The 117,314-nt window shown below is 39.1% G+C and overlaps 1 protein-coding gene across 2 annotated transcripts; it reads right to left on the bottom strand.

Annotated features, from left to right (window-relative positions):
- Window positions 1–27,104: 27,104 nt before the first annotated feature.
- ELP3 (elongator acetyltransferase complex subunit 3) lies at window positions 27,105–111,727 on the bottom strand. Of its 2 annotated transcripts, XM_087929708.1 has the most exons (16): window positions 111,635–111,727; window positions 110,927–110,978; window positions 109,749–109,848; window positions 108,516–108,654; window positions 107,738–107,808; window positions 106,573–106,636; window positions 104,999–105,067; window positions 103,720–103,874; window positions 84,129–84,290; window positions 76,309–76,435; window positions 64,442–64,635; window positions 60,206–60,296; window positions 57,205–57,270; window positions 52,932–53,159; window positions 42,284–42,365; window positions 27,105–28,108 (listed from the first exon to the last, which is right to left on the bottom strand). In XM_087929708.1, the coding sequence occupies exons 3-16, from the start codon at window positions 109,823–109,825 to the stop codon at window positions 28,032–28,034; spliced, it is 1,602 nt and encodes a 533-aa protein (XP_087785834.1). In that variant the 5' UTR covers window positions 109,826–109,848; window positions 110,927–110,978; window positions 111,635–111,727; the 3' UTR covers window positions 27,105–28,031. The 2 variants fall into 2 exon arrangements, with proteins under 2 accessions (XP_087785834.1, XP_026571726.1); XM_026715941.2 differs by lacking the exon at window positions 110,927–110,978.
- Window positions 111,728–117,314: the final 5,587 nt, after the last annotated feature.

Raw genomic sequence — 117,314 nt, 5'->3', positions numbered from 1 at the left:
TGTATCCATTCATTTTATGATTGACTCATACATTTTATGATTGACTAACTGACTGAATAAACAAACAAATAAATAAATACGCAAAGCAAATGCTCTACTACTGAACTGTACAGTGCCTTCTGCTAAACCTGCCAAAGTCTGAAGTCCTTTACCACAGGGGTCTCCAACCTTGGCAACTTTAAGCCTGGAGGACTTCAACTTCCAGAATTCCCCAGCCAGCTTTGCTGGCTGGGGAATTCTGGGAGTTGAAGTCCTCCAGGCTTAAAGTTGCCAAGGTTGGAGACCCCTGCTTTAATTACCATGATCACAAATTTGAATATTACTTCATTGAGAGTCAATCAATCTCATTAGCTCAGCAGTAGCAATTCTCCAGTGATGGTATTCAGCAGGTTCTGATCAGTTCTGAAGAACCGGTAGCGGAAACTTTGAGTAGTTCGGAGAACCAGCAAATCCCACCTCTGACTGGAAATTTTACAGTATCCTTCCCCTGCCACGCCCACCAGGCCATACCCACAGAACCGGTAGTAAAAAAAAATTGAATCCCACCACTCAGGCCTTTTTCAGCTTTGCTACCTGGTGCCTTTTAACTGGACCAAGTAGACAAGGCAGAGTTGTGCACACAGATTCATTTCTCACCCCTCCCTGGATGTGAATGGTTTCCGTGTGTCTGTTGCCTATTTTCAAAAAATATAATAAAAATAAAGTCATCAGTAACGGCTCTGAGAAAACAATGATTTGAACAGCTTCACCTCGTTCCGCTCCACTCCCTACTTCTCATTCATTTCCCATTACTTTTCATTCCCGTTTCCCAATCGCTGATGAGTCATATACATTCTGATAAATATCAGGGTCTGCAGTTAATGGGAGCCAACGATTAGAATAACCCACTAAGAAAAATAAATCAACCTTATTAGAGGGCAAATATTCTTCCCGCCTCCCCGTCTTCTTTTCTGTTAGTATTTTAGCAACAGATTAGGTGACAATCAAAGCCCTATTTACTCTTCTGAAGTTCAGCTGATGCTGTTGCACAAATAAGTGGAAAAGAGCAGAATCTTACAGTTATATGGTATGGTTATTTTACAGCCATGTTAAGTCACAGACAGCCAAGGAGACCCTTTAAAATCCAGAGACTAAATGCTTCAGCAGAGCACAAATGATCTGAATATTCTTCAGTTTGGTGGTCAAGGTGACCTTGATGCTTTTTGCAGACTTTGTGGACATGAGCTTCTTTTGAACGGGCCAGTGATTAAGGCATCGGGCTGGAAAGCAGGAGACCATGAGCTGAAGCCCACCTTAGCAATGAAAGCCAGCTGGGTGATATGGGGCTAGTCACTCAACCCAACTCTCAGGAGAGAAAGATATACTGGATATGTTCCAGGGGTGCAAGTCAACCAATGTAACAACCGGTTCAGTGAGTGCGTGCTTTGCGCGCGTGCAGTGTTTGCTACTGACCTTCTCCAGCAATCTCTCTGTTTTAAACAACTGACTTGTGGCAATCCACTGTGCTGCGCGAATCAGCTGAGCTTGAAAATCAGGATATAAAGCACAGACTAGAGCCAGGGCAGGCAGGTAGGCCCAACAGCTAATCCTTGGAGCTACCGGTTTGCCCGAACTGGAGGCAAATCAGCAGGATCTGACCAGTTCTGGAGAACCAGTAGCAGAAATTATGAGTAGTTCGGAGAACCGGCAAATACCGCCTCTGACTGGAGATTTTACAGTATCCTTCCCCAGCCACACCCACCAAACCACGGCAATGGAACTGGTAGTAAAAAAAAATTGAATCCCATCACTTAATCCCACCCCTGATAGGTTCATTTCCTTGAATTATTTGTAAAAGTAATAAAGGTAGGTTACAAATACATAAAATCTAAAATCTAATCAAAATTATATAGTAGCTTACAGCAGTACACCAAAGGTGCTTTTTCAGGAGGCAACTGGACTTCCTTGTTTTCTTGGATGAGAAGCGAAATGCCTTCGAAGGAAAACAAGAAAGTCCACTTGCCTCCAGAAAAAGCATCTTTGAACAACCATCACTTGGGTGACTGAGACTCTCTATAGACCTACAGCAGTACAGTTCCAGAAATTATTTTTCATATTTAGGAGCAGCGTCAAAAGCACATTTCTTCTGCCATAATTCATAAGACATTTATCCCAACTCAATTCCACCTTGCACTCGTGGTTCTGAAATTGAACTGAACACATTGGAATTTCACCACCAATTTGTGGGCAGAGAAAATGGATACATTTTTCTGCATTTCTCCAAGGGGAAGCAGACATTTTTCCAACAATTTTTCAAGAAGATTTGCTTTAGCGGAAATAAAGGTGTTATTGAAAATGTCGTATGGTATGAGAGGACTTCGTTCATGATTAAGTCCCTCCTGAGATTTTATTGAAACATAGGAAGTTGAAGAAACTGCAGATCACTAGACACTTAGACAAACACTTGGACTAACATATAAACAAAAATATCATGAGAATTTCATCAACGTTATTTAAAATCAACTTCTGAAGCACATTCTTTTTCTTCTAATTGAATAAGAACTGGTAGAAAACACATGAGAATTTTTTTTAAAGGTAGTATTAGAATTTTAGTTCATGTTATGAGGTGCTTGTGATTACACAGGACCCATAATCTTGATTGGCTTTTTTTCTCACATCACAAGCCATGATTTAATTTTGTTGTAATGGAGTTCTGGCATTGCAACAAAAGTCCAAGTCCACTTGGCCAGGATATAACGGAGACCTTTAGGTGAATGGAATGCTCTGCCTCAGATGAAGCTCTAAAGAAGATTAACTGTGCCGCCTGAGGTCTGATCTAAGCATAGTACACAAAATTGTCTGCCACAACATCTTGCCTGTCAATGACTTCTTCAGCTTCAACCACAATAATACATGGGCAAACAATTGATACAAACTCAAGGTAAACTGCTTCAAACCTGATTGCAGAAAATATGACTTCTGCAACAGAGTTGCCAACACCTGGAATGCTCTACCATTGTTACAGCCTCAATCTCTCACAGCTTCAGCCTCAAACTGTCTACCGTGGATCTCACCCCATTTTTAAGAGGTCCTTAAAGGTGCGTGCATAAGTGCACCAGCGTTCCGACTGTCCCTGTCTTACTGTCCCCATTTATCTGTATTTACTTCCTTTCTTAATGTTTATGTTCATACCTATACTTGTTATATTGTACATGTTTGACAAACAAATAAAATAAATAAAAAATAAACCACCAAGTCTGCATACCTTTGTAGCAGGGGTTTGCACCTCCCGAGCTGCGAACCAGTATTATTCCACAGCCTGTTAGGTAGTGGGTATTGTCAGTGCTGTCAGTCTGTGGAAAAATTGTTTTTCCAAAAACAGGTCCCTGGTAAAAAAGTAATTTTAAAAAGGTTGGGGGCCACTGTTTTATAGGACAAATAATTAGGCAGAATTTTAGGTGGAATGTTGTTTCTGCAGCAATTTTAAAAATTCCAGATGAAACCCCAGGCTACTCAGCTCCAAGAATCTTCCAGATTGTTTGACTACCTCCCTCAAAATAAAAACACTCAAGCTAGTGTGATGTGGGCTGTTATTCGTGCACTCTTGCAAATGACAGCAAGAGTGCAGGAATAACAGTCCCCATTACACAGTGACACACTAAAAGTTAGGATCTATTATTTATTCTTCAAATCTTGTCTGTGTTGAAATCAATCTACTAATGAAATTGCTGCAAAACAGGCAGTCACTAAAAATGGAATGAATAAATGAATAAATTTTAGTAAACTCAGGTGCTACATTCAAACAACAAGCTATGCCAAACATTTGAATGCCAATATCTTACTACTTGTGTTATGTCCAGGGGTGGGATTCTACCAGTTCGCACCTATTTGTTTGAACCGGTTGTTAACATTCTAAGCAGTTCGGAGAACCAATTGTTAGAAGAAATTACTGGCCTAACCCTGTAAGGAAGGAAGGAAACATTCTGGTGTTGCTCACAGAAACTGCCTCTCTGTTAAACCCTTATTACGTTCTTGGCAGGACTAGACTTCCTGTCTCAGGAACTTCTCTGGAGTTCTTTTCCCCTCCTTTGCTGGTACTTTGCTTATGTGGAGTGACCATTCAAAGTTACAATGGCACTGAAAAAAGTGACTTATGACCATTTTTCACACTTACAACTGTTGCAGCATCACCACAGTCATGAGAGGCCAGGCGAGGAGATGCGTGCCTCGATGTGAGTGATATTGAGTTGGCCACACCCAGACAATAACATGATCATCAAGCCATGTCCACCCAGTCACATGACCACCAAGCCACGCCCACCAACTAACCCACGCCCACCAACTAACCCACGCCCACCAACTAAGCCACACCCACCAACTAAGCCACGCCCACAGAACCGGTTGAATCCCACCCGTGGTTATGTCTGACCTTAACAAATGTTGAGGAAATTTATTGTACTGTAATGGGCCAATGGGATTGCTATTTCAGGTTTATACAATTAGCATTTGTAACCTTTAAAAAAAAATCTGTAGGCAAACTCTAATTTGCACAAACCATGCTGGCAGCCTTCAGCAGAGATCCAAGCCACCCAGTCCAATTGTTTTCCTATTTGGGAGGTGGCTAGCTCAAGTGTGAGAGAAAATCCTTTCGTAACATAGGAAAGGAGTCCTTTTGGCATCATATAGTTAAAGCAAGTGAATAAAAAGCCACTTATCCTCTCCCTTTGCAAAGATATAGTATGTTAGCATCTACTTAGGGTCATAAAAGAGTATCTCCTGGAGACATTGGACATGTTGCCAGCTGAGGTTCAACATATTCAATAGCACTGTTTTGTGGGAGCTTGTAGGAGTTATTCCATTTCTAAACAAGCTGCCCATTTTATAATATAGCCACTTTTGTTATGGGGTGGACCATGTCTTGGAATCTGGATCATAATGAAACTGGAAGTTTCAAATCCTATTTGTTCCCAAAGGTGGAGGTGGCTACAAATTAGAAGGTTTGGGGAGGGACTGATTCAGAGCTGGAAAGCCACACTCTTATCACAGTGTGTCTGAACTTTGACGACCCTAAGATTTGTGAACTTTAGTTCCCAGAATCCTTCAGCAGCATGGCTTCTCCTAAAAATGTGGTTGCTTCTGGGCATGACTTACACTGGAAAAACCTGAGCAGAATCAGGGTGTGACGAACACCCAGTGCTAAATCTTGTAAGGTAGAGCAATATGCCTAAAACCTTTGGAGGTTAGTCCCTCCTTAATGCAGGTTTGCTTTCCACCCAACTGAACCACAGATGACTGAAAATCCCTACACTCATGGAATGTACCCAACTCTACCTGACTCTGTTGTTACAGCCTCAAACTCTCACAGCTTCAATCTCAAACTGTCTACCACGGACCTCACCCCATTCTTAAGAGGTCCTTAAAAGGGGCGTGCATAAGCGCACCAGCGTGCCTTCCATGCCTGTCTTACTGTCCCCATTTACCTGTATTTACTTCCTTTGTTCATGTTTATGTTCATACCTATATTTGTTATCTTGTACATGTTTGACAAATAAATAAAACAAATAAATACATACATACATAAATTTGGCCTATTTTTGCTTGTGGCTCAAGGTAAGGGGCCCAAAGGCACACTTGAAATTAAATGGGGGCAAACCAAGCATTGCTTCTACAAAGTCAGCACAGAGATATTTGACCCATTCACATTGCAACTGGTGCAAATAAAAAATAATGTATGGCCGCAGGCTCTTCTTCCCCAAAGCTGTATCTTCCAATAAAGATTCACTGCCCAAAGGCCACTTATGCAAGCAAATATACAATCTTGGTATTCCTCTGATGTGGGAAGCATACAATAGATTGATATAAAAAATGCAATACTTTATGTTAGGTTATGTATGGTGGTTTTTAGTGAACTGGTATTCTTTTATTGCAAAACAAGAAAACATTATCTTGTCAAATACAGAACTGCAATCAAATTGAAGTTGTGAGCATCACAAAACACTCTTCAATTTATATCTGCTGAAATGAATTGATGACAAAGTGAGATTTATTTATTTTTTTTAGCAAAAACCTGTTTTCCTTTCACTTTCTCTCAAGCAAGGGGCCTTCATTCAGCTTTGCTGTTTCCAACAGGACCAAGCCAGTTAGCTTCTGAATATTTACAGACAGAATAGGAAGGGCTTCATGTTTGTTGTTTCCACCTTTGAGAAGGCTGTCAAACCTTTCCCATCTCAATAGGAGAAATGACGTCTTTTAAAATGGCCTCTTTTCCCAGATGGCGCTGTCTTCAGCCTCCCTCTCGCTTGGTACCAATATACAAAAGCCACTGGAATACATAATCTGGAATGCCTCTTGGTGCAAGCTGGAGGAAGATGTCACATGGGGCTGCCAAGTATTTCTTTTATCTTTTTGCAAATTGGAGTTTAATTGAAAGACCAGATTGTGCTTATTTACCTGTCACTGTATAGTTTCTCATTAGTTTTGCCATGACGTCATGAGAATGGAACGGTTTTTGAAATGCTATACGGTAGATATACATATTCCCTTGGATATTGTATTTTTGAGTAGTAAGTTACACTTGGCATTGTCTTTCATCTCTGGATTTGGCAGAATATAGACTCTAAAAACTAAAGAGTCACCTTCAGAACCTGGAATTAAGGGGTTCCTACAAAATCTGTGGCTGCTTTTGAATCCTCATCAACACTGGATCTGGTTTTAAGATCCATTTTGGAATGGCTTGCCTTTAGAATTTGGGGGTGCTCCATTTTAGTGGTTGCCATAAAAAAAGGTGGGGAGGAAGGGAATCTGGAAGGACAGTGCAGCAGTTTAAAAGCGAAAATACATTCCAACTCTTATCTTTAAAAGATTGTAACTAAAATAACAGAGCTTTTCCCCATGAAATTGAAGAACATGAATGATGACATTCAACCTCAATTGGAGAATCTGGTTTATGAGACACCCAGGGAGGAGGGGGGAAACAGGGTCACAGGTAAATTACGTATGCCAGAGTTGGCTTGCTGGCAGGATTCCAGCAGTCGCTCTAATTAAATCATGATTCTCGAGCCAAACTTCAAAAAATGTCAAAGGATTCATTAGAGGCGACATACAGGGTAGTGCCAGTATGTTGCCTCTAATGAATCCTTTGAAGTTTTTTGAAGTTTGGTTCGAGAATCATGATTTAATTAGAGAGATTGCTGGAATCCTGACAAAAGGTTTTTAAGAAGAGAGTGGATAACCATTTATCTGAAATGGTATAGGGTCTCCTGCTTCAGCTGGGTTTGGACTAGAAGACCTCCAAGTTCTCTTCCAACTCTGTTATTCTGTCACTAGTCTTAACTGCTGTTTAAATCAGGGGTCACCAACTTTTTGGACCTCAAGGACCACCAAACCCGGACACTTCCGGTTGTCGGCTTCGGTGACAGCAGGGATTCGCCTTCTCTGCGATCCCTGCTGTGCTAGCCGCCTTGGTGCCTCCGATCCTGACGGATTTGGAGGCTAAGGCTGCCCTGTTGGGGCAGCTGAAGATAGGGGGATCTGGACGGGGATGAGGGCGTCGCAACCCCCCAGCCGGCAATAACCCCCTTCTCTCAAGACGGTGCAGCGGTGGTCTTTTATGGCCACCATAAAGAAGCCGGCAATTGGATAAAGAATGCGCAGGAGGGAGGAGTTTTTTTTTAAAGAAAGTTTTTTCTTGGTCGAACTGGGACCTTAAGGATATATTTAACACCTGGGAAAGTAATGACTTGGAAGCTATAATGTTCCCGATTGATGTTTTCAGCTGCAAAGAAAAGTGATGAAAAGGGGAAGTCACTCTCCCTCCCTTATGGAATTAACAAATGGACAAGGGAAACCAGCCTTTTGATAGAAGGTAAAACCTAAACTCCTTTGTTATAAGTGGGAAGGGAGAGGCTTGGGAAAACAAATTTTTACTCTAAGACTTTGCTGGAGGAGATGCCTTGAAGATAAAGAGAATAGAAATTAATTATAAGAAAGACTTAAAGCACAGATTGGACGTTTTTCTTTTCCCTAATTTGACTTCACCCCTAGAAGAGAAATTGTAAAAAGAAGAAGCTTGTACTCTGCCTGGACTGTTTGATGACTGTGGGACTTTGGGACTTTTGGGAACTGTTTTAAGTTTGGAAATAACTGATTGGTTTAAGAAGAGGATACAGAAAGAGAAGAAGAAACAGTTTAAAATGGCTCTATCTCTTGATGAACTAAAAAAACAATATTTAAAAATAAAGAAAGAAGGCAAAGATGTTATGGGAGAAGCCCTTTGTTTCCTAGATATGGCGCTTGTCATGTGTCAGCAAATTAAACAACAGCTTGCAAGAAGCCGAGGAAGAAGAAGCCATTTTTAATGAACTAAACGGTGTGACTAAGAAAGAAAGGAGAAAGAGAGGAGCGAAAAGGAAGGACTTAAGAAATAAAAAAATGTTTATGAAAGAGAAAAAGAAGATGCAAAAACAACAGAATGCTAGAAAGCAAAAGGAAAGAGGAATGCAACAGAAAGGGGAAATTAAGAAGGCAGAGGTTTGGAGAGGAGGGGGTAAAAAGTTTAGGCGGGCTAAGAAGGAAAGGGAAAAGGGGGAAAAAGTTACAAAGGTATAAGACAAGATGGAGAAAAGGAAATTTTTTTCAGGGATAATGGGTAATATATGGGATTTTTTTTTTTAAAAAAAGGGGGATTCTGCAAAGTACACAGGAGTATTGTAATAGTGGTATTTGTATTATAAGTAGATAATCAGAACTTTTTAAGATCTAATAAAAGACTAAAATATCAAGGTATAACTTTAAAAAGTTTAATAATGAATGATAATAAGTTTTAATAAAATACTAAAGGGAATGTTTAAAATATTAGTTTGAATATAGAGTTTAATGGATTAATGTGTTGATTGTTATGGATTTATTATTGTAGTATTGGTTTTTGAAATAGTAGAATGTACTAAGCAGAATCTGATTGGGATTTAGGTGTTATTTTAAATTTTAACTTAGGGGAATGATAGAAAGGCATCATACTCCGATTAGTGATTCCAGGGGAAACTATTCTCTCTTAAATTGGAAATGAGACAGATGTAAATGGAGAAATGGACAAAAGATATAAAAATATTTTTTTAAAAAAGCAAGATTAAATATATAAAACAGAATTAAAATGAGGCAAAAGTGGAGAGGAGTTATATAATAGATATAGAATGGTAAATAAGATGGGTAATGGTATATAAGAAGAGCGTGAATTCAATTGAGTTCATACAAAAAGAGGTAATCTGGGGCCAATTTACTTTCTAGAAGAAAGTTTTTATGTTTTTATGTCTATGTTTTATGTGTGTGTGTTTAATTAAGAATTAAATAATAAAATCTCGGAGGAAGACTAGATGAGAATAATTATAAACAAGCCAGAGGAAAATATAAAGTTGATGACTGGATAGCAGATAAATCAGAAAGGAAATATGATTGAATAATGATTAAAGAGAAACTATGTGGAATTTGGTAAAGGGAATTTACGTGTTTATATGGAAATGGGATAAATTATAAGTACGTGATATAAAGCAATATGTTACCTGCCTTGTAAGGATATACAATGGAAAGAGGTTTTATGTTTTTAATGTTTAATGATGTTTTGTTTTGTTTGTTTGTTTGTTTGTAAAATCAATAAAACTTGTTTTTTTTAAAAAAAGGACCACCAAACCCATAATTTTAAATCCCGTGGACCACTAATATGAATTTTGACTGACAGTGGCTTGCTGACATTGGTGGGAAAGTCAGTCCCATATTCCAGAGCTGCAGTAGTCACAAGACTGGCCCTTTGGTCATCCTGGAGCAGCTGCTCCTCCACCCGGGTGCGCCCGCCTGCCATGGACTGGAGGAGCTGCTCTGGGATGACCAAAGGGCCAGTCTTGTGACTACTGCAGCTCTGGAATATGGGACTGACTTTCCCACCAATGTCAGCAAACCACCCCGGGACGGATTTCCCTCCTCCAACGTTGGTCTTACCTTCCAGTTCCAGCTCACATGGCTCTACTCAGATAAGGTTTGTGCTCAGCTGAAGGGTGGGGGCTAGTGGGTGGGCGGGCCACGTGGGTGGCGCAGCCTTGTGTTCCCTCGCAGCCTGGATTAATTGCTTTGGGGGGCTGCTTTGCGGGGGATATTTCTCTGCAGACCATCAAAATGTTCTCATGGACCACCAGTGGTCCACGGCCCGCTGGTTGGCGACAATTGGTTTAAAGAATATCTCATCTCAGTTATGGGCAGCAATATTTGGAGACTGGAAAGAATTGTTAAATGAATTGTGTGATCTAGAGAAATCTTTCCTTCCAATACTAGATTTCTGTATGCTTGATTTTGTTAGTCCTAATACTAAATTATCAATCAGTATTAAATTCCATGACTTGTATTTCAGCACATAATGAGGGCTATCAGACTGGGAAAGAGTCTTGTATGCAGGTGGAGAGGTCATTTACTTCTCTTCATGCAATTGATGTCCTTGGTTTTTGATCTTGATGTTTCTACTAACTAATCTTTTTAAACAACAATTTCTCCAAGTATTGATTTCACATTATGAAATCTTAATCTGCAATTGAAGTTAAAACTGAAATCAATATTGGAATGTTTCCAGATTTCAGACTTCTTATTTTAGCAGGCATCAAATACAATATTTCACAACCTGTCCATAGGGATGGAATAGAAATTCATTTCAGTTGCATTTTAATACAAACTTAACTAATTTTGCACTTCCAAAACTAATAAACAAACTCAAAAAATCATTGTATTTAATATTCATGCTTTTCCTGATTTTTTAGTGAATTTGCAGTATTTATGAAAAACTCTTCATCATATGGGAAAGTTCACACAAAAGTGTATGTGTTAGTGAAAACAAATGCAGGATTTATTCCACAATCAGCTTGTTACTGGTTTTTGAATCAGACAGTATTGATCGTAGGTTATTTAATTAAAAAAAACAGCTAAAGAATTAACCCCAAGGTTGAATTGGTTGTATTGTTTACTATAGTTCATTTAGACTATAGTTCATTTATCAGAATAGGCAAATGGATAGAAAATAACTTGGAGAACCAGCTGCCTCTTTGCATCAATTATTCTACTGAACTTGCACATTAGAACAAGAAATAGTAAATAAGAATTTCCACTTATTGTCTTTCATCTGACTTCACTAGATTGGTAAATGCATACCAATCATAGGTTCAAGTCTTAAATCTATACAGGTGGTTCTTGACTTACAACCATTAATTTAGTGTCTGTTGGAAGCTATGACGACACTGGAAACAGCAATTTTTTTACACTTACAACTCTTGCAGCATCCCCATGGACATATGATCAAAATTTGGATGCTTGGCAACTGGCATGTATTTATAACAGTTGCAATGTCACAGGCCATGTGATCACCTTTTGTGAACTTCTGACAAGCAAAGTCGCAATCATTTAATGACTGCGTTTCTAACTTAGCAACTGCAGCGATTCAACCATAGTAAGAAAGGTCATTAAATGAGGCACACAACTCACCTAGCTGTTTTGTTTAGCAACAGAAATTTTGGGCTCAACTGTGTTCTTAAGTCAAGGATTACCTGTATGGAGTACAAGTAGTCCCCAGGTTACATCCATCTGTTCAATGGCTGTTCCAAGTTAAGTCAGCACTAAAAAAATAAACTTATAACTGGTCTTATAAATTATACATAAGATGGTATGTATATACAACCATTGTCATGCAGTCTCAGGGGGCACATGATCAAAATTCCAATACTTGAAGACTGGCTCAAATTTACAACCATGGCAGAGTCCCGTGGTCATATTTTTCTGCTCTGTACAAACTGCCTTCACCAATTCTCTTTCTACAAGGATCGTGCATATCTCTGAACTGATTTTTTAATTTTTATTTTGCAGAGCAAGAATCGGATATTCATACCTTAGTGGGTTTCTCTATTTGTGACCATTCAAATTGTGAACGACTCTCAAGGGTGTGTGATAGAAATACAGAAGCTTTAAAAATGCACCAGTGTTGATGCAGAATACTCCTCTTCCCCCTCCTTCTGAAAAAAACACATTTTGCCTATGTGTAGAAATATTTAATCAAAGTCTAAGGTTTGGCTTTTAGTTGACTTTAGGAAGGGTAGCCCAAAGACAAATTGTCAGTAGCATTAGAAATTTCCTGCTGCTTCTCCAAAAAGAGGCTCCCATGGATATATATTTTAAAAAAATCACTTTTACTACTTTTGAGGATTGGTGAAGAATCTTAGAATTGTCAACCTGATCAGACAATGATCTGCAGGACAGTTTCATGCCATGCATGCCAGTTACAAAAATCCCCCAGGGTGGGATGGAAACGGATGTAATTATAGCCATTTCCATTCTGACTTGGGAGGCCCTAGGCAATTCTTGCTTTCGTGTGCAAGCAAAGTGCAGGATATATATTAATGTTATTTCATAAAAATAGGAATATTTCCTGGATATTTTCTTGATGCTTATGACCTGGTTGGCCAGGATCGTCAACATCAATTATTAATTCAATTGCGTGGAACTTGTTTTTCTTTTAAAATATATAGTTTTGGAAACACAGCCTCTCAGCATGTGCTGTTCCCTTGCTGCTGGCCCCAATCTTTCACTCTTCAGCTGGATCAGTGCAGCTTCTGAGGCACCATGACTTTCTGGCTTCCATTGTCCCAGAGCTAGATGAGAAACAGCTCCATCTTTGATTTGGGGAAGGAAAGCAGGAAGTCACAGGGGGAGTTTCTCTGTGAGAATGTCTCCCATTTAGCTGAACAAGGGCATCATTGCTCACCCTGAGCACAGAATTATGGAAATGATTCTGGAAAAGAGGATGTACATATGACTCTATGACTCTGAGGGTGACTCTATGACTCTCGAAAGTCTCTGTAGTGTCTGCAGATGAGGGGTTTTGCCAATGTGGAATGGAATTTCAAATTCAGCCTGCATTTCAAATGCCTAATAAAGAAAACAGGGGAAACAGAGTCCCATCTCAGTCCCATGCCTCAGTTGGCTTCTGTTATACACTAGAGATGAGACACACCACGTTGAGCTAGTCCTTAAGAGAAGCTGGCTCTCTACTGGAGTTAGGTGGTAAATTCCCCCATATTATACAGTGCCTTCTAATGTCTTCTAATGTTGTAGAGACAGAACTCCATTTCATGTTCCGTTGAACTTCACTACTTTATTCTGAGAGTCCAAATTTACCTTGCTTTCAAATGTGCCTCCAAGAATTATACAACATAACATCCTTCATTTACACATCACTTAATTGCGGTTGGTCCTGTTGAATGTGGACTTTCAAAGCAGAAAAGTGAAGTGGCATGGGCAAATTAGCTGTACATTGAATAGTTGCCAGGGCTGACGGATGGGGAGGATCAAGGCCGCTGTTTTCTAATTAGAAGCAGCAATAAGCATCCCATTAATCTGAAAATGCAACTGACTACCCCAGGAGGTAATGGTGAATCCATCACTGCAGGACTTGAAGATTGAGCTCAGAAGGGTAGGCAATGACTGAAGTCTCCTTTTAAGCTAGCTTATATTTGTTTCTGTTTTTTTATTTCCACATGTGTTGTTATTCTGCCAGCTTTACCCTTTTTTGTTTTGTGTGGGTTTTTTTTTCTTCCTCAGTCATTTGGAAACTGCCCAGAGTTGCTAAGAGTCAGGTAGCATATAAATTTAAATATATTTTGGAGAAGGACATGTTTGGTGAGTCTGTTATGGATGTTTTTGCAAAATAGCTCCTCTGGTGAATGGTTGCAGTGATGAGTCTGGTCAGTCACAAAAATATACAAGCTATGGTATCATGAATTATCAGAGGGGCGAACGTCTCTGAGAGCGAAAATTTGCTAAGAGATGGTCACACTAGTGGAGTAGCTGCTTTTGGCAGCGTCATTAATCACATGTCACCCAGGGTCCGGAATCAACCTTTCCCAGTTCCACACATGTAAACATCGTAACATTTGAGCGAGCCTGCAATGGTGAGACCAATGTCCATACAGTCCAGGCTTCTCAAGCCCAAAGTCCATAGCCCAGCACCGGATGGTTTGTAAAGCAGTCCTCAGTTAGAAACGATGACAGGGTGGTGGTGCACTGAGATGGAAGGCAGAACAGCGGCCCAACGGTGAATATTGGCAACGTGGTCAGGCTGTCCATACTTTTGGAGACTTTGATGTCCCAGGTCTCCCACATTCGGTAACTGGATACTATGGAGATGTCCATGACCCAGAGCCGGTTCATTGCCTCCACAAGTAAATCCAGTCTAATGAACAAAGTGCCGGATGTTATGATGGGCTTGACATTCGGATGGAGGCCTTGCTGGTGCAGGAGTTGATCCGGGCACTGCACGACATGGTTGTGCTGTGCACATTGGACATCATGTGTCACCTCACAAACTTGCAACATGTAGTTGATCATCTCTGGGGCCCGGCAGGCTCCTCTACAAGTCTTGTCAGTGGTCTGGCGATCGGCACCCTGTGCACTCCTTGATCTTGTAGGGAGCATGCCACCCCTCAACTGGATCCTGCTGAGATACAGGTGGGGGAACACTCGGGAGGGGCACAATAGCCAATCATGGCTGGCTGCATCGATCCTGGGGACCCCCAGCTCCCGACCGTCGAAGGATGTCAGGAGCGCAGTCTTCTACTCCTTCTGTGCCTCAGCCTTCATTGTTTACAGCAGCAGCATTAACTCTGCATGGCTGGTTCATCCAGCATTGCAGAAGACCAAATGCATCCTGGCACTGTACGACCTGAAACAGCGTGGTGGGATGGGATGCTATCTTCTCGAGTTGCGAGGCGTGGAGCAATGGGATAGAAGTAGAGAAACAAAGCACCCCAGGCCTCCATCTTTGATGTGTGCATGGAAATAGCCCAAGTGGGTATCTTTGGGCAATCGCAGCCAGCGCCTCACCACTGCACGGATCAGACAGTCCAGTTTTCGCAGAGTGTTCCTGTGCGCGTGACTCAGAACAAGCTCGTGGAAGAATTTCAGCATCAAGAATGTTCGTAGCAATAAAATCTGCTGTTGTGGTTTTAGCGGTGCCCACGAGAGCTCCTGAAGCAAAGAGTCTAATTTGCCAGTGTGCTTGGGGATAACGTGGCCCTTCCAGTTAAACTGAAAACCGAGATAGCGAACTGAATCCCCTGGCCTAAGAAGGTTGATGCTGCCTCCCTCACACTCGTAGGTGGTTGGTAACAGGGCTACGCACTTTCTTTTTCCATCCTGGGTGATGGTGAGGCCCAAGGATTTCTTGGCATTCAACAACGTTCCAGCTTGAGTAAGGGCTTTGGATAAAAGATGTAGTTTCTCCTGAAGCCGAGGGGACTTCTCTGCAAACTGAACCAGGTCATCAGCATAAGTGATACTGCTGATCCGATGGCCATTGAAGTCATACCCAATGTTGGGCAGAGAAACTGTGACAATATCCTTGATGACCATGATGAAGAGAAGCGGAGACAGAGGATTGCCTTGTCAGATGCCCCGACCACAAGTAGTAGTGGTTCCTGCAAGTTGGACCGTGGACTGCTCATAAAGGTACTGAAGGTATGACACTAAGGGAGGTGGTAGACCAGCAGCTACGGTGACATGAAACAGCATGTGGTGTGATACGGTGTCGAACACCTTGGCAATATCCAGAAACAGCATCGCACAAGGCTCACACTTCGTATGGACCCTTCGAAGAATGGTGTGGAGAAGGGTTGTCACCTCAAGGCAGCCATCCTGCTGGAGAAACCCATTTTGAAAGGGAGAGAACTGAAGGATATTGTGGAGATGCCATGCCAGGATCTTATGAAAGGCATGGAGGATGGTAGAGGCAATCGAAACAGGGCAGTAATCTCCTGGAGCTGATGGGTCGTCCGTCTTGGGTAGGAAGGTCCCCCTCGAACAGGCTAGATGTTCTGGTGGGCCCCTGGCAGCTAGCAGCAAGTTGTAATAAGCCGTTAGAGATGGTTGGTGCCAGGTCAAGAGATCAGCGGCAGGAATGCCATCCAATGCTGGAGTGCTAGATGTCATGCTCTTAAGCGCTGCAGTGACCTCAGACAGAGTAACTCTGTACAGGAGTGACCGATAAACAGACATTAAGAAGCGCCTCCAGACCATCAAGTGAATGGTTGCAGTGGTAAGTCTGGTCAGTCATAAAAATATACAAGCTACTAGAAGGTAAACTGTAGAGCGGAGGTTCTCAACCCCAGGGCCGCAGCCCACTACTGGTCTGCAGCCCATTCAGATCTGGGCCATGGAAGCAGCAGGTGGGTGGACACACACGCGTGCAACTCTATTCATGCATGTAACAGGCGAGTGTCCTTTTGTGCAAGCAGCAGATTTGCATGCCTGCTGCTCACGTTGAACTATCCCCTGTCCCCCACCAGTCTGGAAAGATTGGAGACCCCTGCTGTAGAGGATATTCCTGTCCTCTTCCTAGAATGGTCTTTTTCCTATCTCAAGTTTTTGTTAATTCTGAAGCTGACCAGAGCCATTTTGCCACTTCAGTGTTACTATACTGGAGCTGAGGGATATGGAGGAGGCGGGAAATAGAGATAGCTGGGGTTTTGTAGCCAAAACAAAATACTTTCTCTTGGGAATCAAGGACTTTCTCACACGTGGTCAGAGGGAGGAGAAGAGATGTTACCCGGCAACCAGATGCCACCTGATTGGACCATGTGAATGATTGTTTGGGGAAAGGAACAGGGGTGGGATTCAGTTTTTTTTAACAACTGGTTCTGTGGGTGTGGCTCAGTTGGTGGGTGTGGCTTGGTGGTCATGTTAGTTGGCTGGGCATGGCCAACTCAATATCACTCACATCGAGGCATGCATCTCCTTGCCTGGCCTCTCATGACTGTAGGGATGCTGCAACAGTTGTAAGTGTGAAAAATGGTCATAAGTCACTTTTTTCAGTGCCACTGTAACTTTGGTCACTCCACACAAGCAAAGTACCAGCAAAGGAGGGGGAAAAAAAACTCCAGAGAAGTTCCTGAGACAGGAAGTCTAGTCCTGCCAAGAATGTAACAAGGGTTAACAGAGAGGCAGTTTCCGTAAGCAACACCAGAATGTTTCCTTCCTGCCTTCCTTACAGGATTAGGCCAGTAATGTCTTTTAACAACTGGTTCTTCGAACTGCTTAGAATGTTAACAACCAGTTCAAACAAATAGGTGCGAACTGGTAGAATCCCACCCCTGGAAAGGAAAAAAACTTTTAATTTTAATTAGGTGAAAACCGTGGAACCTTAAGAATCGGTTTTCACCAGATCTGTGCCAATATGATATATCCAATAAAGCTATTCTTTGAGGAATCGACCTGCCTTGGAGTTTTGCTTGCTATGGGTCTATTACTTGGAACCCTGACTGTTTTTCACTGTTACTTTTCCTAGAGAATTGGGCACATACCCATATTAAACACTAACCACCCACCATTTTTAGTCTTTGGGTTACAACCATTTGTTCAGTGACCATTCAAAGTTATGACAACACTGAATACATGGTCCTTATGACCAATCTTTGGCATTCTGGCCATTGCAGCATCCCCATGATTATGTGATTGTGATCAGGGTGCTTGGTACCCGGCTCATAATTATGATATTACAGTGACCTTTGGTCACACGATCATAATTTCTGTTGCTCCCCATTGTACACAAGCAAAGTCAATGGGGAAGCTGGCAGGAAGTCAAAAACTTATGATCATATGAGGTCCATCCATGTTTAATGACCCATACAGTCCTTGCTTAACAATGGCAACTGGACTGCTGGAACTGCTGTTGCCAAGTGGCATGGTCACATGCTGACTTTATCACCACATCACTTAGCGACAGAATCTCAATTGCCATGGTAGCCTGAAGATTACCTGTACTACACGCACAGTCAGAATGATAATGCCAGAGACAGGTTTTTTTTACTTTGTAGCACACTGGTTTAATTAGTTAAAAAGGGCTTATATAACAAGAGCAGCAACAATAATGCATTAATGATAGATGTTTTATTGTTGTAGCAGGTGAGCTTTTATCAGTTCCAAAAGAGTTCAGTAGATTCTTAATTCACTTCTGAGCCCAGTTCAAGCTGCTGCTGCATACCGGTGGTGGTATTCAATTTTTTTTACTACCGGTTCTGTGGGTGTGGTGTGGCTTGGTGGGCATGGCAGGGGAAGGATACTGTAAAATCCCCATTTTCATCCCACTCCAGGGGAGGGATACTGTAAAATCCACAGTCTCCGCACCCCAAACCTGCTTTCCAGCTCCATTCTCCCGTGCAGGGCAACAAAAGGAGACCCAACCAATCAGCTGGGACTAGGGAGGCAGAGAATAAATGGGGGTGGGGCCAGTCAGAGGTGGTATTTACCGGTTCTCTGAACTACTCAAAATTTCTACTACCGGTTCTCCAGAATCTCTCAGAACTGTCTGAATACCACTCTGGTGCATATTTATAATACTAAATTATTTGGGTCCTAGTTAAGTGGTTCTAACTCACTGGGAATCTTTTCAAAGGAAAGTATCTTTGGTTGAAATAGGTGTAAAGGCCTTTTACAGTGGCAATTTGTGTGACAGGAGTTTGGTTGTTACTCCAATGCCAGACTTTTGAGCCAAGGACCAAAGCATCCTTACTTCCCGGACATTTCAAATAGGAGACCTGGCTTTGCTCCCAAGCATTGGGTTAGAAGGCTTTGTGCCTACTTTGATTGCTTTTTTATTATGTTTGCTTGGACCGCACTCACTCTGACATACAGTACTTCATTGTACTGTAACAACTTTGATGATGATGTGCTGTTTTGATCTATTGATTGGGCTACTATATAAATAAGCTAACACTTAAATGACTATAGTTGTTTTAACACAACTATGGTGTAGGTACGTAGCAGGACATAAGTAATACAATAGCCTTTCTAAATCTTGATATACAAGGGGATATACATGGGTATGTGTGCCTGGATGTACAGAATGGTCTGGACATTTAACAAATAAAACAATTCAACAGCTTAGAATGAATAAAAAGAGCAAAACTACAGGTTGTTTTATATATAGGGGGAAAACTCCATACATTGCCTTAAGCTGCTGTGCAAAAAGACAGGATATGAATCAGATAACTAAACAAACCCTCAAAAATAGTGACTTCATTGCTTGAAAGTTCTCTTCCTTGTACTATTTATCTAAAAGATTTGCTGACAGATACACATATCAGCAATATATTGCTATAATAAATCATAAGTATTGGTTCCCTAACTTGTTTAATAATCGTTTGGCCATCTTCATTTTCAAAACATCGATTGTTTTTGATAGAGTTCAAATATTGATGACATGAGGATTGAATGTAAAATTGCTTTTTCATCACTGTCATAACTGTGACTTGTCACTAAATGAGAAAGTCAGTAAAGGAGGACCACCTGTACTACAAGATCAACACTAACTTCCAAGGCACAAAATGAAGTTGCAAGCCACTTTTTGTGGCTTGGTATTATACAGTATTGCCTAAGGGACAATTTGGCCCTAACCAAAGCTAGGTCATAAATCTGTCCAAATTTCTCCATATCAAGAAACCATGGCAACTTTTCTCCAGACCTATTATAATCCTGCTCCCTGACCAACTGTGCGTATTTTCTATGTGGTTAAGAACATACACTCCTAGTGACTTTCTGGGCACACAGCCCATTTTTGCAGAGGGGAATAATTAAAGGATGGGCTCTCTCGTTTTTCTTTCAGACACTTTGATTTATTGAAAAGCTTTCTAGCTGTCAAGGATTGCTTGCTTGATGATTTCAAACTTATTCTGAAAATGGGTCAAATTCCTCCTAGAAAATATTGCCTTCTTGAATTTGCCCAGCTTCCTGTTTTCCTTTTTTGGGCTAGTTTTCCATCCTCTCCAAATCTTTGGGCAGGAAAGATTGAATTTTTCCAGTTCCATTGAAAAAAAATCAAGTGTATTGGTGTGCATAGCCTCATTAATTCCATTTCCAGATCAGAAAATAATTTCTGGGTTTGTTCTGGAGTTTGAGAGATTATTTGGCTAGTAGCCTGTGTAATTTGTTCTTTGGACAAAGGTGATTGAAGCAGGCTAATTTAAGAAGAAAGGGCATTTCAGTTTTCTCAAGCAATAGAATCATGGTTCACTTTAATTATATCGACTGACATTTTGTGATAAAAACATCTAATAAACTGGATTGGGTAACAAAAGAGTGACTGAAATTAAATGGGGTTTGAACCTTGGGTCCCAGTTACTCTGCCCCTTGTTCTGTAGGGATAGCTGGCAAAGCATTGTCTCCTAATGGTCACTAATAAAAACAGATCAGACATTAATCGGAGCAAGCAGAACTTGCTTACATAAGCCTATCTGAAACTAAGTCCCATTTTTTTTTTTAATAAGGCTCACTTCTGAATGGACAGAGATCTTTTTCATATGATGCATGCACTTTGTGTACAGATTTTTGAGAAAAATGAAACAGCGCAAAGGATTATTAATATAGCTTTCAGCATCCGCTGTCTCCATCCAGCATGGCTGATGTTGGAGTCATAGCCTAAAGCATGTAAATGTTGTTTTCCAGTTACGTAAAGAAGAGCAGGTACCTACGTTCTCAGGGAGTAATGGAAAAATCTGGAAGCGATGTTATTTTTAAAAGTTTGGCCAGCAACTGTACAAGATATGAAAGACAAAGGTGGAGAACAATACACACATGCGTGCACAATCATTTACAGGGACCCACAAGCAGCATCTAGCACTCTGCAGTGTTATTAAAAAAGGATAATTCATTCAGCACCTGCTGCTTTGAGATAAGAGTTCCTGTGCATCCGTAACCATTTCCACAGACAGATCAGTCACTTCATCTGCCAAAAAACACTGCTCTCTGGGTCAAGCAATTGGCAAAGCAAACTTCCCCAATTATTCTTCTGAGTGTTTGTGCAAACTGTTTAACGGAAGCAAATTTACATTTCTCTCCCTTTTTACAGTATAAGGAGGATGTAGCCTGCAGAGATATTAAAATGGGTTACATGGGATCTAATATCTTTGTTCTGTCCATTAATGCTTGAATTTAAAACACCTGTACAAATAATGATTCTACCATTTTCAGATGCATTTAGAGAAAAGAATGGGAGGCAAAAGAACGTTTACTCTTCTTTGGTTGATCACATAAGCCAAGTTAAGCAAGAAATTCCCAAGGACAGAGCTGTGTAATCCAATCAGCTTCTTGTCTAAACATGTCAGGCTTATATTCATCAAGAAGACATAGCAAGATCAGTGGAACAGTGGAATAATTTACTTTACCCATGGTATAAATAAGCTACATAAACAAATCTGGAAGTTTTTAAAACAAGCCTGGCAGCCATCTATCATATTTTTAACTTGCTATGTTATTATTAAAATAGTAAAACACAGGCAAATTAGATAAATAAATTTTAATTGTTAATTGAAAGCATTGTGTCAAGACATTTTACCAACACATCCACACTTTCTGTTTGTGTCTCCAATTGCTAAGTGCAATTAAGCTATCTGCGTTTTACCTTAAGCATTAAAAAATGTTACTGGTTTCTAACTAAATGCTGGATGCCATATATTGCAAATGTTTGAAATCTGCCTCCCTGTGTAAAGTGCTGAGTATTGGAGAGCCATTTCTGCTTGAATTTGGTTCCTGTGAGTGGTTTAACTGGTTTTCCTACACAATGCAGCACTTTGGACTAGCTGATCCTTGCGGTTCCTTTCATTCTGACATTCTCGAAGAATTGTTGTACAGGGTCTGATTTTGTTTCTAACAATGACTGATTACCGTATTCTCTTCCATAGCGGAAGGACTATTAGCTAATGATTACTATTCAGGATGCCAGTATGGTACTATAATGGGCTGTAATAACAGCCTTGGGAGACAGGAGGAAGAGCCACAGCCTAGACAAAGATCCGAAAAGAGAGATCCAAGTCTAAAGTAGGAAAATAGGAATGCAGGTGGACAAAGCATCTCAGAAGGGATCCTTCCTGGTTCTCTGGAAAGTAAAGACAGGGAACGGGAGAATGCTTTCAGACTTGCAAGATTCTGTTACTGTAATTTGATAATAAAGCTAGATTAGTATTCATGGCTTTGGCTTGGCTTCATGGCTGGGCTACCTCTGATAGGCCAATAGATACCTAGATAGATTACTAGGGAATTTTAATTGGGGCACTATTGCATTTCTGTCCTGCTTCTCAACTGAGATTTGAGTTTTGACAGCAACCTACTCAGATTCTTGTATATACTAGAATTGCATATACAAAGTGGGTTCTCAATCTACCAAGTGATGTGCTGTGAAAAGAGTAGTTTTTCAGAGCAGTTTTTTAACTGAAACAAACGGGACTGGATTTCTCCCTGACATTTTTTTCTCTTTGCCGTAAAATAGAAAACGAGTTTAACCCAATGTCACAACAAAAATCACAACGTAGTTAAGATGTGTAATAGGAAGAGATCAGAAAGTATATACAACAGTAAAATGCAGAAAAGAATACATTGCTCCAGATCTGATGATGTTATAAAAAGAAGACAGGAGATGGGAAAAACAACTGGTTTTGGAAATACCAGTCATCTGTTTTCATTATGATGCAACAACATTGTGATCCTCAAGGATACAGTTAAAATGTACGCCTTTTTGATAGCAAAAGATAAAAATAATGGTGGTGATAGTGGAAAACAGCCTATTATTCAGAAAGTTTACTGCCAAATAAAAAACAAGGGAACAATTGAGACTTGGTATAGACTTCAAGTACCTCTGACTATAAATATTGCCTCTATCATGTTTCCAGAGTCCACAACTCAGCAAGGCCTTGAAGAGTATTCAAAGGAGTATTAACTTTTTGCTTTCTCAGCCTGATGAATTTAACTGAATAATGTAACTCTCTGTTGCCTGAGAGTTCATAATCAAGATGATCATCTTTTGATCGTTCCTTCGATTCTATGGCTATATCGTTGTCTGAGTCCCAAAGACGCTTTTTCTTTGAAGACATTTTGCTTCTCATCCAAGAAGCTTCTTCAGCTCTGACTGGATGGAGGGGAATGGAAGATTTATAATTTATTTGTATGTTTCCCTCTATCCAGTCAGAGATGAAGAGGATTCTTGGATGAGAAGTGAAACGTCTTCAAAGAAAAACCAGAAAGTCCAGTTGCCTCTTGAAAAAGCACCTTTAGGACAACTATGACCTGGATGACTGAGAATCTCCATAGACGTGGGTGGAGGATCGGTTTTTACCAGCCTACTTAAAGGCTTTGGCAACTTTAAGATGTGTGGACTTCAAGTCCAATAATCCCTCAGCCAGCATGGACTGGAACATGCTGGAACAACCCTCTCTCTTCTTGAGTGTTAATGACCTCGATGGCACTTTTTTTTCTCATTTTGAGTGGGAAAACAATCTCTGGTTGGATTGTTTGAGACCTTGAAATTAGGCAAATTCCAATTGTCTGAACCTATGAAGTTCCACACTAAGCTGTGGGCTCTCTAATGTAGGGTGTGTATACCCTGTGACCCCAGGATCCCTTCTTTTCTTTTCTGAGTCTTCAGAACCCTTTCTTATTGCTATGGAGAAATTGTGAGATTCCCCACTTTGGGATAGGAACTGAAACCATCATGTAAGCCCTCAATATATAATCAATGCATTTTTGAAAATGAAGAACTTTTCCCCTAGAACTTTCCCCCCTACTACACATGAGATGACACAACTTGTTCATTTTGTGCAGTTGCTTATCTACCTTTCCCTTTGACAAATTCCCCAGATGCATCAAAACAATCAAAATATTGATCGTGCAAGATCTGGCCACAAAATATGCCCATATAGCTTCTCCCATCAAAGCTGAGTTAAAGCCAACAGACCAGGCACAAGAGAACCGATTAACATATTGCAGAAAAGCGAGGGAGCCAATATGAAAGAACTCCAGGGAATCCTATAAATCTAAACCATCAGTAGTTCCAAAAGTTCAGAAAGAGGTAACTGGAACTAGTTGCCCCTTTCAAATTTCAGAAGGACAACATCAACAAAAGCCAAGACCTTATCAGTCCACCACATACAACTACAGGACAGTCCTGGAAGTGTGCATCTAATGTAGGGAGGAGGAAGAGTGACAGCAATAGGAAGCAGTGGAATTGCAACTTCAGCCCTGATGAAATTCTAAATCTCTTCTTTTTCTTATTTATGATCTGTGAGAGGATAGACCTTACGTATCTGCTCTATCCCTCTAGACCCCACCCCGAGCCCTTAGAGAAGCATAACCCTGGCAGAACTAACTTTCTTCAGGAAAGGATACCTGGAAACAGAATAGCACTTAAATTCATAATGATATAGAGCAGGCAATGTACAAAAAAACCCAACCACCATTTAATTAAAAAACAGCAGCATCCCAAGACTTTTTGGTCTGGTAGGCAGCTCAGCTACCTAGGGGATCTGAATTTTCATAACCTTGGGTCTATCTACCCCCTTTTCACAGGCCAAAGCTAAACATTTCTTGCTCTACACCAGGGGTGTCAAACTCACAGCCCATGGGCCTGATGCATCACGTGCTGGCCCCGCCCCAGCCCGGTTTAGCAAAGGGAAAAGAAGTTCTGATATGTTAGTAACACGGCTGTGAAAATGTGAGTTTGTCACCCCTGCTCTATACTTCTCACTCAGAGGTTCCGAACCTCTCATCTGTATTTCTTTTTAAAATTAAGGTCCAGGTTGAAAAGCCATTATTTTGACACTATGTTATAGACTACCCTGCTCAGCACAGACAAAAAAAAAAAAGCAGAAATTTACAAGTAGTAAATCAGGAGTTGTTTCATTCTCAGCCCTGTGAGGCAAATCATACACAGCTAGAAAACACTTCTTGTTGCAGCTTTTTATGAAACCTGGCAGGTGGCGCTTTAAATTACACAAGCAGGAGCCCTATGCTTTGCTCCAAGGCTGACAGAAAAAGACTAGCCATTGCTGGGATTTTAAAAAGTTGAGAGCTATTTGGCTGGTTCAGGCATGCTTTAATTTTCTCCAATCTTCGTTGGTCCTACTGAAGTCTCTGCTTCCTACTGGGGTTGTTTTATGGATAGCTGGGAAGAGAAAGGCATTCATTGTTTGCTTTTGCCACTGCAATCAACGGTTTGAAAGTGGGCTTATAAGAATTTCAGGATTTGCATGTAGTCACGGCAATTCTTTAAATCCTTATTAACTAAAATCATTCTGCAGGCAACTACAACCTTTTAGCAAAGGCTTATGGTATTCGTGTTATGCTTTCAAGCTCAAGAATTAGCCCAATACATTTTGGGCTGGTTTTAAGAAAGCCCAAACTCCATCCAGTACAATTTGTGGAATTTTAAAGCATTTGCATGATTGTTCAATTTTCATAATTCACTGAGATTTTGGCTACTCCTACGAGAAAAATCTATATCGATACTGGTATCTTATCAAATGCAAATTGATCAAATACAAAAATCTTCCCTCTCACAACCGCAAGGTTTACCCAGCAACTTTGCTCAAAGTTTCAAATATATTTGATTCTTTCATTTGGTTTTTAAGAAATTTAACTGCCTGCCCACCACATCCACATGTGCAGAATGGCCACAACTGAAAGTTACATCAGTTGGACTTAAATAAGGAAACTTGGGGATTTTCACTTTGCTTAGGCAAGGAATCAGGATTTGTGTTCTTCTTGTGTCCCCAAGGCTGAGAAGCACTGCCTTAAGATGAAACACCTAGTTTCATCTTAAGGCAGTGCTTCTCAGCCTTGGGGACTTTAAGATCTGTGGACTTCAATTCCCAGATTTCCCCAGCCAGCATAGTTGCAAAACTCTTGTCTTCCTCTTAAGGGATTTTGTCTTGTTTCATAAGCACAGAGAGCAGAGGTCTCCAAACTTGGCAACTTTAAGGCTTGTGGACTTGGCTGAGGAATTCTGGGAGTTGAAGTCCACAAGTCTTAAAGTTGCCAAGTTTGGGGACCCCTGACAGAGAGGATAAACAGACATCATTCAGCATACAAGCTCCCTGCCAAAGTGCTGCTCCTGGCTTTTGACCGAGATGCTTCCTTCACCTTTAAACTTCCTTTGAATCCAACTTGATCCTGGTGACTTCGTGGCCAGGTTCGTTGTGCTCTTCTTGACACTACAGCTGAGACTTGAATTGTCTCCTTTCCTTTTCTTTCCCCAATCCCAGGGGAAAAAAAATCATTTGTGGTGACAGGGCTGAAAATTAGAGCCTTTCAAATTTTATTTTTGGACATATGCTCAAACCTTTTAAGGAACTGCTGAGCGAGACTGTGAGGAACTGCCTCGTCTTTGCTCACTTGCTCTCAAATGCATGGCCTCACTCTACTGCCTTGAACCAAATGGAAACCTTGACATTTTGTGGGAAAGAAGAAGGACGCCTTCCATTCTGCTGCCTCCTCAATGACAAACAAGTCAAGGTCCTGTATCAATTATGCTTCAGATAAAGCCCTTTTCTCTGTCAAGAAATTAGAAATAAATCATGAAAGTGCTAGCTTTGGAGAAGCAAGAAGTAGCACAGTGGTGCTTTCAATTTCTTTCACCATCTCCACTGGAGTTCTTATAATGACCCTGGTATTTTTACTCAATTTATTGACTAAATGTACAATAAACTCAATTTACTGGAGTTACTGGAAGGATCCCAATGGAGATACTTGAGTCCCTGAAAAAGGCTTGCTCCAGTGCCAGGTACCCAGATATAGCAGGCTGTGGACACATCCGTTGGCGTCCGAGAGAGAATTAGATCTTTGGTCCACTGATCTTCCCAACCTGATACTCCAGAGTAATTCTGGGAGATATGGTTGCATCATAACTGGAGGACCACAGGATGATAATAATGTTGCTTGCAATATCAATGGTGACCTCCAAGGTTTTATCAGAGAGACCTTTCCCAGTCTATTGACCTGAGATCCTTCAGATTGGAGATGCTGCCAAGGACCAAAATCAAACCCTGCCTGCAAATATTTTGAGGGAGATTCTTATTAAAGTATTGTGCATGGAAACCTGCCATGAAATGGGAGGGATGCGGTCATTTTGCTTCATTTGTAGCCTGGCACGCACTTCTTGTTCCACTAATTGCATCACAAATTGCATCCCAGCCAAAGCAGTGAAAATCTGACATTGTATGGTTTTAGATTATTGATTCAAAGTCAAATTTTGAATAGTTTACAGTCATCTTCATTAAGATAAATCCACCTTGATTCTGAAAAGATTTTTAATATAATTTGTATGCCGCTTATCTTACCTAGAGGCTAATAGACTACCTATGATTCCCTCCATTGGATTTTAAATACATTTTAATGACTCTGTGGTTTAATGTAGCACGGTGAAACACTTTTGTGAAACACACTGGTACATAGATATTAGAGTGGAGGGATACAGATGTCAATATAAATAAGCAGTGAATGCAAAACATATTTAATTGGCAGGAACAATTTTACTTTGTAAAAAGAATGATGCCTTTTCTCTTGTGTATCTGCAACTATAAACTTTATCTGTAATGCCAGATATACTCGGAGACTATCAAGTAAACAACTGAAGGTCAGGCTAACACTGCAGATACTAAAAGTGGCAAGTTTAATCTTGCACACGAGGCAATTGTCACTTAACATTAGACTAAACCAAAAGAAAGCCCAATGCTATCTGTTAAAAATAGTTGCAGTTGATATAAAAAGGTCTACGTTGCAGACACCTTGTGATAGGGGTGTCAAACTCGCAGTATCACGTTGTCACATGACGTATCACTTTTCCCCCTTTTGCTAAAACGGGGGTGAGTGTTGCCAGCGCGTGATGCATCCCGCCCGCCAGCCACGAGTTTGACACACCTGCCTTATGACATCATAGATCTCAAACCCTGAAGGTTTCCAGGCTGTTACCCATTTGTAAATGATAATCGGAGCAATGAAATAATGGTCAACTCTTTTTTCTGCCTGTTGTGGAAGAGCCAAAAAATTCATTGGATGGATTTGAATGTGATACTCAAGAGAATCCTCTTTGATATCAAGTGATTTAAATGGACCTTGTTTGGCTAGTTCAGACAGTGTTTGTAGTAGGGCCATGGCATCTCCATTCTGCTCTGGCCTTATTGTGCAAATCCAAAGCCTCAGGTGTTCTTCACCAAATGTCAGTCCAGCCTCTTCACCATATAGGGCCCTTCTAGTCCATAGCCAATCTTCCTGTAGTAATCTCTGGTACCCACACCTGCAAGGAAAAAACAAAAAGACGTCGGTGGAGAAGCAACTTGTGAAGAAGAATATGCAAACAGCCAGTCTCACTGGAAGATGCATTGAAACACATATTTCAAATTACCCCTATTACATCCATTATCAGCAGCAAAGTATGTTTACTTTAAGATAATGTAGCATCTCTATGTCTTCTTCGCTACATGACACCAAATAAGTTTGCTTCATCTTGCCTCGTGCTTTGGTCCTCGGATGATTCGTCCCCAGTTCCCACGTTACAGGAGACCCCCTTGTTTTTAGAGCTGCATGTTCTTCCATGGATACCACAGATGGGAAACCCTGCAGCCCTTCGGCTAATTTCATTCAGCTGGAGGGTTAATTTTCAGAAATCTTAGGCAAGCTCTAATTTCTGATAAGAGTGACCCTGTCCTTTATCTGCTGAGATGTTATGAAGAAGAAAAAGTGGGCGCCAGAAATGCTCCCTCCCCAACGCACTTCTATCACGTTATTCAAGGGAATGTGGTTCTCGATGGGCTGCAAATCTGTGACTTAGACCAATCCTTCATTTCAGAGCTTTTTACTTATTCCGTGACCACCCTTTCCACACGATTAACTAAAATGTTCATGACTATTCTGTGACATTTGCTACATAATAATATTGTTGACAGTCAAGTGATCTTTTTGTTTGTGTTTATGATGATTAAACTGAACTAAGGCTCCCCCCCACCCCCCCCCCGCCAGATGCAGAACTATAACCCAGAGCATATGGTTTGCTCAAATGGATCTTGTGGAGACAAAGAGAGCCCATTAGCATATCTCCTATTTTGCTGCTGGAAAATAATGTTCTTAGTCCATGATTCAGTGAGGGGTTGAAGGCACTGAATGAAAAGAAGGAAATAGATGTATGCAAGCTATAGATTTTTCTGAAAGATGGCTGGCCTACATGTTCCATTATTTTGAATAATGTGTGGGCTTTATGGAAATCATATCCTTTTTTACATCGGGGTCTTGCCAACCCAGAAGATTAAGTATGAAAATTCTAAATCAAATCTATATAAGAGATAAGATTTATAAGTTCTGAAAGACATACTTTTTAAAATAAGAAAGGAGAACATTGAATTACATCACTTTTACTTTTGACTGATATGCAGGATAACTACAAACCTACATAAACTGGAACAAAGTACATAATTTCGTATTTGCCTAGTTGCAAAGGGGGAAAAAAGATACTTTTGGTAGACCATGAACTATTATATTAGATACTTGAAATATTATACTGGGGAATATGAAATAAAACACAGGCAATACAGATGAGCTTATTAATATTGAATAATAGAATGACAGAGTTGGAAAGGACGTTGGAGGTCTTCTAGTCCAACCCCCAATTCAAGCAGGAAATCCTATACCATTTTAGGCAAAGAGTTGCCAATCTCTTCTTAAAAATCTCAAGTGTTGGAGCACCTATAATTTCTGGAGGCAAGTCATTCCATTGATTAATTGTTCTGTCAGGAAATTTCTCCTAGGTTGGTTCTCTCCTTAATTAGTCTCCATCCGTTGCTTCTTGTCCTGTCTTCAGATGCTTTGGAAAATAGGTGACCTTATCTTCTTTGTGGCAGTCCCTTAGATATTGGATCGTTGCTATCATATCATTCCTCACCCATCATTAAACCAGACATACTCAATTCCTGCAACCGTTCTTCGTATGTTTTAGCCTCCAGTTCCCTAAATATCTTTGATGCTCTTTTCTGCAGGCTTTGTAGAGTCTGAACATTTTTTTTATATTGTAGCAACCAAAACTAGTTGCAATATTCCAAGTGTGATCTTACCAAGGCATTATAAAGTGGTACTAACACTTCACATGATCTTGAATCTATCCCTCTGTTAATGAAGCCTAGGGCCAAATTGGCTTTTTGGCAATTGCAGCACACTGCGGGCTCATTTTTAAGTGATTGTACACTAGGACTCAAAAATTCCTCTCACAGTTACTATTAATGAGCCAGGTACTACCTATTCTATACCTATGCATTTGGTTTTTCTTGCCTAAATTACGTTTTTTGCCACTGAATTTCATGTTGTTAGATAGAGCCCAGTGTTCCAATCTGTCAAGATCCTTCTGTATCTTGAGCCTATCTTCTGGAGTATTGGCTATTCCTGCCAGCTTGGTGTCATCTGCAAATATGATGAGTTCCCCTTCTTATCCCCTTGTCTAAATCATTGATGAAGATATTGAAGAGTATTTGGTCATTCACAAAACAATTACCAATTATCAGCAAACATTTAAACATGGAATGCAGAACGCTGTGTGTGTGTGTGTGTGTGTGTGTGTGTGTATGGAGGATGGGGAAGTGCGCAAACTCTCTATGTTCTTGGTGACCTTATACTGTCCCATAATAGCATTGCCACAAACTCTTTTTGGAGGAAAGATGGAGTTGGTATTTAGCTCTTTTGCAATTTCTGTTCCCTGGCTCTTGTTTTGTCTGTTACAAGTTTGTGGTTGCTTCTGGCGAGCGGCTGCTTCTGGTGGTAGTTGGCACTCATAACTAAATACAGGGTTCCCACCCACAGGCACTGGAGAGGCAAATGATACAATTTAGGATGGGCTGTCTATCACTTGTTATACTTTGAAATGATTTTAAATGGGACTTGCAAGTGGCAATAAACAAAACACTATCATTTTCTCTTCAAGGCTGGTCCTGAAATCAATTATTCTCAGCTATCTCCCCCTTCCCTTTTCAGCTTGTTGAATGAGCATTGTTTGAAACAAAGCTGAAGTAAATTCTTAAGTCAGAATTAGCAACTTGATGCTTTGTAAATATTTTAGACCATAGTTCCTATAAACTTCAGCCAACATGGCAAGATCTTTAAGAGCTATATTCCAAATGGACGCAGTATATGATCAGGAGAAAACTTTTTTTAAAAAAAATCAAATGCAGGGGATTGAAATTGTCAAGAAGGCAACTGTGACCACATGACAAAAGCTTTGCCTCTTTATGTGTTTTTCATTCATGATTTACATAAAGGAAGGTGTGGTTCTGATCACAGCAGCCATCTTAATTTTGTTTACCATCATTGCAATTACACTTTATTTAAATTAAATACAGTTAATATGTTTCCTTGCAATGAATAGAACAAATTACCCCGAGGAACAGTAGGAAGAGCTGAAAATGGTCAGATAAAAGAAACGCGAGTCTGGGGCAGAATTGTAGCCTATTTCAGCCCATGCTATTATGTTAAAATTAGGCAGAGAAGACAGTGGGTAACTCCAAGTCGCCTACTAAATAATGTGATGAATGAGCCATTTATATCCAAGTTTTTAATTTTTGAAGCACAACCTCCCTGTAGCCAAATGAGAATTACCTTCTATTCTATTCTATTTTTTGCATATGGATTTAATAATAAGCTTATTTATTTATATGAGACTTAAATTTCTTTCTCCTTTATTGTACTTCTTTCTGTTTCTAACCAGAACCATGTGGAGGATTGATTCTGTTTTTTTGATTTTGAGGATTAGTTCTCATGAAGGATAGGAAAATTTTCTATCACCTTTAGAACTAACAAAGGTACATATGTAATCAATAAATGATATGGTTCAATTCCTAACCCCCAAACAGGGAAAGCCCAGATGCTGCTTAAAAGTGAGTTGCCCTATCCTGCCACCAATCTCTGCTGATTAGCACTGGTCATAAGTAAAGTATGATCAGGGAAAGCTATGTAAAAATCTTTTGCCCATGTATCCTTGCCCCAGCTCCTGCCAACCTACCGTGTTTCTCACATAATAAGGCCGGGCCTTATTTTTTTTTTGAGCCCCGAAAAGACGGTTAGGCCGTCTTTTCAGGGGTGATTTAATTCCCCCCCTTACATCCTCATCTAGAGCGCCCCGCGGGCAGCCTCACCACCAGCCGCTCCTAACGGGTGATCATGGCGAAGCGCAGAGAGTTCCCCACTCCCACCAAACACCTTTGCTGCAGATCCAAGACCTTTGGCACCCGCCGCTGTTGCTTTCCCTTCTGCCCATTCCGCCACCACGTTTGGAGCTGCCGCTTCCGTGTTTGGAGTACCGCTGCCATTTGGAGTGCCAACGCCATTTGGAGCACCGCCGCCACGTTTGGAGCTGCTGCTTCCGTGTTTGGAGCGCCGCTGCCATTTGGAGTGTCGCCATTTGGAGCACCGCCACCATGTTTGGAGCTGCTGGTTCCGTGTTTGGAGTGCCGCTGCCATTTGGAGCACTGCCGTCATGTTTGGAGCTGCCACTTCCATGTTTCGAGCTGCCGCCGTGTTTGAAGTGGCAGTGGCGCTCCAAATGGCCGTGGTGCTCCAAATGCGGCGGCAGCTCCAAATGCGGACATGGCAACTCCAAACAGCGGCAGTGCTCCAAACAGCAGCAGTGCTCCAAACGCGAAAGGTTAGATTCTTTTATCTTTTTGTTTTTTTAAAATAAAAACAATTGCAGTCGTAAGTTATAGATAAACATATAATTTTGTGCCAATTTTTAAAATTGTTTTTGTTTCTTTTGTAAGCATTGACTCCCATGGTGGGTTTTTTTGGGAAGGGGAAATACAGCTGGGGATGAGGCTGAGCTGAAGTGCCATTAGTGAAATATTGCCATCTCTGCAGGAGCTCAATGAGATATAATCACTCCATCTGGAAGGTCTGAGATAGTTCTGAGTCTGGTTTTAATCGCATAAAGAAAAACCTACAGTCCAAAGGAGCTAGAATCTGCATTCACAAGGATGGAATTGACAGATTTATCTACCGCCAAATATTATTGTCAGAACATTAATCATTAGGTTCTGTCATAATAAAGTAGAACATTCAAGGACAGTTTATTATTTCAAAATCTATACCATGACACTTCTGCCATTAGCTCCTCCTGGTGTCATATTGAGCTCATATGAATCTTTTTGCCTAAAAAAAAAACACCTTTCTCAAGATTGTAGTAAATCTCAGTATCTTCTCTGGCTTTACAAACTTCACCTCTGGCATCTGATATATAAACTCTAAATCAGCTTTCATTCCTTTCATACGAAAAGCAAAACTTGAATATGGAATACTGCACAAATCTCAAGGAATGGTTTTTCAACAAGATTTTGAAAATGCAGAGCTGTGGGCTGCCTGAATAGGGCCAGCACTGTACGCAATAAACTCCCTGGTGAATGGAGAATTAATGGAGGCCATAACTCAGTAATCAATCATCAGGTTTGCCTACAGAAAGTCTTAAACAGTCTTGACCTCATCAATTTAAAAAGGATCAGATGAATATGAAGAGTCCTGCTGAGTCAAACTAAAGGTTCACCTAACGCAGTATTTTCTTACTCAACTAGCCAATTGGTACTGTTGGGAAATCCAATAAAGCAAAGCAGCAACTCCCACCCATAATTACTCATGTCCAATATGCAAACAAGAAGTGATTATAAAAAGTATACATATGTCCAGTATGGCTAGTATCTGTGAAAGACTTACTATTCATAAAATTTCCTCATCGTTCAAAGTCATAGCATTTTCTTAATGACTTCCTTAATTTAACTATGTGCTATAAGTCTATAGAGATTCTCAGTCATCCAGGTCATGGCTGTCCCAAAGGTGCTTTTTTCCACCAGGTGGCAACTGGACTTTATTGAATTCAAATGAGCTAAAAGAAAAAACAAGAAAGTCCAGTTGCCTCAGGAAAAAAAGCACCTTTGGGACAATTATGGGCTATGCAAATTGCTTAATTTTATCTGTCCTGATTCTCCCGTCCTTCCTTACTTTTAACGCCTCCAAAATAAGCAAGAAAAGTCTTTTTCTTACTGCTGAGATGATGAAAAGCGATTGCAATCTAAGCCATCAATTTTGTGCTACATGGAGAAACAACAGGCAGCTTCCTACACAGAACCTATAGGAAGGTGTAATGGGAATTCAAGAACAGATTTCACGGGAGAATTTAATATGGAGAGACTGCTGATTTCCTCATGTAGCTTTATTATCCGTTCATTCAGGCTACCAAATAATCCCAATTTATACCTATGGAATAAAAATGGAGGAAAACATTTTCCTGATTGAAATGACGCTGTGCCTCTCTTTCTTTCAGAGACTGGTATAAATGAATGTCCCCAAGCTTTATTATTATTGCTTTTAAAGGATTTTCCAAACTCATGAGTGAGGAAGGGAACTCAGCCCTCTGTCCTGCCAAAGGCCACATTTGTCTTTTGCTTTTGAAAGGCTACTATGAAGGGCTTGGATGTCATCAGTTCCCAGAAATGCCCCTCCTCTCCTCTACAGGCACTTCAGCAGCCGTGTGCGCTCAGGCATGCAACATTTCTGGCCTGTGTCCATGTTAATTTTCTACTTGATGGCACACAAATCGAAATCTGGTCTGGAGGAAAGCTGATCAACTCACTACAAGGTAATTAATTCACAGCAAAGACAGGCACTTCGACAAGGTGTCACTGCCCTCCCTTCCCCCTATACCACCCTGCAGCAGAGATAAGATGTCATCATAACGTAAGAGATGTAAATTTTGGGAATTCTTGCCTATCTCCAAATTTAGACACACAATAAAAACGCAATTCTTTCAAAAGGTGCTGGCCTTGAGTTCCCTACAAGGGCATGAAGGAATTTACGAACTGGATGAAAATCTCAAGAGCCCCCACAAGAGGAAGAACACCTCAATTTCCTTTCAATAGTGAAGGGGTGGCAGATAGAACACTGCCTGATAACAGGGAATCTGGGTTGGCCATTTTTTACTATGTGATTCTATATATTCGTGCTCTGAAGGCTGGATAAATACCATGAAGAATGTTATCTTTAATCTTTTCAGGAAGACAGAGGTTTGGTGAAAGTGGAATTGGGAGATAAATTAGGTGAGCAAGGAGACAAGAAAAAAATGAGATTGCTCCAACAAAACTCCTCCAGTTCACCTGCTGAAGGAGGTCTGTTTCCAGATTAAAAAAGTCAATAAAAACATTTTAAGATTCTAGAAATAGACTCTAAACTCTATAGAAAACAGCTCTCCCAAAATAAAAGCATGTCTAATCATCCCAAACTTGTTTTTTCCTATCAGTTTATACAACATTTCTGAAGCATTCCGTACAGCTAAAACAAAGGATTTTTAAATTATTATATAAGTGGCACTTTACATCTTGATTTCTTACAAAAAGTCAGAAACTGCCATTTTAGACACATAAACATTTGGAAACAGAAATTAAGACTGTGGGTCAAAGCAATGAGGAGCTCCAATGGGGCTACCTGCAAAGATCAAAACCAAAGCAAGTCCTCCTACCATGCTGGTACATTACTCCATCTTGGAAGATCAAGCAACACTGTCACAATAAGTAAGTTGTTCCATTTATGTTTGGCTCTTGGACACAATTGCTGCAGAAGGAGAAGGAAAAGGGGATAGAACGGGGAGGGACGGGTTTTTAGCTGCTAAGTACATACAGCCCACCTTTTCAAGTGAGAACAATAGAGGACTGATTGGCCAAACACGAAAGGTTGAACAAGCATCTAGAATGTAAAAACTTAAAAAAAAAAATCTTTAGAAAATTGAGTCAGGGCTGCTCAGTAAGCAGCCTATTGCTTCAACAGCTTTCTCCTGTTCCTACCACCATCACAGTCTACAAATAGTTCAGGGTGCTGATTAATGATCCAAGACCTAGCTTGTGTATGTGTGTATGCAATATATTTGGGAGAAAGTTGTTTGTACGCTCTGGAAGGACAGCAGTAGCAGTTTTTGCAAACCAGATGCTCTCCAGATAGGCTGGCACCACAATTTTAAGGCTTTCCAGTCAAACATAGTAGCCAATCTGGCTGAAAAATCTGTGAACTATGCTCATAGCATAATTGGACAGTATCCAGATTCAGAAAGGCCTGTCTATAAGCAAAACCATGAATTGACACAATTGAAGCTATCTCTTTTCCAGTGCCCCTCAGATGCAGTCTAGCATCATGTTTCTCAGAGGGAGCAACTAGAAGTCTTGAAAAGCCTACAAAGGAACTCCCAAAATGCTTCTCCTGTTGATGTTCCCAAGAAGCAGTCCTTTGTTTTCTCAGAATATGAAGGTTACACCTCATCATCACAGAGAGAGGGCCTTGGGGCCGTAAGTCTCCCTCACTTCTACCTTTCTCACAAAGCTATTCTTGTGAGGTTAAAGCCAATACACCACCTTCACATCTCAGAAAAAGATAGGATACAAAGGTAATGAATTAAGGTTTTCTTCTCTGAACTTGACTATTTTCTTTTCAAAGACATCCAAGTTAATAATATCCTTTGCATCTACTAGCAGAAAGTTATAATTACTAGCTGTGCAAAGAAAGGATTCTGTCCTGAATATTCTGCCAATCACTTCAATGGATGGACCCAAAGTTCTATAACCGTATCTTATACAGGAGCATGGTGACGCAATGGTTAGAATGAAGTATTGCAGGCTGATCCTGCCCACTGCCAGAAGTTAGATCCTGACTGGCTCAAGGTTGACTCAGCTTTCCATCCTTCCAAGGTCGGTAAAATGAGGACCCAGATTGTTGGGAGCAATAGGCTGACATTTGAAAACTACACAGAGAGTGTCGTAAAGCACGAGGGAACAATATATAAGTTTAAATGCTGTTGCTACTGCTATTATATTACTGTATGATAGGATGAAAAAGCCTTTTCTCCAGCCATTATAAAGCTCCATATTTCAGACGTCTTATAATTCTCATCTTCTTTTATTCAGCTTCCATTACCTATTAACTCCCCTAATATTTTTAATCAGCTGCCTTTTTAATGATTACTGCTAACTGGTTTAGAATTGGTGATGATGAGAAGGGATATATATCTATATACAGGAGTGGGATTCAACCAGTGTTACTACCTGTTGGGTGACTACATTTTGCTGTGTGCGCATGTAAAAAACCTTAAGCTATGCCACCTGGACAGTTGAAAAGCACTGTGCACGGGTGCACAGCGTTTGAAAATCCTCTTCTTTCCTGCTTTTTCAACCTCAGCTGTGCCACACAAAAACAGCTGAGGTTGATAAAGCAGGAAATAAAGTTCGGGTAACAGCCCAGGCAGGCGGGTAGGCCAAACAGCAGCAAACACAGAACTGGTTCAGTGTCTGCTGCTCTTCAGAGCTACCGGTTCTACAGAGCCAGGCAGAACCAGTAGCATCCCACCCCTGGATATATACTATAAATACTTTTAATAAATAAATGTTGAGAATGCTGGAATATCACTTTAGCTTTTATGGGTGTATCTCCAGCTTTAAAGATAGCCGCTATGAAACTGCATGAAGATGGAACCACTCTCAGGAAGTTTTGACTGTATCTGTGAAAAGCCCAGTTCATATGCCGTCAGATTCCACATGATGGCAGAATCAGGGTGATGTAGCGGTTAAGGTGTTGGTTGCATAGTTGCAACTGTGTATTATTTTATTACCTGCTGCTTGTTATTTTTAACATTCCATTCAATGTAAGTTTGTATCAAGAATTTTGAGATTCTTTGAATGTAATGTTCTAACCTCATAAAACAGGTTAGATTTTCTTTTCCAAATGAAACAGTACAGCCTAAATACTCTCCTGTCCCCATCAAGCACGCAGTATCTTCTAAATACCAATCTTTACAAGTAGCATCTGTGGACTCATTAAACAAAAGCTGCTCTAAGAAAACAATAGCTTTAGCTGCTGGCAAATAAATTCAGCCTTTGTGAAGCTGACATGCAGGCGTGAAACCATCGCAGGTTATCATTGCCCGTGGCCAATTAATTTAGGGTAAATAAAAAAGGAAAGTAGCCTTCTTAAATGACAGCAGCTAAATGTGGGGAATACCAACCCAAAGACGACATCCTTCTGTGACACCATTTGTATAAAAGACTGGTCAACGGCGAGCAGAGAAAGTTGCACCTTAGGTCCACAGCCAGCCAAAAGGTATTAAAATGAATGGGAATCAAAGCATGGTGACATGTTCAATTTATTCTAAGCACGCATTTTTCTTAGCACAGACTGCTAAGAACCCAAACTGCAGCTGCATGGCAGGTGGCACAGGCGGCAGCAAGATTTCATCAGTGACTGCCAGAAGCGTCCACTGGAGCGCCTGTTCTTAACTATCTTCTGATTTGATTCATTTCAAGCTCTGTTAGTGTAGTGACAGGGTTATAATGTACTCAGTTCCTTCTTCATGGTAGGATTCCTTAAGATCTTGTCTATTCGTGTTTTTCTCTCTCTCCTTCACCATCCCTGATGATCTTGCCTGAGAGGACTGAGGAAATTTCAGAGAGGATTCTTGCCCTCAGTGGTCTAAGGGTTTGGGTGGGCGTGCTCTGGAGTAGGAAGGGTGTTTAAGATGGACATGGTTAAGGGCCTTATCTTGCGTTATTTTCAAATGGGCTTATGGTTCATTTGGAGAAAACTATGGGGAGATGAGCTTGATGTTGGATTGGGATAGAAGGCAAGAAGGCTTAGGCAAAAGAGAGGCAAAGGAGGAGAGGAAGTCATTTACTAGCCCAGAATATTCTGTCTCCTCTATTTGCCTTCTTTGGGGATGGGTGGATGAGTGGGGAAGATTTCTCTGAAAGATACACAACAGAACTATATACCTATACCTATACCTGAGTTGCCAACTGATTGCCAAGGAAGTAAATTAATACAGAATGAAGTTTTAAGCAGTTAATGCATTTTTTTCAGCTAGCTTGTCAATTTTAATTTGGCTTTTCTATGTGTACAAAATATAGATATGCAGTGGGCTGACAGAAAAGCTTCCGGTCCTGTTGAGAGGGGGAGAAGCATCGGAAGACGACTCTTTAAAGTGCCTTTTGATTTCTGTTACATTTGGAAAGAATTTCAAAAAAGACAAAAGAAACACATAAGCGCTGCCGCATTAGTCAAAATGTACATGAAAAAGCTTAGAGGAGCTTTGTAAGTTTATCTAAGACAAGAAAAAAAAAATGATGAGGATAATGACGATGAAGTGGGCATAGGCTATAAATGTTTCCTGCAAAGTGAAAGAGAGGCATGGAAATATACTTGTATAAGTACAGCCTAGATTAAAAAAATAATGACTTAAAGCACCAAGAAATTTTATATAATACAGGTAATCTTCAATTTACAACAGTTTGTTTGCTGACCTTTCGAAGTTACAAGAGCACTGAAAAAAGTGACTTACAACCATTTTTCACACTTACAACCACTTGCAGCATCTCCGTGGTCACGTGACTAAAATTCAGGCACTTGGCCTTTGGCTCATATTTATGATGGTTCAGCATCCTGAAGTCACCTTTTGTGACCTTCTGACAAGCAAAGTTAATGGGGAAGCCAGATTCACTTCACAGCTGTGTTACTATCTTAACAACTGCAGTGATTCACTCAACAACTGTGTCAAAATAGGTTGTGAAATGGCAAAACTCACTTAACAACTGTCTCACTTAGCAACAGAAATTTTGGGCACAACTCTGATCGTAAATCAAGGATTGCCTGTATTGCCAGGGATGCTGGCAATTGCTGCTGAAATGTGAAGACCAAGCGGAATCTATAAAAGGTATCCTTAGGATTTGGCAATTTGTTTCTACAAATTACACCATTTGACCTAATAGGTTATATGCTACATTCACCTGATCATCCTGGTGGACTTGAATAATATCAAAAAACCACCATAAGTGAAGTTTCTGGATTATTCTAGGTAGACTCACTGAGGATTCAGAAAGTAGTAGGTGGCTCCTGTGGATTTGATCACTTTTCCATGTCATTTTAAATGGCTTTTATCTACAGAGTTTCTGCCTGGTATTTCATTCTTCAATTATAAAAAGTACAATTTGGCTTTTGGTGTTTTTTTTCTCCCCTTCATACCTTTATCAAGGCCGACTTTTGTGAAAAGGACAGTCTATTGTCGGTTGCATTTGCTTTAGGTCTCTATGCAATGCAAGAGACCATGAGGTGGTGTCCTAATAAATTTCTTAAAGATATGGTTTTAAATTGGGGGAAGCTCCCACATCCAGAAATATATCCCACCTTCTTCATAAGATTAATTAATTTGGCAAAAATGATAAAAATCTGTTTGAAAGACTGGAAATCCTACATGGACTTTTTGTGGAAAGAACAAAAGACTGAATTCATAATTCAGAGATTATAAAATCGGATGAAGAGGATAGGGAAAAATTGATATCATCAATAGAAAAAAAGGATAGAAAGCATAATTGTATATTTTCTTTTTACTTTTTTCTTTCCTTTCTTTTTACTATCTCTTTTTACTTTTACATGTGTTTGTGTGTGTGTGTGTGTGAGAGAGAGAGAGAGAGAGAGAGAAAAAAGAGAGAGAGAGAGAGAGAAAGAGAGACAGAGATAGAGAGAGAGATTGTAATCAAGTCTGCAGCAAGAATGATTCCCAACTGAGGTAAAATTGAGAGTCTGTATCTTCTAAAGTACATCAAGCTTTCTATAAAGACTGCTTGGAGGCTTCTTCACAATATCATCTTATGCATTTCATGCTGCTTTAAAATATGCTCTTAAATTCTCTTTAAGCACTTCTTCTCCTTTGCTTCTTCTAATGAAAATGAGAATAATCAACAACAACAACAAAAATAGCACTTCTTTGGTATATCTGAAACAGTTTGAGGGTGAGTCAAAATGTGGCCAAGAGAAAGGGAGAGAAGTTGCTAAGGAGGGGAAGCACCCTGCTCTTATTTGCCTTTTGTTTTTTAAGTGTACAAGACATGCCCTGTACCATATGAACTGCCATGAATAAGGATTAAATGTCTCATTTTTCTTCCTTAATTAATCTCTTTATTGGGCCACCAGAGAAGCCCTAGTTTTCACACTTACTGCAATGTAACAAAGGCTTGGACAAGATTGTTGTTTGGACAAGATTGGCAATCAGATTTTTAGATATTTTATCTTGTCTTTATTAGTTTTATAAATAAACTCCAGGTGACAAACATACCTAATACTCCTTCCTCCTCCTATTTTCCCCACAACAACCTTGTGAGGTGGGTTGGGCTGAGATAGCGACTGGCCCCAAGTTACTTAACCAGCTGTCATGACTAAAGCAGGACTACAACTCACTGTCCCCTGGTTTCTAGCCTGGTGCCTTAACCACTAGACCAAACTGGCTCTTTTAAAAATATCACCCTTCCCACAGTTAAACTCCTCAAAAATCCAGAAACTGGATAATAGAGAAAAGTACTATCATTTATACTTTTTTTTAGGCCTTCTCCTGGCTATCTTATTCTTTGATAGATTTAAATTTATTTTTGACTTTTCCCCAAGAGCATTAACCCCTGGGTTGAATTTATGAGTAGGTGAACACTACAGTACACACATAATGGGGACTCTATTCTCCTTCCTTCTGCAACCCTCTTTTCAATTTGACTTTGAAGAGTTCACCACCATCTCCAGCAGAATGTGACTACTTTGTGTAAATTTATGATTGTATCAGCAAATTGATGTATAACTTTCAGTGTAGTGAAGAACTAGGAATGAATATCAATTTTATTTCTGTGCAAATACAGGAATTCCTCAGAATTAGGATGATACAGGACATGGTCCTTATATAGATTTGAACTATAATACCTCTCTGTTTACAAAATAAGTATGCACATCAGAATTATGCAGACAAGATATTACTAGAGAGAAATTCCCATAATCCTTCCATACTGGTTATGCTGTCCAGAAACAAAGCTAGTATAGCTGCCTATCCCAATTGATCTAATTCGAAGAGCAGTATTTGTGAATGTGCGTGTGTTTATCAGTAGCTGGAAATATACATTATTTCCTGATCACAGCTGGAATATCAGTTGAGTTCGTCCTAGAGACAGAAAAAGTAATCTCACAATTTGCCCTATATATATCCTGCAGATTTAAAGGACAGACTATTCACCGTTCAAATTCCAATGGATGTTGTGGTGTGGTCAAAATTTCTACATAGTCAATTGCATGGAAAGTATAAATTAAAAGAATCCGTTGATTCGAGTTATCTGACCTATATTTCCTGACATAAGTCCTTTTTCTCCTGGAAGGATGAGCACATGAAGAAACAATAAGAAATCTCATCAAACCATAGATACTCTGTGTAAACATACATTACTGGGGGGGTTTTAAAAGCAAAATGCTCCCTCTGTCACAGACAAAGACTTCTGAAGCTTTTTCTCCATTCCTTTAGCAATTTTCAGATACTCAGCTATCCAACAGTTTCTTTTCCATTCACCTGATAACAAAGAAGGGTAACATGCTTACACAGTTTCAGGTTTATTACCTGAAATGACAGCTATCTTCCATGAGCCATGCTCTTCCTTGGCAATTCTCTCTGCCTCTTCCATGAGCAGCATTCCAAATCCCTAGAAAAAGAAATAGTACAAAGGCAGGGAAATGTAATTTTCTGGAATACAGGGCGCTTCTAATTTAGAAATTAGCTGGCAGAACACTTAGAAGGTAGTATGGTGAACTATGGAGAGGCAGATAGGATTGAGGAAAAGGGACAAATGATTAAAAATAACTCAAAAATTTCCTGCGTTGATCTGTTACAGGAAAAAAAAACCCAAAACAAAAAACCCAAAGGAGAATGTTGAAACATCCTTTATTAGTATAACACATGTGCCTCTGTACTGGTACATGGATACCCACTATATTGACTTGCAAGTTTGTCTCTAGAGATCCTACCATGCATAGAAAGAATAATGGGAGCATGACTGGATAACATGGGTACCTATAGAACACAACCAACTGAAATATATGATACAATATTTAGCATTAGCAAATAATGCTGCCTACAGCACTGTATCTTTCTAAAGTTATGGTCTGAAAGCCTCATTTGAACAAACCCATGATGAATGTCAGAAGGTCAGGATTTATGGACAGTACGGCGGAGTGAGATGCCCTGATTGGGGCAGAAATGTCAAGTAATTTGAAAGTTAAAGCTTTTCCCATACATGCTAAACTCGGCAAAGGGCCACTTCAACCCTAGAAGCAACTTAATTAAATGCCTGAGACCAGGCAGATCTTGATATGGAGGTTGTTTTGGGACTTTGTTGGCATTGTGTTTGAACTGTCTGAGTTGGAGGTGGTATGTGAATAATAGAAGGAGGAAGAGGAGGAGGAGGAGGAGGAGGAGGAGGAGGAGGAGGAGGAGGAGGAGGAGGAGGAGGAGGAGGAGGAGGAGGAGGAGGAGGAGGAGGAGGAGGAGGAGAAGAAGAAGAAGAAGAAGAAGAAGAAGAAGAAGAAGAAGAAGAAGAAGAAGAAGAAGAAGAAGAAGAAGAAGAAGAAGAAGAAGAAGAAGAAGAAGAAGAAGAAGAAGAAGAAGAAGAAGAAGAAGAAGAAGAAGAAGAAGAAGAAGAAGAAGATGATTCAGGCAGATTTGGAAGAAGAATCTGCAACTGACAATTCAAAAGGTATAAGCAGGATCAGTTGTAGGGATCGGCTGGTGAAAATGCTGGGCACTTGCATCCCCTTTCTGACCTGTACCACACCCCTAACTGTCCTCTGTGACCCCCATGACACCTCTACTGCACCCCTATGCACTCTGCTTGACTTGCACTGCATCTCTGTGTGCCCTTCTCTACCCATGCCATTTCTCCTGCACAACTCCACCACCTGTTCCCCCACCTTTACTGCCCCCGTACTGCAGTCCCATCCATCTTCCTGACTATAGTGCACCACCTCGCACATACCATTCGCAACTTGTGCTGCACCTGCACATTTCTTATCTGACCCCTTTGGCCAGGGGTGGGATTCCACTGGTATAACAACCAGTTCAGAAATCATGTGCTTTGCGTGTGTTCCTGCCAAACGCACGCTCTGAGTGTGCGCTCCACAATTCAAACAGCTATAATACTTACCTTCTACAACAGTCCCTGTGAAGAAAACAGCTGAGGCACAGCAAACTGCTCTACTGTGCGAATCAGCTGTGCTCTAAACAAAGGAAGTAAAGGACAGGAAAGAGCAGGGACGGACGGACAAGCCCACATGCTCGTCGCAGTGAACCGATTCAGAGGCAGCTGATCTTCGGAGCAAGGGGTTTGCCCAAACCAATCCGAACCAGTAGAATCCCACCCCTGCCTATGGTGCACCCTTCCTAACCCATCCAGCATAACTCATACAACCTTGTGCATCTCCTTCCACCCTTCCTGACCTGTGCTGCAGAGGTGAGCAAGAGATACCGCATGGGTCAGGAACGTGCAGTCCTGTGCATATTGGAGAGTGCATGTGGAGGTGTGCAAGAGGTACTGCATAGGCTGGAGAGCTTACATAGGGATGTGGCATGGATTGCCATACCAGTGATGATCCAGCAGGCCACATGAGTTTTTAGTAACAAACATTAGTTTAGAGAAGAATAGTATGTGTGTATTTCTGTAGGCGTGTGACTGACTAGAAAGTTTATTTCCTTTTTCCCAAACTTTGACAGGCACAGACACTCGCTAGCAATGTTAAGGCTACTCTAGCGAAGTTCATGACATATGGAACAATATAACTTGAAATTTAAGAACAGTAAATAGTGAAGAATGTGACTTAGTGAATGAAATGAAGAAATAAAAATAGACTAAATTCTTGATTTAACAGACTAATTGGAAACCTGTTAAAGCCTAAAGCCAATCAGTGGGATTTTATGCATGAGTAAAATGTACATGGAGTCCGTAAACTATACACTGTGTACATAAAACTTAGATAATATATGTACTCTGTCCAGATTGATTGGCAAACAATAAATTTTGTCTGTTGTTTTGGGTAAAGTGTAACCTTAGATTTTGCCTGTTAGATTCAAAATCAGCTGAACCAAAGATCGTAAATTGAAGGTGGACTGTGAATATGTTATGTGTTTGTGGAACTAAGAGAAAGGGGAAAGATATAATAGACTTGACTGAAAGTGGCCCAATCTTGTGAAGTCCAATATATGCATAAGGAAATGAATGTGAGAACAAAAAAATGTGAATTGGTTTTATCCATGACTTGGTGGCTGTGTATCAAAGTAGGACTTCATAGTTCGATGAAAACATATTTTGGTGAATAATAGGATAATGGAGGAACCAAGGATGAGAAAAAACTAGACAACACTGTAAATGAATGCAATCCTTATTCTGTTAGATGAACTGACTGGATGGGTGGAAACAATCTAAGAATAACTTGAGCCATCTTGAGATACAAGAATGGATGAGAAAGGTGATGGTTTGGTGATTGCTAAGAGAAAGATATTATTTCAAATATGTCATTTACACATAACTCTACTCATTTCTGCAAATGGAAAATAAATAAATAGAAAAGATTATTGATATGTTTGCTTAGAATGAAAGACAAAACATCTGGTAATGAAAGCTATATTGGTAATGAGATATTCTGGGTATGGGACAGTCCTTTTTTGGTAAAGTCAGAAATATCTCCAGGAAAACAGATGTGGAAGGAAAAGGAAGATGTGAAAAATATGAGTGAAAGTAGAATGCATGCAGAAAAAGAAAATATTAATCATATAAAAAGTATTAGATTATATATTTTTTAAATTTCCTGATAAAATGTAGAGAGGGTGTGGTAGCTGCTTGGAACAGAGTAAAAGGAATTATTTTATGGAATGTGACACAGGTATCTGGAGAAATATGAACAAAGATCTTTGTTAGTGTGAAGAAATAAAAAAAGTTCTGGAAATGTAATTACTGTAAGGGAATATTAATGCAAAAAATGAGGATGAAAGATATTGCATGTCAACAGAGGATAAAATATAGTTTCAAGGAATATAGTGAAAGAACAAGAAACAAGATTAAGAAGCAGAGAAAAGGCAGAGTGGTTTTAATGGAAATAATAATTTAGGTGAAGGGGGCTAAACAATGAGCCTCCAGCATAGTGAAAGGAATTAAAAATAATAGAAATCAAATGATGTGGAAGAAAGATGAAGTAAGAGAATGATGATGGAATATTTTAGGGATCTATATGGAAATACAATAAATATGATGAAATATAGAACTGAAGTGAATATTGTGTTAGTGTCCAAGAAATAGAGGTGAAGAATAAATTTTCAATCAGAATAGAGATGGAAGAGACCTTGGAGGTCTTCTAGTCCAGCCCCCTGATCAAGCAGCAGGGCCATTTCAGACAAGTGACTGTCCAGTCTCTTCTTAAAAACCTTCGGTGATGAAGCACCCACAACTTCTGAAGGCAAGGTGTCCCACTGGTTAATTGTCCTCCTTAATTCCATATGGTTTCTCTCCTTGATTAGTTTCCATCCATTGTTTCTTGTCCTACCCTTTCTGGTGCTTTGGAAACTAACTTGACCCCCTCCTCTTTATGGAATACTGCTATCATGTCTCCCCTAGCCCTTCTTTTCTCTAGACTAGCCAACCCCAAATCCAGCAACTGTTCATCATATGTTTTAGTCTCCAGGCTTCAATCATCTTAGTTGCTCTTCTTTGCACTTTTTCCAAAGTTGTCTCAACAACATTTTTTGTAATGTGGTGACCAAAACTGGATGCAGTATTCCAGGTGTGGCCTTACTAAGGCTTTCTAAAGTGGTACTAACACTTCATGTGATTGTATTCTATGCTTTTGTTTGTACAACCAAAGATTGTACTAGCTTTTTTGGCTGTTGACGCACAGTGCTGGTTCATATTCAAGTGATCATCCACTAGGAGCCCAAGGTCCCTCTCACAGTTACTGTTTTTGAGCCAGGTTTCACTCAATCTGTACTTGTACCATTGGTTTTTCCTGCCCAGGTGTAAAACTTTGCTTTTCTCCACATTAAATTTCATGTTGTTGGGTAGGACCATTGTTCAAGTCTGTCAAGATCTTTTTGGATCCTGAGCTTGTCTTCTGGGATGTTGGCTATTCCTGCCAGCTTAGTGTCATTTGCAAATTTGATGAGTTCCCCTTCTATTCCCTCATCTAAGTCATTTATGAAGATAACGGCAATGCTGAAGAACAATAAGCCTGCAAGTGTAGATGGGACAATTAGAAAAATATTAAAATATGGATGTGGTTTGGCCATGGAAAGATTGTGCAACTTATTTAATATAAGCAGGCACATTGGTTAGAAAGTATATTGCAGGCTAATTCTGCTCAATGTAGTATTGCAGGCTAATTCTACTGAATGCCAAGAGTTCGATTCTGACTGGCTCAACATTGACTCAGCCTTCTATCCTTCCAAGGTTGGTGGAGGCAATATGCTGACATTTGTAAACAGCTCAGAGAGTGCTATAAAATACTATGAAGTGGTATATAAGTTGAAGTGCTGTAGTTATATGACTGTGAAGATTACAACTATATATGGCAACTGGAAGAATACCTTGACTCTAAAGATATCATTGAATGCAAAACTATAGAGACATGACTTGCTATGCTTTCTGGGAAAATGTTTGAAAAAAATCTATCTGAAAAGTGACAATGAACAAAACGTGGGAAATACAGTGTGGCTTTATGCTGTGTGGAGTATGAAGTGACCAGATTTTTGCACTTTAGTAACTGAGAAAGTATGAGTGGGAGAAAGTTGATGCATTATGGATAGAGTTGTTTACCCCAAAACTGAATAGTATATATGTACAGAGTTAGTTTTGCCTGGATTAGGCTACAAGCTTGTAATTAATAAAATTTCAGGACAGAACTGTGAAATTGCCTAATGTGCAAACATGCTATATACAGTACACTACTGAAATCCTATTATCTATTATACATACTAGATAGTTTTTCCCACAATACTACAACAAGTACCACCAGGTTCCTAGGATAGAGCAGTAACTATTTAACTATTATTAGAAGAAGCAGAATAAACAGTTTCCCCAGGCTGGGAACCACAACCTTTGTCTACTGAAGGAGCAGGAGAGGTCCTCTGGGGATATGTAAATGTAGACTCTATGCCTAACTAAATTTTTCATTTGATTGAAGTAGTTATTTGGTTGAGTAATGAAACATCTCAATTTAATAAACTTTGGTCCAATTGCTATGTTCTAACCTTTTACAAGTCCTCTGGGGATTTTGTAACATCACTTGAAGGATCAGGGGGCTGAGTTTTTTGTGGCCTTTAGGCAGTTGTTTCAGGTTTTTTATTTTAAATAAGAACAGGAAACTTCTGAGAAGCAAACCAATTCCATCTTTGGATATTTTACCACTTAATTTTGGAAGTATGATCTTCTGTGCATGTATTGTGGGCTGTTATCTGCCCACCCATGAAGAAGAGATTCATAGCAATTTACATTAGATATTTCTCAAACTGTCATATCCAGTCAGTGAACTGGAAAAAAAAATCCTGATCAGCAAGTCCAGGCTGGTACACTAGAAAATCCACTACAGGAGAGCTTTAGAAAACAAAAAGACAGAACATCACTTGTCCTATCTAGCTCTCAACTAAAACCAATTCAAACATATGAGATCCAACTCAGCTTGGAACTAAAGCCTTTCCACTCACAGAGCTTAATGAATGGCCTGTACTTTCTTACAGAACAATTGTCCAATCCCAAATGACAGCACACTTAGTAATACAGACCATCTCAGAAAGATGCAGAAGAAACAAAGAAAAGCAATTTTCAACTAATGGCATCCTCTGTGTAGGCTGATACCATTGTTACAGGGTCCAGTAATGTTAATCTACACAACTGGGGCTTCATTTGTTTCATTCATAACTATTCATTCACCTATGATTCAATTGTCAGTCACACAATTCACTTTGTATAGGACAAACAAACCAAGCTCCACTCGAAACAATTGATGCACACAAAACTGGCACTTTTCAATTAGCAATATTAACACAATCACCATTTCATTTTCCTTCATTTTCCTGTTGTTGTGTTATTCCGTGCTATCTGCCAACTACAAGTGGCTTCAACTCAAGAAGGATTTGAAATGGTCTAAGAAAATGATTTTTTGTGATTTTTTTCTTCAAGTTTAAGATGAGCAGTCCAACTTAAAAATAAAAGGAATTGCATCTAAAAAGCATTATAGAAGAACATTTTAGCTATTAAATGTACCTCTTATAAATAGGGCCAATTATTTTCTGCAACTGGCTTATCAGATAGGGAAGTCTTTTAAAAGGCAATATAGTTATAATCATCATGCCATGTTGATGAACATATAATGTGGCTCTGCCTCCAAAAATAAAGCTATTTTTACCAAGTTCCCTCAGTCCTTTTCACCATGACAACCATGTCAACTAAATAAGAAATCATGACAGGGGAACATCTATGGTCATGAAAGGCTCTTTTTCAGGCTCTATTGCATTGGTTAACATGCTTTAAGATGAAAAGAATGAGGGACAATAAAATTAGTTATGTTTGTGTCCATCTTTCTTTCTACAACTCAAGAAGATGTGTAGGTAGCACTCAACACGACCGTCTGTTTAATGCCCGTTCAAAGTTACAACAGCTCTGAAAAAAAATGACTTACAACTAGTCTTCTTACTTACGACCACTGACGTAGCATCCTCATGTTCACATGTTCAAAATTTGGGCGCTTGACAAATGGCATGTATTTGTGATGGTTGCAGCATCCCAGGGTCATATAATCACTATCTGCAGGCTTCACTTAACAACCATGTGATTTGCTTAACAACAATAATCAAAAGATTGTAAAGCTGGACATGACTCACTTAACAACCACCTTGCTTAGCAACAGAAATTCTGGTCCCAACTGTGGTGGTAAGTCATGGACTACTCATATGCAGTACTATTCCATCCTTCTTTTTTTTTTCCCTTTTGGTCAAAGGCAGTGTCGTCCTCCAACCTTTTGGACACCAGGGACCGGTTCTGTGGAGAGAGGCTTTTCCACAGACTGGAGGGGCTTCCCTTGTTTGCACGGAGCAGTTTCTGGCATGCTGCAGACTGGTGCTGGCCCATGGATCGAGGGTTGTGGACCCCTGGTTTAAAGCCTTGTGCAACAGATTGGACTGGCCCAAGTCACCAATAAGCTTTCATGGGTGGAGTGGATTTAAACCTAAACCTCCCTAATCATTGTTATTTCCCCTTTATCAACAAAGAGAAAAGGCAAGTATACTGAGCTAGAATCTTTGGTGGGAGATGTATGTTTTCCATTCTTCCTACTGGGGCATTAAGCTATCAGAGGACTGAGGATGCTACATCTCCAAGTCCTTAAAGTAGCATCTGTTGGAACATGGGGCAGCTAGAATGAGAGAATTACATCTTCTGATATTGTCCTCCTGTCAGGGTTCCATAGCAAACAGAACTCCAAGGCAGGTAGATTCCTCAAATAAGCTATTTTTAACCCCCACTCCCTATCCCCCAGCTCCAGTGTGGCAATACTGAAACCTCAAAATGGCCTCGGTCACGTCATCTTCAGGGTTGACACTTCTGTTTTAAGAAATGCTCCTGTTAAGACGGCTAGATTTCCCACATGCCTAAATCAGGACATATCAGGATATTACCTGCGTTGTTGACTAAATTTAAAGAAGAAAGCAAAACACTGTTTGGCCCACAAAGGGGTTACTTATTTTATTTAAATTGAATCAGCCTTACTAATGGACTGACACATATCCAAAAATGCCTAATTGTGTAGGAATGGACTTTCTCAACAACTGTGGAGCACATGATGGCTCAGCTGGTTGAAAAACAGAGCTTACAGACAGACAGATAGTCTGTGGGTGAGAGGAGGGCAGAGTCCGATCATTTTGATACTGGTATAATTTGTTGATTTCACATTAAGATTTTCATTAAGGTAAACTGGGATAGCAGAGAGTTATATCCACTTTATAAATGGGTGTAGACTTGGCAGTAGAGCAGCAGTCAAAGCAGCTGGTCATGGCAGCCCAGGAAGAGCAGTGCGGTTGAAACAATTCTGCCCAATATATTTTTGTGTTGCTTAATTGTACCAGCAGGAATGGGCCAAGGTAGAGAAAAGGGTTAGAGGAAAGAATCCAGTCCATTTTTTCCAAGAAGATCTATCCATAAATGAATTCAGCTTTAGATGACCTATGTGCTGTGAAGTATTCTATTGTGCTCTAGGCATGTCAAGCGGAGGAGGGAAAGACGAAGCAAAATACTGTAGTGCCATTTCTGGGGTACCGCAGCTACATTCCTCCAGTCCATCTTTGTGCGTCATGCACTCAGGACCTCGCTTCCAATCTATTTCCTTTTATTAGTGCTAGCTTTATTCAATTGATTTTTCTCCCTTTTGTCTTCCACATGCGTCAAACATTTTTTCCACTCCTGGCTTTTGAAATTTCACTTTCGGGAAGTAAGAATTCATTTTCTGTTCCTTTCCCCTACTTCTCTATTGCTGCTGCCTCATTGCCCAGGGTTATTACCATCAAACAGAAGTCACATTCTAATGCACATACAGCCAAAAAAAAAAAAAAGAATGCTTCAAAACACCTCCTTTTAAATCACAATGATTTGAACCAAAAACATTAGGTATATAAATAAAGTGCATGCTGATAATTTCTCTATTCTGGCTAAAAGCTCAAAGGTGGCGAACTAATGATCACATCCAAGAGACACTTAATTTAATATTTACTTAATTGTATTCCATTTATTGAGAGAAAAGCAATGATGGGAAGCAGCTGCACAGCCCACACGGTAGAGAATTGAGGTAAAGGAAAGGAAATGCACTATAAAAACATTGTGAAACACACAAGTATTATGGTAAGGCAATAGCAATAGCACTTAGGCTTATATACCGCTTCATAGTGCTTTACAGCCTCTCTCTAAGCGGTTTACAGAGTTAATGTATTGCCCCCAACAATCAGGTTCCTCATTTTACCAACCTCGGAAGGATGGAAGGCTGAGTCAACCTTGAGCCGATGAGAATTGAACTGCTGGCAGTCAGCAGAATTAGCCTGTAATTAGCCTGCGTTCTAACCACTGTACCACCATGGCTCATAAGACAAGAACTTATTTCATGGATGTTATCATATCTGGGCTTGACATGAGGCAAACTGGGTCTTACCAACATAGCCAGGCTGTAAGTGGAGACTCCCCTAGGGTTGAATAAAACAGTATGCAAAAAGAACTTTCCATTGCTCAGAAAACCAGAGAGTCACTGAGAAATTTAAGCTAGAAATACCCTTGCCAATACACCAGTTTTAGTGCCATAACAAAATGTAAGTGGAGAAAATCATCTCTACCAAGTCTATCTATAGATGGAATGGAATGTGTCTGCTAAAGGTGTGTGTGTGATGGATTACATTGAAAAGGAAGTTTCTCATGAAGGAGGGGGTACATTCCAAGCAGGAGGGATGAGACAAGGCATATCACAGCCCAGAGTTGGATCACAGAAAGAGATTAAGGAGAGCCACTCCTCACAATCTCCCAGGGATCTCCCATTAGGATTAGAGTAGCATAGGTTTAGTATGGTGAGATTCTGCCTATATGGTATAAGCAAGTAAAGAACTGAGTCTTAGCTGTATTGTTCTGTTATTCTTGGGTTGGAGCTGATATCAATCCAGAAATAGATAGTGTAAGGACTCACCTTAGTGAAGACAAATGGTAGAAAAAGAGAGCCGGTTTAGAATAGAATAGAATAGAATAGAATAGAATAGAATAGAATAGAATAGAATAGAATAGAATTCTTCATTAGAATTCTTTATAGTTTGGCGTAGTGGTTAAGGCACCATCCTGGAAAATGGAAGACTGTGAGTTCTAGTTCTGTCTTAGGCACAAAGCCAGTAGATGATCTTGAGCTAGCCACTCTCTCTCAGCCCTAGGACAAAAGAAACAGCAAACCACTTCCAAAATATTGCCAAGAAAGTTGCAGGGGCTGGTCATTAGGAGCAAATACTGACTTAAAGATACGTGTACACTCTATTACCTAAACAAGTCAAGATCATCTAGAGTTTAGCTTGACTCAAAGGAGACTTTACTTATGTTTATTATATTTATTGTAAAATGATACCCTATTCAAAAGCTCAAAAATCAATATGCATCAAAGGCAGATGGATTAATTCTATATGTTGCTGCCACCATTAATTTTAATAAGCTTACAATTACCTGATGCTGGAATTTAGAGGGATCTCGGCTACTGACAGGAACTACACTCCCATAGACATGGAGTTCCCGGACAATGGAGACCCCACCCTTCAGCTCAGGTCTGAATGTGTCCTCCGAACATTTCCGCAAACGTAGAAGTCCAATCAGGATGTCCTGCTCAGGATCTTCATAAGAAAGAAAGGTCTCCCAACCACCGTTGGCCACATAGTCTCTCCGGACCAGTTCAACCTGGTCAAAAGAGAAAGAAAAGCCAAAAGGTTGATAAACAATATTAGATAGTAGTCCCTATAAAAATTGTGCAGCACTCAAAAGGGACCAAAGCCAATTTCATGGTTGATGCAGGTAATTCTTTGTGCAGGAGAAAAATAGCATGAAATACCGGTAGTTTCACAATGTGCAGTTCCCAATAGATGGATTTTTAACAGCCTAGATAAGAGTCAAAAAGTGTGATGACTGTCTTTCCACAGAAGTTAAAATGTTAAAGGAAAACATCTTTTGTAGTAAATCACACAAACACTTCTTAGAAGAGTCCTTAGCATTTGCGACCTCTCAACACCTTTTGCTGAGAATATATGAAGAAGCATCATGCTTAGCCACAACGTATGCATTTTTTGCTTATAGTTGGCCATTGAGGGAACAAAATGTTACAAAAAGTAGGATGCTTGTCTAATCAAAATCTCTTCTTAGGCTCTTGGCATTCCAGAAGTTAAAAAAAGGGTAGGTTTTAAACAACTTCTGGCATTGCATGCAATATAGGTAGTCTAGCCACTAGAATATGAAGAGCCCCTCTACATGCAGGCCAGCCCAAATCTGAGATTGAAGCCATGATTCCGACTCCTGGAGTCAGTTTATGGAGTTTCTGGAGGTTTTCACAAGATGAACTTGTCAATTGCTGATTGGTTACTGTTAGATTAGTTCAGTTACTGCTCTAGAGGAAACCCTTGAAGACAGCCCTACAGTATCTTCTTTGGAGTTTTGTTTTGCATTAGTACAGGGGTGTGAAACTCAAGGTGCTTAGGTCTGGCCCCCGTGGCCAGCCTGGAAACAGCAAAGGATCGGTCTGCAGTGCCTCTGCCAAAGAAAATGGAGTTCGGGGCGGGCGGGCGTCCCCTCCCTGAGCTTCGCTTTTGCTGGGCAGAGGGCTGCAGGAGGCTGTCACAGCCAAAAATGGGGTTTGGGGGGCCCCATGAGCTCCATTTCACTGCAGGAGGCCATCACGGCTAAAAACGGGGCATGTGGGTACTTGGGATTATTTCATATAAACTGAGGATTTTCTAGAATGTTGGGAAGAGCAATAGCACTTAGACTTATATACTGCTTCATGGTGCTTTCAGCCCTCCCTCTCTAAGCAGTTTACAGAACATATTGCCCCCAACAATCTGGGTCCTCATTTTAGCTACCCTAGAAAGTTGAGGTAATCTTGAGCTGCTCAGGACTGAACTGCTGGCAATAGTCAATAGTGTTAGCCTGCCATACTGCAGTCTAACCACTGTGCCACCACAGCTCTCATATGCTATGGCTTTCTCAAGTTTAATGTTTTAAGCATAATCTAGGGCTTAAAGATTTTAATTTTATTTCCCATCAACATCTAATGGAAAATAACCCTGCTGCTTTTAATTATCGTAACCCATTTGCCATATTATCCTATGATAGAATCTCCCTATCAACTTGAGCTAAGAGTGCAATAGAATTGTTTTAATTTGCTTTCCCAATGCAAGTAGAGTTGGGACCATGCATACTTCCAGGGCAAGGTTGAAAAAGCAAGGCTATCACAGAGAAGATTCATTTATATCCTGTATTTCTCGCATGGAAGAGGAACTCTCAAGAACCTTCTATATATTACTAGACTGGAGAGGCAGATTTAATTCCAAAAAGGAGTTGTGTGATGAATCCTGGTATTATGCTATGTAGGAATTTAATGATAACCACTAGCACTTTGCAAAGATTCCAGACACCTATTTGTAATCAACTGATTTAATAGATATATTGTATACCAATGAAGCTTTCCCACTAACATTTTGTACCAGCTGCATCTTTTTGGAGATTCGTAACCAAGTTGCAGCAGCAGGACAGACAGTTCTGGGGGCAAGATGCAATTTGAGTTGTTTACCCTTGACTTTAACCTTCTTCCAAAGTTGAAATTTCAATAAATAAAACAACCAAATAAATAAAAACTTGCAGTTTAAAGTAGCAACCAATACACTGGCAACTAGTTCAGCTGATTCTGTTCATCTGTCATAAACCTAATGGTTTATCCCACCAATATTCAATTGGTGATATTCAGTTCTGCAAGTCTTCTTCAAAGGCAGTTTCATCACAAAGCATCTTGAAATTTTAACCTGCCACTAGTGCAAAATGGCTCCCCTCCCCTGCAACCAGTTTATTAGCCGAGCTATTAAGATTCATTCCAGGATTCTGCTGCCACCTGAGCCTCCTCGGTCAGAACATAATGAATACCTCCATTCAGAAAGATCATCTTCCATAGCCATAGCAGCTAATCTGGATTCATCTTCACTTTGTTTTATTCTGTCCACTTCTAAACTAACACCAGGGACTAAAGTTCCACGGTGGATTGTTATATTCATGGACTAAGTAACTAAAAACAAAACATATTGCAATTATCATCCACAGCTGATTATACTGTGACATATCTTATAATGTCAACATGTATTTGTGTGCTGTCTCATTGAAAGATTCTAGGCAGCTTTCATCTCATAAAAACATACCACAAAGCAACATCATGTAGCCACAATAAATCAGAAACTCCCCCCCACCCCCAGCACTTTCCTCCAATTAAATAGCCTTGTTTGCCCCGAGGGCTCTCTGTAAAAGCAGTGTTTTCACAGCTTTCTGGAATGTTAACAAAATGTTAATAGAATGTTTTCTACCACAGACCCAATTATGGATAAACATGCTTTTTGAATTGGAAAATAATTTTCTGAGCCTAAATTGGGTGAGATGTTTGGTAACATGTTTATTTGACTTATGCTAATTTTATTTGCTAAAGTGGTTTTTTTTCCTCTAATAAACATTTTTTTTAAAAATGAATGATTTTTTTTCTCTAAAAAGTGTGCAAGATCAATGGTTCTCAACCTTCTATATCTCCAACTGCATCTGCCAAAGAACCTAGATCTCAACAGAAATAAAAAGTTATGGGGAAAAAAAAGGATTGGATAAAGGGCTCCCAGGTTAACGTTTCCTTGTTGGATTTTCAGATACTAAAAAAAAAATGGCTTCAGGATAACGATGATGGATGAGACAGAAGTTCAGCCAGTACTACTTCTCCTACTACTGGCTGCTAAAAGGGAAGTTTCTACCTAGAAGGAAGCTGTTAAAATGAAAGGATCAGTGCCCAATAAATCTTTGCAACAGTCAAGGCTGCCCTGTGGGAAAGGAGACCATTTGGATTCCTGTCAATGGGCATGCATGGGCCAATGCCAAGATCAGTGCCTAACAGAAGTTATAAAAGAAAGGAGAATTATGGGATAGATGTGGGACAACCCAGTTGGTCTGCAGAGAGGAGTGACACATTGCCTTTCACTTCTGTTGGTTTCTGTTGCTGCTAAGGTGCCAAGTGGCAATTGTTGAACTCCCTAGGCTAGCAATAGAGTCTAGGATCACTGCAAATTCACAGCAGCATCATTTCAAGTTCTGGCAGATGCAAGGTAAGCATGATTTTTCTTCTTCCGGAATGGTAAAACTGACAAGGATGGGCAAGAGTAGAAGTGGATTCCGCATTAGGAAAAAAGCTGGGTGAACCACGGTCAGCAGAGTGAATCAAGCGATGCAGTTGTGCCTTTTCTCCTCAGATGGACATTTAAACATACTCTGCATCCCACCTAATTTGGTTCAGTTTCACTTTCTATTGATGGTACATATATCACCAATTGAGAATCACTACCTGAGATGTTTTATTCAAGACATATCAGTGGTAGGATTCAAATTTTTTTACCACCGGTTCTATGGGCGTGGCTTGGTGGGCATGGCAGGGGAAGGATACTGTAAAATCTCTAGTCAGAGGTGGTATTTGCCAGTTCTCTGAACTACTCAAAATTTCCACTACCGGTTCTCCAGAACTGGTCAGAACCTGCTGAATGCCACCTCTGAGACATATTCGCTGTTATTTAGACTACCAATCTGGTTTGATAAAAGGCAGGTTCCTTTTGTTACTTTGGGAACAAAGATAAGCATTTCTGCTATCTCAACCTCTATAAAAGGGTGTCAAGTTTTTTTTTTAAAACACTCACACACCAAAAAAACCCCCAAAGCTCACCTGGTAGGGTCTGACTTTGTGATGTATCTCTTGTATTCCAACCTCTCTTGTTCTTACATCACGGCACTAGATAGGAAGAATTAGTGACAAAGCTTCAGATAAGAAGACAAGAATTGCAACAGGAAACATATTTAGGCTAAGGAATAGTGCCCTCATCATCACCATCACTTCCTCAGTGTTGAAAATTAAGTTAAAATAGACAAGAAGGGGAAATTTCAAAATAAAAATGCTTACTTATCAATTGCAGGATAAGGAAGGGAAATCCTGGTATTTAAAATAAAAACACATCCATTGCATATATTAGCAGACACCGGTTTCCTTGAGTGATCTGCATCTCATGAAGAAGTATATCGATATTTTTAAAAAAACACCCAGCAATTTCTCATCAAATACGAGACACCAATGTTAACTGTGTTTTGCACTGGATAAATAAGGATTGAAGCAGAGATGGTGATCATGCTAATTTAAAGCTGTGCAGCTAGAGAAATTCCTGCAAAATTTGTCACAAATGTAGAGCGTGCTTTCCACGAAGGATTAGGGGCTGAAACTTGCCGTGCTTCTCTAAGAAGGACTTAGGGGCAAGAATCTTTCAAATGTGACGAAAAGTATCTTGTTTATTCTGGGTGAGTTTGCGTTAAAACAGGACAAGCAGCACATGTTTAATTCCTGTCAAGCACAGCAGAATGACTTGGACGACAGTTTAAGAGAACTGTAATCCAAAATTTCTAGAAGAGAGCATGAGAGCTGATCTATAAATCATTTAGTTCTTAACTCAAGAGTTTCAAATAGTGTGGGCCCCGATTTTGGATGTACAAGTGATATCAGTGGCACAAAGTATCCAAAGTATGATAAGCTCCTACTTATATAACAGTTGTGATCCTTCTTTATGGGGAAGGAGGGAGAGGGAAAGAATGTGACTTCTAGATATTTGTAAAATGGTGATTACCAAGGACCAAGATAAAGTTAGCGCACTATCTCATATCTTGACTGCCTTCAGTGGTGGATTAAGGCTCACTGGTGCCCTAAACACTGACAAATCTTGGTGCCCCTCTCCTTTGTACATACTGTACAAATGAAGCCATATTCTCAACTTTGGGCCTGGTGTCCTAAGCATGTGCTTAGTCTGCTTAATGTTAATACACCACTGACTGCCTTGAAAACAGTCTAGAAGTTTGATGCAATGCTTGAGAAAAATGCTGAAAGAACCAAAAATCTGAGCACAGCAGACTGCTTCTTAAACATATATTATCTCTTTTGAGCAGAAATCAAGCATTGTTTAAAACCCTAAAGCCATTTAGAACTCCTAAATTCAGCCATTCTCAAATGAACCTCTTCAGCAATGACTATATTCTGCAAGGGATTTTCAGTGGAAGTAACAGCTCTTCATTTTTCTACTAAAATTCCTGTGAATCCTGAATAACTTTAGGTGCCATGCAAATCTTGATTAACCCAGGATATTCAACTTAAACCTGGATAATTTAGACTAATAACTGATAACATTTTGGTTCTGCTACTGCAAGCCGCTTTCCCTACATTAGGGAAAGGAAGAAAGTGTTCCTGGGCACCAAGACACTTCCAAACTTCTTGTCCTCTAGGCTTCCTACAGTACCCAACATTTTAAAAAGAAAAATAAATAAGTAGGATCCTGGCATGCGGCAAGGCACCAGCTTCAGTAAACGTAATTGATTTGAAACAATGCCTTTGGGCTTCATAAATGTCACTTGTATGTCAGACAACTTGTCTGTAGGTGACTGGCCTTGTCCATTGTAGCACTCTCCTATTATAATTATCCTTGGAGGATACATCCACCATATGCTCTCAATGTTCCAAATGTACTTTTGGTCCAAATGATTATTTATTTCTATCCTATATAAATACATTAAATAGACCAAGGGAGAACAAGCAACAATGAGCTTTGCTTAATAGAAACAAAAGTTTTAAAAGCCTTTTTCCATGAATAAATATAATTGATGGCTCAAATCACTCAAATCAAGTCCTAAGAGATTATAATTATCTTTGTATAACTCAAGCTGTAAAGAAAAGCCATCTCTTGTAACTAGGAGAACTTTAAATGGGACTGGTTTTGTTTTAATATACCTGCAAACACAAAATAGCTTTTTATAAATCAATTATATCAGGGGTCCCCAACCCCAGGGCCCCAGCTTGGTACTGGGCTGTAGCCTGTTTCGAACTGGGCCATGCAAACAGCAGGCATGCATGCTTGTACACACAGCTCCATTTGTACGAGTGCCAAGCACTCTTGTGTGCATGTGAACTTCCATTTGCGTGAGCTCACAAATGGAGCTTCACACGGGCATGAGAGTGCCCACCACTTGTGCAAATGGAATTGTGCATTCAAGTGGATGTGCCCACACAACACTATTTCCTCTCTCTCCCCCCACCCCCGATCCGCAAAGCTGAAAATGTTGTGGCTAACCTCGGTTGAAATTGCCACATTTAGGTCAGTCCTGTGTTTGGCTGATTCTAAACAGACCTTTTCATATGTAAGATGAACTATTCTTTATGGGTGCTCATGAGAAATCCTGATACTGTCCCCTTCACACACACCCTTATCCGAATAAGGATTATTCATTTAAGTAGAAAAACTCAAAATCAGAAGCCTAGGTCTCCTCCATAAATTTGGGGGAAAAAACACAACACAGGATGGAGTGCATTTAACCATCATCATAATGATGAGAATTACAATCTTAATGCAACTAATCTGTGATGAGGCAAATGTTTCAAAGGGCTTCAGGCTGCCTAATATATATCCTTCCAGAAAAACAAGATTTCACTATTTGTAACTATTCCTTCTTCAAGGATCTCTATTGCTGCACTCAGGCCTACATGCAAGGAAAATGTTTATTTAATACATTTGTATGCTGCCCATCTCTCTACCAGATGACTTTGAGCACATCTTGCAAACCAAAGCAATCATACTTGGTACAGATAAGAATAGATACAAGTCTGGTAGACTTAAAAATAAAAATATGTGTTTTACCTCTGTTCCTAAATCCTTCATCCTAGCCAAAGCCAGTTCTCTCAAGTTACCATGTTCCACTCCAGAAGTGACTAAGGGCATTGGGATATCCCTGCAAGAAACAGACCCTCAATTAAACAAAAACGTAAGTTTTAAAAAATAACCATCAATGCTTTAAATATAAAATACAACAGTTCTTTGCTTACTACTACTTGGTTGAATCAGGCTTAGCAGGACTTCATCCCTGTATTATTCTGGTGTTGTTCTTGATACCTGATTGAAAGTTTTCTGTCTTTGCCATTGCTTTGACTTATGACCATTCATGTAATAGCTATTTAAAGTTACAACAGCACTGAAAAAAGTGACTTTTGACAGGTCCTCACACTAAGGATTGTCATAGTATCCCTATGGTCACATGATCAGAATTCAGATGACAATTAGCAGGTATTTACAATGGTTGCAGAATCCCAGGATCACATGACTCCCATAAGCAAAGTCAATGAGCAGAGCTGGATTTGCTTAATGACCACAATGACAAGCACAGCAAAAAAGGTTGCTAAAATAATTCAGATAAATGTGAGATAATTCCAAATATGACACGTTTGTTCTTTTGGAGAAGCATTAATATCTAGAACGATACTGTTGCTTCTTCTGCTTCCATCTATTTCCTGTCCATATACATTGTGCTTTGACTTACTCTGGCAACAATAATTGAACTATGAATGTTAAGAATAGCGCAGTTGATTTAGAACACACCTTCACTAAATCAAAGTTTGGTTCCCAAAATGTCCAAATAAATGCTTCCAGAAAACTTAGAAATATCCTACCCCATTGTTTGTCTCTGTAGCTAGACTAGTGTTTCACAACTTTGGCAAACTTGGCCAGAGAATCCTGGGAATTGAAGTCCACACATCTTACAGTTACCAAGGTTGAAACACTGAGACAGATTTCAGAAAGGCACTGCCTCTGGACATAGAAATATCGCACTCCCATAATTATTAGCAATTATTTACAAGCTTGAGGTTCAAGAATTTGCTTAACTCCCATATAAGTAAAGTTGAAGATTATTTCATATTTTGAGGCAAAAAATGTCACAACAACTGGACAGGTGCTAAAGATCCAGATAATACCGCTGTGTAATAATTCAGGTATTATACTTGGACCAAGACCCAGGTTCAACTCCTCAGCCCTACAAAAGAGATCATTAACAAACTTAATTCACAAGGATCAACTGACGGAAAAATATTTTTTAAGATTTTGGAGAAAAGGCAAGACATAACAAATAATATAAAAAGTTGAGATGAAATCTAAATATAAGCTTTGATCAAGTAGATGATGAGTGGCATAGCAGAAAGAGAAATCTGAAAAGGAAGACATGAATATGCTACAACCATTACGAAGAGGCCACCCAATGAAATCTAACTGTGGGTCATATGTTCCAATTCATTGCTATTCTAATGGCGGCGGCGGGGGGGGGGAGAGTAAAGGGAATTACACTTCTGCAATATAATTATAATTCTATTGGGGGAGGGGATGGATGGTTAAGAAATATAAAATATAAATAAATATAAGAGTGGGAGATAAGAAACCCCTTCCTTCATCTAAACCACCCTTCCAGGGAAATTAACATGGACTAGAGACATAAACATTCTCATGGGCATAAGCTATATCTACATGGCTTTTTTTGGTTGGAGGTGAGAACTATGGTGCCCAGGATATTGACTTGAGACAGAGAGGGATTTTAGAAGTTTTTTGGGGGGGGGAAGACCTGGCATACATGTAAGAGAGTAAGGTATAAGAGAAAGCAAAGCCAAAAAGGCAGCATTTCTGAAACTTTCTGTTAAAGTTCCAATATGTCTGGCTGAAAACTGCTTTCTTGTTGCAAGGAAAATGAAGAAAAAAGTTCTGGATACTACAAAAGTTAGGAATGTAAGAAGCAAAAGAGTTTTGATGGTGATACGATAAAGCAGAGTATCACAACAGATTCTCCACCCGCTGGCACACTGGGGCTTAATTCCCTCAACCCCCCCCCCTTCTTCATCAAACACCTAACCTAGCCTCTCCCCCGGAACACAGTAATAATTAGCTCACTCATTAATTTATTCAGCTGGGCCCTGGGAGTAAATACAACCTCATCTAGTCAACAGACATTAACAGTCTTCAGGCAGTAACAGTTAACAGTTAATAAGCTCTTCCCTGCTCCAGCTAAAGGATACACTGGAGGAGAATGCAATTTCCATCTAGGCACGTTGGAACAGAGGCAGCCGTCAGAGAGCTGTGCTTCTTTCCAATTACCAAAATACTACGTAAAGCCAGGCTGTTGCACGATTCACCACAGGGATGTCAATAAAACCACTCTTGCACCCTAGCACGTAGCCTACATAAGCAGTACCCACTGAGCAAGTCTATCATCTTTGGAACAGTGACACAGTGTACTGGCATGCCCAAAGGCCCTGGGTGGCCATCTGCTGTGAAACATATTTTTGTTTCTGTGTAAGGAAGGGATATGACTCAAGATCAGCACACACACATATGCAAATATGCCAAATTTTATGAGTATAAAGACAAACCTCTATTCTCTCTATCCATTGATGTCAGAGGTTTAAGGTGTCCTCACTAGATTTTCCAGCAGCGAAGACAACTTGGGACGTCACAGATCCATTTGTTGAAGTTTACCTGCCCAAAGATTCTTCTAATAATTTTTTTAACAAGGCAAGACATCAAGTCAGACTTGCTGATAGGTAAGGCTTACTGGGCATGGCAATATTACAAATGAACAATTAAGAGCAGAGCCCTCCTTCTACCGCTACATTAAGCTGGGTATTTTAGCTGGTGCAGGGCAGCTGTTATGAAAAATACCAACCTGAGGCTTCCCTATCCATGAATTTCAAGCTATCACTACGAATGCCATCTTATGAGCTATAATCTACCACAACTGGAAAGCACCAGATTGAGGAAATATGTTCCATATTACCATCAATGGGGCATTCTTCTGATTGTCTAGAGTCCTTTAATGGTGGGAAAACATTCCTGGTAGTCCCCTAACTGGCAACATTGAAGTGGCCAAAATGGTTTCGACCAACTGAGAGTCAAAGACAAATTACTTGGTAATTACATTGCTTTTTATTAATTCCCACCCTTAAGCAGATCAACTGTTATCAGAAACGTTCTGTGCTGACAATTACAAATGGGGTACCCTTCCTCACTAGTTAAAAATCAGTGGTGATAAACATGGGATTAATATTCTGAAATGTTTATCAGTCAATCTCTTTTACAAAAGAAAAGCAATGCATTCCTTCTTCTGGCTAAAACAAGTTATGCAAATAGTTTAGCCATTTCTGGGTCACTGGCTGCCATATGCATAGCAATCATTCGAATGTATAGTAGAGTAAGAATTGACAATGTGTGGCCCTCCGAATATTCTGAAGCTGCTATTCCTCTAATCTTATATTAGTGATCATACTGGTTGGGCTGCAGTGAATTGCAATTTGGCAATATCCTTCCTCTAGAACAGGGGTGTCAAACTCATGGCGTCATGGCGGTGTCATGTGACATATCGTGACTTTCCCCCCCCTTCGCTAAACCAGGCACGGCCAGCGCATGACACATCCAGCCCACGGGCCACAAGTTAGAGAGCCCTTCTCTAGAAACTGAACGTCTCCTTTCCTGGCTACTCCAGGAAAACGCCATTTATCCATTCTTTCACCACATAGTAGTTTAATACTAACATTGTTCTCTGTTGCCGAATGTGCTCTTCAGTTGTGTGTGCCCTTCATCCCTTATTGCCTAGGGGCCAATCCGCATTTGCTGAATAGCTACAGATCATCACCGCTTACCCCTTCCCAGCTTGGTTTCTATTTGCAAAGCTCATTTGAAAGTATCTGTCTAAGATGCAAGTGTCCGCAATCTATGGTGACTCACCAGAGATGAACCCTAGTAGTTATGCACAGATGAGCTATCAAGAACAAGCCACAATTATCATAACATTAGCCTGGTGTGTCGATTCATCCTGAATCACATGTAATGGCTTGATATTTGTGATGAGAACCTAAATGACAAAGCAGGAGAAGGACAACACTGCCAGTTACTTTCAAGGAAGTGAAGGATGGTGGAAGGATTTAGATTTCCTGAAACATTTATTCTGAGAGCATAATAGAGCCAGAAATAGATGCTGCATGAGAAAATCAAGCTGTTTGTTATCTCACTGTTGCGCTACCATATTTTATTAAAACTTAGCATGGGAAAGTCAAATGTTACCTTTGTACTCGGTACACTCGAGTCCAGGGAGGCACGAGGGCAAGAATCCTTGCCACCAAATCCACAAGGGTGCTTGGAGGATAACTTTTGTACCTCCCAGTTTTCCAGAGTTCATAGAGGCCAGTGCCACGGATCACAAGAGTTGGATACAGCTTCATGCCATCTGGCCGAAAGGCAGGATTCTCAAAAAACTCCTGCAGAAGAAGCAACATGTAAGAGAGATTAGTGCAATGGCTCACAACAGCTGGACAGTTCAATAAGTCATCATTCTGACAGGTACATGGAGATGGGAGTGGGGAGTCTGCATGGTCCAGTAGCAGGAAGATTTTGTTGCAACACCTCACCATGCCAGTAGATAGGCATTGGAGGGCTCTGTGATTCGGTGGGAGAGGGAGGCATTCATTGAGATATATATTAGAGGCCTTTCCGTCATCACACTAAAAAAAAACCCCTCCTCCATGTGCCTACCAGCTGAAACTCCTGCTGTACCACACCATCCAGGAGATGTCCTTAAGGCTATTTTTAAACCATGGATTTAATGCTATTCCAGAAGAGTACATCTTTTTAAACCTGTGTTTAAAAATAGCTGCCTTAACAGCTGACAGGTAGTTTTCCCTCAGTGCACTATGCAGAAGTCCATTAGGTGAGCTGATTTTAAACATGGGTTTAATGTTATCAGGGTTGCTTGACAGGTGAAGATGGTAACCCCAATCACAACCTGTCAAGTTTGGAGTCTTATGTTTTTCCTCCATGACAAACAGACCAGAATGTTGATGGATAGAACGTGATGTACAAGTTACTGAGATAGCTACTATCTAAAAGTGCCTTTAAACTGTGATTTAAAAAATTCAGTGAGCAACAGGTTTGACAGTTCTTCAGAATGATTAATTAAAGCCTCCATGTTCAGGTATATAAGTCTGTAAGTTAACAATTGCTATGGAAGAACAGCAGGAGAATGAATATATGTTTTCAGGAAGCCCTCAAGTAGACATAACAGTCATTAGTCTGGAATCATGAGAACCAAGATGATGGAAAGATCTTTAGTCAATAACAATTTTCACACTGTAGTAGAACAAAACAGCCTTGTAATAGCTACTGATCATACCTGGGAGAAACTACATGTGGATCTGCTTAAGTCAATGAGCTTAAAGTCCAATGCATACAAAGTCTATTTATAAACAAAAGTTGTTTTGAGATGTAATTGTATATTTTGATTTCCAAAATGTTTTATTTTAAATGTTTTGGTCCAAAGCAAGCAGTACTATTATGTTCCAAAGGGCTCACTTTATCAAAAATAAAAACAAAAAATCAGTACATAGGTTTTTAGGACACATGCCAGATATTCTGTAAGGTTCATCCCTGATTTTGTCAGCATAAGTCAATTTATTTTAATCTTTTCCAAACCCCCTTCCCTTTCACTATTATTACCACTGACATCAACAGACCTCATTCATTCACAACCTTGTAAACCTGCTAGCATAAATAAGCAGAATGCAAATTGTACAAATTAGTATGTTGGATGCCAAAAAACTGCTGTTTTCCCATTATTGTGAGAGGATGGCTACTCAGCTGTGCAACTGCAGCTTCTTCCAGGGGCAGACAAATGGGTGATTATCTCACTTTGGGAGGATAAATATCTATGGAATTGGTTTACTGCTCACTCTGAGTAACTTGTTGTGTCAAACAAGGAAAAACTGAAATGGATGAGAAAATGACAATATTCCAGAAAATGGATGGATTTCTGTCCTGTTGTTGTTGTGGAAGATTAGGCAGGCAGTTAGAAAAAGCAGAAACTTTCAGGAAAGTTAGGAATTAAAATTGCATAAGACCACAATGGGCTTCTCCCAATCCTTTTTACTTCAACAGACTTTTAAGTGCTAAACAACTACTGTTTATTTTGATGGGTTTTTAAGTTTTTTAATTTGTTGCTCTTTAGTATTGCTAGTATACTACTTCTTTTAATGTTTTCTCCCATATATTGATGGATTAAGCATGGGTCAGAGGTGGAGATCAGGTACTTGATGTGCAGAGGTTCAGTATAGACACTTCCACTTGATTTTTTTATCCAGCTGTTAGAGTTACAGTACTCCAAAGTCGAATTCTAATCTTTGGACACCAGCACCAGGTTCATTTTTTCTGAAATATGTGATTAGCAACATTTTAAGAAAAACTATGGTAGGAGGCTACAGGTCAGAATTTCACTGTGTCCTGTATCCAGCTGAAAACTTTGAAGCTAGTAATGGTAAGAAAGATTCAGATATACCTGGCAAGTTTGGGAATGATAGTACAGTGGAGAAGTCTGAGGAGAGGAAGCTCTGTGTGTGTGTGTGTGAGAGAGAGAGACAGAGAGACAGAGAGAGAGACAGAGAGAGAGAGAGACAGAGAGAGACAGAGAAAGAAACAGAGAGACAGAGAGAGACAGAGACACAGGTACAGAGAGAGACAGTACATATACAGACTGGGTGAAACCAGGCTCAATAGCAATAACTGTGAGAGGGATCTTGGAGTCCTAGTGGACAACCAGCTAAATAGTATGAGCCAGCAGTGTGCAGCAGCAGCCAAAAAAGCTAATGCAATCCTAAATTGCATTAACAGAGATCAAGTGAGGTACTAATACCACTCTATAAAGCCTCAGTAAGACTACACCTAGAGTACTGCATCCAGTTTTGGTCACCATATTATGAAAAAGATGTTGAGACTCTAGAAAAAGTACAGAAAAGAGCCACCAGGATGATTAGGGGACTGGAGACTAAAACATATGAAGAACGGCTACAGGAACTGGGCTTGGCTAGTCTAGTAAAGAGAAGGACCAGGGGAGACATGATAGCAGTGTTCCAATATCTGAGGGGCTGCCACAGGGAGGAAGGGGTCAAGCTATTTTCTAAAGCGCCTGTAGGCCAGACAAGGAATAATGGATGGAAACTGAACAAGGAGAGATTTAACCTGGAAATAAGGAGAAACTTTCTGACAGTGAGACCGATCAACCTGTCATGCCCCTGGTGGAGTCTGACTCTGAGGAAGAGGAGGAACAGCCAACAGGGAGTGGGAATCTGGCTCCAGAGGTGGTGGAGGAGGCTGGGGAAGGGCAGAGGCTGGCTGAACAGTCAGAGGAGGATTCAGGCCCATCCCCTATCCATCCCAGGTCACGCAGGGGGGAGAGGATCAGGGAAAAGCGAGGTCTACTCAAGAGGAGATTACCATGATCCTCCTCGTGACTTTCGGGTGGGAGCTATATCTATAAGTTTCCAACTGCACAGTTAGAATTGTTGAAGTCAATTAGTGTTCACCTTGAAAGAGGCTTATCTTTGCTGGCGTTCTTCCCATGGACTTTTCTCGGTTATTTTCCTGGAGTTTATAATTAGTTATCTCGGCTTGCTTCAGAACTCTCATCAATGCAGTTTGTTTGGGTTTTCTGTTTGCCTCCTTATTTACTTTTATGACTTTAAACTGTGCCTAATAAAACAGTGAAGTTAAGTTGAAGGCTTTACCAGACTTTAATATATGCTTTGGGCTTTGGATTATTTTGAGAGACTATGTGTCATCACATTACCAATGGAACAGCTTGCCCTTGGAAGTTGTGGGAGCGTCATCACTTGAGGATTTCAAGAAGAGATTGGACTGCCATTTGTCAGAAATGGTATAGGGTCTCTTGCCTGGGGCGGGGGATTAGACTAGATGACCTACAAGGTCCCTTCCAACTCTGATTATCTGTTATCTGTTACAGAGAGACAGAGAGACAGAGGGAGGGAGAAGGATGCCTGGAAGCAGAGAAGGGCACTATGAAGAGAAAATATCCACTCAATACAAAATAATCCTTCTTACAAACAAAAGGAGAGTGTTCTCAATACTTTGTGGTAGGTTACACCCATCGCTATGACAATTTTTGCGGCAAGGACACAATGCAAAATTTCAAATTGTGCATAAAAGCTTGAAAATGTGTAGTCTGCTGTATATGAAAATCTGTCACAGCATTTCCTCAATCTTGGCCACTTTAAGATGAGTGGATTCCTGGGAGTGGGTCCACCCATCTTAAAGTAGCCAAGGTTGAGAAACATTGATCTATCACATTAAAATTATTTTTTTGTTGCTACTGTGTCTCTCCATGGTTCCCTCCAATTGCCACTCAAAATGTGGGTGATCCTAACTGATCAAAGACTATGTAATGAAAGGGTTAAATTCACTGCAATACCTACTTAATCATAACTGACTAGAAGTCAAGTGTTACTGAGAATATATTCTGATATGGGTCATATCAATTGAGAGACAGAAATATAGGACACTGAAAGGGTGCTTTTTAAATTTTAAAGAAAATCTTCCAGAAAGGAATAACAGACAATAAAACTGATGCTCTGGATTTTTTGGGTTCAGCTCTAATCAGTCTAGCGTCAACCTAGTGAAACATTCCTGCATGGTGGTTATACAGGTTAGATATAACAGCAGCTTAATGCTACGTTCCTCATTAAGGGAGATGAAAGAATCAATGATTTCAAACTCTTACCATGCAGCCATGCTTATCTATGCCTGAATTCCTGACAACATATTGAACTCTGGACCTTGGAATAATACATCAAACAACCAAGTTTGATTTTCTTTGAATGACTCCAAGCTACCAGGACATAAAAACAGTTGCTTGACACATTAGCATGTACAGAGGTAATGTAAACACACTGTTTACTTTCTCATGAGACATTATACTAATTCTGCTAGAAGTTAAAATTCTTTTCTTCCCTAACTGGTGTCTGCCCCCTCCAAATCAAACGAAGCTATGAGATCAATTTGTTTCATTCCCTTTGCATTATACAGGTAGTCCTTGACTTACAACCATCTTTTTAACAACCACTCAAAGTTACAACAACATTTAATAAGCGACTTATGACCAGTCGATACACTTATGACCATTGCAATGTCCTCATGGTCATGGGATTGTGATTCCAGCACTTTGGAAACCGGCATGTATTTGCAATCTCAAGGTCACCTGTTTGCCATTTACAATCTTCTCAGGGGCTTCGGATAAGCAAAGTCAATGCGGGAAAGCCAGATTCGCTTCAGCGCAGCATGTTTTGCCTAACAACCATGTCAAAAATTGTATTAAAGCACGACTCACCCAACAACCTCATCACTTATCGACAAAAGTTCCAGTCCCAATTGGGGTTGTAAGTTAAGAACTACCTGTAAACCTCTGAGCACATACATAAAAAACTTGGTTACTGTAAGAAATACTATGAAAGACAGGAAACATGTTGGAATGGGGAGGCCAAAAAGGCATTTTCAAAGCTTGCATATATCACAGATATACAACAAACATCTCAAAATGCTTGTTGTACATTTTAGATAGAACAGGTCTGACATCAAGAACAGCACACCAGTATCTTCGGAAAATAGGAGGATGTTTTGATGCAAACCCCCCCCCCCCAAAACAAAAGGCACACATAGAAAGGAATATAATCAGAACACAACAATTACACAATTACAACAAAGTCAAAATTGAAAAGGTAAAAAATCTAAATGTAGCCTTGTCTGGACTCTTTGCTGCCATTTCAAGGTCATCTGCATATTTGCAGCCCAGATCTGCGAGCCCTAATCTTTCTCGACCAGTCCTAAAACTCAAAACAGGCTAACTGAGCCCCCTGCTTTAGGAAAGCCCATTTCACTCCAGGGATTCCAAGAGAGCTCCGCCTTTTTGGCCAAATAGCAACCTGCACCTTCTGAAATCCCTCCGAATATCACTGCTGGAAAAGATAAGTTTTGCAATTGCTGAAGATCGTTCCATGCCATTTTTGAGAGACTGCAAAACTGTAATGCAACTCCCACAATAGATTTAATATTGTTAAAACATACATGCATGCACATGCACACAGTTTTCAGAATACTCCAACCAAGCCTGGAGAAGAAAAATCCCACCAATCTATGTGATAAAGTTCCCATCACTTTGCATCCTTGTACCATAAAATTATGGTAATTTCAAATTTGTATGCAGATCGTCATCTCTACAGGTTCTAGTTTTGTGTAGTGTTCCAAAATCTCCAGGAATTAAACTGTGGAGAGTATAGCACTTCAACAACACATAAAACAGAATAGTTTTAATCAGAGTGAAGATACAGTGAAAATGTATTTCCAACTGATGAATTAAACACCTTTGAAATACATACTGTCTCTAGATGTTCCCTCATTCTTGCTCCTTGAATATGCATTAACATTCCAGATTTTTATTAGTGAGGCACTTTACATTGAGATTAACTCAACAGACTTTTTTTTCCTGTGTTTTTAAATTGCTTTTCAAAACCACCTAGGTCAGGAACTATCATCAAATAACAACAGGCTCTTTCAGCATAAAGTGTGTGGATTACCATCTGGGTACCAAGGACAACCTTTCCAAACATCAACAACAGTATCAAAATATTGGGTATTAGGATGTGTATCTAAAAGTGGTGCAAAGTGAATAGATCTCACCAGAATTTCTTATCCACATACATTCTTGAAATAAAACAAACAAACAAACCCGAGTTTAAAGCTAGAATTAGTATTATTTTGAGATTTGAAATTGTCAGAACAGGTTGAAGTTAGTGTTTTACCTACATTTATGTAAAGGAATGTGGAGATAGTAGAGATTCTACGACCTGGGAAAGAGGACTGCTGGGGACGGGAACATGATTGACAGTCTTAAATCTGGTTATAGTCATTTGAGAATTCTTCTCTATCATTTAGACCAGAGGTCGCCAACCTTTTGGACCTCGGGGTCCACCAAACTCATAATTTTAAATCCCACAGACCAGAGACCCTGGGAAAATCCCCCCAAAAGTCTGCAGGAAAATTCCCCATCCCATTTTCCGACCGCTCAATCATTCTTTATTTGGGATTGCAGGATATCGTCTCTAGATCCGTTCTCGCGGGCGGGGGGGCAGGGGAGAGAGAGACTTTTGGCTTCATGCAAGGAAAGCAGCAAAAGTCTTTCTTTCTCTCCCCCAAACTCCACCAGAAATGAGTCTTTGTGAGACTTGTCATGCTGGTGCAGCTTCTTGAAGCAAGATGCCTTGCAAGGTCCCAAAGACTCATTTCTGGCAGAGTTTGGGGGAGAGAAAGAAAGACTTTTGCTGCTTTCCTTGAGTGCAGCCAAAAGCAGAAGAAAGAAGCGGAAAGAAGCAGTCCGGTGGCCAGGCAAGGTGCATGGGGTGAGTGGGGCAAGTTCCCCCCCTCCACCTTTTCCCCTCTCCCCTCACTACCTCGTGTTGTTCGCATTGCGACGCAAGCCTTGTGTTCCCACGGACCAGTGCAGCCTTGTGTTCCCATGCAGCCAGGATTAATTGCTTTGGGGTTGACATTTCTCTGCAGACCACCAAAATTTTCTCACAGACCACCAGTGGTCCCCGGCCCACTGGTTGGCAACCACTGATTTAGACTACACTGTTTACTATTACTAAAGTAACAGTGTACTATTATTACACATTAACTCTGCTCATACAAAAAAAATAGTCTTTCAACAAGTTGGGTAATTCCTTGCAAGGACAAAAGAATTCCTGAACCTGAGAATCTGACACAGCTGACTTTTTCCCCTACAGTTATTTCAGAGATTTTAAATGTCAGTGATGTTACAGCAACAATTAATCCAAAGGCAGAGCAGAGGGGAGGATAGCAAAGGTTTATCATTTGACTCTCAAAATTGCCCTGCGCAATTTCAGTTGATGAGTCATAAAGCAGGCGAAGGCGGGGGAACAGTTTTTACCATTCATCAGCTGTTAAAAGAAATGAAGGTGCAAGAGAAAAATTGCAAACTGCTCATAGTCGTTCACAGAGGTTTTTTTTTTTTTTTAACAAAGGAGGATGCCCCACGTAGTTCATGACAGAGGCAGATGTACCCTGCACATGTTCACAATGTGTTTCCCTTGTGCTATTACACAGCATGCCAAAGATATGAGATCTCAGCACATGGAATAGGACAGAACATTATTAGCTGTTGATAAAAACATTAATACATTTACCATTCTATATGGAAAATATTTATTTAATTTAAACGGCATTCCCAATCAACAATTCTGAGTCGTTTAAATCAAAGTCTGAAGCTTTTTTGAAAACAAGAAAGCAACCAGCAAAACTTTACTTTCTGTATAGCCCTTTAACTGCAATAGTGCATGGAAAAGTTGGGGCTGTACTATGTGCTAAGACATTTTCTTTGTAATAATGCTTTATCGTATAAACCAGGAATCTGCAGGAAATTATCAGGCTATGGCCTATTTGCAAGTGGGCCACACGAGTGGCAGGCTGCCATGCACTGTGTGTAGCTCAACTTGCATGAGTGGTGGGCTGGCACACAGGCACATGCCACTCAACTTGCTCAAATCAAGTTGCGCGTGCAATGAATATGTATGCCAGCCCACCGCTTGCGTAAGTTGAACGGCGTGCACATATGTGCACCACCCCGCTGCTTGCACGGCCTGGTTCTCCTCTGCCCCTGCCAGGCTGCTAAGCCGCAAAGGCTGGGGACCATTGGCATAAACCACAACTGTTGGCCTCTCTCATTCTAAGCTATAAGCCATCTTTCACCTGACATGCTAAATCAAAAGCAAAGAAAATCTATTAAGACTTTCAGGTGAATGGTGGCTTATATCTTTGACATTATTTTAGTACATTTAGAATGTACAATCTCTACGATCAAGGGAAAACATGGGGTCTAAAAACATTCAGGGGTTTGCTGCCCAAATGCTTATTTATCCAAGGAAAGAAAGAACCAGGCTTAGAAGACTGAAAGAGACATTCTGAGACACGCTCTAGAGACTACACTAATCAGGTTGTGTACAGTGGGATTTCCCTCCCCCCGCCCGCCCACAATAGCCCACTTCCGAACTACTCCTTTTTGTTCTGTTTTGCTTTTCCTGTTAAACCAATTTTTGTTTGTTTGTTTGAGTCATTCTGCTGGTGGACGGACAGATGGACAGACACAGGGCTGAGTCCCTTTGCATTATTTCTTTCCAACATTCCATTGGGCTGGAAACAATAAAAAAAAGAAGACTGCAATTTGGTTGTAATTAAAGTTATTATTTCAGGCATTTATGGAATAAAGCTCTTGGAAATATGTTTTCAAGTCACTACTGCCAAACACCTTGTATCTTTCCTCTGCTAATCTAAGAGTAGAAAAGGTAAAAAAAGTCTTTTTGTTGAGTTTTTTCCTTCTGCAAAAATGGCAGGTTTTCAAGGGGATGTTTGTCAGTTTCATAAATCTTTTAAGAGATTTTCGGAGAGGGGAGGAGCTGGCGTTGCTACGGTACGGTCTGCAATCGAGCTCTAAGATTGCAGCCGATATCTTCGCCCCTGGCCGGTCCAAATGGACCTAAACCGTTTAAATAAAATAAAACCATGAAGGATAAGGTTACTTACTAATGGTTCCTTTAAAAAAAAAAAATCTTCACTGTCCTGTCCCCATATCAAGGTCAGCTTATCTCTTAATACCAGTTTTGGGAATATGAATATTGTACTCATGTTCTTTTTAGAGACTTCCATAGTAACTACTACAAAAAGGGAATGCTGGACTAGAAAGGTCCTTAGACTGATTCATGATGGTTCTTCTTAGGTTATGGTATTTGATAAAGCTAGATAAAAATATCTAAATTTCATGAGGATTTAATGCAGGACTTTGTATTACTAGCAAGCACCATGTATTGCTGCAATCTATTGAGATTTCTAAATTCTGAAGAGAGAATTTCAAAAGCAACTTTTTGTTTACAGTATAACAAACTGTGCACACAAGCACCACATAATTCACAACACTGTTCCAGAACTCCTACTGTAAACAATTAGCATCAATAGGGCTGAAATTAGAGAAAACTAGAGAAACAGAACGCATATCCCTTCAAGTGCTTCAGATTCAGCAGGGGAGTTTGTAACATGATCAAATTAATAGCTGGCATAAATCAACTGCTCACCAAAATTAATGAGGTTTTTAACACAGCCAGCATTTCAAGACTACATTAGGCAATAGAAGGCACACGTGTTGTCACAATGCAAGAAAAATGAGGTGACCTGGGGGGAAAATAGAAAGGGGGTGTGTGTCCATGAATCACCCATGCTGTCAAAACAGCATTGAAATAAGTACTGCAAGTGGAAAATGCACACTTGGGATTCCTCCTTCTGCTGCTTTGTAGTCTTTTAACTACAAACTATCCCTTTTCTTAGACTCGTCTTCATTTTAATATAATGAAATCTCATTTGATCAGATCTTAATGGAAAAGACTTCACATGAAGCAAAGCAAAGCAAATCTCCATTAAGATTTATATTACTTGCATAAAGAATTACCTGAATGATACAAATATGTCATTTGCATCTTCACTGATGTGATATCCACATTATGCAAATGTCAGAAATGAATGTATATTTATTTATGTAAAAATGTCATCACACAAATGATGTAACTCCAAAGATAACCTACTCTGGTTCTTCCTGCACTATGCTCAATCAGACTATTAAAATGAGGTTTTGCTGAAATAAAATAAAATACACTTCAGGTATGGAACCGTGTGACCTATTAAAATACAACCGCCAATTCAAATTCTCTAATGAATGTTGTAATTGTATCCCGGAGCTTGGCGGTGGGGGGGGTGGATATGTGTGAAAATGGGAGAGGCACGATCGCTGCTGCCTCTTCGCCCCCCAACCCCGCACACTTCCACCACCAAAACACTACCACTGCTGAATGGTCCACGGCAGCAACGGATATGAAAATGGGAAGCTTCCAACTGCTGCCACTGTTTTGCCCGCTCACTGACTCACCAGGCTGGCTCTTCCTCCAGCCGCTGCAGTGAGCTGTCCCTGCAGCAAATTGTGGGGTTGAGTTGTCCTGCAGTGACTTAGTGGCAGTGAGTTGTGAGCTGGCCACACTGAGTAGTCCTAGATCCATTTGACTGCTTGACCTTTAATACCTAGTAATGTAGTGCTACTTTTCAGCACTGAATATCCAGTTAAATTATTATAATTATATTTATGAAATTTAGCTGGGTTCACATACTACATGAGCCTTGATATGGTTTGCTTGATTTGACATGTTTTGCAAACCAAGACAGAGTGTCTCTAAATGATAGCTGCTGGCATAATGTGCTATTTGTTCTTCTTCCTGTTTTTATCTTCATCATCATCAAATTTATTTGTCACTCATCTTGCGGTTCAAGGCAATTCTTGTTTGATGGTTAATGGTACAGTATATTGTTTGAACCTTGCCAATTAAACTTAAACCATTAAGCTTAAACCATAAAGACTGGATAAACAACCAATGGCTTATCAAATATATGAATTAAATCATACCTTTATACAGTAGTATCAAACGTTTAAAATTACCACTGGACATAGAAACCAGTGCCACAAAAGTGTTAGTTGTAAACAATTTATTAATTTATCCAGCTGCAATATGTTTGGTGAAATATTCCTTTAGCTTTTCTAGTACCTATGGCCCTGAGCAGTTGTATTAGTATAATGAGAAATAGTATAATATTATGAAAAATACCCTTGATATACATATGCTACTTTGTCTCCAACCTATGCTATCTTTCTCTCCCCCTTTTGCTAAAGGGAACTCTGATTCAGTTATGATCTTGCTAAACATGGATTTCTGCATAGCTTACTCAACCAGTTCACAGCTTTGTAATGACTCTTTGTCCACGTAATCATCACTGCTTTGCTAACATTTGACTTACAATCAGAATAATTTTTTGTGTCAAATAGTCAAGCGTGATGAAAAGGATTGGTGATAAAAGGATACTCAAAGGAAAGATCAAGTTTTCATTGCTTGCTTTATTTTCTTCTCCTTCTCCAGGCAAGTGAACCTGACTGTCACACGAGTCCAAGGGAGCAATAATCAAAGAGAAATAAAAGAGTAAATTCTTACCACAAACTGGTTGATGTCTCTCTCAAGTCCCATGTTGGGAAGATCTGGCATCATATGTGCTACCACCTTGAATCCAGCATCTTTGGCTAAGTGGAATGATTCACACACGGCCTTTACTGTATGGCCCCTGGATTAAGGAAATTGTTGAGAAACTTACATATACATATTCAAAAATTATGTTCCCCATGATGAAAACCTCTTTGAGTAAACATTTTAGAGTATCTATATTCAAAACTCTTCACCTTTTAAATATTATGAAAACTAAAAATCTATAAATAACAACATTAAACGATCAATATAATCACAACATTAATAAGCATGGAACAGAAAAAGGCCTGGAAACTATGTTCTAGACAAAATAACTCTAAACATGTTGATCATATTGGTTAAAATCTTTTTTATATCCCATTGTCAAAAAAGGAGTAATTCAAATGTTAATAGACATATAAAAAATGCTATAAATCTGGTAATTTTCCCCCTTCTAGTGTCACACAATTTTTTAGACAAACCCTATACCCATAATTTTTGATACCAACGGATTTCAAGTTCTGAAGCTACAATCAAGAAGAAAATATATATAATTAATATATAGTAACTGATTGACACTCATATAAACAAGCCTGCCACTTCCGCAAACACTAAAGACAGAAACATGTTCAATTGGAAAATGGATGGAGTACACATTTAATAACATTCTTTCTACGAACCTCATTTTCTACCCATATTCTATTCCATATTACTATATCTGTTAATTTTTCTAACGTCAATTGAGTTAATGTAGGAAAAATTAGAAAGGATAGTATATTTACTCAAACATGGAAGGTTTACCTTCCATATTGCAATATTCTCTATATTCAATTATTTATTTGTTTGTGAAAGACAACAGGATCCTTAAAAGTATGCAGCTACCTGATATAGGCATGAAAATATCTTCACCTTCCAGATTCTCTCTTCTTTACAGGAGAAAGAAGTCTTTGCGGGAAGATTAATAAATGCATACAAGACCTGGGATTATTAGGGCAAGAATTCTAAATACACACAAACAAATCCACAATACTAGGAGGCAAATATTGGACAGAAAAATGAAGCATTCTGTTGGCAGAACTGATAGGCAGTTCTGTTGATTAAAGCATTGCGCTTAATCCAATTAATCATGATAATATGGAACTGCATATCAGTTCTGCCAACAGAATTTATTTTCCCTTTGGCCTACTAAGATTATAGAATCTTCTAAAGTGCATCCAGGTTGTTCGTGATGGAGAAAAAGAATGAAGGAAACTCCTATTGCATAGGGAGAAACTCGTAAAGCACTACGTTGAATGATTTATTGCAATACCAATTTCTAGAGTTTTAAATGAAGGCTAAGAATCTTTCATTCTGTTCCTTCCCAAATGTTTTACTAATCCCCTTTACTTTGTAGGATCTTCCTTTACATATTTTATAGATATTGCTTATAATATTGCCACACAATTAAATTCCAAAAAGTATATCTCTATCTCTATTTCTATCATAAGCAAAGAACCAACCTGCCTGGCTAAGACTAGCCCTCGTTACTCGTGTCAGCAGAGAAGGTCTGTTGCAGATCCTGATTCCGACTGGCAGGATCCAGAAGAGCCTTTTCTGTTGTAGTGCCAGCCTTCCGGAACATCCTGTTCCTCCCTGCGGACTGAGTTTTGCTCTCACCCTCCTATCCTTCTGCAAAGGCCTGAGGATCTGACTCTGCTGTTTGGCCTGGGGCCCCAATATGGAAGTACCACACTGAAGGTGGCTACTGGGCTAGTTAGCTGACCCCATCTCCCCTCTGCCCTTTCTGCTCCCCCTCTGCCCTTCTTTTAAATAATATTATTGTACTTTCCTTATTTGTTTTTATTTTTTCACTGCTTTGCTATTGTTATGTTTATGTTTTTTATTGTTTTTTCCCTTTCTATTGTAAGACACCCAGAACAGCCCCACGGTGAGATGGGCAGCAAATAAACTTAACAAATAAATGTATGTATAAATTTTATTTTAGATGCCCAGAGTGATAAGTAGTAGTAAGACCACACCTGGAATACTGCAACCAATTTTGGTCACCATACTACAAAAAGGATGTTGATACTTTGGAAAAAGTTCAGAGAAGAGCAACTAAGATGATCAAAGGCCTGGGGATTAAAACATATGAAGAACAGCTGCAGGATTTGGATTTGGCTAGCCTAAAGAAAAGAAGAATTAGGGGTGATATGACAGCAGTATTCCAGTACTTGAGGATCTGCCACAAAGAAGAGAGGGTCAAATTATTCTCCAAAGCACCAGAGGGCAGGACAAGAAACAATGGTTGGCAACTAATCACAGAGAGAAGCAACCTGGAATTAAGGGGAAACCTCCTAACAGTGTGGACAATCAACCAGTGGAACAGCTTTCTTTCAGAAATCATGGGTGTTCCATCATCCATTCTAAGAAAAGGGCATTGAGCCATTAAGACTGTTATTTAGAGTTACACTGTGAACTGAGCTTCGTCTAAGCCAGTGGTTCTCAACCTGTGGGTCGTGACTCCTTTGGGAGTCGAACAACCCTTTCACAGGGGACGCCTAAGACCATCGGAAAACACATATTTTCGATGGTCTTAGGAACTGAGCCATAATTTTATGGTTGGGGGTCACCACAACATGAGGAACTGTATTAAAGGGTCGCGGCATTAGGAAGGTTGAGAACCACTGATCTAAGCCCTATTAATACACAAAGAGTAATTCTAGTTAAACAGTAAGTATCAATGTTTAACAAAATAATGTATGGTGTTATAACTTTATTGAACACACTAAACAGAAACTAACTGTGTTTTATTTTCTTCAAGTATAACATTTTTTTATTAATATAAATAATACAATTTGAGGGGGCTTCATTTGTCTATAGAACATAGTTTTAATAGTCCACTAGATCATCTAGGACTACGTAGTCTTTGAAATAATTGAAATTGGTTGCAATGTGTCTACTAGAGGGAAGTGATTTCTTCCTTAGTATTCTTTCATGAAGTCTACTCTTGTTCAGTGTGAAAACTCCACCAGGCAATGCAAGAGTAGTTACAACGGCACATAAGAAAGTGACTTATGACTGTTTTTCACCCCCAAGATCCCCATGATCACGTGATCAAAATTTAGACCCTGGACAATGTATTTATGCTGGTTGCCTGGAGTCATGTGATCACATTTTGCACCCTTCAAATGAGCAAAGTCAATGGGAAAGCCCTATTCACTTAACAACCGAGTTACTAATTTAATAACTCAAGTGATTTGCTTAACACTGTGGCAAGAAAGGTCGTAAAATGAGACAAAACTTGCTTAGCAATTGTCTTGCTTAGCAACATGAATTTTGGGCTCAGTTGGGATCGAAGGTCGAGGACTACCTTTAATCATAATAGAATCACAACAAAAATACAGGTTATAACTATAAGATGGGAACAGAGAGAGCAGAATGAAGGGAGGTGGGATCTGCTATGCCCTTTTACACAGTCATTACTGCAACTTTTGACAAACATTGGTAGATGTGTCTTATAGTTCTACTGGGCATGTAAAATTTCTCTATTTTTCTACCTTTAGTAAATAATCTACGAAGATGCACAAACTCATATATCTCTTTGTCACCATTTAGTGTAACTTGCAATCTTTCACTCCATTTTTATTAAAACAATTACTCTAGTCAATGTACAGGTCCAGTTCCCTCCGTTAAATCCTTTACTAAACATTCCACTGGTTCTCATGCATTTTATTTGATGACGCACTGCTTTAATGGCATTCAGCAACCAATACTGGACTCAGTATTTGTGCTAATCAAATCTAGGCCATTCTCTTTCACTAAATTAGCAAATGCACAAAAATATTTCTCAAAATCGTTGCTACTTTGTTTATTTTATTTTATTTTTACAGAAAACTCCTGTCAGCAAACATACCTAATACTCTTTCCTCCTCCTATTTTCTCCACAACAATCACCTGTGAGGTGAGTTGAGCTGAGGGGGGAGGGGGAGGAGAGAGAGAGAGAGAGAGAGAGAGAGAGAGAGAGAGAGAGTGTGTGATTGGCCCAAAGTTACTCAGCTCGCTTTCATGCCTAAGGCGGGATTGTAATTTCCTATATTATTTCAGTCAGTTTTCTGCCACACTTTTCCAGACATGCTTGACAATGGACGCCCCCCACCTCCACCCCGCCTTTCCAGGATATTTCTGCATTCAATTGTTACCTCTTTCCTGACTTTTTTTAAACATAAGAACAACAATGGTATTCTTACAAGATTGAAACATTTCAATATCCCAACATTGTTAATGCTTCTCTTTCATTACTTTTTGGAGGCAAAATTAATGTTTCTTGGTACTCATTTCAGCTGCACTCTGATATATTGCTATCACTTCCGTAGGGATCTCTAAAATATATTCCTTTCAGCATTTTTTTCAGTTCTGTTTCATTGCAAATAATTGCATCACTTTTATTCCCAATTCTGATAGATCTTCTGGAGATTCCACAGTTCTTCTAGGTAAGTCAAGTCAGCTTGGGTCAGGAACTAATATACTACAGAAACCTCTGAAACTGTATTTTATTCCTGTTGGATATAATAGAATTTTAAAAGCCTGCCTCAGTCAGTCAGTCAGTCAGTCAGTTATATTTCATGTTTCTTAGCCACCCATCTCATTCAGAAAGGGGCTTTGGGCAGTCTTCCTCTTATTCCTCTTTAGATTATTAAGATGGAGTTATTTTGATTTTCTTTCTCATGCTCCCTCCTTTCCCAAGGACATTTACTTTCTCCTGTTATCCCTTTTGCAGGGGTGTCAAACTGGCAGCTATTTGACATTATATATTAGTATACATATAAATAAAAATTAAAAAACATAGCTATAAGCAGTTACTCAGATTTCTTGAAAGTATCTACAATAAAGGTCACATTTCTACAATAAAACTCTCATATTCCTGCTATCTTATGTGTAAATGTATGCAAGGTGGTGCATTTTTATATTTTGCTTGCAGACTGCCTGTTTCCAAAGGCTCTAGGAGTCTAACAATGTCAGCATATAAAATAATAGTCCCAGAAAGCCCTCAGTATATATATAAAAAAAAGATCAAGAAAGAAAAAAAACCCCAAATACAAATACAATACATCCATAACCCTATCTTCCCATTACAACACACCCTCCTCCCAGTTAAGATGGAATATGTAGGTATTTCACTTTTTTCTAAAGTCAAAGGACTAAAGTGAATAAGTCTCTGCCCCAAAGCACAGCAAACATTTGATCAAGCACACTGCCTTGGATACAGAGTGTAAAGAAATTGCTGTTGATTTCTTCGTGCAATTTTCAAATCTTTCCTGCATCCAAAGAGAACATCTGACACATGGAAAGCCAAACTTTTGTGGTTTACTAAAATAATCTGCTTTAGTTCTAGAAATTTTAGTTTTGGACGAATATGCAACAGAATAAGTTTAATTTAGAATTACATTCGATGACTAAGACCTTCTGCAGTCATAGTGGGGTATAAACCCAAACTTTTTTCAACTTTGAATCCCAGGCCTAATATTCATAAATCTATCGGGTCCAGGAAAGTGACTCATCTCAAAGGTAAACTTTGATGTACTTTCCTTTTTTAAGATATGAACCCCTTAAAATTGGTTCACCTCCAAATTATCAAATCACCCTGATTCTTTTGCATTAACTTGGATTACAAAAATCACAAATGCTTTGTTTACCACTATTATTTACTTAAATTTATTGGCCACCCAATTCCAGTGGACCAGTTGCATTTGGTTTTACTGTTGTTGTACATCTGAGACAATTTCCACAAATACAGAAAGGGGTTAGGGATTAAATATACTGCTGGATTAAGGCTATGGACTGATGTAGACTTGCATTCTGCTTTCAGAATGCCTAATTCTGTTAACATCTATCAAGCTGGAGCATATTTAAGCATTTAAGTGAACGTCTCTGGAGTCAGAAGGGTAAGCAGGGCTGAGCTTGGTTAGAGTTTAGTTGGGAGACCTCCAGGAATACCAGGGGTGTCAATTAGACCTGTACCACTGCCAAGAAAACCTCATGGACATTTGAAGTACCAGCACTGAGTTCATATGGAAAGAAAATAATTGCTACGCCAGAGGACATAATCTCTGGCCTAGTGCTGCCAAATGGCACAAATGATTTGTAAACTACTTGGGGGATATTCTTTTTTTTTTTGTCTACCATAAACCTACTGCCAGTTAAGATTTGTTCTCCGGCCAAAAAATTACCATTATTTATAAGGGATTAGAGAAGGGTTTTTTTTTTCTCCTTGACCATTTATTTCAAACCATAATAAATCTCAATGATATTCATATATGCCAAACCATAGCATAGACACCAAACTAAGAAGCTCTAAAGTTGCTGTGAAGATGTTGCAATAATCTGACTATTTTGGCTGCCTCTTATATATTAAAACCCAACTGTGCAAGATGGTTTTTAAAGTTACCTCAGCCCTCAAGAAATAATTAATGAGGAACAGTTCAGTTACCGCAATCTGTGAGATGAATTTCAGGTAGTCCTCAACTTACAAGAGTTCGTTCAGGGACTGTTCAAAAGTTACAACAGCATGGAAAAAAGTGACTTATGATTTTTTTTCACACTCACGACCTTGCAGCATCCGCAAGATCATGTGTTCAAAATTCAGATGTTTGATGACCGGTTCCTATTTATGACCACTGCAGTGTCCCAGGGTCATGTGATTACCTTTCGCAATCTTCTGAAGAGCAAAATCAATGGAGGAGCCAGATTCACTTAGCAACCGGGTTAGTAACTTATCAACTGTGGCAAGAAAAGTCGTAAAGTGGGGCAAAACTTGCTAAACAAACGTCTCACTTAACAATCAAAATTTTGGGCTCAATTGTGGTCATAAGTCAAGGACTACCTGTATATTTCACAGACTACATTTTTATGACTTGACAGAATGACTGTGAGTGACTTGGCTTCTTACAAAACACTTGTTTACCACCTGCTTCCCCATCACTCTTTAGTATCCCAAGATAATACCTACCATCTCAATTTATGGAGTAGACACATTCCATACACAACACTGAGCTCCAAGCAGACACCACTTTTCAGACTGTCAGATACATGAGTCTCAAATACTTTCTTAGAAGTAAAGGTAAGGTAAAGGTGTATTTTGTGGTGCAGTACACTGACTTCCCATTTATTTTTAATTTTAAAAAGGATAACAAAAATCAAAACAATCTGGTGGTCAAAAGAATACGGTAGGCATCAGAGGTGGTATTCAGCCAGTTCTGACCTGTTCTGGAGAACCGGCAGTAGAAATTTTGAATAGTCCGGAGAACCGGCAAATACCACCTCTGACTGGCCCCGCCCCCATCTGTTCTCTGCCTCCCAAATCCCAACTGATCAGCTGGGTCTTCTTTTGTTGTCCTGCACAGGAGAATGGAGCTGGAAAGCAGGTTAGTAGGGTGGGGAGGGAAGGGAGATTTTACAGTATCCTTCCCCTGCCACGCCCACCAAGCCACACCCACAGAACCAGTAGTAAAAAAAAATTGAATACCACCACTGGTAGGCATGCTAAGCAATGTGCCCACATTGCCTACATAAAGCACAAATCCAGCCAGGAATCTTGGAAGCAGGAAACACTGAAAATATAGCCATCTTTCCATGGAAGATTCTGGCAGGGTCTCATTTCTCAATTTGTGTACTCTCCCTCTAAAAACTTCTAACTCCTTTTTGTCTGAAATGATATAGGATTTCCTGCCTGATCAGGGGGTTGGACTAGAAGACCTCCAAGGTCCCTTACAACTCTGTTTTTTGTTGTTTTACCTTTGTTTCCCAGGTCTTACCTGTTAGTATCTCTGGCCACATCTTCATAAATGCTTTGTACTCCAATTTCCAGCCTTGTGCATCCATAGGACAACATATCACTCAAATGCCGTTTTAGGCAATAATCTGGCCTGGTCTCTATAGTAATCCCAATGCACTTTGTAAGGCTTCGCTCAGAGTATCTGTAGAAGGAAGTAATACGGAAAGTGAAGTGAAAAAGAACTGCAAATGAGATGTGTTAAGTTTAAGATCATTCATGTTATGGTCCACAGGTTACATCTATCTAAGCTGGCACAGCTCATTACAATCACTGGCTTCAGATAATATTTTAGCAAATCATTTATGACAGCTACGACAATGGTGCATTCAAAACTGCCCCTAAATCTCTGCAGTCTGCCACTGAAATATTCTGTAAACTAGGATCTTTTGCTAAAAGATAGTCTGGAGCTGATCTCACTCGTGATTATCCACTGCACTGAAAAACTATGCTGCCTCATGTAATAATAGCTTTGGAGAAGAAGGACATTTACTTGAATGTTTTCTCCTTTCAGGACACTATTTCCTTTAGACACATTTCAACGTGAACTAGTTTTAAAGAGGTGTTAATTCTACTTCCAGCATTAGGAAACAAAGCAGTCTTTTCCCCCTCTATGACACTGGTGTCAAACTCGCAGCGTCACGTTGCCGTCACATGATGTTTTGTGACGTTTTTCCCTTTGTGGAGCTGGGGTGGGCGTGGCCTGCACGTGACACATTTGATCGGCAGGCCACCAGGTTGACACCCCTGCTCTATGAAAAGAACCAGAGAACAACGTCAGTGGGTTTCTGGTATTCACAAATACAAGATTTTATCACAATTTTATGATAGACAAATCAACATGTGAATTGTCTTGAAAATGTTTTTGAAGCTCACCAAAGACTGGTGCATGTCCACTATGCTTCAAAGAACTGCAGCCTTGACTTGAGTGCATGCCTGTGCATAGTGTCTTACTATTTAATGGGACTGATTTGCAGATGAGCCACCTCATTCAAGGCTAGCACAAGAACCACCTATCCCCAGATGAAAACCTATGAGTCTCGGCAGTTAAATGTTTTTACACTGCATTTTAGGGAAGTGCTTATCTGAAATACTTCAATAAGAAAAATCAATCAAAATTAGTTTGTATTTGTAGACATCCTTTTATTTCAGTTAAAATTATCATTATTTTACACTAGCTTTCGGGAGCAGTACTGTATTGCTTTATTGAACATATGGGAGGAGGAAGGGGTTGCTACTACTTCAGTTGGTTTGAGAATCGTGCCACAGGCTACTATGTGGGGAGGTAGCAACAAAAGGCTTGGAAAAGATATTCAGGTGCTATGTCTATACCTACAAAGATCACAGCTGTGAAGGCAATGCTCTTCCCTGTGATGAAAGTGTGAAAGTTTGAGTTTGAAGGAAAAGACTAGAAATAGAGCACTGACGTTTCTGAACTTTGTTGTTGGAGAATACAACAGCAAAGAAAACAAACAAATGGATCACAAAACAATAAATCAGTGTGGTCACTTGAGATGCAAATGATCATCTGGCTCTATTATATTTTGGCACAGTATAAGAAGAACCAGTTCTCTTAAGAAGTCCATAATGCTGAAAAAGATGGAAGGAAATAGAAGAAGGTGACCAGCAGCAAGACCAAGGTGGATAGACTTGACTTACAGTGGTGATAGGAACTTAGCTGGGGGAACATAAAGAACTAGATTGGCTGATAGATGCTCCTGAAGAAGGTCTATCTAAGAACCGAGAAAGGTGTAATGGTACGTGATCAATCAATTCCAGTGGATAAATATTATTTATTACTTTCACTGGATTTTAATCCCTTAATCAATTTGAATCTACCCTGGGAAGAAAGATGGGGTACTGTTCATTAGTCTTTCCCAAGTGAGTGAACTAGATGCTGCCTCACAGTCTCAAAAGGAGTCCCTTGCTGAATTTTGGAATCCATTGGATGCAAAATCTAGCTCCAGTTAGAGAGACTATAATTATACTCTCTAGAGAACCCTAAAAAAAACAACCCTTCTTGCCTCTGGTCTGCCAACTTCCTATAACTACTGAAAAGCTTTCACTTTCAGCCACATCCCATGCTTCAGGGGAAAACGTAGTTTTCAGATGCCTATTTTCAATGAATGAATGGTGGAACAAAAATTTTCCGCTGATGACTAATCTATAGAGTATTGTTCCAAACACAACCTGGCAAATAAAATCAAAGGTAATATATCTTGATTCTAAAGTAACCATTCTACTTTGAAGTTGTAGAAAAAGCATTTTAAAGAGGAAGAACACAATTAAATATAAAAAGAGATAGAAAATATGTTATTAACTCCATTTCCGACTTAGTCAGGATATCATCTGCTCACTGCTACAATTCTGCATTGCAGCAGCTACTGTTATTTGTCATAGCCATACTATGCAGCAAGTTAATCTAGAAATTAACTTGTAGAAATGTATTTCTTGAAGTCTAGATTAGATTATTGTAATATAACTTGGCATCATATTGATCCAGTACGAATGCAACATATATAGATAAATATAGATTAATAACCACTATATCCTATTAAGTCCAGAAAAGTAATAGCTACTTTGAGGAAAATGGCTGAGCTCATTGGAGGATTCACAATGGAGGCAAGTCACCAGAATGGAACTTTGAAAAATATAGACAAAAGTGAGTTGCATAATCCACAATTTACCCATCCTACAAAGTGTATTCATAGACCAGGACGGCAAGCAAGGTAAGACAGCCAATAAAGTCAATTCATGTTCCTACCAATAACCAGGACATAAAAAAGCAAGTGACATGGTTTAGGAATCAGGCACTGTATAGGACTTCATCAGGGAATAAATCAAGCCATTTAGGTTCTTTGAACCTAAGAATGACCAAGTCCAAGAATGACCAATGTTCCTTCTGGAACTGTATAGGGAATTTGATGCTGAAAGTTGCCAATCCACCTGTACCTTTATCAAGCTGCCTAGTACTCAATGAATCTATTCTAAATAAGTGGCAATTAAGGTGTATCCAGCCAATACTGAATATCTCTTCACCAAAACAGGTAACTGAATAACAACAATAACTTACAAAAAGGACATTCAGTGATATGATATTATTAGAGGGAAGAGGAATATTCTTGACCCTTTCTGGAATTGTTGTGCGGATGTTTTAAATATGGTCTGTTATTTTTATTTTATTTATTATATTTATAAGTCTGTCCATCTCACAAGAAGGGAATCTGGCTGGCATACAGTGAAACAAATCATAAAACAATAAATGTGCCAAACCTAGTCATATTAAACAAGTTAGAAAAAGAAGGACACACAAAAGATCTTACTGGTTCCCTGAAATCTCCAAGTACGGTGTCAAATCCGGGTCTTGAGGGACTTCTGAAAAATAAGGGTCAATGGAGCTGACCTCACTTCAGGGTGGAAAATGTTCTAGTAAGACTGGTGCCACCGTAGAGAAGGTCCACCTCCTTAAGCCTGCCAAGTGTAGTTCCCTGAGAGACAGGACATGCAGCAGGGCTATCATGACAGATCTGACGGGGCAAGCAGATGATCCCTCAAATAAACCAGCCCCATGCCATGAAGGTGGACACCAGCAACCTGAATGGTCTTGAATGGCTTAGAAGGAGACAGGCAACCAATGCATCTGACAGAATGGAGAAATAACACATTCTGTTTTAGAAGAACATATACCTGCCTGTGCCTCTATATTTTGCACCAGTGAAAACTTCCAGATAGTCTTCCATAGCAGTCCTACATATAGCACATTACAATACTCCAGACAGAAGGTGACCAGAGAAGGAATAACTGTCAGCAGAGCCGCCAGGTTCAGGAACCTGTGTAACTGGTGCACAAATGAAACTGTGCTAAGGTCCTCCTAGTCATGACTGCCACCTGCTCTTCTAGGAGTTGTGAGTCCAGAAGGACCCACAAATAGCATATTAGGTCTTTCTGGGGCCATGCACTGAAGATGGCATTACATGTAAACTGTTAACATGCCAGGTTTTTTATGTTTAGATTTTGGAGAAAGAGAGAGATGGAGAGAGAGAGAGAATGGAAACTTACACTTCTGACAGTTGGCAGTTTTACCATCAAATGTCATTTGCCTGGTCCAAGAAATAAAAAATGGGTATTCAGACCATCATGTCTGCTCCCACAACATTTTGCTCTTTTAATCTTGCTGTACTCCAGTCAATGACATCCTTGTGAGTTCAGCAATGTATTATTGAGGCATGTAGGAGATAAGTCAGGTATTGTGCTGCAGCATGTGTGTGTGCACACATACACATATCTTAAATTGCATCTGGAAGCCAATCAGTAATTAGAGCAGCTTGCAGAATAATGGTATCTCATGGCCATAACAAAAAATATCCATCATTGTACCACTGTATTCTGGAATACCTATAGATTCTGGGTAGTCTTTCAAAGGCAGCTCATTACAGCAATCAGTTTGTGAGCTGACTAAGATGAATGACTGAAGTGCTTCTTGGTTCCAGAAAAGAAATGTAACTGGTGCAAAGGCACTCCTGATCACAGCTGCTACCTGCTCTTTAGGTGCAATCAGTCCATACTGTAGATGTAATGAGGTGCAATGAATCCATAAGGATTCTCCAAACTGCATATCAGTCTTTGAATAAGGAACCGTGATCCAATCCAAGACCAAAGATCCCAGAGCCAGGCCTCTGAAATACCTAAGCCACTCAATCTTGTCAGGATTGAACCTGAGTCTATTCCTTCCCATCAGACCTACAGAGTTTTCTGATATTAGACTAGGACCTTGACAGCATCACTTTTGTTGACCTGGAATTGAGGTGTATGATTGCATATCATCGGGTATGCACTGTTTTCTGCAGTGTAGCCTGAATTCTTTCATAAGAATAGCCAACTCTGAACTGTAGTCAATTCTTCAAGGATTCCCCCCCACACACACACACTAATAGGATTTTTAAATAAATTATAGCAGATTAGAAATCTTATTGTAGAGACTGGGCTATCATTTGGCTGCTCTCAGCAAACAGCGCTGCGGCTACCATCTGTTAGCAGAACAATTCTTGCTACTGAATTACTTACTGACAAACAATCCCTTCCCTTTCAGGGCACATTTTATTGTTTTTATTTATTATAGGAATGCTTTTCTGAATTCAGATTCATTACAACGTTTCATTATATTTTAATATTTTTACACTGAAATAGGGTTATTTTAATAAGCAGTTTAGAAATACTTTTCAAATAAATAAAATTCACTGCATAGAGCATGTAGTTTAAAGGGATAGATCATGAACCACAGTCAGCATTTCAAGTCAAAGCTGGATGAAGCAGAACCTATTCTATTCTGGTCTAAGCAAGCCAAACATTAAATGACTTGAAAAATTTATTTTTGGATAAAAGAGAATTAGAAAGAGAAGCCACGAAAGCATATTTGGCATGAAGGAAGGAAATTTCAAACTCAGACTTACATGGTTACATGCAAACTTTACAAAATAAAATGTTAATCACAAGTTAGATTTTTAAAAAATGATAAAGATATTGTCTGTATGTATTTGTCTCATGGTAACTGTGATTATTTCAGAGATATAAAATATATGAAATGGAATTGCTATGTTAAGGAAAGGATTTTGTGCTAAGGCAGGGCTATTATTTTCTGAGGATATTTCCTCCCACTGTTATTCTACTTGCTTTAGCTTTTATGGATCCTAGTATATACAGATGCACAAATCGTACATTTCCAAACGGGAAATGACCTCATGATGTGGGTCATGCTTTATGCTGTGGCATATGAGATGCAAGAAACAGCCAGACTGCGTGTTCGCTGGATCAGGAGGAATGTTAATTATTTTTAGCGCCTCCTTTCACTTCCAAAAACTTTTTGGTCTAGATCAGGGCTGTCAAACTCCCAGCTGGTGGGCCGGATGTATTACATGCTGGCCACGCCCATGCCTAATTTAATGAAGGGGAAAAAAGTCCCAATACGTCACATGATGCCACTGTGATGATGTGAAGTTGACACCCCTGGTCTAGATGATAAAATATACGGTCACTCTAACTTTTGTAGAAATTATGTATAATTTTTAAGCATTCCTTATAACTTAAGCGCAAGCCACAGTGACTTTCATAAAGAAATGGATACATGAATGTTAGGAGCTTCCTGAAGCCTGGCACAGTTATAAAACATTGTTAGCCTTGAACATCTGCACAGTTGTCCTGTCTTGTTAGCAAGAGAATTAAGAAATCATCACACCCTAGTGTATTAGTAAAATAAAATATTTTGCTAACTATCCACTTATCAAAAAGCCTTTTCTCTAACCTTTTAATAAATCTGATTAAAGATGACTTTGGGAGAATCTTGTTTTCTGTTAAGCATATATTGTAATTGAAGGATGTAAAGCAAGCATTGGGAATGAAAGAAAAGAAAAAATAAACCACTGGCCTCTTGATCGAAACAGTTATAACAAAATGTTATTGTTTTTCTTACTTAAGGATAGTCAGGATAAAGAATACAATGGCTACAACTTCATAAATCAACTTTTAAAAACTTTTATCTGTTACTATACAAAACTGACTCCAATGTAACTGAGGAAGAAACCAATCAATTCTTAGGTAACATATCTCTTACAAAGATCACATATGATCAAACTTCCTCTCTAGCTGTACCTTTATTTCTTCGGGAAATAATAGATTCCATTAAAATCATAAAAAGAAGAAAAGCTCCAGTCCTGATGGTTACTCCATTGAGTAGTGTATAACACATATTGATTTTTTTTGCCTGTTTCCTGGCATCCACTTTTTACTCATTATATTGGGAAATTACTCTTCCAATGCTTCTTCATACAGGATATATACAGTACTTTCTCTTTCCACAGTCATCATACTTTTTCTCTTGTTTCTTTCACTGCTTTATCTTTCATTCCCATTTTTGCCAAGACAGTTCATGCATTAATTCATATGGGAAAATTGAAAACTATCTCACAAGACAATGAAATATCTAAGATTCACACTCAGGAAACATTTGGAACATTATTTAATATTAATCTTGCATTCATTCAAATAAATGTTCATCTCTCTACTGAGTTTCATTTAACAAGAGGGCTATTTGTTTTACTTAGGGAGAAAAACAGATCTCAGCTTGTATCTGAGTTTGGTATTTCCCAAAAACGGGGAAATACGTTTACTTATTTATTCTCCAGAACTTTGGGAGAATTCATGGGGCAAACTAAGACCAATCCATTATATTTTGAGAAACTTCTCCCACAACCTATCTTAAACTATAAACAAGTGTATACATGATCTGAACACAAGTTATATTCATGCTCCTCTCCCACAGATTTTTAACTACCTTATATGATGAAACCTTCTTGAAAACATCCATCTATCCATCTTTCCATCATCAAATCTGCCAAAAACTCCCAGACATTTACAATATGTGTTAAATTGAGCTGGTCCTAAAATATTTTATTATTTATTTATATTTATTGGCACCCAACTCCTGTGGACTATGCTTTCTGATTTTTCTCAGTGTCAATGGGATTACTAGTTTTTCTAGGGTTCCTTTGTTTTAAACTGAAAACAGAGATGGGTATAATAGAAACCTTGTAGAATTGAGATGGACATAGCCATCTCTGGATAAAACCTCTGGGGAAATATAAAGACAAAGAGAACATAGCATGAAGCATCAAAATGTAGAAGTAGTTGAGTTAACTGGTGGTATCTTGGATGAAAGAACTTTCAACAAGCAAGCCTCTTTAAAAAGCCTTAAAAACAAATAATATTATCATCAGACAAGAGAAAAGGAAATCACCTTATACTGAATATACTGGCTGCTCTGGATTATCTTCCTTGACTCAAAGAGGCATTCCAAGTCTAAGGCAAGGTTTCTACAAGGTCCCAGCAGACCAATATCCTTTAGCAACTGCAGATGCCAGAAACTGAATCCAAGACAATCTGCACACAGGACAAACGCTTTATCCTTGAGATATGCTTTCTCAGTGCATATCAGAAGCCATAGTAAAGATCAACATGCAAAGGTCACAACTACTGTGTCACAGTTGCCCTCAGAACATGTGGCTATCCCTGGTGGGCCTTCATCAAATCTCAAAAAAGACTCTGCAGGAGTTCCTCTATTAACAAATAACAAAGAGAACAATAAATGAAGCAATGTTGGCATTCCATATGTTGCAGGAATAAGCTCAAGAGGATCTTCAGCCAACACAACATACATGCATACTTTAAACCCAAGAATCCGTTAAGGCAGAATCTTGTCCACCCCAAAGATAAACATCCAAACACGACTGAACAATGTGGTATATATGCAGTACAATGCAATAAGCCATATGCAGATCAGTACATTGGGGAAACAAAACAACCACTTAAAAAATGCATGGCTCAACATACAGTAGGAGAACAAACACATCAGGACTACATTCAGCAGCCCATCTGCCTTTAATAGACAAAAGCCAATCTTTTGAAGATAGCAAAGTCCACATTTTGTTACAGAGAGGACCGCTGGTTTGAAAGAGGTGTCAAAGAGGCCATCTATATCAAAACTGAACAGCCGTCTCTCAACAGAGGGGGAGGGATACAACATCATCTATCGCTAGTCTACAACACTGTCCTTTCAACTGTTCCAAGAAGGCCCCACACCCGCTTGCGCTAATCAGGTGACCCTGATGACACAGATAAACCTCCAGGTGGCCTCAATGACTCTATAAAAGAATGCAAATGACCAGCTGTCTGCAAGGAGTATAAATCCTTCCAGTTTCCACCATCCAGTCAGAGCTGAAGAAGCTTCTTGGATGAGAGGCGAAATATCTTCAAAGAAAAAACAGAAAGTCAAGTTGCCTCTTGAAAAAAAAAAGCACCTGTGGGACAACCATGACTTAGATGATTGAGAATCTCTGTAGACATTTTACTGTCTCATAAGGATTAGAAGGATATTGACCTGAGTCTGGTTCATTGGTCAGTACTTACATACTTATTCACATGAAGGATAATATGCATTTTGCATTTATTTTTATTTCAAATCCATTACTAAGCATGCACACTGCTTAAAGAAACCTTATCGCACCCGAAAAAAGTTTAATAAAGAGCTAGAAAGCACCAAAATATTTGGATACCTAGGTACTCTTTTAGGATACCTATGTTGATTTCTACGTTGGTACAGAAGAACTACTAAAGGATATCTCTCTTCCTACTTGTTCATTTCTATATATTCATTGGTCAATTGTGGTTCTCAGATGAGTGTTTCATCTAAGATACAATTCATGGTTTTTAAGTAAATCCCAATGATTTTGAAGTCAAAGAGAATGCTTCAATTCTCTCAAAAATTCAAGGAAAAACTGAGATGAAAATTCCGACTTTCATTTTAGCACTGAATCACCGTATGTTGCATTAAAATCTGTATCTAACTGTACATCAATAATGGTTTATCAGACATATTTACAGTGAGATGTGTTTATCTCAGAGCAGTAACATAGAAATAAAATAAAACATCCACTGAATTCTAGTGGGAGTAGCCAGATATGACACTCAACTCTTCTCCAATTTCATAGTTGAGGAAGTAATACTGGGCACAACTACACCACCAAGAAAATTCTGTTAATTTATGCTTATAGAAAATTTAACCACCTCTTCTTGTCACCTAATATGGTTCACACTAACGAAAGACATAAGATGCCCATGAGGAAATTAAATTCCTCATGTATCGTATTTATTTAGAAGGACACGGCTGGCTCCACCATTCATAAAATGATGAGTAGCTTTATTTGGAGAAGTACAGTATATACCTGTTCTCCCATGTCCAAAGAGAATCTGAGTGATCTGAAGCAGGGGGCCCCAACCCCTCGGACGTGGCTTGGTACTGGGCTGTGGCCTATTTGGGCCGTGCAAGCAGCAAGCAAGCACACAAAGCTGCATTTGTGCAAGCAGCGTACGCTTGCAAAACCATCGCTTCTCCCCTTCCCAACACTGGTCCACAGAGCAGTGCAAGAATTTGCAAAAACCAGGATGATCACTAATGGAGAGTTGGAATTATGAGGTAGGCCAGATCAGGAAACAGACAAGAATTATACAGTAAGGTTACTTTCTTGTTGGAATAAAAACCTGAAAGTCTGTTGATGATTTCTCCTGGCCTCTCTTATACCAAAAAGAGTCAAGGCAGAGTTATTTTCAGTTTCTTTTTCTCAGTTTCTCCTTTCCCATGATTTCATCCTTTATTTTGCCTTAACTGATCCTCTATCGCGTCCTTAAGATTATGAGTATATCCCTCTGCACAGAAATAATATAATGTAGATCATCCTAAAACATCATTTTGGGATCTGCATAGCAATATAGATAAAATACAATGTCTGCAATACTTAAAATACTTCTCCAATTTTAATTCAGGGAAAATAAAATGGTCTGTTTTAGTATATAAAATACCAAAACGCAGCATACCTCATTGTCTAAAAAACTGCTTAGCAGATGCTAGATTTTGTTATAATACCTTATTATCTGATTTCCATTTAATAACCATAAAAGATGAAATGGGGAGTAAGTAACAGACTGAAATATTTTAGAGCCACTGGCATTGTGACTGCCTTTAGAATAAATCAATGCAGGTCTTCAAATTCAGCCAAACTACAAGTCACAGTATGAATTTTATTTTCCAAATAAAAATAACTGATTGCATTATGTGCATAAAGTTGCACAATGCAAAATTAAATCTCTGGCAGGTACAATGAGAACGCAGAGCTCTTCCCATTGGCGGGATAAAGATAAAAAGCCCTCGCCTCCCCATCTATCTTCTGCCAGCTTGCTTCTGCTCCAATTTGTTTAAAATTCTTTAAGCCTGTTCAAAAGACACATAATTAAAGGTCTTATCTTTCTCTTTTCTCTGGCAAAAGTTACTAACAACTTCATGGACAAGTTAAACTTTCTTGGACTTCACTCAGGTTTTTAAATCATGAGTCAGAACTGGATTGGCTTTGGCCAACATTTCCTCCATCCACTAAATGAGTCAGAAGAAAAACACTAAGTAAATCCAGTTCACCTCCATCTAAAAAGTTAAGTTCCTTTGTGCTCCTGTTCAAATCACTTTCACTTCCCCTCCTACCCGTTTCCCCCCAGAATTTTGTGTTTCAACACCTAGAAGTGAAACCCTTTCTCTAAAGAACAAAGTCAAGTCACAGCAGAGTGATGATTGCCATGCAGACAGCTGTCCTCCCACAGATGTGACGCCCTCTGCCTTATCCATGTAATCATTAAATCCCCGGCTGGGCCTTGTTTGATAGGGATCTGGAAAGCCTATTGAAATCCCCTTAGTGGCCTCATGTTCTCAAGAGATAAAATAAATAAAAAAACCCAACCTTCTCATCAGCCTTACCAAGCATTCTTTAGAAAGAGAAAAGCCCTAGTGATTGGATCAGTGGCTGGTTCTGTTCTCTCAAACACCGAGGCTCCTTCATGCAATGCCTCCTGGGAAACATGCTTGCTTCTGCTGGAATGTTTCTGTAAAGGCTAGCAATATGCGGCCATGTTGGAACCCCATGGGGACGCAGTGGCTAAGATGCTGAGCTTGTCGATCAGAAAGGTCGGCAGTTCAGCAGTTCAAATCCCTAGCACCGCATAACCGAGTGAGGTCCCATTACTTGTCCCAGCTTCTACCAACCTAGCAGTTCGAAAGCATGTAGAAATGAAAGTAATAAAATAGGGACCACTTTAGTGGGAAGGTAACAGCATTCTATGCGCCTTCGGCATTTCGTCATGCCGGCCACATGAACATGGAGATGTCTTCGGACAGCGCTAGCTCTTCGGTTTTGTAACGGAGATGAGCACCGTCCCCTAGAGCCAGAAATGACTAGCACGTATATGCGAGGGAAACCTTTTTCTTCACCTAGGAACCCCACGGACTAAAAAGATTTTTATTGTGGGCACGTAATTTGATTCTGTAAGGAGTTGGATTATAAGGAGAATTTCCAGCTCCATTCAGTATAGTAGACAATTGATTGGCTATTCATTGGAGACAATCCACATTTAAAAGCTTGGACACTAGGTGTGTATGGGACCTCCAAAGGACAGAGGCTGCTTCAATGCTATCCAAAATAATCTTCTCCTCAGAGCTTCTATCCAACTGTGTTGACTCGTAACCCCCACCATCCCTAGCTGTACTAAAGGGAAGGTGAAAGAAATATTAGTTAAATGCAGGTGAAGATGCAGAGGTGGGCAAAAGCTGCTCTTCTCCATTGATGCCATTCTAAAAATCCTACTGTACCCTTATAGTGCCACCTGAGATCCAGTCTGCCAAAATATTATTGAAGGATGTTTGCTTAAATTACTTAAGCTTCTGTGCAAGTTTTAAAAAATTATCATGAAAACTGTGTTAGAGAAAGAGCGAAGTGTTTACGTTGTCTGATACATTATTTTTAACAGGCATGCATAATTATATACTGATTAAGCAATTTCCTTGCTTAAGGCCACTTTTGTTAATTCCAGTTGCAAACTTTTATACTAAGTATTTCAGAAAAGTATTTCTAAGCAATCGGGATGACATTTATGCTTTATCAATTAGTTAAGATAATGAAATAGAAGTTTGCTGCCCTTATATAATATATTATAAAAAAGCACATTAGTGCACTTCATTGCTTTACAGGTAGTCCTCAAGTTATAACCATTCATTTAACAAACGTTTGAAGTTATGAGAGCGCTGAAAGAAATGACGTAAGACTGTCGCAGTGCCCCTCTGGTTGCATAATTGCAATTCAGGTGCTTTTTATGATGGTTGCAGTGTTCCAGGTCCTGTGATCATGATTTACGACCTTCCCAGCTGACTTCTAACAAGCAAAATCAATGGAAGAAGATGGACTTGCTTAACACCCCATCATTTGCTTAATTACTGTGGCAAAAGTACAAATCCAGTGGGGTCACTCAATGACTTACTTCATGATTGCATCACTTAGTGATAGAAGTTCCTGCCCCAATTATGATTATGAGCCAAGGACTACCTCTACACGTTCTATGGATTCTTCAGGAGAAATAAATGAGGCATATCAGCTAGACCAGTGTTGGTGAACTTTTGGGCTCAGCATGCCAAAAAATTGTTAAATGTCTAACTTAACATTGCTGATATGTTTCCCCCCTTCCCCCGCCCCCCTCTCTCTCTCTCACACACACACAAATAAAAGAGAAGGGGCCTCAACTTCAGTCCTAGCATCACTGATGCCATTCAAAATATGCATGATCCTTTGGGATTGGCACAATTGCCCTCATAGATCTACTGTATGCCATTTACATTCGGGTGGTGTTCTTTTTCTTTTTATAAAGCTTTATTTGGGTGTTCACACACACAAAATACAAGTAAAACATCTTTTTTGAAAATAGCATGGTCCCGGGTTATACTTCTTTATACAGACACAAACTCAATTTCATGCTCATTTTTGTGTTCTATTCCATATCTTATTACTATTTTGCATTTTCTATATAGTTGTTCCCCTCTTTTAATTTTCTCAACTTTAATTTGATTATTCTCATCTCAATTCAAATCATTATGTTTATATTTTTGTCTGTCCTGTTTCAATTTCATATTATCTTTTCTCATTAAACAAATTTTCTCCTGTAGTTACTAATTGAAGTATGACACCTTTATATCTTTTAATTTTATCCATTCAACTCTTATTTAAACTTCAATGTATACCTTAAGGTTATAACATTCAATATAATACATAATACATAACTTCCAATTCTGCTTGGTAGATTCTTAAAATACACACTATATTCTTTAAAAAAAGGATTATAAATATATGTAATTAAAACCCTCATTCCATTCCAATTCAGTACTATCATTAATATTCATTAAAGTCTTAACATCTTTAACATTTCTTTTCAATTAAATATCATACATCCTTGGGGACACGTATAATCTTTCCATAATTAATTTTTCCCCTATTTCCCTTCGCTTATGTTTTATAAATCATTAAATATTCATTTTATTACATTTATTAACAAACATTCCACTAAATTACGATAACTATTTTATCCATCATTTTGATCATACATTGTTTCATATTTTTTGAAATTATTTCTATTTCTAATATAACAATGCTATCTTATGTACCTTTGCAGAATCCCTTTTTCAATTAGATTTTCACCCATTATCTCTAAATAGGCGCTGTTTCTCTATATCTTGTTTCTGTTCTTTATAACTTCTTTTCCTTTCTTTCTTCCCTCTCTTCTTCTCCCTCCCCTTTTACCCCTTTGTCTCTCTACTTCTAATTCTCTCTTTTTCATTTCCATCTTCTGTTGCTTTCTAATTTTATACTTATTTTTCAAACCATTCTTTTTTGGGGTTGTTTTTCCAAATCTTAAACTTTTCATTCTCTTTCCCCCACTTTCCTTTTCTTCCCCCACATAAAATTACTTGTTCATTAAAGATGGCTTCTTCTTTGTCCCAGTCTTCTTGTTCTGCAGGCGTTTCTTGTTGTTTCTCATAGTTCCAAATCTCCATTTCTAAGAATTGAAATACGAAGCCAAAAGAACCTCTCCCTTCTTGTGCATCTTCTTTGTACTTTTTAAGTTCCGTTTTCAGTTCTTCTAAAAGTGGTGCCATTTTAAACAATTTTAAACAACCACCTGATTGATTTTAATCATTCAAAGGCAGTAACCAAAAATCCAGAAGTCACCAAGTAATCCAAATATTCCCAAGCTGTTTCTTCTTACTTCTTTTTTCACTTTCTCTTCCTGAGGTTTTACTATTTTGTTGCCATGTTTCAGTTAAAATGTATCTTTTAGAAGTCTTGTTGAGATTTTACTGTAAGTTCTTTTTAATTCCAGGCAGTCTCCTCCCTTCCAGATCCTGCCCTTTTATTCTTTTTCTCTCCTTTCCTGCTTTCAAAAGCTTTTAAATATCCAGAAATCTTTATTATCCCTTTGACATTTTATTTTCAGCTTAAATGCCTATTGATGTCAAAGTGGATTTTTTTTTCAATTTCTTGCTTAAGTCTCTTAGCTGTCAGTATAGGGAAAGGAAGAGGAGAGAAAAAAACCCAAATTCTTTCCCTTTTCTCTCTCCTTCGCTGCTTGAAAATCTTCTTTGGGAACAGTGTTATTTTTTAAAAAAAAAATAATTCCTGGGTACCTTATTTATTGCTTTTTGCTGTTTGACTCAGTCAACCAAAACTTTCTCTTCTTACGTTCCTCCTGCACGTTCTGTTCCGGTCAAGTTCTTCTTTGGGGTGGCTATTTCTGACCATCGCTGCAACCGCCTTCGATAAAGGGAGTAATGGCCAGCTGAGGAGGAGAGATGCAGCTCTCTTCAACCCTGCAGGCAGTCTCCCCCCTCTTCACCACCTCTACGGGGTGGCTTAGTCCTGAAACCAGCTGGCTTGGGGCGCTCCAGAGGCGAGCACGGATCAAAACCGTGCAGAGTTGCGGTTTAGGTCTGTCGCCGAAGAAGCTTAAACCAGAAGTCGGGGTGGTGTTCTTTTTCTGTTGACTTGGCCCTTTGGCCTACCTAAAACTGCTCTGGGTTGCGCAAGGACTTTGTCCTTGAAGTGACTTCAAAACTGTTTTTTTTAATGGCCTCCGCAGCCTCCAAGAGTACTCCGGGTGTACTCCGCAAGAGTACACCCTGTTGTGCAATTTTCAGAGGCTGCCCCAGAACACACCCCATTTTCACATGAACAATTCCTGTACAATTTTTGAGGCTCCAGTGTCCATGTGAAAGCATATCCCATTCCCTTGCAGCCTCCAAACATCATACGAGAGGAGGGCATGCTTTCAAAAATTAGTTGTTGGGTGTTGGTGAATGTTGGTGTCACCCAAAATGTTGTAGCACATCGTCTTTGACACACGTCATAGGTTTGTCTAAACAGACACTGCCTGCTCCAGAAAAAACTCACTATCCCTGCATCTAAAGTAGGCTTGAAGTTTCTCCAGAAAATATATGTATCGTCCTTATTGTTGTATTGGGCCCAAGTGGCATTTTTAAAGCATTCTGAAAGCATTTTAAATTACTTTTCAATCAGTTAGCCCTATAAAGTAAATTAATGATTAAAGACATTTAAACAAAATGTTTCCTCAACTCTGTCCTACAGAATAGTTCTTTGAACATGAAAACACAGCACAGGTATATATGGGAAAGTCTTTCCAAATTTAATCTTTGCAACAATTCAGTGTGATAGGTTGGGTCTGAGAGAACATGACTAGCCTAAAGTCATCACTGACCTCTGCAACTGAGTGGGCACTTGAACTATTTCCAATGCCTTAACAACTATACTATATCGGCAATCAATACTGTATACAGTACATGATATTTAAAGTAAAATAGTACATTTTTGGAGCCACGTTGAGAAAAGCTGTGGGACTTCCTTTTGGAAGTTATCAACTTCACAATCTCTTTGTACTGCTAGGATATTTTGATCAATGAAGGGATCAGATGTTGTAGGAAGAGAGCTGTGTTAGTCTATCGTAGCCCAATATCAGAAGAAGGCTAGTAGCATCTTTCAGATTAACGAATTTTATTAAGAGGTATAAGCTTTTGAAAGCTATGACTCTCTTCATTAGATGCAATATAATGAAAGGGTGATAATACACAAGCAATTTTTCACCCAATTGATCAACAATACCTCTCTGACTCATTCCAATTTAAATCTGACATCAATCTAGCCATTCCATTGCATCTGATGAAGTGAGCTCACAAATCTTATGCTTCAATGAAATGAGAAAACCTTAGTCTGAAAATGTACTACCATGTCCCTAAGGGATCAAGCTATACAAGACTTATCTAATTCAAGTAACAATGATTGCTTTAGCACTTTGGACTAACTTTGTTTAACCATGGTACGTTGCATAATATGTAATTAGGTACATTCACATTCTATAATAAACCAGAACAACACCCCTCCCAGATTATAGCTTCCCAATACATCTTAATATCTTGCATTATAAGAGGACATGTCAATCATGATTAAAACATTCATCTATTTTCATCTTGACCTACTGACTTTCCTCCATTGTGGTTTCAGCTATAAACTGACAACGATGTTTCTGACTAATGGTTTTCTTATGTATACATATGCACACACACCTCTATAAAAGAGGATTTTAAAACGTAAGAAAATCAATCACAAAACAATGTAAAATAACATAAAACAATCATTTGATTATTGAAATGCAGGAATACTGTGTAGAAAACAGACTATTCCAGCTAGCTTGTTATTATCAATAGAAGAGAATATTTGTAGCTCAGGGTTGAATTGTGTGGTCCTTGGTGCCCTCTGAGCTTGGTTGTTTTCTTACACACACGCATTTCATTACCAAACTAGGAACTATCATCAGTGCTAAAAGGGAGTGGGGTTTGCTCCCATTTTATATACTCAGTGGCTTGCCCTGTCAGTGTTGGTGGGAGTGGTCTTAGTGGTTTCTTGATGGGGCTGCTGTTTACTGTTAGCTTGTTTGTCTGAGTTAGTAGTTCCTTGATTGAGGTATTGTTATCATATATGGTTATGCCAATCTAGATTGTGTAGGGATTATGGAAGATGTGATCCAACAACTCCAGATGCACTAGACTGGAGAAACCTAGTCTATGTTAATAAGCAGTGACTTTGTTGACCTTCGTACTTCTACTTGGACATGCCAGAGTTGATTGTGGAAACATACTGCATTCAATAGGTGCACCACACATCTATAGATCTTCTCTATATACCTGTCTGAATACATGCACAAACTGTCAATTTGAGTGTTTCAAGCAAATGCCTTCAAGAAAGATTAATGAACCCCTGTTGGCAATATGCGAGAAAGAGCTGAGAAAGAGCTAAAGTTATAGATTCAGGGGTGGGATTCTACCGGTTCTGTCCACCTCTGTAGAACCAGTGGTTCTGAAGAGCAGCAGACAGAGAACATACATAGAACTGGTTCTATGTCTGCTGCTGTTTTGGCCCACCTGCCCGCCCAGGCTCTTACCTGACCTTTATTTCCTGCTCTTTCAACCACAGCTGCTTTGTGCGACACAGCTGTGGTTGAAAAAGCAGGAAAAAAGAGCTTGTTCAATTGCTGTGCACCCATGCGCAGCACTGCTCTGCTGTCCAGGCAGCTAGCTGACGATATACACCCGCATGCAGCAAAACATAAAATCACCGAACCAGTAGTTAAACCAGTCGGATCCCACCTACCATATAATATTTTTTCTATTTAACTTATGACAATCAAGTCACACCTGAAGACCAACTCTGGGAAATCAAGTGAATTTTTTTTCCTAATAAACTTTTAAGTATCTGCTGCCCTCCAGAGGAAATAAATTTTTAAGATTCTAGAATGAACATTGTACCTACCGTACATGGTTCTATAGTCATGTTTCACAAAACTTTATGGATTTTAGGATATGACAATGTTAATTTTTGACTTCAAAGTCAGAGACCTAAATTTCTCTTAAATTGTGAATCTTACTAACATCCATGAACCTCTTATTATCTGCTCAAGGATAAAAGGAGAGATGTCTTATGTCTGTCCCCATTATATGAAATTATATGAAAGATTGGAATGCTTAGACTTTCCAGGGATTTTTCAGAATTTCCTAATGTTTTATATTTTAATTAGGTATCATTAAACAACTGGACTGCACCACTATTCACCATCAACTCCAAATCACTTACCCAACTATTTCAAAATCCAACTGTCCTTTTTTTAAAATGTTCCTCAGCTACAGAAATTAATAAAATTTATCTATTTAGTCTACACTTTGCTGCTTATTATTATTATTCCATGAAGTTACCTACCGATATATTCTAAGGTGGTTACATTTATTCAGAAGTACTTGATGAAGGATGTAATCAAAAGCAATTCTAGACAGCTGGTTTGCTTTACCTCTATATAACATATTGATCCATATTCAACAAATGTTATAATAGTTACTAAAGCTAATGCTGCTTTCTACCAATTTACCCAAGATAAAAATCACTCAAGATGGCCTTTAATTAATTTAATTTCCTTTGGTCTTATTTAAAATGAGTAATACATTGGTTACTTTTTAACTGTTGAGGTCAATGCTGGTAGCAAGTTCCATAGTTTTGTTATATTATCATAAAGGACATAATAATATTTAATAATAATAATAATAATAATAATAATAATAATAATAATAATAATAATAATAATAATTATAATAATAATTATAATTATAATTATAATTATAATTATAATAATAATATTTCTTGGATAGAGACTATCCTTATTTAATTATTCATCAATTTTTATCTGCTGATAAATATCTCATTTCCCTTAACTTTTGCCTTGGTTCTCATTCTTCCTCTTGAATAAGCAATGGTACAGACAACAAAATGGAATTAGTCAGCAGGAACAAACTTCTGTACAAGCTTTTGATCCCTTTTTAAGTTAATAGTACAGCAGCTTCCATAGTCAGTCACTGTTATCACTGTTGGTCTTAATGATTTTTACAAAAAAATTTCAAAATATCTTAAACCTCACCAGAAAAATTTAAAGACACCAGGGTAATTTTCACTGTGAACATCCATATGATATAACTCTCAGGTACAATAAGCAAACTAACATAGAAAACTAACCAATGCACCAAAGTTTCTGCTGCATAAGATACTTACTTGACTGCTTCTGCTACATTGTTAGACGTATGGCCTGATAAGGCATCATGCAAATTACGGATAAAGTAATCTCTGTATTCTTCTGGAAGAGCCATGAATGTTCCACCCATCACAATGAATTCCACTTTGTCAATGCTGTGGCCCAGCTGCTTCAGCTGTAAAAATAAGATCAAGTCTTTTGAACCAGGCCAAAATCTACCACATATTATGTTATGCCTCTCTTTAATCTTATGTTTAATCATTATTGTTCTAGGATATTCTAGGAGTATGGACAGATAGGATAGAATTTTTAGAGTACTCTTGCTTTCTCCACACCAACATTTTAATAAAAAAATTATATTTATTCATTTATTTATTTTGAATAGTATTTGGAAACTTGTAAAGACTACTTTCTCACCCTGTAAGAGATTTGTTGGGAAGTTATATAAATAACCTTTGGCTAAAAAAAATAAGTGGTCTAACTCAGTGTAAGACAACTTTTTGAACGAAATAACATGGTGGAGAATGCTTAACTTCTGGCATAAGAGCTCTGCAGGTCACCATTCAAGAAGTTGATATTAATTTATGAAGTCCAAGCAGTATAGGTCATATTAGTGGGAGCCTTTCCCTCTTGAAGAGATTGTTTTTCAATGAAAAAGGTTCAGAGTTTAGTGGAAGTTTTTAATCTAGTCCTGATCTTTAGATAAACTTTAGATTTGCTGTAGTAGCTAAGAGTAATTGTCAGGACTGCCATCCTGCTACAGCCATGCTTTACCAATGCCAGTATGCCATAGGCAATGGGGGGAGGAAGCTGAGGGGAGGTAGAAGGGAGGCTGGGATAAAGGGGAATTGAAACTACTGTTTGTGCCATGTGAGAGCCGCTGGCAGTTCCAAGTTCATGCAATGGAATGTGATATCATCCAGCCTGCCAAGCCAGGCTCTGTTGCAAAACAATTTGTTTGAATATAATTTGACAGTTAAAGATAACTAAGGGAAAGGTGGGGAGAAAGGAAAAGTTTACTAGATGCTTTGGGTGCAGGGCTTCAAATCCAGCTTTGCCATACTGTAACCCTTTGGCATTCAGCATATTTTCCTTTTGATTCAGTTTTCATTTTTATTGATGCTTTTCCTATGTGAAAGAATCTTTTGTGAATTGGTTAATCTCCAGGAATGCTAAGTTGGTTTTACTACCCAAGATCATGGACATAGTTGAAGACTAAGCTTTGCATTTAGCTACAAAGAACTAAATTGCTTAATTTTTATCCCATCATCACATTCTTCCACCATAACAAATCCTTACTTGTTCAACTCGGTGTCTGGTCTGGAGATAAGGATCATATCTGGCACGTATGGCTCTCATAGATGTTGGCTACAAGAAAACAAAACAATATTCCTTAGGAAACAACTAGTAAGATTGTTTTAAAGCATCTATAATTCAAACTCCTCTCGCACCAGGGACAAATGATAGAGATCAAATTATCTTATAATACTTCACATCAATTATGTAAAAACTTAGTGGTATGTAGAAGATTCTAATGATGGGACAGGTGGAAGGAAGAGAACCACCATTAGCAAGTTGGATGGACTCAGTCACAATGGTGAATGGTATTCCGTGAAGACTTGAACTCTTAGATTATGGACAGATTGAGAAAATCTATGTGTTTGTTAAGAGTTGATACTGATTTGATGAAAAATAATACATCAAATCCAAATTCCTAACTGTACTGTACTGTCAAATTTTATTTTTGCTAGATCAGGATATAGCTTTTAGTGGTCTGAGGATTACTCAATCTTGGTCAAAAATGGTTTTCAGCATATTAAAAAAGTGAACAGGTTCAGTATATAAACTAAAATTTATGTAATGTAAATGTAAATTACATGCTGCAAACAAGATGACCATTCTTCTATTTAATAATGAATTCTATCACATACTTAAGTAGCAATGTCCAGAAAAGTTCTAGAAACCTCATCCTTGACTTTGGAAGGTAGTATGCATTGTATGTATCTGATTCGGGTTTAGCTCTAAGAGCTGAATTAATTTTAATATGATATGTGCAAATCAATTTCACATATGCTGTCCAAATGGGATTTCATAAATAAGTCTCCATCTGTGTAATGGAGTCATTGTAAAATAATTTTGTACAATCTCCATTTTCAAAGCAATCCTAAGTATGTGGTATGGATATACTAGATGAATAGATTAAGGAGTTAGGGAAAAAGGTATCTAACTCAATATAATATAATTTTTTAAAAGTTGCTTCCAGTTCATATTCAGACTTTAGCAAATAGCCAGATTCAGTCAGCTATCAATTTAATAAAAAGCTAAGTGTCTTTTTGAAAACAGAGACCACTCTTAGTGGCTATGTTAACTGAAGACAATGGGAGATGTAATGGAATACTTTTGGAAGCATAATTTGGAAAAGTCTTAATAAATTAATATATTACTTCACAAATGTAATTCTTCAAGTATTTTCTTGAACTTAGGCCATCCATATGCATTGTCCATTCTAGATGAGAATTAAGGGAGCTGAAATCCAACATACTCCAGTAGAACACTGGGTTGGGGAAGCTGTTACATGAATCTAACAGTATCAGTACAACAATGTAGAAGGTATACATACCTGTACCCCTAACCATCTCTTCATTTCTAACTTAATTTCTAAAATATTATCTCAAAAATTACCATCTCACACTTGAGACAAGTAATTACCAGATAGAAGTCCAGTTGTGAAATATTGAAAGAAAGAAAATCCAAAGCCATCACTATTTGATGAATGTAAAATAAACTGCCCCCCCCCAATATTTTTGATATTCTGGTTTATAGTAAAGTTGTTTTTTCCTGAAATAGGACCAACAGGTCCATGAGAGCAGTACCTCGTATCCAGTGTAAGATTGTGTTGAATATTCAAAGTCTGAATCAGGCCCTCCAGGACAGTATCTGTATTTTCAAGAAGAAAATGAAATCATAGCTAGAGGTTAAGCTTATAATTAAAAGCTTGGGTTGGCAACCCTTAAACTGTGTACATTTAAATGAATAACAGATGTTTGAAGGCAAAAGAACTGTTTCAATGAACTTTCAAATGACCCTTGTAGGAAGCAGGCTATTGGCTTAAATAGATCCAGCCCCTATGATGCAGTGCCAGGAAAGGAGTTCAATTTATAGTAGGTTACTGACCAATTCCAAGACAGAAGAAAGAAGTGAATCAGAGACCTTCCAGTTCAAAGAGTGGCTTGGAACCTCAGATATACTAGAAAAAACAATCCCAACATTATTTTCTGAAAGGCAAAGTTGATAATGAGTGTTGCTAGAAAAATCCATGGCTGTAATATGCTACAGCATAATGTAGTTTCTTTGGTACTGGTTCAGTGTGTTATTTGCAACAGCCATTATAGTTATAAACCATAGTTTGTTATTAGAAAAGCCATTGTTAAATATAATTTGCAAACCAAACCTGTGTGTAAATTGTTCCCTACTCCACAAATCATGGTTGAAGTCCGAGGCCCACATTACTTAAAAAAAAACTTCTTGCAAAAAATCCATTACTGGAGCACATTTACAAAAAAAAAAGCACTGAATTGCAGTTACCCAGTATTTTTATTTCCTAAAAGATGGCTGGAGTCCTTTCAAGTTTGTAAATTGACATGAAAATGTTACATTTAGGCTACATCTTTGATTTTGGAATACTCGTTACACCATCAAATGCCAAGTTCAGCCATTTGCCTGAAAAAAGTGGTGCACCTATGTCTTCAAGAACAGGCATCATAATTATAGAAAAATAACATACGCACACAAGCCTCATTTTAGATGAGTCTAAAGAAAGAACACAGCCTCTCTGTTATTTTTAAAAAGGATGCTTACAATTATTAGGAATTTATTTTTCAATGAAGCGGAATACCTTAATGCATTCCTTCATATTTATTTTTTATTCCAGTGCAAAAGATTCTAAACAAGAAAAAGTTACAAAAAAAACAAGCCAACAAGAAAATCTATATTTTGGCTAAGTATTTAAGATATTCTGACATCTTATTAGGTACTCACACACATATATTTCCTGTGAAATTAATATGTGGACATCTGTGTGGTTTGCACATTACTGCCACAACAGCAATCTGAAAGAAAGGAGTGTTGCAGAGAAGTTATTAAATATCTGGTCTTTTTGTAATCAACTTTTGCAATTGATGATTTAAGGAGGGGCATTTTGAGATAGGTGCTTTGAATTCAAAAGGATTTGAATTAAAAAAACAGGCATAGCCCTATGCATGTCTGATGATTTGACAGTAACTGTTAAACTAATTAGAAAATATCAACAATTTACCTAGGAAAAATATAAATCTAGGGAAACATAATATTACTACAGAAGAAAGTAGAAATTACCTTAATGCAGGACAAAGTCCATCTGCTTCAATGCTTTAGGGATGGCAAACTCAGAATTTCCTGGGAGGTTTTTTGTCACACAGCAACAAATGTTCTTCATTGCAACAATGAAATTACTTCCTCTTAAAGTTGTTTAGAGCAACACAAAATAAATTTGGTTCTCATTCTTAGCAATTTCATGTGCTCAGCAACTGTTCAAAGTCATTGTGTACTTTAATTCTAAGTATGTATTTTATTTTTATGTTTGTGCACAACTGGGTGGATATCAGATTTTAAGAAAACACAAACGAATTTTGCAATGTTAAATTTTCTTTTCCTTTGGTCTATTCAGGTTGGCAATAGATTCCAAGATCTCAGGTACAAGTACTGATCTTTTTCAAGTGGAAATCCGTATCATTGACTCTGGGACCTTGTACATGAAAGCAAACAAACAAACACTTACCCCACTAGCAGTTCGAATGGGTTTTGCTTTCAACTTAGGAACCAGCACTTTGCGGTACTGAGGGGGAACAGCAGCAATAATGTCAACCAGGCGTGGCTGTGCTGAAAGGCCATACTTGGCAGCCGTCCTTGTTTTAATCCTAAAATTGAAAGCCATGCAACTTAGAGACTATATAATAGAGAGAGGCAACCGGATGCTCTCCAGATGATTTGGATTTCAATTCATGTCAGTTCACATCAATATTTAAACTTGCCTTGGCAAGAAATTGTTAATGTTATGGTCAATAATAACCAGAAAGATTCAGTTTGCTTCTATTATATATGTCAGGGGTGTCCAACCTTGGCAACTTTAAGACTTGTGGACTTCAACTCCCAGAATTCCTCAGCCAGCAAAGCTGGCTGAGGAATTCTGGGAGTTGAAGTCCACAAGTCTTAAAGTTGCCAAGATTGGACACCCTTGATATATGTCTTTCTTCATTACAATTATATTGGAGTTACTGCAACAGGTACAAAAAGGTGATACTAATAGGAGGCAAGAGCTCCAGTCCTATATCCTTGCCTTTGGATGATGTCTTATGATTTTATTCTCTCTCCGATCTTATTCAATATCTACATAAAGCCACTGGGTGAGGCTATTGGCAAGGAGTTACATATCAGTTATTTGCACTTATTTAATCTTTGGGCTAGCCAAATGATACTCTTAAGCTTCCATCTCAGCATCTTAGATTCTGGATAGACAGGAATAAACTTAAGCTCAATCTAGCAAGACTGAGTGGCTAAGGATTTGGGGATTGCCTAGAGCTGAAAGTCTATTTTTCATTCTGGATGGGGTGGCATTGCTCTGTACGTGAGGGCTGTCTGTGATGTTAACTCATAAGCTGTAGTCTAGAATGCAGTGGCACAAGTACTGATGTGCATACCTTACTATATGCCTAAACAACTGGTACACCACAAGCTGATTTGGTTGTCAGTGGATTTTTGGGTGCAACTGAAGGTGTTGGTGGTCAATTAAAGAGCTACTCGTGGCATAGAGGTCTGTAGAACAGCCTATCTCCAATTATCTTTTGCTATTTACTAAAATCTGATACACTAGTATTCACTCCAACCTAGTGTTGTTTGCTCTCTACAACCTCTGATACGAATCTTTTACAGGGCATTGCCTTTCCCATAAAAAGTGAGGAAGACAGATACTGTAAAATGTCGAAGAGCAAAGAAGAAATAGAAGATAACTCACTTGTTTAAGTTTACATCTTTGCCCTCATCATGGGCATCAATGAGTTGCTTGATGACATCAGCTATAGTCATCATCATGAGTTCTGCTCGGCTGAAATCTCCTAAAATAGAAGTAAAAGGTTATGATAGTGCCTGTGCGAAAGTGATATCTCACATACAACTATAAACTGACTTGTGCTCTCTCTGACAGAATAGCCTTTCTCTTCTCTCAAAGCCTATTCACCAGAGTCACAGAACACAAGTGTCCTTAGTACTAATCAATGTGGCATCTGCCCTGCCCTGCAGTAGATGATGTGAGAGTTGAGGAAATGCTGTCTTCAGGTAATAGGCAAGATAACTAGTACATACTGCAGAAAATGAAGTGAAAACTTTAGGTCTCCCTTAGTTAACTTTCCTCAAGGATGTTTAAAGGCTCCAAGAAGGAAGGTAATAGAGAAAGAGTTCTTGGAGGAACTATATTTTTCCCTAAACATTTATTCTTTTCTAAGGAACTATTCACACAGAATAGTCATGGACTGGAGGATATGACAATTAAGTAAATGCCTAGCTTATTGGAAAATCATACTCATTAAGCATTTACCAAGTTTTATCAAACTGAACTGACATTGGGTACTATGGGGTTCAAACTTTGACCTTATACTTTTCAATACTTTCAATAATGGCTTGGAGGAGATGACGCAGGAAATGCATATGAAATCTGAGATGGGATAATACCTAGAAGACCAAAAGGAAACTGAAAAAAAGCCTTGTTTTTTTAGAGAAGTGGACCAAAAGTTACAAAATTCAGTTTAACAGAGGCAAGATAAGTGGAAAAAATATCAAATGCACAGATAGCAAAGGTGATACTTGTCCTACCAGGCCAAGGAACAGATTATAAACTAAACCAACAATGTAATTGGGCTGCAGAAGAATATAAATGCAATTTTAGGCAGCATTAACATAACAGAAATGTAATTTCCAAATGGCAGAAATAGCCACTCTGTTTTGCTTTAGTCAGATCCTACCATCAATACTATGTTTGGGACACTACATAGTATATGGATTAAGGCAAAGTGGAACAAATTAGAGAAAAGCAGCAAGAATGATCAGACGATCAGAAATCAAGTAAGAAGAGAGTCAGTTTAGTGTAATGGTTAAGGCAGTAGGCAGAAATCAGGAGACCACGAGTTCTAATCCTACCTTAGGCACCAAGTCAGCTGAATGACATTGAGCCAGTCACTCTCTCCCAGACCTAAGAAGCAGGCAATGGCAAATCACTTTTGAAAATCTTGGCTCAGAAAACTGCAGGGACTTGTCCAGATCAGAAGTCAACACTGACTTGAAAGGGTCTCTCTCTCTCTCTCTCACACACACACACAAATTATGAAGAGACATGGAAGGAGCTGGGAGTAAGTCTTGAGTAAAGAAACCTGGAGCTTAACAGGATATATTAGCAGTGTTAAACCCCTGAAAGTGGTCCAGCAGATTCTCTACTGCCCAGAGGGCAAGATCTGGGATCATAGATTTAAATTACGGGAGGGCAGATTGTGATCGAGTGTGGTAGTTTCCCCTCCAGTGGATGTGTTTGGGTGGAAAACAGACTGTTCTCTCCTTGGGATGCTTTAACCTGGACGCTGAACGGTCTCTGGATGCTTCAAGTCTCTGAACACCCAACAAGCATTTTCATGATGAAATTATTCCTTTTTGTGCTAATGATGCCGATCATAAGCCATCTCGGTCGCAACTTCCTATCGGGGTACACGAGACTGAGGCGTTCCAGCTGTAGTGGGACTACATTTCCCAGAATACCCAGATAGCGCGGCCCCGCACCCGATCCCATGCCTCTTGAGGGCATCTATTTTAGAAGGCTTCATACCAATATCCCTTCTGTCCCGTCCCCTTTCTAACCTTTCTTTTTTTGCCTCATGGCGAAAGTCCCGCTGGCGACAACGAAACGATTTCTCAAGACCTCCCCCTCCCCGTTTCTTCTCTCCGACCGTCAAGCAGGAGCTTCTGTTATGCCGCTCTAGGCAAATCTCTTTATTCTTCACGACAGTGCCGCAAAACAAAGAAAGAAATCCGGGGAATCGAGTAGGCAGGGTTTTTTTTTTTTTTCTGAGCGAGATTGTCAGAGTCGAGCGCGCACTAGGAAAAGGGATTGGTGGAGCACAAAACGTCCCGCCTCTTCGAACTGACGATATTCCGCCGGAGCCGAGACGCGTATCGATGCCTTATGGCAGGAGTAGGGAACGATGGCCCTTTTATGATTTGTGGACTTCAACTCCCAGAATTCTGCCTGGCTCAAGAATTCTGGGAGTTGAAGTCCACAAGTCATAAAAAGTCATTGTTCCCCGTCTCTGCCTTATGGCCCTGTGGAATTTACGTATGGCTACGTACTGCAAAATCCGGAGGCCGGATGGCAGGAAGAAGCACAAAATTGTAATTTTGCTGCCATCTAGGAATTTTAAAGGTTTTTGCAGCCCGAATCTGGTATCTCTTCAGGTCGAATAAGCACGTAGAGAACCGCCGTTTTAAAGTGAACCTAACTCAGCCCGCTTGCCTTCAAAGAGATTAACTTGCGGTTGCTTTCTTTACAGCAAGGTCATCGATTCGCTTCTTTCAGTAGACACGGTTTGCTGTCACAACAAGTTTGCATGTTTTATTTAACTATTCTTTAGTAAAAACCGACCATGTTTGGAATTCTCATAATAATGTATGACTGACAAACATGTAATGAGTCCTGCTACATTGCCCGTGGTGTCCCAATGATGCTTTTTCAAGAGGCAGCCGGACTTTCTTTCTTTCTTTCTTTCTTTCTTTCTTTCTTTCTTTCTTTCTTTCTTTCTTTCTTTCTTTCTTTCTTTCTTTCTTTCAGCGATTATAAGATAACAGGTATAAGTATAAACATGGTTATGAATACATGAAATGGATACATATAAGAAAAAAAGAAAAAAAAGAAATAGGACAGGGACGGTAGGCACATTGGTGCGCTTATGCACGCCCCCTACAGGCCTCTTAGGAAGTGGGCGAGGTCAATAGTAGAAAGTCTAAGGTTAAAAGTTTTTGGGTTTGGGGGAAAAAACCAGAGTCAGGTAGAGTATTCCAGACATTGACCCCTCCTGCTGCTGAAGTCGTATTTCCTGCAATCAAGTTTGGTGCGGTTTACCTTGAGTTTGTATCTATTGTGTGCTCTTGTATTGTTATGGCTGAAGCTGAAGTATTAATTTGACAGGTAGGACATTGCAATGTATAATTTTATGTACTAAGATCGGACCAAAGGTGGCATAGTTCTAGTTGTCTAGGTCTAGAATTTCAAGTCTGGTGGCATAAGGTATTCTGCAACGAGTAGAGGAGAACTCTTGTGAAATATTTCTGGACTTTTTCAACTGTATTAATATCAGATACGTAATGCGGGTTCCAGACTGATGAGCTGTATTCAAGTATTGGTCAAGCAAATGTTTTGTATGCTCTAGTTAGTATGTTTGGATGAGAAGCTGCTTGGATGAGAAGCTAACCATTTTCAAGGAAAAACAAAAATCCAGTTGCCTCTTGAAAAAGCACTTTTGGGACAATCATGACCTGGATGACTGAGAATCTCCACAGACATGATGATGGTGGTGGTGGTTCTTGCAGGGCTGAATAAAGAAAGCTAGGAATGTATGCCAAGAGTATATCTATAATCCCCAAGTCATGAAAGTCATCTCTGCTGCCTGACTAAAACAAGCATGGTGCCTACTGTATATTGAACAGCAGTGATGTAGAAAAATGTTGAAGGCAGACGATCATTTTAATGACAGTGAGAAAGTTCATTTCATACTGCACAGGAGAAGGCAATGGCAGAAAAATGTGTATAAAAATATGAAGTGATTGATGATGATAGTGCTGGATGATGGGCCCTCAAATACAATACATTATTTCAGATTATCTTTTAAAGTACTAATGGTATACCATGATTAGATTAAGTCTGGATCTCTAGTTGCTGATGTGGTCATGCAGGAAAAAAACACAATCCGGAGCTACAAAGACTGAATTCAGTGGGAACATGGAACAAAGAAGCATGAACAAAGGAAAGCTTAACATAGTGAGACATGGAATTCATGAACTATACATTGACATTTTAGGCATTACCAAATTGACAAAAACTGAAATTGAATACTTTCAGTCAGCCATCCATACTGTTTACCACTTAGGACCACCACCTCCAAAATGCTTTCTTTCAGTAATCAGAAAACATATAGCAAGGATGGCACTTGGGTCCAATGAAGTCAATCACTGAATGATATCAATTAGCTTTGCAGACAATCCTTTAATAAGACAGTCTAAGTTTATGCTTCAATCACTGATGCAAAAGATAAGATTGATAGGTTTTGTGTCTAAGTTCAATATAAAGTTAGATGTAAAACATGCAAGCAAGATGTGATACTTATGGTTGGAGACTAATGCCAAAGTTGTAGCTAGACTGAATGGCGTACGAAACAGAAATGAAATGAATCAGGATATCATCCTATCAGTTTCTGTCAATCTGTTGATTTCTTCATTGCTAACCTAGTCTTCCAGCAATCAAAGCAACATCTATAGACATGCACATAATCTATATACATAGATGTCATAGACAAATCAGCTATATTATTGGTACAGAGAGGTGGAATAACAAGGATGTGGTTAACTGCTGATTATGGAATAGATCACGAACCACTCACTGATGTGCAAGCTCCAAGTCCAGCTAACGCAGATCCAATGTCTATGATACGATTTTGAGTGTATACCTTTAATTTTCAGAAATTGCTATAAAGTCACAAAGATGCAAAAAAGCCCAGCAATTTTGTGTTTTTAACTGTTAATTGTATAGATATTATAAGTCACCCAGATCTTCTGCAGTGTGTAGACAGAATAAATATAAATACATCCAGTCTGGAAAGTATATGGAAAGTAGGACTAGCTGGGAATTTCGGTACTCAACTTACAACAATTGGGAAACAGAATTTCTATTGCTAAACAAGACAGTTGTTAAGTAAGTTGCATCCAATTATATGACTGTTTTGCCACTGTTAAGTGAATTACTGCAGTTAAATGAATCAGTCACTAAGCGAATCTGATAGCCTTTATTGACTTGGTTGTTGGAAGCCAGCTTGGAAAGGTCGCAAATGTCAATCACACTATCCCACAATGTTGCAACCATTATAAATACATGCTGGTTTTCAAATGCCTGAATACAATCTGGTTGTAGCCAGAGACAGCTGTAGGTGAAAAACTTCAGTTGCATGATCTACCATTCAGTGATTGAGAATGCTGTATAGATTATTTGTTGGTCAAACAGGATTCTTCTGTAAGTCTGCAAGATCTTCAAAATCCTGTTCCACAGTGTTCATTATTTATTACAGTTAAATTTGATAAGGTCACCAAAAAAGGCCTTTTTAATGGTTGCTCCGATTCTGGAAGTTGCTGCTTAAGATTGCCCATCTAAGCCTCTATGCCAGGGATGTCAAATTTTCATCATCACGTGATGTATTGTGACTTTTTCCCCCTTTGCTAAACTGGGTGTGGGCAACACGTGATATATTTGGCCTGTGGGCCAGGAGTTTGACAGCCCTGCTCTATGCAATAAACTTCATTTGGAGTGTATATCCAGGGATTTTGTCTGTTAGCTGATTGCTTTTACTGCCTGCTGGGGATAATGGATGATTTGAAAGCCACCTGCTACTAATTTTAAATTGCTTTCTTTATTGGTGAACTTCATTGTGGACTTATGGCAAGCATGGAACAAAAATGCAAATGAGCAAGTTTTATTCCCAATTAAGTGGGCAAAGTTACAGCCATAGAACATAATTTTATCTGTTCTTCAGAATCTTTTCCTTTCTTTCACCCAACTTTTTCCCTGTTCCATCCCTTCCTGCCTTCTGTTCATTTTCTGTCGTCTTGCCAGAATTCATTCTCCCCGCTTCCATTTTTCTTTTTCCTTTCTGATCTCCCCCCTCCTCTTCCCATCTCTGATCGTTTTCATCTTTAGTGCCCTTGCCTCTTCCTCTTTTTTTCTTTCCTTCCATCTTCATTTCTCCACTCCCTTCCCTTTCTCCCTTCCTCTACCAATCTTCTTCTCCTTCCTCTCCCTTTCCACCCCATATTGTATGCACAATATGGATCATTTATTTGTACGCTCTGCTGGAAAACTTCAGAATTTTCAGAATACTTCAGAGAGTATTGGATATTAAAATGTATGAAAATTCTTGCAGTGATGAAGGAAAAATTAAAATGAAAGGGAATGTGAGGCCAAGCACAAATTATAATACTCAGAATTACAGAGTGAAAATGGATGGGGATTAAATATGGCCACAAATCAAGATAAATCTGTTATTCAGAAAATCAATAGTCCTTTATTTTTCCTTTATAGAATAGCTATTACTAAATATCTCTGCACAATAAATCAGGAGATAGGGCAGAGAGAACCATTATTTGCACTTCTGGGCTCTTAAGTATTTGTCTACTTACATATATTTAAAAGAACCACCGCTCCCTCTAATTTTTGCTTATTTACTAATAGAATTTAATAGGACTGAATAAGCAATTGTTGAAAGAAGACAGCAAAACTGCACAATGACTAAGCCACAATCAGCCTATCAATGTAACAAGGCTCCCAGGTTGGATAGTTTTTATTAGAAAGTTTAAACTGAGCTGAGTGATCCTGCAAGCAGAACTCAGATCCCAGAACAGATAAAAGTAAAATGAGACATTTTTTGCCAAAGATGTCATGGTACTGTTTACTATATCTGCTTTTTCCACAGACCAATGAAAAGCACTTCAGATATTGCACAGTAAATATATTTTACATCTCTGAAGCTGCTTGTTATAACTAGAAATAATGGTGGATAAAAATACTATACTGTTATACTATAAATATTACACTTTTGTACTATATATAAATACCTGTATGCAGGTAGAGAAATACTTAGAGCCCAGAAGTGAAAATAATGGTTCTATAGAAGCTGCATAATTATTTCTCTGCTCTGCATTGAGCTCCCATATTCTCCAACTAGTTGTCTAAGTCGAGAAAGCACTAGATAATGGGAATTAATCAAACACTTGGATATAATACATCAGGCGTGGGTAGACCTTTACAAAGTAAACAACAAAAAGTTACAGATCTCACCTAAAGAACCACATTTTTATTACAGTACAAGCTTTTATGAACCTTCTGGAAACTCTTATAATGTCAGATTTTTGCTTTAGATCCAATTTGTTAAGCCTGCATGATGTAGAGCTGAGCAATATTTGCATAAAATTGACTTATACAAAGGACTTTTCATTTGTTCAGTTGGGATAACAGCTGTCCAAAGCTTGCTCCCATTCACTATTTTGGGCTAGGAATTACCTGTGTCTGAACACTTATAGTAACACACTGGATTTTTACCTGTTTTTAAAGAAAAGTACTAGTATGACAAGTCTAAGTAGTTTTGCAACTTTTGTCACATAAATAATTCACCAGTTAAAGCACTCCGAAAGGGTAGTTATCGGTGGAATTCATATATTGTTCAGACTTGTTAGTTTTGGCAGTTTTCAGGTAGAATTTGTAGCAGGATTATACTGCAATTTA

Source organism: Pseudonaja textilis, chromosome 1 (assembly GCF_049901715.1).
Source record: "Pseudonaja textilis isolate UNSWEBS1 chromosome 1, rPseTex1.2, whole genome shotgun sequence".
Classification (NCBI taxonomy): Eukaryota; Metazoa; Chordata; class Lepidosauria; order Squamata; family Elapidae; genus Pseudonaja; species Pseudonaja textilis.
The sequence above is the reverse complement of the archived record's forward strand: the minus strand, read 5'-3'. Positions and strand labels throughout refer to the sequence as shown.

What these genes read in the sequence shown, in the direction of transcription:
- ELP3 (XM_026715941.2), bottom strand. An exon ending in CCATTCGAACTGCTAGTGGG is followed by an intron (nt 107,809 to 108,515) that starts GTAAGTGTTTGT and finishes CCTTTCTTTCAG; the next exon opens with ATTGCTGTTGTGGCAGTAAT. An exon ending in GAAGATAGCTGTCATTTCAG is followed by an intron (nt 28,109 to 42,283) that starts GTAATAAACCTG and finishes TTTTCCTTGCAG; the next exon opens with GTGTGGGTACCAGAGATTAC.